This window comes from Trachypithecus francoisi, unplaced genomic scaffold (assembly GCF_009764315.1).
Source record: "Trachypithecus francoisi isolate TF-2019V2 unplaced genomic scaffold, Tfra_2.0 Contig01579, whole genome shotgun sequence".
NCBI classification, from domain to species: Eukaryota; Metazoa; Chordata; class Mammalia; order Primates; family Cercopithecidae; genus Trachypithecus; species Trachypithecus francoisi.
Genome location: NW_022681442.1, coordinates 30,870,280 through 31,012,229, shown reverse-complemented (window position 1 = coordinate 31,012,229; position 141,950 = coordinate 30,870,280). Strand labels below are relative to the sequence as shown.

General features: G+C 50.5%; 1 protein-coding gene and 1 long non-coding RNA gene across 7 annotated transcripts; one reads left to right on the top strand and one right to left on the bottom strand.

Moving 5' to 3' along the window:
* Nucleotides 1–37,140: 37,140 nt before the first annotated feature.
* Nucleotides 37,141–131,188, top strand: PAX2 (paired box 2). Of its 5 annotated transcripts, none has more exons than XM_033185408.1 (12): nt 37,239–37,470; nt 47,885–47,995; nt 51,474–51,642; nt 52,439–52,636; nt 80,910–80,995; nt 82,638–82,757; nt 88,308–88,376; nt 108,031–108,206; nt 110,700–110,826; nt 125,902–126,003; nt 128,258–128,344; nt 128,811–131,188. In XM_033185408.1, the coding sequence occupies exons 1-12, from the start codon at nt 37,446–37,448 to the stop codon at nt 128,930–128,932; spliced, it is 1,392 nt and encodes a 463-aa protein (XP_033041299.1). In that variant the 5' UTR covers nt 37,239–37,445; the 3' UTR covers nt 128,933–131,188. The 5 variants fall into 5 exon arrangements, with proteins under 5 accessions (XP_033041326.1, XP_033041299.1, XP_033041307.1 ...); XM_033185416.1 differs by having other exon boundaries at nt 128,792–131,188; XM_033185424.1 differs by lacking the exon at nt 88,308–88,376.
* LOC117068369 lies at nt 113,765–128,105 on the bottom strand. 2 transcript variants are annotated; one of them, XR_004431093.1, is made up of 3 exons: nt 127,964–128,105; nt 114,244–114,318; nt 113,765–113,956 (listed from the first exon to the last, which is right to left on the bottom strand). It is a non-coding gene; the product is annotated as an uncharacterized LOC117068369 (long non-coding RNA). The 2 variants fall into 2 exon arrangements; XR_004431091.1 differs by lacking the exon at nt 127,964–128,105 and adding an exon at nt 127,772–127,956.
* Nucleotides 131,189–141,950: the final 10,762 nt, after the last annotated feature.

The following is a 141,950-nucleotide window of genomic DNA, read 5'->3' as shown; positions in this document are numbered from 1 at the left end:
AAGGAAGGAAGAAGGAAGGAAGGAAGGAAGGAAAGAAAGACAGACAGACAGAAAGAAAGGCAAGACGTGATGAGAGGGACTTTCCAGATGTGACTGTGTTAATGATGTTGAGCTTGTCCTGGATTATCGGAGTGTGCACAATGTAACCACAAGGGAGGCAACAAAGTCGAAGTCAAAGAAAAAAGGTGATGTGATTCAGGGCCACAAGCCAAGAAATGAGGACGACCTTTAGAAACTAGAAAAGACAAGTACACAGATTCTCCCCTCCAGCCTGCAGAAGGAACAGGCCCTGTTAACATCCTGACTTTAGCCCAGTGAGACTAACTTTGTACTCTGACCTCCAGAACTGTAAGATAATAAATTTTGTTGTTTTAAGCCACTACGTTTGTGGTAAATTGTCACTGCAGCAACAGAAAACTAATACATTGGGTCCCTGCTATTTAAAGGGAGCTGGATCCTTCCCTTAGGCTCCGGCCAGGCCAGTCTCCTTATTGCCTCTTGTCACATTTGGTGCCCCAGCCCTTCTCTGGTTCTTAAAAATCTCTATTGTCTCCATCTGTTAATTCATTCCTACCTACCTCTTCCAGGAAGTCTTCTCTGAACATCCTAGATCACACTGCTCTGTCCTGTCTCTAAAAGTACTAGATGTTTTGCACCTTCTTACTCAGCACTTAGTAATATCAATGCTAATGTGCTGGCAGGCAGCCCAGTGACATTCTTATGAGTGTGAGTCATTGACTCCAAGGACATCAAGCCAGAGAAACCCTTTGAGAGTCTATCCCTTCGCTTTATGGATGATGAAACTGAGTCCCAGGGAAGAAAAGAAAGTTATATATCCAAGGTCACATAGCCAGGGCTCAAAGACAGACCTTCTGACTTCAAATTCATAAACACATTCCTTCAGCAATTACTTGTCGAGCCCTCGCTAAGCTAGCTGCTGGGGAATCAGAGGAGGTTCCTGCTCTCTTGAAAGTCTCTGATACATGAGAGAGGGAAACACTGATACAGTAATCACACAGATATTTAATGACCCACCATGGTAAGTGTCAGTAAAGCAGGCCGTGGGAGTACAAAACATAGGAAACTATTTCAAGCAGGAAAATCAGGGAAGCCTTCTCTGAGTAGATGATCATTGACCTGAGATGTGAATAATGGTGGGCATAGTTAACTAGGTCTCTCAGGGGGGTAGCAGGGAGAAGAAGAGTGTTTTAGGCAAAAGAAATGATGCATGCAAAGGCCCTGGGGCAGGAGGGAGCAGAACAAGGAGGAAAGAGGCAGCCAGGATGCCTGGAAGTCACAGTAACAGGGAGAAAGGTAAGGGTCATAGGCTACAGAAGTTGACAAAGGTCAGACCACAAGGGCCGGGGAGGCCATGGTGAAGTTTTGATCTTAGTCCCAGTGGCAGTGGGAAGCCATAGGAGAGTTTTAAGCAGGGCGATGACATGATCATATTTGAATTTTATAGTGTTTCCACACACACCCCCCTCCACCCTCTGCCAGGGTCTTCTCTTATCTCTATAGGCATGTTAGAGATCGTTATTACAGGGAGTTTTATGCCACTCTCTATTCCACTCCATCCCTAACCTTGTACAAAGCAGGTGCTCCATAAATATGTGTTGATTAACCTCTCAGCAGCATGCGACACTGTTGATGGCCCCTCCCTCTTGAAGTGCTCTCTCTTCGGTCTCTGCACTGCTGCACACTCCAGCTTCCCTCCATCCTCCGATCGCCCTGCCCCCCTCCCACCCCATACTTAAGCATTTCTCCCAGTTTCACCTTTAAGATCTTTCTTCTTTGTTCACACTCTCCCCCTGGGTCATCCTGTTGCCTCCAACAGTAGTGATCTCTTCCTTCTGGGCAGAACTTCCATGAGGGCTGGGACCTTGTCTATTGTGTTGCATCTGCAGAGCCTGGCACAATACCTGGCACCCAATAAATTATTAATATTTGATGAGAATATGCTGTATGGTTCCGTGTATATGAAACTCAAACACAGGCCAAACACATTTATGGCAATCGATAGTGGTCAGAATAGTGGTCACCCATGGGGAACCATGGCTGGGGAGGAGCACAGGGAACATGGCTGGGGGAAGCTGAAAATCTTGATCTGAGGGCACAGGTGTCCACATATGGGAGAGCTCACTGAGCTGTACACTCAGATTGGTGTTCTTTCCTGTCTGTGTGGCGTATCTCAATAACAAAGTAGAAAAGAATGCAATATCAACACTCGGCTGAGAGGCAATTTCCATTTCTTTTTCTTTTTCTTTTTTTTTTTTTTTTTTGAGACAGAGTCTTGCTCTGTCGTCAAGCTGGAGTGCAGTGGCGCGATCTCAGCTCACTGCAACCTCCGCCTCCCAGGTTCAAGCAATTCTCCTGCCTCAGCCTCCTGAGTAGCTGGGCCTACAGGCGCGTGCCACCATGTCCGGCTAATTTTTTTTTTTTTTTTTTTTTTTTTTTGAGACGGAGTCTCGCTCTGTCGCCCAGGCTGGAGTGCAGTGGCCGGATCTTGGCTCACTGCAAGCTCCGCCTCCCGGGTTTATGCCATTCTCCTGCCTCAGCCTCCTGAGTAGCTGGGACTACAGGCGCCTGCCACCTCGCCCGGCTAGTTTTTTTGTATTTTTTTAGTAGAGACAGGGTTTCACCGTGTTGGCCAGGATGGTCTCAATCTCTTGACCTTGTTATCTGCCTGCCTCAGCCTCCCAAAGTGCTAGGATTACAGGCCTGAGCCACCGCGCCCGAGTGCAATTCCCATTTCTAACTGCTCTATGTGTCCACCTCGAAACCCACCTCATTATCTTTCCCAGCCTCCCAAACCAACACTTCTGGGTCCCCAATTATTCCGTTTCCAAACCTCGGGGCCATCTTGTCTCCACACCACCCCTTCTGACATCCCTCCCCACCCAGCTTTCCAAGACGTGTAATACAAGTGGTCTTATGGTTACATAGAATTTTAAGATGACCCCACGACTTTTGCCTCCTCGTATTGTTCCCCTGATTATGTTACATGGCAAAAGGGAGATAATCCGGGTGGGTCTAGTCTAATCACAGGAGCCCTTTCAGAGCAGAATGTTTTCTCTGGCTGTTGACAGAGGCAACTGGAGGTGTTCAAAGCACGAAAATAATGCACTGTTGCTGGCTTGGAAGACAGAGGGGCCACATGCAGGCACCAGAGAGTGATTTTTAGGAAAATGACCCCCACCTGACAGCCAGCAAGGAAACAGGGACCTGAGTCCTATTACAGCAAAGAACTGAATTCTGCCAACAAGAATGAGAGTGGAAGCAGATTCTTTCCCCAGAGCCTCAGAGAAGAGCTCAGACAGGCTGACACCTTGATTTTAGCCTTGTGAGACTAAGAGAAATCAGTTATGCCTGCCAAGACTTTCAACCTATAGAACTAAGATTTAAAAAAAAATAGCTGTTGTTTTAAGCCACAAAGTTTGTGGTAAATTTTTACAGCAGCAATAGATAATACACATCTTCAATCCTATGTATAGATAACTAATACACATCTTCAATCCTATCAATTTACAATGGCCTCCACATCCATCCCTTCCTCCCCATTCCTTTGGTCTCACCATGACCCAGACTCCCTGATCTCACTTCTGCCTAAACCCATTCATCTTGCTCACTACCACCAGATTAATTTTCCAAAGTCACAGCCCTGCTCACATCCTTTTTCTGCTGAAAAGCTCCCGTGACAGTGTAGCTTGGTGGTTATACTCTGCAACCAGAATGCAGGGTGTAAATCCCAGGTCTACCTCTTAGTGGTGGGTGACCCGGGTCAAGTTGCTTAATCCACCCACCATATGAGAGTAATAGTACCATCCTCATAGGGTAGCCACAAGTATTAAATGAAATAAGCATGCAAAAAATAGTTGTGCATGGTCCAGCATAGATAGACACTCTACTCTATGAATGGAGGTTGTTAGAATATCACTATCGATGGCTCCAGGTATCTAACTGGTGATTAAACTCTTCAGCTGGGACTTACAGCAACGCCCCGCTATATCTCTCCAGCCTTTTCTCCCACTCCTTTTCTGCTAATCCCTTCCTTTTCCTTCCATCTTCATCATCACTCCCCTCATTTGCATTATCATCCTCCATTCCCAGGGGTCTCCTCACTGATTTATGTTATCTCCACTCTCTGCTGCCAGCAGGGACTGCTCAAAACACAAGCCTGATCATGTCCCTCTGGACTTAAACTCTTCCATGACTCCCACTGCTCTCACGTCCAAAATTCTTACAAGCCATGAGGACCTCGACTGCCCGGTCTGCCAATGCCTCCGGACCCTTTCCCTTTGCCCTCTGACCTCATCCCTTTTACTCACCAGGCTTCTTCTGCAACTGAGCCATCCACTTTGCTGCTCCCTCTTCTTGAAACAGGCTTATCTTTCTTCTTTGCTTGGTTAACACCTATTTGTCCTTCCAATCTTGGTTTAATTCACTGAGGACTTCCTCTAGGAATGCTTTCTTCACCTTCCTAACTAGGCCACACTGTACTTGAGGCTCTCAGAAGGCCCAAGCCACTACTGTCGACACTTCACAGGAGCGATTTATACCTCTCTGTGAATGTCTCCAATTGTCATAAGCTCCACAAAACTTCTGTTATGATCACCATAACACAAAACAACCCCAGGGCAGAGCACAGTGCCTGGCCAGAATCTGTGCTTGGTAGATGCTTGTGAAAAGAACAAGTGAGTGAAATGAACAAGAGGACTCTGCTGCTGCTCAAGTGGACGACTTTGCCCACTGATGCTTTGTCATCTCCACGCTTTTGCTTGCTCATGTCCTCCACTGATGTGGTCTTTCTAGCCAACTCTATTCTTCTGTAAATCCAACCCATCCCTGCAGTCTCTGCTAAGTAATCTTGACCAAATATTTCAGCCTACGGTGGCTCCTACCTCTACCTCTCCCTCTGCCCCACCAAAATCATCTGGAGTCCATATTATTTCTTTCTGATTGTGAAAATAATGCATGTATACTGTAGAAATTTTAGACAACACAGCTAATGCAGATGATATAAAAGAAAAAATAGAACATTTCAGATACCACTATCCAGAGATCATTGCTGCTTTTATTATAGAGTAAGTCCACCTATTTTTCTATATATAATCATGGAAATTATTTTCAAACCTCACAATGAATCAGAGAGGTTTGTATTGTTCTCCCCCCACCCCTTTTTTTTTTTTGAGATAGAGTCTCGCTCTGTCACCCAGGCTGGAGTGAGGTCTCGGCTCACTGCAAGCTCCACCTCCCAGTTTCACACCATTCTCCTGCCTCAGCCTCCTGTGTAGCTGGGACTACAGGTGCCCGCCATGACGCCCAGCTTATTTTCTGTATTTTTAGTAGAGACGGGGTTTCACCATGTTAGTCAGGATGGTCTTGATCACCTGACCTCGTGATCCGCCTCTCCCGGCCTCCCAAAGTGCTGGGATTACAGGCATGAGCCACCGCACCCGGCCTGTTCTCCCCATTTTACAAAAAAAAAAAAAAAGAGGTTCAGATAAATTCAGTAATTTTCTCAAGATCACAGAACAAGTAAAGAACATGGGAGTAGTAAAGAACAGAACCAAGACTGAGACACAAGCCTCCAGCCTCCCTGGCTCAGAGCCCCTTGCTGTCTCCACTATGCCCACCATCATCCTGGCCCCTCTGCCCTCTCGGTCTCCTCTTACTCCTCTTATCTCTCTCCTTTCAAACCCAAGCCAAAACTCCCTCTTACACGTTCTCTTCAACCTAGCCATTCGACTTCAAGGATAATCACTATGGCAACAGTAGAAGACTGGTAACAATTTAAACGCATGTCAGGACTGGTTAAATAAGTGACAGGACATCCTTGCAGTGGAATACTACACTGCTGGTAAAAAAGAAAAAGGGAGATTTTAAAAATCTCTAATAATCTCCACAATAATTTTTTAAATTAAACAAAAATATGCAGAACAAAGTCTGCAGTTTGCTATCATTTGTGAATGTAGAGAATATTTCTTTTGTCTTTCTTTCTGCCTCTTTTTTTAATTTTCATTTTTTAGTTTTTATTTTTTTGATACAGTGTCTGGCTCTGTCACCCAGGCTGGAGTGCAGTGGCACAATCACTGCAACCTTCACCTCCTGGCCTTAAGCCATTCTCCCACCTCAGTCTTCCAAGTAGCTGGGAGTATAGACACAGGCCACCACGCCCAGCTAATTTTGTATTTTTTGTAGAAATGAGGTTTCACATGTTGGCCAGGCTGGTCTCAAACTCCTGAGCTCAAGCAATCCCAGCTGCCTTGACCTCCCAAAATGCTAGGATTACAGGCGTGAGCCACTGCGTCTGGCCCAATGTAGAGAATATTCCTACAACGATACACACACACAGCTGGGCACAGTGCCTCACACCTCTAATCCCAGCACTTCAGGAGGCTGAGGCAAGTGGATCACCTCAGGTCAGGAGTTCGAGACCATCCTCGCCAACGTGGTGAAACTCCATCTCTACTAAAAATGCAAAAGAAGAATTATCCTGGCATGGTGGAGGGTGCCTATAATCCCAGCAACTCTGGAGGTTGAGGCAGGAGAATCACTTGAACCCGGGAGGCGGAGGTTGCAGTGAGCCAAGGTGGCACCAATGAACTCTAGCCTGGACAACAAGAGCGAAACTCCATCTCAAAAAAAAAAAAAAAGAAAAGATACATACACACATACGTAAAGGATACCAGCAGTTGCTTCTGAGAGGGAAAATTAAGGGACTGAAAGTGAAGAGTGAGAGGGGACTTAATTTTCACTCGAGTATAATCTTTAAATTCTTTCTTACCATATATATTTAATAAGTAAAAACAAAAACAGGCCAGGCATGGTGGCTCACGCTTGTAATCTCAGCACTTTGGGAGGCCGAGGCGGGCAGATCACCCAAGGTAGAGAGTTCAAGACCAGCCTTATCAACATGGGGAAACTCCGTCTGTACTAAAAATACAAAATTAGCTGGGTGTGGTGATGGGCAGCTGTAATCCCAGCTACTCAGGAGGCTGAGGCAGGAGAATCGCTTGAACCTGGGAGGCGGAGGTTGTGATGAGCTGAGATTGTGCCATTACACTCCAGCCTGGGCAACAAGAGTGAAACTCCATCTTAAAAAAAAAAAAAAAAAAAAGGCCGGGCGCGGTGGCTCAAACCTGTAATTCCAGCACTTTGGGAGGCCGGGACGGGTGGATCACGAGATCAGGAGATCAAGACCATCCTGGCTAATACGGTGACGAGACGGGCGCCTGTAGTCCCAGCTACTCGGGAGGCTGAGGCAGGAGAATGGCGTAAACCCAGGAGGCGGGCTTGCAGTGAGCTGAGATCCGGCCACTGCACTCCAGCCTGGGCGGCAGAACCAGACTCCGTCTCAAAAAAAAAAAAAAAAAATAGTCCATACTTTCTCTGATTATCTCACTGAGGCCATCTTCACTCCATGTATTGAATGTGTGTGTGTGTTTGTGTGTGCCCACACACGTGCATAGCTCCTGGTACATAGGTGTGCACTGCTTCTCTGTCCTGCTTCCCCAAATGAGGCTCACATATCTACCATGGTCAGAGACTGAAGACCTTGTCTCCTCCATCAGGTTAGTAGGATTCTGCAGTAACTTTTAGGCTAAGGACTTTCTTTCTAGTCCTCGCTGTGCCATTCATTAGCTGTATAACCTTGGATGAGTCATTTGACCTCCCTCAGGGTAGATTCTGTCCTCTCCATCAGGCCGATGAAGAGTTCTCCATCAGCTCCTATCACAGCCCTATCACCCAGGCAGGGATGACTTGTTCAATGTTTGTCCTCCCAGTTAGACTACAAGCTTTGTGAGGACAGACATCATTTGTGTTCATTGTAGTGCCTGGCATGTGGCGCACGCTCAGTAAATGTTGGCTCTGACAATAGATGGGTCACATCTTCCTTGGATCCAGACTGTCTCCCCAAGGTCCTGCATCCTTGTAGGCATTTGGAGCCTATCCATGGCCACTCAGAAAGAGGGGTGTCACTGGGGAACAGGGTTCTCCATTCATGTTCTTTCCCCAAAGTCCCTCAGCCCAGCTGGGGCATCAGAGCCTGAGACTGTCCTTGTCATTCCATCTACAGCCTCCAAAGGGAATTCCTGCAGGTTCTAGGCCAGTCTAGGCTTCTCTGGCAGGGCAAGGCACCACCCAGGCCAAGGCCAGGCCCCAGACCCATTTCCCCACCCCCAGTCCCGCCTGAGAACACAGTGGCCCAGCCCAGACTGGCAGGCCTGGCCCATCAATCGTGCTCCCAGGGGTACAAACCAATTTCTCTTGCTTTCCCGAGCCGTCTCCCTGGCGGAGCCTGGAGGAGCCTTCAATCGCATTAATCCCAGCCTGGCGGTGGTGACGAAGACGGATTTCTCTACCAAACGATCCATTTGTATCTCTTGTGCACTCACTTGGTTTTTTCTGTGTGGATGTTCAAAATATCATGAAAAAGGCGTTAGCTGGGTAGCTGTGGTGCAGCGAAATAATAGAGTGATCCGGCATTGCGCTCCTGACCTTGCAGGACAGCTAATCCATCCGCACATCTATCTTAATTATTCCCAGTTACAAAAGAGAAACTCCACCATCCATTCATTCTGGGCTGGCAATTCCATTTTCCACCCCCACTCACGCCCCATCCTTTCTCCACCATTCCCCTAGCCAGATAGGCCCATTCACCACTGCCACAACAGGCTCTCCCCACACCAGCCCAATCCAGCTGGGCTTGAGCCCACCTCAGTGCAGCCCAGCACCCCCGCCCACTCACCGCTCCTTAAGATCTAAAGAGATGCACCCAGCTCCCTTTCCCAGAGCTCTAACTGATGTCCATTGGAGAAAGACCAGCTACATACAGGCTTAAGCCTCAGCAGGGACACACACAATATATACACACTGATATTCTCACACAGGCAATCAGAGACTCAAAATCTCAGCCAGATCTTGACATTCAAGCCTCCTCTCATACAGACACCCAGACATCCTCTCACACAGACACCACTTCCATCCTCATCCCAAACCACACCATTTTAACTCTTCTGCTGCCCTGGCACTGACACTGGGACAGATGCCAAGATGAGCATTTTGACTGAGGGCAGACTCCATGGGGGATGTCTTGCTCTGTCTGTCTTCTAGCCCCAAAGCCAAAGACCCCACTGGCTGTCTCCTCTCAGGCCTACTCCTTAGCACACCCTGGGCAAGCCAGTGCTGGAGGGGAAAGGTGGAAATCTGAGAAAGAGACCAAAAGAGGAGGCAGACTAAGGAGAAAGTTTGAGCAGAGATCCTGCAAAGGGGGGGAAGAAAGGAGAAGGAAGGGGAGAACGGGGTAGAGTTTGGCGGTTGTGAGAGTGCCAAGAAGGCCATCGAGCCAGTACGTGAAAGAGCTTGCTTGTGTAACACGGTTCCAGCTAATTGTGTCAGATTCACTTTGGGGATGCCTGTGCCAGTCTCTAAAGCCCCTTTTATTTTTATTTTTATTTTTTTTTTTTTTTTTTATTTTTATTTTTTTGAGACGGAGTCTTGCTCTGTCGCCCGGGCTGGAGTGCAGTGGCCGGATTTCAGCTCACTGCAAGCTCCGCCTCCCGGGTTTACGCCATTCTCCTGCCTCAGCCTCCGGAGTAGCTGGGACTACAGGCGCCCACCACCTCGCCCGGCTAGTTTTTTGTATTTTTAGTAGAGACGGGGTTTCACCATGTTAGCCAGGATGGTCTCGATCTCCTGACCTCGTGATCCGCCCGTCTCAGCCTCCCAAAGTGCTGGGATTACAGGCTTGAGCCACCGCGCCCGGCAAAGCCCCTTTTAATTCTATGCCTTAATGTATGACTTCCAGACCCCTCATTCTCATTATTTTAATGCAATCAGAAAACTAGGCATGTAATTGTCTTGGCTCTGTGCTTGGCCATAGTGGCTCCTGGGAACCCTGGCCCCCTGTTCCCAGGCCCTCCTCCACCAATCCTTCCCTCCCTCCTCTTTTACCCTTTACTTCAGCCTCCGTCAACAAGTACACAAGCCCCCAACTCATGCTGGTTTGACTTATTAATATAATTTTTTTTTGAGGTGGAGTCTCACTCCTGTTGCCCAGGCTGGAGTGCAATAGCACAATCCCGGCTCACCACAAACTCTGCCTCCCGGGTTCAAGCAATTCTCCTGCCTCAGCCTCCCGAGTAGCTGGGATTACAGGCATGCTCCACCATGCCCTGCTCATTTTGTATTTTTTTAGTAGCAGCAGGGTTTCTCCATGTTGGTCAGGCTGGTCTCAAACTCCTGACCTCAGGTGATCTGCCCGCCTTGGCCTCCCAAAGGGCTGAGATTACAGGCGTGAGCCACTGCGCCCAATCAATACAATATTTTTTACCTTTATCGTGATGTGAAAATGATACACATTCCGTAGAAATCATATTTCGAGTACCCATAAAATCATTTTGTTTTTCACTTTGAGTACAATATTCAGTAAATTGCATGAGATATTAAACACTTTATTATAAAACAGGCTTTGTGTTAGATGACTTTGCCCTTGTACTGTAAGCTAATGTAAGTGTTCTGAGCCCGTTTAAGGCAAGCTAGGTTAAAGTAAGTTTCATACACTTGGCTAGGTATATTAAATGCATTTTCAACTTATGATATTTTCAATTTGTGATTGGTTTATCCGATGTAACCCCATTATAAGTCAAGGAGCATCTTTATGTAGCTAGACTTCTTCAGCCCTTGTTCTGTGAGGGAAAAAGAAAGAGATTCAGTCTTGGGGCTCCTAAACCGGAACTGAGGAAAGGATATGGAGTATCTGGGCAGTGCGACAGTGTGCTGGTCCAGACTGGCTAGATTACTGGGGTTCGGGGAGGAGAAGGCTTCCGGGAGGAACCTGGTGGGCTCCCTCCCATCCCAGAAGCAGCAGGCAGCCTAGGCTGGGCCTGTGGGGCGCTGTGCAGGGGAAGGGCCATTTGTCCCGAGACAATGGCAGAGAAGGGGTCTCCAAGCGGCTGTTGAGAGCCAATTTGTAGTGGTGATGGCCGAGGTTGCTCTAAAGGCTGGGAACAGCTGGAGCTCCGGGTGACTGATGGGTAGGCCCAGGAGAGGGGCCATTGGTCTGGCAGACACAAAGGCCCCGATGGTGCGCGGGTGGGGCCCGTCAAAATCATTAAGTGCGGAAGATGGGAGCCGGCAGACTTCAGATGGGACCAGTGGGTTGGGGGAAGAGGTCAGCAGCCTGCCCCTCCCTCCCTGCAGCCCCTCCTCCACCCCATCCCAGCTCTGGAAACTTGGCCACTTACACCCCGATTATCATCTGATTTGCATAGACACGCCCACCCCAGCCTTCCAGGTCCCTCAGATCTCTCCATGGAAGTCCAGGCTCCAGTCCTATTTGAGCAGCTCTGGTTTTGGGGTTGACCGAGGGGATATGCCTACTCGTGCCTCTTGAGGGGACTTGCCCACCCGCAGGCACTGCATTCTCCAGTCGGTGACCCCAGCCACTTCTCAGGGAGCAAGGCATTCTCATTTCAGGACCACGGACCTCCCCCTCCCCAATTTCGAAGGGAAGAAACTGAGGCCCAGGGTACTGATTTCTCCTGTCTCTCCGCGCCTCCTCTGTATGGGAAATGCTTCTCCTGCTTGCCCTTCCCTGAAGGTTGGGGGACAGTGACACCGGGAGAAACCCTCACCCCACTCCCCCATCCCCCAGGATCCCCTCCCTCCGCGGCGCTCCCGGCAGGAGAGGGAAGCAGTGACCCAGCCAGGTGGTGATGATGCGGCCGGCCGCGCTGGTCACTCTTGGCCGCTCCCCGCTCGCAGTCCGACCCCCCTCGTATGGGTCACGGCGCCGGCAAAACTCCCTGACACAGAAACGCCGCGGGGCCTGCGCGTGTCGGGAACAATCCTGCGCCTGATGGGAAGCGACAGCTCCGCCCCGCCTCCCTCCGCTCTTGCCCTCCCGCGGCTCCTCCCGGGCGCCGCGTCTCGCGTGCCCGCTGCCAGCCCAGCAGTCCTGGGACGCCCCAGCCGCTGGTCCTTGCCCAACAAGTAGCCACCGAGCCCTCTCATGTGGCCTAGGGCGGGAGGAGCTTCTGCCCGGCCGTTGTGGGTGACAAGGATGGCGGAAAGAGGGACGCCGGGCAGGCGCAGGGCGGGGGGGAAGGGGCAGCCCACAGTTGGAGCTACACGACTCCACTTCTGTTTTCTCCGTGTTGACACATAAATTAGACTGGAAAGAAAGCAACATGTAGAGGGGCTTCCCCAAGTGTGAGGTGACAGGTGGGTTTTCCTGTCTTTTTGCGGATCTGTGTCTCCTGGGCTTGTTTTGTCTTTTTGTGTCCGTTTATAGTAAACATCCCCTCTCCTACCCCCTTAAAGACAAGCTAGAGCAGAAGAGCTGTTTGAAGGAGCGTTGCCGCCTCCCACCAGGACTCCAGGCCCTGGAGCTGATCCAGCCCGCAGAGAGGAAGGCTAGAGAGCGCAGGAAGAGCCCTGGAGATCAGACCAGGCCAGAAGGTGACCCCTCTCCCTCCCGGGACCCTGGGTCTCCTCCCACTTCACCTTGCAGAGGCTGCAGGGGTGTGGGGAGGGGTGCTGGCTGTAGGAGAAAGGCCCACATGTGCACAAGTAGCCCCTCTGCATTTCCTCACACATGGACACTCAGACACCAGGAGCACACATCCACACACACTCACACACACGTTCATGCCTGCCAGCACGTCCTTGTAGTGATGGCCACCGGCCCAAGAACACATGAACACTTGTGTCCTCCTGTACACGCACACACACACCCTGTCCTTCAAAGCCCCAGACAAATACATAGCCCTCTAGTTCTCATCTTCCTCCAACCCAGCCCCTTCAGAGAGTAACTGCCCCATTCCTCTCAGATGCCCTCATTCATTCTTCTACAGCTGGCTTTCTGCTCACCCCAGCTCTTCCTTCTCCCAAGATTTGCTCTCCTGTTCCTCTCCCCAGCCTGCTACTCCATTTCTTGGTCTTGAGATATGAGGGGAAATTTGTCTGCTCTACCACCAGCCCCAGAGTTGGTAGGAAAAAAAGCAGAGCCTATAGGAGAAAATGAGGAGTCCTACTCAGCCACACCAAATAAGAGGCCTATGTGGGCTCGCCCTGGGCTCCAGGGCTTAAGGGGGGCAGGCAGGCCTCCCTTGCCTTCTACTTAGGAAACCCTGGCCATGCCCAGCTCTGCAACAGAACTTCCTCCTCCTCTACTCCTACCCTATTCCCACCCATCCTTTGTGGCCTAGCCTGGGGCCCAGCTTCTCCAGGCTCCCCTCGGCCCTCACTCCTATCTGTACCCCTCACTTGACTGACATTCTTTTTGTGCCTTCACCATTGATTCTCTCTTCATAGCTGTGAATCCTGTGGGCTCCTACAAAACAGGCAAGTCTCCTCTTCATCTTGCATTCCCACTCCTGCACAGAAAGATAGATGGGCACTGCATTCTCCAGTCGGTGACCCCAGCCACTTCTTTGTGAATTAGTGAATCAGCTGAGGGATATTTATGACTTTGGCTTGTGCCTCTGCTATTGAAGGTGACTGTGTGTGAGTGAAGAAGTGGGAGCAGGGGCAGCCACATGGGGTAAGTGCCACTATCGTGTTTCCTCTGTGAAAGTCTTAACAACCCTTGCATGCTTCCTAACTGCCCTACAAGGGAAGTGTCCATTTGATAAAGAAACGAAGGCTCAGAGAGGTCACATTATTTTCCCATGGTCACAAAGCTTGCCAGACTATCAGAACCTCAGGCTGAGGATGCTAACAGCTTCTGCCTCTCTCCTCATGGCCTGGTGCAGAGATGGGGAGAAGCTACCTTCTGATAACCATGCTGCCCCACCCCGCCTCTCCAGAATAAGTGGACCTCTTATCTTCTCTCCAGAAAGGGCCCTAATGGATCTCCCACTTTCCAAGCCCTTTCTATAGCCCTAATTCCCCTCTCTGCTCTCTCTGTTATATCATCTCTGCCCAAGTTCACCATGGCCTCAATATTCCTTTGGCCTTGAACATTTTGACAGGAAGCTGACTGTGATCTTGGTTCTGCCATGGACTTGCTGGTGGTCTTGGGCAAATCACTAATCACAACTCCTTTCTGGCCTCGATTTCTCCAAGCGTGTGTGGTGGCGTGGGGCTTGAGTAGGTGATGTCTGAGGTTCTCTCTAGCATAATCATTCTGGACTCCAGTCCCTGGTGAGGGGAGGGTAAGAACAAGCTAGCACTTCACCCAGCCCAGTCCACCCCTCCACCAGGCCCCCCAGAGGGGTTCAGGCTCAAAGAGGGCTGGGAAATGCTGTGAATTAATTACCATCAGACCTCCGGCCGCTGTTCATCTCTGTAAACAAACATTTTAATATGCAGTAATTAATTACATCTGCCACAGCGACCCTCCTCTTGCTCATCCTTCTTCAGCTTTTCTTCTGCTCACACTAGACCAACCTCCTCCTCTCAGTTGGAGCCTGAAAGCCAGGCAGAGCCCCTCTCTGTCCATCGCCCCAGCCTTCTCCCGCCACCATCAGATGCAGGTGCTCACATCTACCACGCTGCTCTGCAGCTTTTTGTTCCTTTTTCTGTGTCTCTAATGCCCGTCTGTCTTTCTGACAGTCCTTTGTCTCCAGTTCTCTCTGCCTGGATTTCCCTCCCCAACAAAGTTCGATGCCAGGGACATATTATGGGAGGAAGGGGCAAATGAGGAAGCCAGTGGATCTACCCCAGGTGCCTGAGCATGTGTTTCAACTCCTCAGTAAGCCAGGACCACGCTAATTTACAGGGATTATTGGAAGACCAGAACAGGCCCTGTTCCAGGACCCTCCTGCCACAACCCCTGGGTTGTGAACTCCTGGGAGTCCTGACGCTGTTCCCTCTCCTATCCCATCCCCTGCCTCCACAGCAGCTCAGAGTGAAAAACGCAGAGGGGAAACAATTGCCCAGGTGAGCCCACCTGGCTATGCCACAATTACTTTTCACCATACCCTGGAATACCACTGTTGGATCCACCTTCTGCGCCCCAGCCCTCCCCAGCCTCCGCACCCGGGAGGCAGCCTGCTTAGCACGGTAGGCATGTGGGTGGCGCCCCCAGCTCCTGGAATGGAGCGTACTCCATTTCTGGGAAGGTTCCACGCGTCCTGCCTGGAGTCTAGAAGGGAGCGGAGAAGTGACCAACGCTACATTAGAGGCAGGAACTCCGGATGAGAACGAGACGAGGGTGCCAGGAGCCCAGGGCTGGCAGCGACAGGAAGGGTGGGAAAAGGTCCGCAGGCCCGACGGGTGCGGGCCAGCCTGGTCGCGCAGGGGGAGCCGGGAGCTGGGTGGGCGGGGTGGGGCGGGCGCTACCAGGCGTGGCGCAGGGAACAGAGCAGAATGAAATGCAGATGCAAAACGTGCTCATAAGAGTTTCCTCTCTCTCTCCATCTGCCAAAGCCGAGATTTTAATCTTTAATCCATGAGCAATCAGCGAGCAGCAGCGAATGGCACATTACAGATGTTTTACTGTCGCGGGCGCTCGCAGCTTCCGCGCTCCGCACAGGCGCGCCGATCGCCCCCGCCCCGCCCCCGCCTTCTCCCCCTCTGGTTCTTCTTCCTCTCCCTTCCCTGGGTCCCCGTTTAACACTATCCCCCTCACCTGCACTCTCCTGGCCCGCAGCGGAGGTGGGACTGGGAAATAGGGCCTGGGACTCCGTTGGTGGGGGTACACGCAGGGGCACTGGCGGCGGCGCGGGGCGAAGACACTCGGAATTGCGCTGAGACAAATTCCCCGCCAGGTCCAGACTGGGGGGCGCGAGGGCAAGAGCATCGAGTGCCCGGATAGCTGAGCCCTCCCACTCCCCATCCCCTTCCAGGACCCCAAGTCCAGGTCCGCGGGCGGCTCCTGCGATTAGCGCTCCAGATGTTCGGCTGCGCTAGGGCTCCGCTTTCCAGATGTTGGGCAACTCTGTTCTCACGTTTGGGATCGCCATCCCTTCAGCATGATAAAGAAGGAGAGTCCTGTAGCTGTCAGATCTAGGAGTTGCTAGGAAAATCTAGTGGCATGGAGTCTTTTAGAGAAGCTGATAAAATCTCACTTCAGTTGGGAAGTTCAGCCTTCTGGAGTCCCTCCCACTTCTTGGGAGCTTGAATATTGGCAGGAAGGTGAGAAGCCTAGGAATATGACCCTGGAGCTCATAGCAGGACCTGAGTCCAATTTACTAGCCTCTCTCCCTGTCCCTATAGGATCCCTGAAAGCCCCAGGAATATATTCTTTCCCAGTTCAGCAATCCTTAGCAGTGACTCCAGTTTGCAAATATACATTTGTGTGATTATTTAATGTCTGTCACCTCCACTAGTCCATAAGTTCCATGAGTTCAAGAACTATATTTTCACTCATCATTGTGTTCCCTGGGTCTATCACAGGACCTAGCACATAGTAGATGCTCAATAAATATTTGTTGACTGAATGAAGGCATTTGTGAGGTCTACTGTAATCTTGGAACATGTTTTTTTGTCCTACTATCAATGAAGATAGGCTCTTCACCCCAGCACAAAAACATGCGTACACCACTCCATTATATCAACATTCCTTCCCAACCGCAGCCCTCTTTCTAGGTAACAGCCTCCTTCGCCCCCCACCACTGCCCCGCCCACCTCCATGGTGGATCTTTCCTATTAGGTAGAAGGAATCCCAGGGCAAGAGTGTGTCTGACACAACCAGGGCTCCTTTGGCCAGCTGCTTTCTCTCCTCAGGCCCCAGAAGCTAGGCCCCTCTGACTTAGCCTTCACCCCCAACCCTTGGTCTCCACTCCCTCCCCAGCTGACCTCTTCCCTTTGCATGGCCACAGAACCATCACCCTCTCTCATGCTCACCTAACCTAGCCGTTCCAAACGTACCCCAATCCCAGGCCAGCCACAACCTGGTCCAAAAGCCCATTTCACTCACCAGGGACCATCCCATCACATGGGACTCCCTATTCCCCACCCCAAGTGGCTTAGGGTCGTCTGGGAAGAAAAAAGGAGGGGAGGATGTAGAGACCGGAAATGTGGAGGATAAAGAGGAGATCCACAATAGAGAAAGGCGTGGAGAAGGGCAGAGACAGAGACCAATGAAGTGGGGTCGAGGAGAAAGAAGCGGATATAAAGGCAGGCCAGGGAGAGTGAATGGCCGCATCAGCCGCAAAGAGGCCCAGACAGATGGACACAGGCAGGAAGACGGACGAGAGAGAGAGAGAGAGAGAGAGAGAGAGAGAGAGAGAGCGAGGCTGAAGAACTGGGTCAAGAAGAGACTCGGCTTCAGGGAGCAGGGTTGCCGGGGAGGGACTGCCCAGGACGCCCCGCGGTCCGAAGCCCAGCCCCGCCCCAGCCACCGTCCGCGCCGTCTGTCGGAAGCCGCCTGGGGCCTAGGCCACAGGGTCCACAGGCGGCCCTGACAGGCGGCGGCGGCGGCAGTGAGGGAAGCCGGAGCGAGAGGCAGCGGAGCCGCGTGTGTGTTTTTATTATTATTATTTCTGATTAAAGAGGAATTCATCTCGTATCTGCCTCCTGCCAGGGGCCGAGGCGCCGCCATTGGGGTTAACGGTGCGGAAGAATACAAAAAAATTTCATTGAGGAGGATTATAAAAGTTACTAGCTGGAACATTAACAGAAGAGTAACTTGTAAAAAATGCAATATTACAATATTCACAAGGACGGCAGAGCGTGGTAAAGCTATAAAATTCAACATTAAAATCTTCCACAGCCTAGATAACCTAGTTAACAAACATGGCATTGGAACTACTTTTCTGTGGAGGCTGAGGGATACGCGCCGGGGGCTGGTCACACCTCTTCCGCAGGAGGGGCGGGGTCGGCGGCCCCGGCCTAGCCCCGTCCCCCGCTCGCCTCGGCCTCCTCCCCGGGAAAATGGGCACAACCCGGTCCGGCGCTGGGAAATGCCTGAGGAAGCCCTCAGAACCTCAGACAGGGCTGCCTACTTACGAGGTTATCTTTCATGCGAAGCGTTGATTAAAGCAGAGAGTTCAACGTGGATTTAGACCTGTCGAATAGGATATACGTTTCTATAATTGCGGGATTCGTATGTGACATCTATTAAAGCTTGTATGTGTATGTGTGCGTGTGCTGGATATGTGTATCCGGGGTATCTGTATGTATGTGCATAGTACTTGAGAACAATGCATGGTTTGTAAAGGTGAATGTAAATAGGGTATGCGGACATGGTGTTTTGAGATGAAGGGTGTGTGTTCATAATATGTACGTATACCAAGCAAGTCTCTATGTGGGATATACGTGCATATGCACAGAATGTCTGTGTGGTTAAGATACGTGTCTAGATAGCGTAGACATTTGCTGAATATATGTGTGTGCATGGTGTATTCATGTACAGGATATATATGCCACTGCAGGCATATTATGTATCTTTTTGCAAGGTGTGTTTATAAAGAGGATATATGTTTGCCTCATTCTGTGTGTATGTGTGTGTGCAAGGTGTACATATTAGAGGGCATTATGTGGTTGTGAACACAGGATGTTTAAATAGTATCAAAATATAATATGGTAGCACATGTTCTCAAAACCTCCTGAGAGGGCTGTGTCACAGGCCATAATAAAAAAGAAAAAGAAAGAAAAATATATAATATGTTGGTTATGTCCACAGAGTATGTATTTATGCATAGACTTGCATGAGATAATATATATATATGTGTATATGTGTGTGCAGGGCATGTGTACATGTGTACAGTGTGAGTGTATGTGAGCAGAAGGGATGTTTGTGGATATGTGTGTCCAGGTATTTTGTTTATATTCATGTGTCTGTAGCACATATATTTGAGAAGAATATATCTATATGTGAAAGGCATGTGTATATATGTATAAAAAATACACAGACATTGTGTGAGTTGTCTGAGTATGTAGGGTGTCTGCAGGTGCAGAAACAGAGCATTTGTTTCTATCAGCTTCTGAATACTTGTAGTATGGTGGTTAAGCTCATAGACTCTGAAGGCAGATTAAATTGTGGCTTTGTCATGTACTAAGCCCGTGACCTTGGGAAAACGACTTAACCTCTGGCTTCTTAGCTTCCCTATTTGCAAGATGGGGATGGCAATAGTGCCTACTTCATAGAGTTATTATTAGGATTAGATGAGTTAATAGTTACTGTGGTAAGCAGAATAATGGCTTCCCCCTGTAAAATGTCCACATCCTAATCCCCAAAACCTATGAATGTGCTATCTTCATGGCAAAGGGGATTTTGCAGCTGTGATTAATTTTTAAAATCTTGAGATGAGGAGATTATCCTGCATTATCCAGATGGGCCCAATGTCATCACAAAAATTCTTTATAAGGGAAACAAGAATATCTGAGTCAAAGGAGATGTGAGAACGAAAGCAGAGACTGGAATGATGTGGTCATGAACCAAGGAGTGTGGGTAGCTTCTAGACTATGGAAAAGGCAAAGAAACTATTTCATGGTAGGCAGGTCTATTCAAACCTACCCCCAAAGTCCAAGGAAGTTGAGAGGACAAGGAAAGAGTTTAACAAATCCAGTTTCTTAGAACAAAACATTTAATAGGGACTTATGAACAGAAGCCATGTGTGTATCTCAGGCAGCAGTGAGAAGAGATGGTGGATCCCTGTGCCTTTATCCCCCAGACCCAGGGCTTATATGCCCATGAGGAAAGCATGATTCAGAAGGGATATATAGGACAACTGAAGTATGATAATATCAAGGTTGTTTGACATAAGGGCAGAATTTACAGTAAGTACCTGCTTTTATACAAAGAACAATAAATAAACTGGAAATCTTAGTGGCCTTTCTGGAACTGGGGTTAATCAGAAGTCAGCATGGCAGATTAGCATCCAAGAAGGAGTTGCTTTAGCCTCCACAAAAACAAATTCTCCCCCCGAAGGAACAAAGCCCTGCCAACCCATTCTAGACGTCTGAACTCAAGAAAGGTGTGGTAACAACTGTGTTGTTTTAAGACACTTAAGTTTTTGGTAACTTATTACAGCAGCAATAGGAAACTAACACACTTGTCTAAAGTGCTTAGAATAGTGTCAAGTACATAGCAAGTACCTCATAAGTGTGTGTTAAATAGGCCGGGCGTGGTGGCTCAAGCCTGTAATCCCAGCACTTTGGGAGGCCAAGACGGGTGGATCACGAGGTCAGGAGATCCAGACCATCCTGGCTAACATGGTGAAACCCCGTCTCTACTAAAAATACAAAAAATCAGCAGGGTGCGGTGGCGGGCGCCTGTAGTCCCAGCTACATGGGAGGCTGAGGCAGGAGAATGGAGGCTGAGGCAGGAGAATGGAGGCTGAGGCAGGAGAATGGAGGCTGAGGCAGGAGAATGGCGTGAACCCCGGGGGTGGAGCTTGCGGTGAGCCGAGATTGCGCCACTGCACTCCAGCCTGGGAGACAGAGCGAGACTCCCGTCTCAAAAAAAAAAAAAAAAAAAGAGTGTGTTAAATAAATTTCTTAGAGGTAATGCTTGAGGCCTTAGGGGAGGTCTGGTTGGCCAGTCTGTTGCCAGATTTGCCATCCACATCTCAGACTGCCTCTGGCTGCCCCCAACCCTCCGAGATTCCAGATCCTGCCAGAGCCTGTGTTTTGCCAAAGTAAGCATGAACACATGTAGTGGGTGGGGGAGGGGAATGTCCCCTCAATATCTGCCTGCTTCTCCTTCCTTACTCATACTTTAGGGTTGGGGCTAGTACCAGGGATCTAGGCCTGTGGCTGAGGGGATTGGGGGGCAGATTGAGAATCTTTGGGCCTTCGTGTTCACTTGCTCTTTAACCAGATTTGGCAGGAGGACAAGGTTGTTGTGATGGAAGGGAAACTTGTGTAGGAACTTGGTGCCTTGATAGCCAGTGGTGTATACACATGTCCTCATGCACAGAAAGCTACACCAGACCTTGAGCCACACTGAGTCACAGTCTTAGCCATAGAACCCAAGCCACCAATGGGATGAGTTCTTGCTCAAAGACCATGGTTCTTCCATTACCTCTTTGCTTCTGTTTCTGTCTCCCTCCATTTCCAGCTTAGAGCTCCTGTGTAAATGATTCTCCCATGGTTCCTTCATTGGGACAGGGACTTGGAGGCATTGATGTGAGAAAATGGAATGATTCAGTTAACTTTCACCACAACACATACTTTTTTTATTCTAGTTTTGCTCTTTTTATTTTTTTATTTGACACATAATAATTGTACATATTTATGGTATAAATAGTGATATATACATGCAATGTATGGCGACCAGATCAAGGTAATTAGTATATCTGTCATCTCAAATATCTATCATTTCTTTACATCGGAAGCATTCAATATCCTCTCTTCTGGCTGCTTGAAAATATATATTATTGTGAATATGGTCATCCTGCAGTGCTATAGAGCACTAGAACTTACTCCTCTTATCTAGCTGGAATTTTGAATCCTTTAACAAATCCCTCCCTATCCAGCTTCTAGTAATCTCTGTTTTACTTTTTACTTCTATAAGATCAACTTTTTTTAGCTTCCACATGTGAGGGAGAACATGCAATGTTTAACTTTTTGTTCCTGGCTTATTTCACTTAACATAATGTCCTCCAGTTCCATCCATGTTGCCAAGACACAATAGATTTTTATTTCTTACAGGTATGTGTGTGCATGTATGTTTGTGTTTGTGTGTGATGTGATGTGATGTGTGAGCCACAGTTGCCTCATCCACAAAAGGGGAATACTAATCCTGTCCTTCTTTCCTTACAGGGTGTTAAGATAATCAAAAGAGATTTTTCTCAGAAGGGGCACGGTGGCTCACACCTGTAATCCCAGCACTTTGGGAGGCCGAGGCAGGTGGATCATCTGAGGTCAGGAGTTCAAGACCAGCCTGGCCAACATGGTGAAACCCCATCTCTACTAAAAATACAAAAAGTAGCCAGGCGTGGTGGTGGGTGCCTGTAATCCCAGCTACTCGGGAGGATGTGGCAGGATAATCACTTGAACCCAGGAGGTAGAGGTTGCAGTGAGCCAAGATTGCGCCACTGCACTCCAGCCTGGGTGACGAGAATGAAAAAAAAAAAAAAAACAGAGAAAGAGAGAGAGATTTTCTCTACAAATATTTGGTATTGTTAATGCCTAGGGCCCTGGAGCCAAGAACTCTCATTTAACAACTCTGGTTGCTCTTGGGCATGCGACAGCACAAGGGTATAAGTAGGAAGGGAGGGTCACAGGGAATCCAAAGGAGCATTGCTGGAGGTTAGATATCCATTTCTCCTCACTACAGAAGAGGACACAGGAAGTCTGTCCCCCAAGGGCATCTGCTGTGGTGCTGCACATATGCGTTTGGGCAAATACATGTGTACATAGGTCCACACTAGAGAAATCAGTGTACACTCATGGCAGGCCCCAGAGAGGTGTGACAGGGCATTTTGGGGATGAGCCCACAGTGGGATACAAAAAAAGGACATAGAGTTCTCTATGTGCATTGCAATGGTTAAAGGATAAAGGTAAGTTTGGAGTTGTAATACCCAGGTAAGGCTCTCAGCTCTACCACTTCCTGCCCAATGTATCTCTGCCTCAGCTTCCTCATCTGTAAAATGGGATAATAATGGTGTCTAACTCATAAGGTTCATAATGTGACCTGAAATATTTATCTCAGTGCCTGGAAGGTAACAAGTTCTCTATGAATACTGCCATTGAAGGCAGTGATGCTACTATCATCATGATTCCTCCCCTTTTCCAGGAAGAGGCAGTGTGGTGTTCTGGCCTGTGAGTTAGAGGGACCTGGGTTAAAATCGAAGCTTCACCACTAACCAGTTAGTTAACCAGTTGTATAAACTTGAGCAGCCATACTTTAATCCAAATGAGCTTTAGCTTCCTCATCTGTATAACGGAGTCAGTAACACCTACTTCAAAGGGACAGCCCATAAGGATCAGAGTTTGTGCACATGTAGCTCAAAAGCCATAGCTGGCCTTTAGCCAGGTTTGCTCAGCCTGCACTGTAAATAGGTAAGTCATGCAGTTAGTGCAAAAGTCAAAACATACCAAAGGGGATACAGGGAAAAACAGTCTTCCTTCCACCTCTGCCCCATTCCTTAAGGCAATCACTTTTCAGAACCAGTCTATGCAGGTACATGTGTGTTCTCTTTTTCTCTCTAATGAATGGTACCTTACACATTGTTCCATGCATATATGGAACACACAAACACACACACATATACATACATATATAGAAAGAACTCTAAGATAAAGAAAGTTGATCTCATCTCGTAGAGATAAACTTAATTTATCTTGAGCTCTTTCCATATCTATATATGAAGTCACTTCACTCTTGGTTAAGGCTGCCCAGTATTCCCCTAAATAGACATATTATAAGTCATTTAACCAGGCTTCTAGCTGTGAACATTTTGATTACTTCTAATTTGCAAATAAAGCTGCAATGACTATCCTTTCACATTTATCATTTGATCATCTGCCCAGTTCGGCTGTTTCTTTTTAAAAAAATTTAAGTACTTTCCAACAGATTTCAAATACAAATCAATATCTTTGGTTGCTTTATAACAGTCAGACAACTTGGCATCACTGACTGCCACTCTTACATGGCAACAGTCTCTAGAGCTGAGGAACTACATCCTTTAAAGAACCCTTTCCTTTCCAGTTGTTCTAGAACCCCCCTCCCTGTTGTCTTCACAACTCCTCCTGCCCCTACAGGCGTCTGCATGCATGAGCCCCGGTAAGACTTAGAACATATGTAAATAGTGTCTGGAATGAAATAAATACTCAATAAATGCTATTATTACTCTTGCATGAGAAATCACTCATCTACAGTTTTGAAAATGAGCCTGTTTTAGGGACACAGATTTTTGTGTCATGCATGTGTGGATGGGTTGCATTCTTAGAGTATGTAGGAAACTAGTGGTCCAAACAAGAAGTGCCAGTACTCAGAGGCCCCATACCTGCACTTTCCACAGCTCTGGAAGGAAGAGGGAATTCCTTTACATATATCCTGTCCCATTTAACAAAATGAAGACTAACCTGTCGGCGAGATCTGTGCTGGCCAATACAGTAGCCATTAGCCACAATTATATTACATAAATTAATTTAATTTAAAACAATTAAAAATCAGTTCCCCAGTCACACTTGCTTCATTTTAAGTGCTCAATAGCCACATGTGTCTAGTGGCTACCATATTGAACAGTGAAGATACAGAGCACTTGCACCATCACAGAAAGTTCTATTGGACGCCCTGCTGCAGACTATAATCTTCATAGAGGTGGGGACTGGGTATCTCTTGTCCATCAGTGTAATTCTCATATCAGGCAAAGAGCTGGCACAGAGAAGGCACTCAGTAATGGTTTTTGAATTAATAACTGATGAATGAATGAATGAATGAATGAACCAGCCAATACCTGCAGGAGACACAACTACAGGCTCCTCCATACTAGCCCACTGAGGCAGCCTTTTTGGAGAAACTGGGGGGATGAAGTCAAAGGGGACTTCAGTATAATATTGGAGACTGGCCGGGTGCGGTGGCTCACACCTGTAATCCCAGCACTTTGGGAGGCTGAGGTGGGTGGATCACGAGGTCAGGAGTTTGAGACCAGCCTGGCCAATTTGGTGAAACCTCATCTCTCCTAAAAATTAGCCAGGTGTGATGGCGCACGCCTGTGGTCCCAGCTACTCGGGAGGTTGAGGCAGAAGAATTGCTTGAATCCGGGAGGCAGAGGTTGCGGTGAGCTGAGATTGCGCCATTGCATTCCAGCCTGGGCGACAGAGTAAGACCCGGCTCAAAAAAATATAACTAAAAAATATTGGAGACTGGATGCTCCCAGGGAAGCCAGCAGGGTCACCCCAGGACTGAGGCCTAGAAAGGAAGCCGTCATTTATGGATGGTTGTCTGAGTCAGAAACCTGTGTTCTGAACATCCCTGTTGTCCGTTTTTGTGAGGTATTCCCTCCTTAGAGTCTGAATAAAAGCCCCTTCTGAAATGTCCTCGTGCCTGCAGGCCTGTCCTAGGGAAGCCTCATTGACCTCTGAAGGTCAGCGCAGAGCAAGGAGGGCTCTTCCAGGAGCTGGATGGGACAGCTGAGATCTTGCTGGTTCCAGGGAAACTCAAGCCACAAGTTGTTCCAGGAGCTGCGGTGCCTGCCATGTTCTTATCTGAAGGGTATGTGTGTGCTGAGAGAAAGAGAAATGCAGGAGAAATAAATGGAGGTTGAGGGGAATGGGGTGGAGAATCTGGGTAAGAGGACAGGAGAGGTAGGTCTGCAGATCTGCACACCTGTGTGTTTGGAATGCGTGTATCTTCCTGCACCTATGTGTATCTGTACATATTGGGGGGCTATGTGTGGTAGGGAACTGTGTACATATTGTGGCTTGTGTGCAGTGTTGAGGGGGGCTGTGTGTCTATGAGGAGGGCTGCATGAGTATGATTAGGGAGCTGTCGGGTAACGTGTATCAAGGGCTGTATTGGGAGCTGCATGTGTATTAGGGGTTGTGTGTGTGGTGTGAGGTGACTGTATATAGGGAGCCTGTGTGGTGTGTTGAGGGCAGTGAGCTGTAGTGTGTGATGGGCATGTACACATCTCTCCTGTGGCCCCACTTTATTTCCTCAGACTCTTGGACTGGGCCCAAAGTGACCCCTCCAATGAGCCTGGGGAGCCCCACTTTGGAATACCTCCCTAGTCCATGAGGGTAGGCTCAAGATGCTCTGTTCCAAGTGGCCCCTCTGGTGTTTTGGTTCTGCCAGGGAAATAGGAGATGAGGCCATGGGAAGAGAGCAAAGACCCAGAGAGACAAGCAGAGCTGGAGACAAAGATAGGAAAGGAAGGGAGACCCAAACCTGGTGAGCGAGAGAGAGAGAGAGAGAGAGAGAGAGAGAGAGAGAGAGAGAGAGAGGAGAGAACAGAACTGAGGGGGAAGGAGGAAGAAGCAAGAGTAGATCAAAGGCGAGGGAGAGATGAGAGGGAGAGAGAGGAAAGAGTGCAGGAGAGAGATTGATGGGAAGTTGGGGGTGGGGGGAGAAAGAGCAGCGGGGGAAGCAGAGCCGGTGGATCAAAGGCCAGAGAGGAGGCCCGCGAGGTGGGGGGCGGGGTGGGGAGGAAGGGATGAGGGGAGGGGGCTCGATGGGGGAATTGCCGGGCGGGCACTCGGGCGCTCCGAGCTGCGCGGCTCCCCGGGGAGACGGCAGACACTTTGCGGAGATGTTACTCCGGATTTGGAGACGATGATAAATATGATAATTTGTATAAAATCTGAATGGGTCTTGTTTTCAGGGAGAATGCCTCGGATGATGAATGGGCCCGGCTCTCAGATAGATGACTGATAAAAAGTGTATTGGATTGTTGAGAGCGATTTTAATTCTCATTCTGTACCTGCAGATGCCGCGGCCGCCGCGCCCGGCCTCCTCCTCCCTCCTGCCCACCGCACGGGGCGGACGCCGGCCCGGCCAGCCTCGGCGGCTCAGGAGGCTTCTGAAATGACTCTAATTACAGAGTTATTAATTTTAAGAGGAGGGTGAGCGGGGGGTTTAGGATTATTAATCGAGCTCCCGCGCTCGGCGGGCGGGGCGCAGCGGGCCGCGGGCGAGCGGCGCTCGGAGTGCGGAGGACACGTGGGGGCCCGGGGCAACTCCAAGCCCGGCGGGCGGTGGCGGCGACCAGACTAGCTTCCCACTCAGGCTGCGGGCTGCAGGGTCCCTCTGCGCCCATCCGGCTCTCCTCACCCCTGCCAGCCTCCGACCCGGCCATCCAACCTCCCGCCCTGGCCCGCGCGCCAGCGCAGCTGAGCATCAGGCTCCGCGCCAGGTAGGCGAGCAGGTCCCCAGCCCCAGGCCCGCAGCTGTAGGACGGTGAGGAACAGCTCTGCTAGAGAAAGCGCACCCCACCCCCACCCCCAGCTCCCAACTCCCACAGGTGTGGAGGATTGCCGTGAACCCCGAGCCTGGGACTGGCACAAGTGCGGGCTGCTTGAAAGGCATATGATCATGACAATGACACTTATGGGGCCCTTACTGTGTGCCAGGCACTGTGCTGGGAGCTCTGAGGCTTTACTTTCTCCATGCAGAAGGGATGAGGCTTCCCACTTCTCAGATGAGGAAACTAAGAGAAGCAACTTGTCCTTGGAAAGGGACACACCTACTTCAGGGGTACCCTGTCCCCCACCACCGCCCACCCCCCATACACACAACACTTTTCCTTGACAGGAAGAGCCAGGGAGGGGCGGCAAGACTGAAAGCGCTTCTCTCTGATTTACACGCATCCAGTCACCTTCACCCCCAGGGTCTGCTCTGAATGCCTTGGCCTGTGGCCTGACACCCTGTCCGTCTTAGAGGGTGGGATCTCAAAAGCCTGGACTGCAAGCTAGGAAGGCAGACCTCCAAAAGGAGTGCCTCAATAGTTTGGCTCCATGATACTAGCACTTTGAGAATAGCATCTGCTGAGCTACGGGGACAATTTTAAAGAATTCAAAGGTCATCTGGAAGAGGCCATTCAGTCTTACTTGGTGAGGAAATGCTTACATTCCAGTAAAAAATGAGACCCTTCAAAAACAAGCCCTGGCCTCTCCTCCACCAACACACATATTTTCATTCCTACTCATTCTGGTCTCCACAGAACTGAATCATTTCAGAACTTCAGCTTCTATCTTCTGGCAAAGACAACTCCCGCCCAAGGAGAGAAAAGAAAGACCATTGCAGGCCTAGAGAAAGGAAGAACTGGCCAGGCACAGTGGCTCACACCTCCACTCCCAGTACTTTGGAAGGCTGAGGTGGGCAGATCACTTGAGGTCAGGAGTTCGAGACCAGCCTGGCCAATATGGTGAAACGCTATCTCTACTAAAAATACAAAAATTAGTCAGGCGTGGTGGTGCAGGCCTGTAATCCCAGCTACTCCAGAGGCTGAGGCAGGAGAATCGCTTGAACCAGGGATGTGGAGGTTGCAGTGAGCTGAGACTGCGTCACTGTACTCTAGTCTAGGCAACAAAGTGAGACTCTGTCTCAAAAAACAAACAAAAAATGACAGGAAGGAGGAACTATAGGGCAGTTCTAGGATTGGGATGGGGGCAGCTCTGGCCACAGTGAGGTCAGTTCTGAGATCAGCCACAGTGCCTGTTGTGTGGACACAGGAGCTTGTAGACAGGATGGGCTCATGGGCAGGGTCCTCTGTGCTCTGCAGTTCCCAGGGACCTTGGCCAGTCTCATGGAGGATCTGCATGGGGCAACCCAGGTCAGGCCTGCGTGTGGCCCATCAGGATCTGTCTAGGGAATTCTTGCTGTAGCTGGTGTTAAGGATCAGGGCCCACTTAGGCCTGATCAGAGGCTAAGCCCAGCTGGACAAGGCATGGAGAGGACATCCCCATGGTGAGGCTGCAGGTCTGGAAGCTGGGAGAGCCTGAGGGCATCTTGGAGAGGGGCAAGACCTGACTGGGAAAAATCAGTCTGTCAACACAAAAAACACTTCTTGGCATGAGGGCCCTAGAGCTTCCTGAAGGGCTGAGTGAGGGTGGGGAGCCCTACAGCCTCACAGTCTTGGCTAGTCTGCCTGCAGCAGTCAGATCTGAGTTATCTGATTTACAGGCCCTGGGCAGAGAAAACAGCAGAGTGTGGAGGGAGTGAAAAGGGACTGACATGAGGATCTGGAAGGCAGGGGGTGGGGGGCTCCTGTGTTTCACCAACTGATGTCCTTAAAGAGTCCTCTCAGCCACAGTCAGAATGGTTTCTTTCCCTCTGACTTCCCTCTGGGGACTAGGAGTATCTAATACAGCATATGCTTAAAGAGTGTAGGTTAGGGAGGCAGTAGGTGGCAAAGGTAAGATCTGAACCTAACCTTTGCCACCTACTCAATGTGCGATTGTGAGTAAGCTACTAAAGCTCTCTGTGCCTCAGTTTTCCCATCTGTAAAATGGGATTCATAACAGTAGGTGAGGGTTAAAGGAATTACTACTTATAAAGCACTCAGAACAATACCTGACATGCGGTCAGCCCTCAGACATGTTAGTTGTTTTGTTGTTATTATCATTAACCTTGCTCCAGTGGAGTACAAGGCCTTTCCTCTTGTTGACAACTTTTCCAGAGTATCACTACATTACTGTTCTTTGTACCCCTGACACCCTGTACCTGTGCAGGAGACAAAGCTCAATCAATGCATGAAGAAATCCAAGGCTTGGGTGGGGGTAGGGAATGAAATAACAGGATGAAATGTGTTCTTTCAATGTGCCAGGAATATATAAACTTACTTAACCTGACCAACAATTCTATAAAGCAGAAATTTTTGTCCCCATTTTATAGATGTGAACACTTAGGCAGAGTGAGTTCACGGGATTTGCCTAAGGTCACATAGCTGGTACATTTCAGATCTGAGAAAAGTGGAGTCCATCTCCAGACTGCTGACTCCATCTTCTACTCTTGCGTGCTGCTTTCTCAGATGTCTTGGGATTAGTGAGAAGTTATCATCTTCTATAGTGTGCATTGTTCTATGAGACTGCCTGGTAAAGGGTGCATGAGGTTGGGAGAAAAACCCATTTGTCAAGTGAGACAGGACATGTGGGTTTCCACTTCACAACCACTACTGGTGAGGATTTGCAAGGGAAGAGGGTTGGAAGGTAGAGGGGAGGAATCAGAAATGAGATGAAATTCACCTAGAAACCTAGGTTGACCTTAATTTAGCATCTCACCCTACAACACACACACACACACACACACACACACACACACACAATCTGTGACCATCTTGTTTCTGCCTCTCTCATCTAATGCTTCTATATCCCTTAGACTTTTTTGAGGCCTCACATCTTCTTTTGCAGACCACTCACTCAGTCTCTGATGCTCTCTCTACCTACAGACCATTGTCCATAGAGTCTTTCCCTTCCAAATCAGATCTTTTCATTCCTCTGTTGAAAACATCTCCTAGCAAGGCATGGTGGGTCACTCCTGTAATCTCAGTGCTTTGGGAGGCCAAGGTGAGAGAATCACTTGCCTCCAGGAGTTCAAAGCCAGCCTGTGCAACATAGCAAGACCTCGTCTCTACAAAAAATAAAAAATTAGCCAGGTGTGGTGGCATGTACCTGTGGTCCTAGCTACTCAGGAGGCTGAGGTGGGAGGGTTGCATGAGGATGCAATGAGCTGTGATAGCACCACTGCACTTGACCTGGGTGACAAAGTGAGACCCTGTCTCAAAAACAAAAACAAAACAAGCAAGCAAACAAAAAAATCTCTCAATTGTGTCCATGACCTAAAGGAGAAAAGCAAAACTCTTAGCAAAAGTGCTCCTTGCTCTAGGCCTTGCCCACTTCCCAGCCTTATTTCCCTTACTTCACCCATATATTGGCTTCACAGAATCCTTTTTCCTTCCCCAGCTAGGTAGGCTGTTGCCCGGTTCCCCACCCCACCCCATGCCTTTATCTTGAGGTTCCTTCTGCCTAGGAATATTTCACCTGCTTAGCTCCTGCATTTAGTGGACATCTACTGATCTTGCAAAACCCCATTCCCTTTACGAAGTGTTCCCTGACACCCCCAATTGCCTTTCTCTGTATCCCAGTCACCTTTATCTTGACACTTTCCTAGAATTTATTGGTTGATAGCTCTCCCTGTCTTTGCAACCAGGTAATGTCTTCCTTGAAAACAGGGCCAGTGTGTGATTTACCTCTCTAGCCCCAGTGCCCTGATCCCAGTTTACTGACTAACTGGTGCCTTGATTCTCTGAGTTAGCCCAGCTCGGTCGCTGCCTTCCTACTTCCAAAGAATTCTGGTCTAGGCATCAGTTGCACTCTGCCTCCGTGCAGAAGTAAGAACTGATTGAGCTACCAGTCTCCTTCCTGGAGGTTTTTGTTTTGTTTGATTTGGTTTGGTTTGGTTTGGTTTGGTTTTCCACTCCTCTAGTCCAGCTCTGCAGCTGACCCATCAGCCAGTGCCAGAGGAGGGGACAGGAGGAGAGAGGAGGAGCAGAGTGGGTTGGACCAGGTCGACCCAGAAGTCTCAAAAGGCTGGGCGTTTGTCATCCCAGGGGCTGCCTGGTGGGCAGGGAAGTCTTCCACTCTGTGACCCGGGTCTTCCTCACACAGGAGCCTCCAGCGGCCCTGCTGGGGTCTCAGTCTTCAGCCCGACGTCCTGGAGGCGCCAAAGCACAGGGGCTCAAAATGGTGAGGCTGGGAAACTGGGCGCTCCCACCTCTGTCTACCCAGAGACCTAGTCAAACCGAAGAGGGAAAGTTCCCTAGCATCCTTAAGCCCTCCTTTTCATCTGGTCTGCATTTCCACTTTTCACTGCAATCTGCTTCTCTTCTGCACCGCCCCCTCTCCCCCCCAACCCTTCTCCCATCCCTTTTCCTCCCCACCCCACTCCTGCCCCCGCTTCTTTCTCGTTTTCTTTCTTCCTCCCTACCCTCTGGCCTGGGGACACTGGTGCCAGAGCAGACGCTGGGAGCGGGCAGAATCTGATCCGCGTCTCTGGGTCGCAGTGGGAAGGCAGCTCAGGAAATGCGCCCTCCGCTGGCGCCAGGTGGCGGTTCTGGCTGCGTTACTTTTTCCTTGCATCTGTGGCCCGGCGCGCCAGCCTGGACACCAGATCCTCAAGAAGGGAGTTCTCCTAGGGCCAGGTGAAGAATGAGAAGTCCGAGCTGCGGGGACGTTGGGGTTCTATGCTTAGCGGCCACAGCCTGCCCACCCCGGGTTTCCGCCTTCCCACCTCCCTTCGCGCCAGGGCTGAAAGTCCCAGGAGCCCAATGCGCGCCCAGGAACCAGCAGTGAACCTTTTATCTACCCGTCCCCTTCCCCGACATGGACCCCAGATGAAACCCCACACCCAAACACCACTCCTTCCAGGGGCAGATGCTCAGCGCGTCCCGAGCCCGGAAGTCCAACTTGGAGTCCAGGTCCGCGCGGGACCCCGCCTAGCGCCCCAAGCGCACAGGCTGAGCGCCTCGCCCGGGCCCCCTGGGTCTACGGCCTCAGCGCAAGAGCCCTGACCCTCCCCGCCGCAGGGCGCGGTCGGGAAAGCGCGCCCGGCAAGGGAGTTTTGTAGATAAACAAAAGCTTTCGCTCTTCTGGTTTTATTTTCTTGATTCGCCTGTCCCTTCCTTCTTAATCTCCCTCTTCGCTCTTGTTTCTTTAACTTATTTCTCTCCCTCATTTTCCCTTTCTTTTCGTTCGCTTTTCTTTGTCACTCTCCTTTTGGCTCTCTTCTGTCTCTGTATCTCCCTCTTCCATTTTGGCCCCTTCTCTGCCTTTGGGTCCCTCTCTTTCTCTGGCTTTCCCTTTCCCGGGCCCCTCACTCTTCCTGGCCTAGGGTTGCGCCGTCTCCCTGCATCATTTTTTCTGGCTCCGCCGCCACTTTCTCACTTTTTCGTTCTCCCGGCGGCCACCGTCTGGCGGGCTTGGGTCCGGCTCCCCCGCCGCCGTAGTGATTTATTCGCCTCACCCGGCGGAATCAGGTGCTGAACCGAGCCCCGGAACGAGGGAACAGATTTCTCCCAGGAAGGGTTTTGTGAACTAAACGATGCTAATTACAGGGTGGGGGATGTGCCGCCCGGGAAGGGGAGGCGCACGGGGCCGAGCGCGGCCGGGGAGGGGAGAGACTGGGGATGGCCGAGGCCCTCCCGGGGCACCTCCCCTGCACCTCTCGCCCTGGCTTTCGCCTTTCCCTGGGAACTTTCCTGTCTGAGTTAACTATTAACCGCCGGCGAAAGGCAATTTTCTTCGGAATTTCAGCGATTTCCTTTTCTCGGTGGACTCAGATTAACATGCAAACGGTGAGATGCTCGGCTTGAGTCTACGCGCGGGCGAAGATGCCTCTGTCGCCCCAAACAGTGTCCTTCGCGACGGCGGAAAACTACAGCCCGCCCCCGCTCCCGTGCCTGCTCAGGAAGCCGTGACAAAGCCAGTGCCCGCCGGTGCCCAGAATGAAGATGGAAAAAGCCGAGCGCTCCTGCTCGGGGGCGGGGTTGAGAGGGGGAGATTAATCCGGGCAAGCCAAGGGGACCTTAGACTTGCAACCAGGGCCGCCACCCGAGGAGCCCGCATGCAGGGACGCTCCTGAAGGCTTAGACAAACCCAGGGAAATGCCCTCCCCCGCCTGCAGAATCCCCACGCCGTCTCTTACTTCCTCCCTCTTTGCCACTGCCGAGCTTACACGTGCACACACACACACAGCCCTCTCTGTGACCGCAACAAACTTTGTGAAACTTGAACCGCTGGGAGCAAACTTCACGCCCTTTTCTCCTTTCCTCTCTTGCCTGGGCCAGCTCCTCCTGGAGCAGGGAGGGAAGAGGTTCTTGGCCTCCAGACCTGGGAGAAGAGTTTCGGAAAGTCAGGACCTCGCCTCGCTGTGACATTAGACCCTTGCCACCCCACCAGACCGACGGACACTAAACACATTCCTTGCCGGAAGGAGCTAGTAGTTGCAGCGGCCAGGCTTGGCAGGTCCCTGGCCGACCACCCCGCCACTGCCCTGGCTGGACTTTCCCAGGGCGTTGGTCTCCTCGTTCCTATTAAGTCGGGGCTGTCCTGGGCTTGGAGCCCAGGTTCAGGGCTGTCAGCCCCTTGCCAGCTGTGTGAGCTGTCTGCCTTTCTAGTTTATTTTCCCCCAGTTCTCGCCCTGGGTTAGCTCTCTCCCAGCCCTCCACCTGTCTCCATCTCTGACTCCATCTCTGGCTCCATCTCTGGCAGGGCTGCCACTGTCTCTCTGTCTCTCCCTGTCTCTCTGTCTCTGTCTCTCTTGTTTGTTTCAACGCGCGGACACTGATTGCGCCTTATGAAGTTCTAACTGGTTTTGTGTCAGGAAGATCTTTCTCGCTGCTACCCAGCCTGGCGTGACGGATTAAACATCAACTAGTTAAATAAAAATTAATATCAACTGCCTCCTAACTTCTAATGTCATGTTGTTTATAACTAATGAACTGATTAGGGGATAAACACATCACAAAGACATTCAGCTCTCCTGCCTCGGCTCTGCTGCCGCCTGGTACCACTCCTAAGCATTGCCTGTGGGTTGCCAGGCCAGAAGGAGTTGGGGGAGGGGGGTTGCTGGAGGTGGGACAGGCTGGAGGGGCTGAGAGCTCCCTGGGGCTTGCTCCTCTTCTTGCCTTGGTCTCTTTCCTCCCTTTCTCTCTTGTTTTTCCTTCTCATTTCCTTCCTCTGTACATTTCCTCTTCTCAGTCTCTCTTGTTCCCTTCTTTCCTTATTTTTGTCTCCCTCTCTCCCTTTTTCCTCCTTTCCTCCCATCCATTTCTGTCCTCCTCCTCTGCCCTGTACTTCTCTGCCTCTGTCTCTGGTAGTGTTTCTCTCTCTCTGCCAGTCTGGGCCCTGAACCCTTCCCTCTCTGGTTCTCCTCTCTTCCTCCCTCTGTTGGAGTTTCTGCCTCTCTCTTCCCCCTTGTTCCCCATCATTTGGATTCATTCCTCCGTAGCCAGTGCAAAGCATAATGATGACCAGTCCTTGTGACTGGGCCTCTGCCCTGCTACAAAGCAGGAGGCTGCAACCTCTCCCTCAGCACCTTGGTGGAGACTGATGCTCCTCCCTGCTCCCCAGCTATTTAGGGGAGAAGGGAGGGAAGTAGAAGAAGTGAAGGTCCTGTTTGTTATTTCTCCTCTATTTGATCTGGAACAGGAGTGAGGAAATAAAAAATGATTTTTTGAAAACTTTTGCTTTTCATCTTGTCCCAGAAGCAATTAATACAGGCTCAAGTGCTAAATTTAATTTTCAGGAAAAGAAAAACTGCCCTGATACCTCTCCTTCAGGGGCTTCAGCTCTCTCACCAGATAGCCCCAGCCTGACCTGAGCAGCCTCCTGCAGGGCCCTTTCCTAAAGATACTTAAACCAAATCACAATTGTCATCATGACAACAATAAGGCAGAGAAGCCAGTAATCACAGACCCAGCCCCAGTGATTATTTTTTCTCCTAAGAAGCTACAACATTTAAACTTGGTTTGCCCTGGACCTCAGGGTCTGACAAGACAATAACAACAGAAAAAGGTTTTAAAACCAATTTAGCACACGTGAAAATGTAATTCTAATGAAGAATCAATAGGCTGGCGGATCATTTTTCCTGGGACTCCTTGGAGAGACTTTCAATCAATGGGGCGGGCAATGAGCAAGAGGGCCCAAGAGACAGTGCAGGACAAGGGTGAGGGCCAGGAGACAAAGAGAGGCCGAGCCTGAGGGAGGAGGCTGGAGGGAGTCTGAGGTACAGGGCTGGGCCCTTTGACTGACATCACTTTGCAGGCTTCCGGAGGAAGCGTATCAGAGCCAGAGGTAAGAAGTCACCTTCCTCTTCATGGCCCCTCTGGTACGCAACAGGCGACTTTGCACAATGGCCTCAGCTCCCTTCCCGTGAGCCTAGGCCCCAGCCTTGGCACTGCCCCAACTCTGGGCCCTGTGCCCAGGTAACTGTGACCAACTGGCTCAGGAGCAGGCAGGGGACACTGAGTACGCGTGTTGTGTGTTCCCAGTTCAAAACACCTGGCTCCCAGTGGGTGCTTCCCTATGTATGTGTCTGGTACACTGGGCCTCAGTTCAAGTCTCTGATAGAACAGAAGCAAAAGCACCGGGAGTATGTGTGGTCATACTCCACAATTTACAAATCACTTGCACACATACTGTCTCACGAGAAACCTGCTAGAAGGGCAAGGATTATCATCACTATTTCAGAGAAAAGGCCACAAAAGGGCACAAAGAGCTGTGCAGTGAAGCTGAGACTCAGCAGGCCACAGCCCCTGTGTGTGAGTGGGTGTGGTTCTGAGTAGGTGACAGCGAGAGGCTAGTTACATGTGTGATCATCTCACATGTATGCCATGGAGGGACCACACGATGGTGTGAGATTTTTGTGTATGTAACTAGGGTCTCATGTATACATATTGCTCTCCATCCCTGTCCTTGGAAATGTTGCTCTGTGGATAACAAAGTGAAAAAAAATTTTTTTTTCGCTTCTAAGTATTTGTGGGCTTGGGTTGGAAAATCACTGTTTGATGAAAAATAGAAAGAAAAAAAAACAACACCATGATCTCATATTTTAAATCACAGATATTAGTAAGATGATAATTTGGCCATAATTTGCCTGAAAGGGTAAAAAAAATTATATGTCTGTAGGAAGATATTCAAATTTTAAGTCACAGAACCATGATATAGGTTTTGCCTCTGGGCTCTTGTGCCTCTCCGGCTTCCCATCCCTAGTTATACAACCTTTCTAGAGGAAGTTCAGCTGAAGTGGTGGGAGCCCCTTTCCAATTCCTAAGGAAAGTTGGCCCAGTGGGCCTGGTGAACCTGCTGCCTGGCTTGCCTTGGTGCCTTCCTGCCTGGGGCCTGGTGGGGTATGCTCAAGATGGGGCCAGCCCCAGCCTCTGCCTGCCCACGGGGGCTTACCCAGCACTTTCCTTGATAGTCTCTCAGTGTTTCCCCGTAAGTGTGAGCCAGGCTGTGTGAAGTGGGAGGCCCACGGTACTTGGGTAGGGGTATTAAGTGGAGCAAATGAAGAAAGGGAACCCTGGGGCAAGCAGGAGTGGGAGCTGTGGTCCTCAGGAGGTGTGTGTGTGTCAGAAGTAGGAGTACAAGAGGGTACAGGTGAGCAAAGGGGGTGTGAGTGTTTTAGGGAGAGCTTGGGGCTAAGGTGTGAGAGGTGTAAATTCCAGGTTGAGAGGGAGTGATGTGGGGCAAAGCTAAGGTGGGCCTTTCATCAGGGTTGGAAGTGTCAGTGTGCTGGGAGAGGAGGGTGTGAGTCTGAGGATACAGGAGACTTGGGACCAGAACGCTATGGACAGGCATGGCCCAAGCGAGTGTCCCTGTGAGTGTGGCAGGAGCTTGGAAGGGGTGAGTTCCTCCTTCCTTTCCCTCGGCCCTCGCCATCTCTTTAAAGGCAAGGAAGCCAGAACTTTTTTCTTTTATTTAGAGTTTAAAAATAAAAAAGCTCCTGGAGCAGGAGAACCTATGAGGGATTTATCGAGCACTTCCACACTGAACATAGTGGGGACAGGGCCCCCTGGAACCACTGTGTGGCCTGAGAAAGTTAGGGCAGGTCTGTGGAGATCCTGGAAAGGCAGACTGGGACTCGGGGTTGTGTGGCAGGCTGTGGAGCCTCACGTTCCAGAAAGTGGGATGAGGCGAGAGCTGAGTGTGGTGGGGAAGGGGAACCGCACAAAGTTGGGGAGTACGCGAGAGCCAGGCTGTGGGACTGGAGGGGGGCGTATGACAGTGAAGAGGGGGTGGGGTGAGAGGGTGTGCCGGTGTCTAGTCTGGGCTGCGGTCCGTGGGCGCCTCAGGCAGCGAGGGTGGCTGCTTGCCTGCGGCTGGCTGGGGCCTCGGTGCGTGTGCGCGCGTGTGCGCTGGGCGGAGAACCCGGGGCTCCTCGGGGTGGCGGGGCCTCGGCGCGGCCGGGAGTGAGAAAGCCGGCGCGGGCGGAGCACACAGCCGAGGCGGCGGGCGGCTCGGGTTATCTGAGCCGTTTGGTCTTGGGTGGCTGCGCCCAGATCTCCGGGCGGCGGCGGCGAAGGCGAGACGTGTTGTCCGGCCACGGAGGAGCGGGACAGCCAGACTCAGGCCCAGGACGCGGCGGCGGCGGGGAGCCGAACATGGAAGAGCGCGCGGGTCCGGCAGGTAAGAGCGGGAGAGACCCGTTCGCGCCTCAGGCGAGGACGCGGGCAGATGGATGGGGGCAGTCAGGGCCGGGGCAGGCTCTTCTCTTTCATCCCTGTGCTCAGTATCCAGCGGGCTACTGTGAAGGCTGGGGACTGAGGCTCTGCGGACTCTGGGGCCTCCTGGGCCGTCCCTCCCGGTGTCCTCTAAATCTTCTAAAAACTTTCCACTCAGAAAACGTGAGTTCTACAACTTCACTTGGTCTCTTTGCAGAATTTTGCTTTTTCCTTTCTGTTGTGTGTTTAGTACTTTCTCATTCTACTTTGGGCGTACAGATATTTTGCACAACTTCCTCCAAGTTGGGAGCATTGGGAAGGCCTTAGCTTCCACTAAGAAGGGAGTGTGAGCTGGGCCAGCGCCTATGCCAGTGGGTGGGGAAACGCTGTGTATACCTGTGTGTAGGGTCTTGTGTATTTGATTGTGAACACTAATGTAGGTGAGCCTAACCTGTGTAGGGAGAAGGCTCTGCCCGCCGCCCTCCAACAAATCCAGGGCAGCATGGGGAGAGGTGGCAGGCCCCAGGGGACCCAGTGGGGAGAGGAATCTGAAAATGTTTACCCAAAGGGCTAAGGGAGTAGAGTGCTGCTCTCTTTTCCTTCCTTCCTTCTCCTGTCCCCCAGGGCTGCCAACTCAGCTCTGAACTGCCCTTTAGGTGCCCTGGTGGTGTACAGCGGTGGGAAGTCAGGCACCCAAGTTTAGTTTTGGACTTGGGGGAGGGAGAGGGTTGGATCAGGTTTCCAGACTTTTCCAAATAATTCCACAGAGGTCAAGGCCTAATTTGAGGCCTTTATTTGCCTCACTCCTAACCTTTCCCAAATCTCATTCCTTGCTCCCCGCTCCCCTAGTTCAGATTCCAGTTGTTTCAGCTGATAACCCAGGTCCCATCCCCAGCCCTACCCTTGATCTAGCTTCTTGACCCAATCCCTGGGCTGTACCCAATTTCCCTCCTAGGGCCTTGTCCCCACTGGGAAACCTGAACCCCTGGAGTGTCAACTGTGGCCACCTGAGCTTTTAGGGCTCTGGGCACACCCTGTGCACCAGAGGTTTAAGTAGGGAGATCAATAGCAAACAGTTGTAATGATCTAATTAATTATGGCAAAATTAAAAGCGAGTACAAAATCAATCTCTGATGGTGTTGAAGATGGAATTCAATTGAGAGCCCATCTGTGCACCCCCTCGACCGTATAAATATTCAGCCCAAGGACAGACCTAACGTCTGGGCCTTCCTGAGAAACTCTCTCCCCTTTCTTCCTCTCTGCACAGGGCTTCTCTCTCCCAAACTCTTTCTGAATCTATTTTGCCCCTTGATGCCTCCTGTCCCCAGCCCTGCTTCCTTCCCTGTCCCATTTGCTCAAGCTCCTGAGACTCCCACTTTTCCATTTTCCCTCCGGGCAGGCGCTCTGCCTGCATTGCAGGCCTGAGGTTTGTGAACCGGGTTCTCAGTCCCAGAAAGTCTCCCAGCAAGGCATCTAGGCCCCCTCCCCAGGACCTCGGGAAACAGAAGGCAGTGTTAAGAGGAGGGGGGCATCCTTGCGTGCCTGTCAGGGTCCTTATTCTAAATTTCCAGGAGCTCAGGATACTCCAGAAGAGACCAGGGCACTCTCCACTTACCCAGGGACGCCTGCGCCTACTTGTGCCTGACGGGTTAGGGCAGACGCTCCCCCGGCGCGCGTGGCAGAGCGGCCAGCGGTCCGGCTCCTCACAGCACTCCCTTTCCCTTCCCTCCTTTCCCACCTTTGCCGGTGCATGGCTCTTGTTCCAGGCAGCAGCAGCTCCGGGAAAGGTGGGGAGGAGCTGCGGAGCTGGGCAGGAGACAGGGCTGTATTTGGGAAAAGGAAACCGCACTTCGAGGCGGCCCCACCGAGCAGAGCTGAGGAGTCTTACGCCCTCCCAGCCGCTTTCTCTCTTTGCCTCTTTCTCTTTTCACCGCCTCCTTCCTCGTCTCTTCGTTAGCCACGTTTGGCCAGGGCACAACTCCCTGGAGGCCCTGCCTCCCCTAGACGGCCCTGAGCCCTTTTGGATCTCATCCGGCTAGTTTAAAATAACAATGACAGACGCGCGTGACCGAACGTGCCTGCCGGATGCCCTGGCGCAACTGCCGCAGCCGGGTTTGCGAAGAATGCGGGTTTTACTTGGTCTCGCTGAGCCTGTTCCGGAGCAGCGAAAACCATCAGGAAAGGGCGAGGAAAGGAGGAAGGGGACTGAATCAGCAACTAGGGCAATTGTGGCCTTCAGCTATCGCTGCCTATACCCCCAGAACTTACAAAAATAAGCGGTTTATCCTATGCCCTCCCTTTTTCTGCGCTGCCCTGTCCCAGCCGGCTCTCTGGCTCCCTGACGCTAGTCCCCTGCCTTTGCCTTCTGGGGCCCTGAGCTCCCTCCCTGGCCTGTACTGAGTTCCCAGGTTTCTTTCTACCTTGAGAGACTTCTCCTCCCTCTCCCCATTCGGGCGTCAGGTCTTCACAGCCTGGGGGAGACACAGCCTGATGCCTCCCCGCCCTCTTTTGCCAGGCCTCTTCACCCCGTTATTAATTGTTGTGTTGACCTGCAGGATTGATTGGCGGCCCCGCTGGAAGAGGCTGCAGAGGCCTTGGCCTCGGAGCAGCCTCTGCTGAGGGCAAAGGGGGAGGGGGAGGTGCTGGATATGGGTCCCCAGCTCCCATCTCAGCCCCGCCTGGAACATAGCTGTCTGCCTAAACATCCTTCGCCACCCCCTCACACTTTTTACACACCCTCAGAACACTCAAGCACACTCCCACGATCCCCTCATCCAGACGCTCAGTCCCCAAAGAGACACATCAGAAATTCTCCTTAGTTGATTCAGAAATTGAAAGGGGCTTCCTTCCTCCATTAGTTTCTTCAATGTATTCGTTATCCGCGGGTCTAGACCTCCCAGCCTGTCTAGACCTAGCGGAGCGAACTCCTGGGACCTGAGTTTTTTTTTCTTTCCAAGATTTACTTTGCAGCTTTTCTTTTTTAGGAAAAGTTACAGAAAGTTAAGAAATAATTCTGGATGCAGGTGACCCTTAAAGTCTCAAACCAAAGCATTTTTTTCCAGAAAGAGACCCTGTCCTGGCTCCTGAGGGATTCGGTTCAGCCCTTTTGTTTCAAGTTCGGGAAACGGATGGCTCTGGGCCTTGGAGGGCAGAGGCTGGAGTCGCCTGGGGCAGGGGTCTCACCCTACAGCGAGAGCCCTCCTTCCCCCTTTCCCCGCCGGCCTAATCCGTCGCGCGCGCGCGCTCACACACACACACACACACATACACACGACCCCCACAGCCACCGCAACTCCCAGCAACAGCCCTAGCCCCTACTTGAGGCCCCAAGACCGGCGGGCCAGGAACCCCCGGGACGTCCAGGCTCCAGGCTGGACGTGGGCGGAGGTGGCAGGAGTGGAAAAACCCAGGCGGGTCCTACGACGCCCCTTTCCTCGGGTCTCTCCCTGTCTCAGCCAGCCGCTCTCGCCCCTGGTCCCCTCTCCCCTGCTTTCGGGTCCTTTGTCTCCAGCCACCTCGCAGCCTGTCACTGCCTTGGCAGCCCTGCCCTTTGGGCCTCCCGGTCTCTCTGGCGGGTCCCCCTGCCTTACCAGCTCCCGGCTGTGGCCTGCTCTCCGCCTGCTCCTCACATCCACACAGCTGCTGGGAGAGGAGGCAGGGAAGGCGGGCGCGCCGCGGATGGATCCCAGACGGTAGATTTGGTGCCGGCTCGCAACTCCCGGGAAAGTCAGCCCGGGTCCTCCCGCCCCTCTGCAACTCTCCCCAGCGCGGCCGGGTCGCGCGCGCGCTCACCCGCGGGGGCCCTTCCTTTCCCTGTATCTCGGCTGTGGCTTTTTCGCTCCCTCTGGTCTCCCGACCTCTGGAGTGTGCTCCCCTGGCCCTGCGCTCCGTTCCCTTTCGGCTGCCCCTGGCTGTCGCGTGCCCCCACCCTCTGCAGGTCCCTCGGTCGCGGCGGCGATGACGGTGATGGTAACACCGGGGACGTCCTGGGTCAGCCTGCACCTTCTCCCTCGACCACAGCCCGATGAGGCCACGGGTTCCGGGCCCGGCTGCTAAGAGAGTTAATCATTACTTCGCCAGCGACACTCAGCCTCCCTCCGACTCTCTCGCCGTGCCTAGGGGAGGAGGGGAGGGGACAGCTGGCCAGGTGGGGACTTCGGCTTCGCACAAACCAGCCTCTTCAGGCCTCCCAGAGACAGGTGGTGGCTTCTCAGTTCCCTCGGCAACTCTCTTAGGTCCTCTTTCTTCCCCTCCTGTCTCTCCCTCCTTCAAGCCTCCTCCCAGCCAGGCCTCTCCCCACCGTCTCCTGTCCGCTCTGGCTTTGACTGATTAACTGCAGGTCCTGGGAGGACCAACTTTCTTTGTTTGGAACCGGACCGGACGGGATTTCCTTCCCTAGGTCTCCGCCAATGGGCCAGCTCCTCCCGACAGTTTTGGCGGACTGGCTGAAGAGGACCGCGCCTGAGGCCACAATTAACCCGGCTGTTGGTGGCGGTGGTTGGGGGGTGGTCAGTGAGGAATTTAACCGATCCTCTAGCAGCTGCGCTGGTGCAATTGGGAGGGGGGTGCAGGAAATGGGAATGGAGGAGTGGCAGGAGGGATAGACAGAGGGAAGAATGATAAACCTGGACAGGTGTGGCATAGCCAATGGAAAGGGAAACAAACAAAATAAAACACGAAGGCGGCGCGGCGAGGAATCCCCAGTAACCTTTATAGGATTGAAGTTGGGTGGAAAATGCCACCTCCTGCCCTGCCTAAGCACTCAGATCCCTCCTTAAACTCTTTGTGGAAGGGTAAGAGTTCAGAAAGCTGGGAATTTACTCCATAATCTACTATAGAAATGTCTGGGTTGCAGAATGCCTATTGATTAGTTCCATGGAGTAGACAAGACGTGTAATTATCCCCATTTTACACGTGAGAAAACTGAGGCTCAGAGAAGCAAAGGGACTGTGTATGTAGTGGCTGTTGCTTTTTCCTGTAGGCTGTGGGGTGAGTGGACCCTTTAGCTGTGCAGAGGTCCATGGGTATCTAGGGAGGAGGTACAGGCTGTGTCCAGGTCTGAGCCAGGAGTACCAGGGCCTCATTGGGCTTCCAGCCCTTTTAGCTTGTTCTCTGTTGGACAGGACTTTCATTCTTACTTTCTAGACCTGCTGGCTGGGTTTCTCCCAGATTCACTGTTTTTTCAGTTCCCTAGTAGAGTGGCCCATGGGCGGCAGCCACCTGGCTGGCCCGTGCCACTAAGAGGCAGCTTTGGTGGCCAAGTGGCTTGCATTGTTGTTGCTCCTCAAAGGGCCTGTGAAGGGCTGGGCGGGTCGCAAAGACCTCTTGTGAGGGGAAGCTAGATTAAAGGGGGAGGGGCCCTGGAGGATAAAGGCCCAGCACGTGCGCCAGTACTCCATAGGACCAACAGACCGAGCGGGCGGGGCCAGCTGGGAGTCAGGCCCCCCGGGCTTCACGCAGGGAGCCCAAATATTGGGAACAAAAGCAGGAAAAGAAGAGTGAGAGCAGGAGGGAGGGAGGGAGCGAGGAAGCAGAAATTAGGGGGTCTTAGATGAAAAAAAAAAAAAGAAAGTAGCTTAAGGGGGAATGTGCTGTGGAGTGTGAAATTGCAGCCCATGGTGCTCCATATTGTACCAGAAGCTCTTCCAAAAAAAAAAAAAAAAAAAAAAAAAAAAAACCATCCTCCAACGTGACCAGAGGGCCAGGCAGGGGGAAGGGCGGGGAGAGAATGGGGAGGAGGAGGGGGAAAAGCCGGGCAGGAGCCGGTCAGGCCCCTCTGCGGAAGGGGCTGGGGTGTAAGTTTCGGCAGCCTGGGATCTGACAGCCGAGGGTATGCGCCCTGGGGTGCGCTGGGACCCAGAGGGCGAGTGAGCCTCGGTGGCAGGCTCTGGAGTTCGGTTGTCAGAATAACTTTTACTTTTCTTTTTGGTGGTGACTTCCAAAAGTGGGAATAATCCAGAAATGAAGCTCGGCTGCGGAGCTGCAGCTCTGCTCTCCCTCTCTCCCCTCCCTTTCTGCTTCTCTTCCCTTCGGACTTGTTTTCCCCCCTTGGTTCTAAACAGCTTTTTCCCCTCTGAACTTTAATGCGTTTAATTTGGTCCGCGCTGTGGGGAGCATTTCCTGGGGAGGTGCATTTAATTTCGGGATTTCTAATCCCCTTCCTCAGAGCCTGGCCCTAGCTCCCCTAGCCTCTCCCCGGGAAGTGGAAGGAAGAAGGCAGTTCTCGGCCTCCGGGGAGGGGCGCGGCTGGGATGCTCCTGCAGCCCCCGCCTTACTCACCAAGGCCCAGCCGCCTTCCCAAGCGGCTGGAGGCCAGGCGCCTGGGCCCTGCCAGGGCCCTGCAGGAGGAGGGGAGGCAACAACACTTCTGCCTTTTCTCGCCTGGGCAGAAAACGCTGGGGCCAGGGAACTGGAAACCGGAAAATGGGAGAAAGGGTTTCTGGAAGGGAGCATGTGTGGGTGGCAGCGGGGCAGTGGACTGGGTCTACACTGGCACTTCACTTTTACACAACATACCCAGAAACGCATTTGAGAGCCCGGGAGTCACGCTTCGCTTGGCTTGGGGCGCCGGTGGGTGGGTACACTGGAGGTGCGGGGTGCCTATCCGCCACCCCGACACCTACACCCAGGCAGAGCAGGCACGACCCAGCCAGACAGCCAGGCCAGCAGTAGCTCGGCCTGGAGGGCGGAGGCAAGGGTGGGGGCCGCCAGGCGCCTGGGCAAGCCTGGCAGGGAAGGGAGCCGAGAAAGCAAAGGAGCCGAGATCCACAAGGAAGATTTATTGGGCAGATCAGATGCACAGAGGCGGCTAATGAAGCAAATCCCGAGATGGGTATCAGAGCAACTCCCCAAAAGTTTATTTGCCTTTAAATTTCCGCAGGGAGGCGGGTGCCTTGTTTGAAGTGTAAATGCCCCTAGGTTGGGGGGTGGAAGGGCCGCTTTGAAAACACCAGAGAGAAAAGGTTCATTTAGAGGCGGACGGGAAAAGCAACCAACCCTGACAGGTCGAAGCCCGGGTAGTGTTTGGGGTTGGGTTGTTTTCTTTCTTTTCCCCTTTCCTCTTCTTTCTTCCCTTTTTTCCTTTCTTCCTTCCCCCCCACCCCTCTACTAGACTCTAAAGAAGAAAGAGAACAGAAGAGAGGGAGTCAGAGGAGCAGCCAGTGACTGGATGAAGGCCAACCCTTCATCCTGGAGCCCTAGGAGAAGGCAGAGTTTTGGAGAAAAGGGGTTCCTAATCACCAGGGAGCATTACTCTCTAGACCCAGGAATGGGCTGGAGCTAAGGAGGAAGCGGGCAAGATCCAGCTTGGCGGGAGGGTGAGTGTCCAGCTAGTGCAGTGCTGGGGAGAGGATCCCAGGAGCAGGGGGTACTCTCAGGGACTACCTGGGAGTGGGACTTTCGGAAGTGTCTTCACTCCTCAGAGGGTGCATGTGAAGGACAGGTGTGTGAGGACAACTTCTAGCACACTCGGTGCTTTAAGTCCCCTTCTCTACAAAATGGAAAATCTTTCTCACCCAACATGTGAACATGCTTGTTGTGGGCACCCACATTTCATGGTACTTGTAACATAGGGACATGCCTAGCTGGTTCTAGAAAAATCTGCCTCTGTGTGGAAGGGGGCTTCTACTCACAGCTTTGTTCCTCCAATAGTTCAGATGCTCCGAGACAAATTCCTGAATGACCAACTTGGAGGGACCTGGGGCAAAGGTTACTTTAGTTCTGAGCTCCTCTAAGTAAGAACCCTTTCTCAATGTTCCTTTCACCCCAGTTCTGGGTTAATTACTTCCCAGAGGGGAAATCCAGGGCTGTGCTAGCTAATACCACCTGAGATCCCTTGCACTCTGGCCTGGTAGCTGTTCCCTTTCGGCTGCCCGAACTGTTTTCCTTCTTCGCTCCCTAAACGAAGTTAGTGCGTGTTAGTGGGGTTGTGAGGCCAAAGCAAACCCGGGAGCGCCATCTGCAGGCCTCTAGAGGAAGAGACTGACCTTAGGGGCTGGGCCCTGCGCCTTCAACCCCTAGCCCAAGGGAACCAACCTGCCTAGCCACCCGAGGGAAGTGGGGTGGGGGCTGGGAGGGGCAGACGGGGAGGAGTGTTTTCCTCCCAGACTTTACCCCGCAGGTGGAGATAAGCTTATTGGGCTCTGGAGGATACAGGAGGGAGGGCAAATGCCAGGATCCCAGCGGACCCAGGCCCCACAGGAGTGAGGTTCAGAACCCCGTCCCGCTGAGCCTGTTCTGAACTCCTCCTGAGGAATAAGGGCATCCCGAAAACCCGGTACAAGACGCCCAGTAGTAGTAGTAGCCAGGCTGAGTCGGGCTGAGTTAGGCAGGTGCATCTCTCCCCATCCTATCTGCCGCCCAGGCTCCGGCCAGAGGGAGGAAAGCGTGAGTCCGCCGCGCTTCCGCGGGGCGCCCGCAGCTGCAGACAGGAGCTGGAGGAACCTCGGATCCCGGCTGCAAGAGCGCTGCGCAGGCTTCGCCGAGCCGCCCTTTCGCAGACCCAGGGAAGCGGGGGGAGGGAGCGAAGGAGGGAGAGAGAGTTAAAACATCAGCTGAAGTGCCAAGATGATTTATGAGACGAGGGAAAATATTTCATAAAGATCTCCCGGATATTCTGTACTTAACCACTTAGGAGACAAAGGGCTTCTCCTGCCTGGTGCGGATCCCAGCGAGCAAGGGAGCGAGTGCCGGAGAGAGCTGCGGAGGCTCCGGCCGGAGTGGGGCCCGCCCCGTGCGTTGCGCCTCCTGCGCTCGCCCGGGATCCGCCGAACTAGCAGCGGGCGGCGCTCAGCCGCGTCCGCAGCCTCCTCTTCTCCCCAGCCGGGGAGAGACAGCCTCGTCTCCCGCATCCTCTGCCGCCAGCGACCTGCCGCTCCGCACTGTATCCCTCCCTTGCCCCCCTCCCCAGTCACCCGAGGGTTCAGAAATCAAGTCCCCCGGCTCTCCCGCCATCCGCTGGGTCCCACCGAGGCAGGTGGGTACTCGCTGGAGGTCTTCAGCTAGATTCTGAACCAAGCGTTCTGGACTGCCCAGACCCGGTGGGCAAGGGGACTGGGGAGGCCCTGCGCGCAGTCGCATGGAACGGGAGGGGACAAGACAAACTGCTGGACACTTTTCCGTGGAATGAGAAGTGGGGATGCGTGTGTGGGAAGGTACCTCCGGAGGGAAAGGCCAAAGGGAAGGACCAGAAAGAGAGGAAGAGCTGGGAAGGAACGGAAGGGATCTCAGAGCCGAGGGTGGTGGGATTGGGGCTAGGGATGCGCACTGGGCCCGGGGCCGCGCGGCCCAGGCGGGCACTGGCCGGTGGATGACAGGGCTGGGCGAATTAGAACTGAGAGCCCGGCTTCAGAGCGCAGCGCGCTCCAAGGCCCTCTGTCGTTACCTGAATATTCATTTGACTGGCCGCTCTTTATCCTTATCTAGCGTTTATCTTATCAGCGAGTTTCGTTTCTCAGTGTAGTTTTAATCCCGGGCTCCCATTCCCTCTCCCCCGGCCCGCTCCCCTCCCTCCCTCTTCCTTCGCCGGCTGCTCCCTCCCTGCCTCCCTCCCATTTCCCCCTCCCCTACCCTCCCCTTTGCCGGCACCGGAGTGACAGGCGCGGGGCCCTCCTCGCCGAAGCTCCGGGCTCCGGCGCTGGCGAATCACAGAGTGGTGGAATCTATTGCCTTTGTCTGACAAGTCATCCATCTCCCAGCGCGGGGAGGGGGAGGGGGTCTGGAGGGGGCTTTGCAGCTTTTAGAGAGACACACACCGGGAGCGGAGGCTCCAGTCTCCGGCCGAGTCTTCTCGCAGCCGCAACCCACCTGGGGCCAGCCCAGCGCTGCCAGCGCCACTCGGCTCCCTCCCTCCCTCCTGGCCCTTCGGCGGCGGCGGCGTGCGCCTGCCTTTTCCGGGGGCGGGGGCCCGGCCCGCGCGCTCCCCTCCCGCAGGCGCCCGCTCGGACATCCCCGGGATTGCTACTTCTCTGCCAACTTCGCCAACTCGCCGGCACTTGGAGAGGCCCGGCTCCCCTCCCGGCGCCCTCTGGCCGCCCCCGCCCCGCGCGCTCTCCGACCACCGCCTCTCAGATGACCAGGTTCCAGGGGAGCTGAGCGAGTCGCCTCCCCCTCCGGGCTTCAGCCCTGGCTGCAGCTGCCGCACGAACCATGCGCCCCCAGTGCCCCCCGGCCCGGCCCACTGCCCCGGGGCCACTCTGCTGACCGCCCGGCCCCGAGCCCCGACGGTGGCAAGTTGCGACTACTGCGGTTGCAACCTCGGGCCAGCCCGGAGGAGCCCCCGCGGGGAGCGCAGTGCTGCGCCCCCCGCCCCCGCGCGCCCCGCAGCAGCCGGGCGTTCACTCACCCTCCCTCCCCCACCGTCCCTCCCTTTTCTCCTCAAGTCCTGAAGTTGAGTTTGCGAGGCGACACGGCGGCGGCGGCCGCGCTGCTCCCGCTCCTCTGCCTCCCCATGGATATGCACTGCAAAGCAGACCCCTTCTCCGCGATGCACCGTGAGTACCGGCGCCCGGCTCCTGTCCCGGCTTGGGGCTCTCCGTCCCAACCCTGTCCAGTCTCAGCGTGGCCCCGGCCCCTCGCGCTCAGGTCCCATCTTGGAGGCCTCCTTGGCTTCTCCTAGTCCCTCCTTTCGTTCTTTCTCTTTCCCTCGCCCGGTGTTTCTAATGCCTCCAGCTTCTCTCCTGCCTTCTGTCACCCATACTTACCTCTCTGCCTGCCTTCCTACCTTCCCTGGTGCCTATCGCCTGCCTTTGCTCTTTCCATCCGCTCCTTCTTAGGTCATGGTTCCAGGGCTTCGTAGACCTGGTTCCAGCCACCCTTTCCCCAGTCAGCCTCTTGCCCTGAGCTGGAGGACAAATTAGCAGGCAGTTTTCAGGGTGTTGTTTTGTTGTTTTCTCTTTTATCTCTTCCTCTCTTCCTCTGTTTGCCTCCCTCTCCTGTCTCCCCACATCTTTACCTTTCTCAAACTTAAGAGTCGTGGGGTCCAGGAGACTCCAACAGTGTTCAGCCTCGGTGTCAGGACAATTGGGCAGACGAGTGTGGGGGTGGGGTGCCCCCTTCTGACCCTCATCTCTCAGCATCTCCAGGCCCTTCCAGCCCAGCGGAGGCTTCTTGTGGGCTGGTTGGAAATATTTTCTTCCTTTTCCTTTCTTTCCCACCCCTCTTTCCTTGCCTTCCCCTTCCCTTCACATTGGGAATCCCAGATTGTCATGATAGAATGGTCATCTTTCCCTGCCTCTGCTTGGGGGATGCTCTAAAAACAAAGAGGGGATCCAAAAAGAAATCGAAGTCAGGGAGAGAGCCAGCAGCGCAGCCTTCCAGGTGGGCCCCCGGCAAAGTGCAGCTCTGCTCTCAGCTCTGGAGGCTCCTTGCCTAGACTTCCGACTCCCCATTGAGGATCATGCAGCCAGCAACCTGGCCGGGGGTCAGCAAAGAGCAAAAAATGAGGGGGAAAGAACAAAAGGAAAGCAAATGCCAAAGCTGAGGAGAAAGAAAAAGAGAAATCCAAACACGGGAAAGGAAATTAAAGAAAGAAAGTTGAAATGATGTTACAGAAGAAAAGGGAGAAGGGGAGAAAAAAATAGAGAAAAGAGGGAATTATTTTAATAAAATTTGAATTTAATTTATACCATGTCTTTAGCTTGAAAAACTATTCTGATATTTTTTTTTTTGCAGGTTTTTTTTTGAAAGATAAAATTCTAAATAGAAACTCCTCCCTATCTGCAGATTAATAATTAAGGATAATTTGTAACTTTTCACAAGGAAACTTTAGACCTGGCTTGGACCCTGTTTAGGACAAGAGAGCCAAGGAGGGAGAGCTGTGTTTTTCGCTAAGCATATATTTAGCGTTGGGGGGGCAGGGGCCGTTTAAAAATACTCCTGGGATAAAATATATTTTCGTAAGTAATTTCCAAGCGCAGGAAAGCCGCGCCGAGGGCATCAGGCCGCTGCGGGTCTCGGAGAGCCGGCCGGAAAGCCTCTGTCCTTTTCGGGAGGAGTGGAACCGGGTCCACACGCAGTCTTCGCCCAGCCGGCCTGCCTCTCGGCCCGCTGCCACAGCTCTCGTTCTCCTTTTTTGCGGATTCCGCCGGAGATCTGCCGAGTCCTGGCTGCCCGCGGGAAGCCACTTTGAAACCCAAGGGTTTCTGCACCGGCCAAGCAGAAGGTGGTCGGAGGGAGAGAACCGCAGCGCGGGCCCGCGGGCCGGTGGACTGGCGGGTGAGACACCGCGGCCAGAGTCGGTGCCGGCGGCAGTGGCGCATTCCAGGCCCGACTCAGCGCCGGCTCCCTGCAGTCCCCCAGCCCTGGACTCCCGTGTCCCCTTCCCATCCCCACCCCTTAGATTGGGGCTGAGGGGCCGGGCCCTGAGCCCGGGGAGGCTGAATTATTCATCTTTAATCTGCCCGCAGCTGCCACCTTTTCATACCGGTAACGCGAGTTCTCCTGGGGCCTAAATTATTGATGGTCGGGGTTTGGAGGGAGGGGAGGGGTGAGGAGTGGGGCTAGAGATAGGGAGATTAACGGGGTGGGCACGGGGGTAAAAGAAGAGGTGCCAGTCTCTCCCAGCAGCCCGATCAGAGGCCTTTCCCCAGGGTTTTACCCGAGCTTGCTCTAGGTACCCCCCACCCGAGAAAGGGACGGGAGGGAAATGAGGGGGGCACAGATGTCCCCGCTTTCTCCGAAACTCGCGTGAGGCTAGCGGGGCAGGGGCTGCAGGTTGCAAGCCAGGGCCGACCCGACTCGGCCTCTAGAAGTCTCTGCGCTTGGATTGCTCAGTAACTGCAGCTGCGGGTTGATCGCTCTGGGTGCAGGATTTCTAGACTGCTGTAGGCCCGGGAGAATGGGGCACGAGGAAGCACCCTCAGGCCTAGTACCCAGTGGCCACCTCGGCTACGAGATCGGGAGCCCGCGCTGGAACCGGGTTGGAAACCCCGTGCCCTTCGCTTTGCCGGAAAGCAAACGCCCGAGCCGCACGGTTTCCTGGGAGGCTGCCGAGGTCTGAGGGGTCAAAGGGACGCGAGTCGGGTTTGGGCCGGCTACACAGGGCGCCCGGATAGTTATTAACCCGCCGGCGCGGCCTATGCCATGCTACCTGGGCGAGACGGTGGGCCCCGACCAAGCTCTGCGCGGTACGGCAGGCAAGCAAGCCCAAGCAGCCGGCATTCTCTGCCTGCTGCCTGGAGCCGCTGTCGGCCGCCTCCCTGTCCCTGAGCGCAGCAGACCCCGGGTCCCTGCCTCATCCGCCTTCCTTGCTCCACTTCAGATACTAAGGAGGTGAAAGAGAGATACGGTCCCCCTACAGATAAATAACATTAGAAAAACTTCCCATCAAAAACAAACAACACAGGAAAAGAGGTAGAAAAATTCCGATTACAATTTAATACTTTTTAGGGAAGAGGCAGAGAGCAAAGGTGTGTGTGTATGTCAGGCACTTATCCCCTCTCTGTGCTCGGAGCTCGGATGAACAGTCAGCCGAGCCCCGACGCCCCCAAATCGTCCGCTTCCAAGCCTCGCACGCGCAGACAGCTCCCTGGTTGCCTGCGGTGCAGGCGGGATGCTGCTTCGCACTAGTCCAGTCCTCTGCCGGGCCCTTCCTCTCCTCGCTTTCTTACGCTCTTTCCGCTGGCATGAATTCCCCTTTGGCATTTTCTCCCCTCTCCCCTCTTTTCTGTCATCTGGTTTCTCTCCAGTCCTCCCTTTGCTTTCTACCTTGCGTCGCATGGCCTGAGTCGCCCTCTCGCCGAGCCCCCAGTCTTCCGCCCAGCGTCTGCGCTTCCGCGTCTCTAGGGCCGGGCGGGTTACAGTCCCCACTCCTTCGCGTGGTCGTGGGGGTCTGCCACCTTTCTTCTCAAGTTCGGGAACATGCCCTTCCGCCCTGCCTGCTTCCTTCGCCCCTCCCGGGCCGCGGACCCTGACTAATGGCTGGTCCCTGCTGTGTGTGGGGTGTTGTGTTTTTTTCTTGTCTCTCCCCAGCAGGGCACGGGGGTGTGAACCAGCTCGGGGGGGTGTTTGTGAACGGCCGGCCCCTACCCGACGTGGTGAGGCAGCGCATCGTGGAGCTGGCCCACCAGGGTGTGCGGCCCTGTGACATCTCCCGGCAGCTGCGGGTCAGCCACGGCTGTGTCAGCAAAATCCTGGGCAGGTGAGGGCTTCGCAGCTGTCCCGTGAGACGCCTTGCCTACTTCCCCGGCCAGCCCTGGGCCTCCGGCCGGAGGACTTGGCTAAAAGTCCAGCCCGCCAAGCCGGAGAGGGAGATCCCCAAAGGGGTCTGGAGAGGTGCTCCTTTTGGAGAGAGTATTCAGATGGTGGCCGAAGACCCAGGAGCGAGGGTGGAGCAGTGTCACCCAGTGCCTGCCCTGCCCTTGGTCCCTGGTGAGAAGGTCCCTGGTTTCTGTCTTCAGAAAGGGAAGGATGACTTTCTTAATGGAGTTAAGGCAGACGTTGGGTGCGGGACATTAGAGGAATGGGGTGGGGATGAAAATGGGTCCCCGAGAGGAGAAAAAGCAGCATTTGGGAGGCAGAAGGAGGGTCCTGGTTCCCACAGATGCTCTGTGCCCAGTAGGGAAGGGCTTGAGGTGGTGCCTCAGCCCTGGCCTCCCAGAGACCTTGCAGCGCTGTTCCTTTTGCTCTTCCCAAAGGAAAGGCTGGGCTTTCACGCCCACGGGTGCCTATTCATGCTGATGCGCACCCAGGCCCTGGTGTGGCCGTCTTCCCAGAGGGATGGTACCCCTTGTCCTCCTACTCTGTGGCACTCCTCCTCCTAGCTAAGCACCCTCAGGAAGTCAGCTCAGTCACACTGGGCCTTTTCCCTCCACTCCGCTGCCTCTGCGGGCGGGAGAGTGGCTCAGCAGCTCTGGAACCCGCAGCCCGCTGACCCGCCACCGTCCACTTCTGGCTGACCCCGCCAGTGGCTGACCCCGCCGGCTTTCCCGGCGCAGGTACTACGAGACCGGCAGCATCAAGCCAGGTGTGATCGGTGGCTCCAAGCCCAAAGTGGCGACGCCCAAAGTGGTGGACAAGATTGCTGAATACAAACAACAGAACCCAACTATGTTCGCCTGGGAGATCCGAGACCGGCTCCTGGCCGAGGGCATCTGTGACAATGACACAGTGCCCAGCGTCTCTTCCATCAACAGGTGAGCAAGCCACCCGGGTTTTCAGGGCTGGACTCCAGTTCCTGGCTCCTGCCTGCAGGGGTGTCCCACACCCAGTCTGTGCTCTTTGTCCAGCCTCTGCCCTTTCTCCCTGCTGCCAGCCCAAAATCCTTCCGTCAGGGAAAGGGGACCTGTGAGGCAGAGAGATAGACAGACAGACAGGGCTGTCTGCAGTTCAGGGCTGGGTATTCCCTGCCAGGCTTCTCCCGCAGGCGTCCTGGAAATGAATCCAAGTGTTTGTGGTAATTAAGACTCCAAGATTACAAGCATCCAGCCTTGGGATCTAGAGACAATCACAGCCTGCAGCCAGAGCCTTTAAAATGACCAGTGTCTATTCATCCCGCCAAACAGACTGCCCTTTCTAAAGGCTGCTTCTTCCCCAGGGGCAGCCGCTTGTCCTCGTTCCTCCACCCTCCCTGCCAGTTCCCACAAAGCTCACCTCCCAGGAGCCTGGTCTTGCTAGCCAGCTCCACACAAATTTCCGGCCTATAACCACTGGGATCCGGGCTTGCAGAACAAATGCCAACCACCAGCCAGCAACTGGCAGGGAGTAGAGGAGCTGGACAAGAAGGAGGTGCCAAGCAGGGAGGGAGAACTCCAGACTCTGAGACTGAACCTTGGGTGGTACCCTCAACCACCTACGGTGCCTGTCTCCAGAATGTCTTTGCACTGATGACAGGCTCACACACATGAGGACACCACAGGGCTGAGTCAGCTTGATGTATAGGATATTTAGGTCTCCTGGTCTGCAAACCCCTCCAGCGTGCTCTCAGGGAGAACACATGTGCACACTCCATTCAAGTCCACACTAGCCAGTGTGCCAATATGCCTATCTGTGGTAGCTACAGAACATACAAGCAGCATTGGGTTGGTTTCAAGATCACAGAACTGTACAAACTGACAGTTGTTCACAGAGTCCCTGCACAAGTCACACACCAGTCAGAAGGAAGTCCCAGACAGCCTTGGTCCCCCATATTAAGACACCCCAAAATGAAAAGAGGGCTAAACATTTCATAACTTTGTTATTTTTTGCACTCTTCATAAGCTCATTATCAGGACAACTAATAACTCTGATGGTGCCTTATTCTGAAATTGGCATCACATATCAAGGATTTTTAAAATATTTTGCAAATGATATGGAATTATCCCAAATCATCCTGAAAACAGCAGGTAAAATTAGCTGGTAGAATGTACCTTGGCTAAAGAAGATTCCCTCTGCCACACTCATGCTGTAATGTACTGCGAGGCGACCCCAGAAATTATCCCAGTGTGTGCCATCTGTATTAAAATGGTTATTCAGATATGAACAGGGTAACATAATACTGATCAGCTAATTATACACCCTCCAAAAACCCTCCAGCTCCCTGGGCCTGGCTCAGCCAGGTATTGAAAGTGTAGCAATTTGTCATTCAGATACCTTCCAAAGGAGCTGGAGAAAGACGCTGGGTGTTTTGGGAAAGGAATAAGCCCTTTGCTTTAAAAGCCAGGAGAGGAGGCTGGGGTAGCTTTGGACTGAGGCAAGAGTGGCACTTCGGGAGGTGAAGGGGACAAAGCAGTGTTTTATGAGCCATGTAGAGACTCAGTCTCTTGGCTGACTGCTGGTCCTGGGAGTGAGTTGGAACTGAGATCTCAAGAGAAGAACAGGCAAGGGCCAAGAGTGGTCCTGCTGTGTGCAGTGTTCCTGGGACTGGGTAGTAGTCTTCTGCAGAACATTTAAGAGAAATGCTTGTTGTCAGTAATAGAATTTGCAAGCCCTTGGAGAAACTCGAGTCATGTAGGATTTAGGTAATTTGTTTCTCTTGAATGGGGTAGAGGAGTGGCACAACAAGTCAGGTGTGGTGGCCCTGTCCAACACCCCCTGCCACTCCTCCCGACAACATGCACTCCTCATTGGCTGAGATGATTTTGGAAGCTGGCTTAGGCATAAGTTTGGAAATGCTTCCATCCTGAAAAGCCATGGAGAGCAAGGGCCAGGTGACCCCAGGATCAAGCTCCAGAGGTCTTGAGGTGCACCCACCAGAACTAGGACAAAGTAGACAAGTGAGCCACCAGTGAGATGAGGGTAGGGAAAGAGCAGCCTCAGCTTGACAGCTGTGACAGCTGTAGAACCCACCCAGCACAGAGCCTTATCACCTGAGGGGCACACAGGCTTCCTTTGGGTGTGGAGAAATAGCCATCTATGGGCAGGTGTAGCTGGAGATGGAGAGGGAGTAGGAGGAGAGGAACAGGTAAGCCACCAACCACACGGGCAGCCCACCCTGGGTCCGCAGTTGGGCTTCACGGCTGGCTTTGTCTACAAGGAGCAGGCAAACTATTCTCAATTTTGCTCTAGGCCCGAATCCTCTCATGTTTCATATTTTGGAAAGAATTCTGGGAATTTTCCAGTGTGCTGCTGAGTTGGGGCTGGAGAAATCCACCTGGGGAACCATGCTGTCATCTTCATCCCTGTAGGTGCTTTGCTCTGAAGAGGGAAGGTTTATCTGAGATGTGTTGTTTCACCCAAAAGCCTGATAAAAACAGGATGTTTCTGCTAGTGCTGGTTGTATCAGAAACTTTGCCTTTTATCAGTTTTGAGAATTCTCACTCACTATAGGAAGAGCTTGGAGATTTTCCTGTGTGCAGAAAGGATGGTGCACTGGGGAATGAGTGGTTCTTGAGTTCAGAGCTTTGTTGTTAGTGACCTTCCCACTTGTGTTGGGTGCTTTATAACAGTTATGAGTAAGGTTGTGCATGAGCTGGTGGTTGGCAAGAAAAGAAGTCCACACATGCTCACCCACCTGAGCCAAAGGTTTTTCAACTTCTCCTCCCCAAAACAGATGCTGTCGCCGCACTTGAAATATGCTGTTATGGTTATAAACTAAATTGCTTTTTCACTCTTTAAAAATGGTTTTGGCATTCTCTGATCCTGTTGCGATAAAGGCGTGGCCATCCAGCCTGTATTTTCCCCTAGCAAATTCTCAGAAATGCCTCTCTGAACCAGAGGACTGGGTCAGGAATGCCTCCCCACTCCCACAGACCACCGTCAAAAATCCCAAGGCTTGACTGGGCTCCTTAGTACGTGGAAGTTATCTGAATCTTTCTAAATATTGGGTTATCGATGGCTGAGCATGGAGTTGCCAGCTCTTTGGTTTGTACACCGCTGCTGTAAAGGGCGGGTGTTTATAAACAGGGGACTTTAGATTGAAACCTGGTGTGGGAAATGGCCTGGAGAGGGGAGAGGTGGAGGGAGATCCATGCTATTGAAAAAGGAAAAAGTCACCTAGTTACATCGCTGAGCAGTTGTCTAAGCAGGAGGGATTTTCCTGATTATAGCCAAAGTCTTCTGGTTTGGCTGTTACTCTGGGCAGAGAATACAGCTCCTTTGAAAGAACAGGCACAGACCCCAAATAGAGTCTAGGGTTACTGACGATCCCCTGAGGGTGCTCTTTTGGGAAAAGCCGACAATAAGGGTGTCACCTTCTAACTTTTTTAGCTTGCCTAACACTCTTTGGAGTCAGGACACTCTGTGCCCCTAGATCTTTGGAGTGGACCCTGCCAGAATCAGCTTCTCACAGATCTCCCACTATCCAATACACTCTCTCTTAGCCTGTTAGGCTCTAGGTGAGCACATTCATTCTAGCAATGGCAACCTAGGGCTGTGTTAAGGAATTCCATCCTGTGTCATTTGGGTGTCCCTCTTCTGTTATTCTCAGGACTTTGAGTCATTCTCAGGTCATTGTTCCCCTTGGGTCAGGCAGTGGGGTGACAATGGTCTACCAATTGTTCGTTCAAAGACCTTTCCAAATAATCTGGGAGCCATTCATCCTAGCCCAGGGAATGTTGAAGATATGTTCAGGGCTAGAGTCTGTTTCTCCCTCTCTGAAACTCAGGTTCCAGAACATTGCCTATTCAACTCTTGGACCTGGCTTGGCATGAAGCTGGGCCAGAGGGGCGGCACTGCCCGCCGCATCTCCATACGTTTGCAGCTGTTTGGTGGTTAGGGGTGTTGGTCTCGTGGCAAACAGACAGGACAAGTTGGAGAGTTAAGAAAAAGACTTCTATCCACACAAGAATGGGAGAGACAAGGACAGGGAACTCGCCTTCTGTGGCCTGAACCTAGCAGATTGGGCCCACAAATAGCAGACCAATACACCAATTTCTGTCGGAGAAGCCTTGCTCACCTGTCCTTTCCCAGAGACAGACCCTACTGTGAGGTTGCCCATCATCAGAATAACATTTGAAACAGGCGTGATGGTTGAAATTCTCATTCCCTAAAATGAGCCAGAGTTGTCTTCCTGAAAAGGCTCTTTTTGTTTTTGTAGTTGTTTTAGCCTGGGCTTCCTGGCCCTCAGTCCTGTTGGTCTGACTGTCTCCCGGTTGGCTGGTTCTGTGGGTGTTCTGGCTACAAAAGGGGTTTCTAGTGATAGCAATGGCTGATCGCCCTGCCTTCCTACCTCAGCTGGCGGCTCTCGAGAAGAGGCAGACAGGAGGCATTGGGCCTGACAACAGCTCCAGGTGCATTTCACAAGGTGATGCAAAGAAGAAAAGAGAAGAGAGGGAAAACCCAAAATAAATAAATAAATAGTGTCCCAACTGTTCTGAGAACTCAATAAAACAATCACATCAAATATGAAGAGGCATAAATCTTGTGTCTGCACAGGTAACCTACTCAATTGCTTTTATTATCGCTCAGGCTGCCTCCATTTATTACCGTTCATGGCCTGGGCAAAGGAGGCTGCATGGAGGGTGGTCTCCAGTGCAATCCTACACCCTGAGAGGCAACAATCAGCCCATACAGCCAGGGATTTCGATGAGAGCCCGGGAAGGGCCCATCTGTCTGCATGAAAACCAATCAATAACTCTGTAACCAGAGCCCTTGTCACAGAGAAATGGACAACACAACAGTTCAATAGAGGGGCCACAGGGGGAATTAGCCAAGTGGAGATGGGGCCAAACAGGAGCAGCCCCTAGAGAAGGGAAACAGGGGTGCCTGGAGTAGGGAAGATTAGGGAGGGAGTGGGGATGTGGCGGGGGAGAGCAATAGCTTCATATGCATGTTGGTATTAGATGGTGAGTATTGTGCAAAATAGACCCAGGAAATGAGAGGCAATGTTGGAAGTTGAGGTGGTAGGGAACATGTGTTTTAGGCAGCATTTGGGAAATGGATTTGTTCTGGTGCACATGGGATAGTGTGACTGTGCATGATGGTATGTGCTTGCGGACTAGAATGTTATAGCTTCTACAGAAAGAGGAACAATAGTAGTAACTGGTGTGGAAGATTAATCACACTTCCCCCCACTAAAACCCTCTCTGAAAAGGGGATTCCTATGACCCCACATGGGATAGGGGTCCTGCTTCCCACTCTTCTTAGTAGGACTGATGAAGGAGCCCTATTGTCCGCTCCCAGCTTCTTAGGTGTCCAACAATAGCTACTCTGCAGGTTGCCTCTTAATACTCAGGTCTATCTTCAGCCCCCTCCTTGTGTCTACCTGGAATTGGAGTTTTTATATTGAGAGGAAAACGATGGTGTAAAAGTGATGTGCATTCAGTAGAAATCATACTTCAAGTACCCAAACAACCATTCTGTTTTTCACTTTCTGTACAGTATTCAATAAATTGCATGAGATATCCAACACTTTGGTATAAAATAGTCTTTGTGTTAGATGACTTTGGCCAACTGTAAATGTTTTGAGCATGTTTAAGGTAGGCTGGGCTGACCTATGATGTCCCATAGATCAGATGTATTCAATGCATTTTCAATGCACAATGTTTTCAACTTATCGAGCCATTGCCCTATTGTAAGTTAAAGAGCATCTGTACGCTGAAAAGAATTTATTTTTCACTTCCTGTTCTTTAAAAGAATGTGGTATAAAGGGTGCTCATCCAACCTACCAATTCTCTGCATCCCTGCTGTTTCTTCTTACACTTCCCCCACCCCTCCAAGCCAGGTGTCCAGAGCTTAGATTCTTGCAGGGGAAGCAGCTTCAGGTGCAGCTATCCCCACTGCAGCTCCCCAGGCATGCAAGTGAGTCTAGAGAAGGGGAAAGGGCTCCTGAAACTGAGGAGTGCGAAATAGAGTCTCACAACCAATGCCCAAATAGCAAGTGAAATATTAGACAGCTGAAAAATTAAATCACGTTGGCTTTTCTATCTACCACTGAACTGCTAGGTTGAGATGGTTTTCTCTTGTGGAACAGGCTATTTGTTTTGGGGCTAGCAAGGCATGGCTTGAATATATTCATGATGGTTTGCAGTGTAGAAGTTGATATCTTCTGTGTGTGTGGATTTGTGTGTGTTTGTGGGTGCCTACCTAAGTCTGCTTTTAAGTGAAAAGGCTCTGAGGCCAAGAGGAGAAAAGGGAGGAAGACTCACAGGACATGACCTGCAGTCACAGGCAAGGCTGGACACCTTGTACTTGTACTGGACACCTTGTAATTGGCAAGCAGTCATTAGGCCACTGGGCGAGGTGGCAGCAGCAATAAGGCTAGGCTGAAGATTCCTCATTTCATAATCTAGGCAAATTGGAGCCACATTTTCCTTCAGTTATTTGCATTGTAACATTCTGTAGTCCAGTTAACCCCCAATAAGAGGGGCTTTGCTACAGTGATGCCACCTTTGTGATGAAGAGCTATGCGACCAGCTGTCCATCCTCACTTTGACACTTGGGTCCCAGCCCTGTTGGCAGGATTAGTTAGGGACCAACTGCATAAGCAGCCAAGAAGATGCTCTTCCCAGCACAATCCTTCTCCAGAGCTGTGGTCCCGCCGTAGGAGGCACAATGGCGGGCACAATGGCGGGCAGAGCTCACACCAGGGCCAGCCTGCAAGTCTTTCCTCAGTAATCCAGGTGCAAGGGGCATAAGGAAGAGGCTTACTGTTTGTGAGAAATGCAGAGCTGGCCACTGCAGAAGGCTTGGGGTGTAGGTGAGACATGATGTCAGAGGCAGCCGCCTCAGACCTCCTGAGGAGGGCTGGGCACAGGGGAGCTGTTGAGGGTATGGGAAGCTAAGGAAGAATGGTCTGGCCCTACAGGAGAGGGAGCAGCCTCTTGTAGGCTGGGAACTCTCAGGTAAGAGAGGAAGTGTGCAGGAAAGAGTAGACAGACAAGGCTGTAGAGCCAGGGTCCCCTCATGGCACATCCGCGACAACCATGGGAGGAATGAAGCCCTTTCTTTTGCTTTCTGAGAGATAATATAATGAGAACAGATTCTGTGTCTTCCAAGAGAGAAGGAAAGAGAGAGAAAGAGAGCAGGGCAGGGGGAGTGAGTCAGGTGTAATTCGATTCTAGAAAAGTTCAGGTTTATTGTAGGGATGTTGGGGAAAGGAAAGCAATACACAGAAGTCCAGACTGGGGTTTGCCGAAAGCAATGATGGAGATGGGATGGTTGCAGGAATCATGAGGACAAATGACTCCTGGGCACCAGCGGAGAGAGGTTCCAGAATATAAGATGAAAAGTGGCAAGAACTGGACAAACAGCTGGAGCACATGGGCCCAGCCTAAGGCAGTGATGCAGGAAGACTGGATTTTTAAAAACTCTGTGCTGACCGAATAAAACACATCTTTGGGCCTGATTCTGTCCAGTGACCAGCATTCAGCAGCCTTTGGTGGACCTGACTAGATGGACTTATCTCTCTGCCTTAGACCAGAGCAGTAACATCCGTGCAAGTGGAAGGGGATGGGACATTTGCTGGGTCCCTTGGTCCAGAAGCTCCTGGGGAAGGGAATGGAGGAGAGATTATGACTCTCTATAGCCAGAGGAGGAGAGGTGGGCTGTGGGTAGGGAGGGGCAGAAAGTGAGGATGAGGACTGGGAGAATAAGGCAGGAAGCGATGAAGCTGAGAGGTGGAAGGGCGCTGCCTTGGGCTGGACAGGGTTGTTTGGGATTGGGGCGCATGGCTGAACAGAATGTGGCACTGCAGAGCCTGCAAGGGGAGCTTAGATCTGCTCATCCAAGCTAGGACCTTCGGTAGCCCTGCAAGATCTTGGGGGTGGTGGGAGGAAGCCCAAGCTCCAGGCAGCTGGTAGTTCAGGCTGATGGGCCCTGAGGAGAGGCCCAGAGGTGATGAAGGAGAAAGGGGAAGAGGAAGGTGAGCAGGTTTCTGAGAAGAGTGTGGAGCGAAGGAAATGGCACGGGAGGGAAAGCGGCCCGGCTGGAATTATCCAGCCCTTTCTGAGAGGGAACCTCATGAGTCTGCCACACGGCCTGGCTGTGGCCCCTCTCCGCAGGCTGTGAGGCAGGGCAGCAGTGGCTCCAGCCTGGTCCTTGGCAGGCTGGAGAGGGAGAGTGGTAGAGCAGCCAAAAGGGAGGGAGGGAGGCCCCTGCCTGCTGGGGGTTCCAGATTCGAGAGCCGTCTCCACCCAGAGCCTTTGGCCGGGTTGCTCTGGACTTCCTCCTCTGCCTCCCCTCAGTTCTTCCTGAACCACAGATTTCTCTCTGCTGCCACTTGGAAACAGAGCAAGCCAGGGGCAGGACCCGTGGCTCCTGGCAGGGCTGAGGCAGGGCAGCAGGCTGGGAGGACAACTGTGTTCACCCTGTAGGCACAGTGAGTCAAGGAATCAGAGAGGAAGAATTGGAGAGAACTGGGAGAGGGGAGCAGGCAGAAAGGGAAAACAAAAGCGGCCCCTGAGCATGAGCAAATGGGAGTGAGCCCTGGGGGCTGCTCTCCCTGGTCCTGGTGCTCCCTCTTGGCCTTGGGGTCTTTGCTCGGCCCAACTGCCCAGCCCATACCTGGCAGGCAGGTGATAGAAGCTAAAAGGCATGAGGATTCTGCAGGCAGCTTCTGGCCTGCTGGATGTGGAGGCGGTCAGGAAGGAGACACTCAATCTGCCCCTTAGTCCAGAAGCTTTCATCCTAATCTTGGAGGGCAAACAGTGGTGCCTGCCTTAGCGTGTTGTCCCAAGAGAAGTTAGTGATGTGCTGGGAGCCTCTGTGCACGGCTCTGCTTTGGAAAGACTATATGTGCTGGTGGTATCTAGCTAAGCCTGCCTTCTATGCCCTGGGAAGCTGTCTAAATGGCTCTGGCTCCCAGAGAGCTCTCGAAAGGAGTCAGTCTTGTCAAAGTGGGAGTTGGTGGTTTGCTATTCAGAAGGCTTCCGGCTAAAGGGATTGTTTGTTCCCAGAATGAAAGTCCCTGCTATCACTGCCTGTTTGGGATGTTAGTGAATGTTCTCTGGAGAGCACATGGTTGAAGGGACAGTAGACGTCCTGATGGGTCAATGAACAGGGGTCCTGAAAGATACTCACAGGGCCCCGACACATCTGGTCTGTGTGCATGCACATGTTTGGGGATGTGAACACTTGTGAGCAGTGTGCATTTGCTCTGCTAGATGAGTGAACCAAGCCGTGTATGATGGCCAGGGTGGAGGGTGTGTGTAGTATCGCACTAGGAGAACTGGAAGCAGTTGCTTCGTGTGTGTCTTGCTGACGTCCTCAAAGGGAGCATGTGTTTAGGCAAAGACAAAGATCAAGATAGTTACCTCCTTTTATCATTTGCAGAGTGGATACCACACTCCCTTCCCCCAGTACCTTACTTTTCTTCCTCTTTCTCCTCCTCCTCCTCATTCCTCAGGTTAGCTGGTTTGGGTTGGGGGCCAATCTCAGAAGACCGTAATTAAAGAGTGAGGAGAATCTGATAAGATCAGGAAGGCCATCTTTCCTCTAGGAACCAATGGAGGTTTCATGTTCCCCACTCTCCGCTGCTTCCCTGAGGAGCTGGCACTAGAGCAGGCAGCCTTCTGACTGTGACTGTCTGGGGTCTGGGGGAGCCAGAGAGAAGGAGGTATGACCGGGGTTGGGACTCGGGTTCCTTACCCCATTTGCAATGGTCCTGGAAGGGAAACCCCAGCAGACTCCAGATGAGACCGAGGGGAGGGTAGAAGAGACACGGCGGAAGACGGGAAGAGAGAAGTGGGAGCCAGATGTGATCAATACAGACATGCCCCACTAAGGCCTAGTTTTTGGCCACAGAAACGAACTCTACAGGGTGGGGTGTGGTATCTTTTTTTCCTTTTTTTTTTTTTTAATTAGGGAAGGGGCTGTGAAGCCATTTAGCCCGTCTCTGGGGCTGAGCGCTTAGCTCCTACACAGGGTACAGCCCTGGTTAGGGTTCAGCTCCTCCTAGAAACAGTGCTCACCGGCACTCTCGACCCTCTGCCCTCCCACCCAGCATATCTACTTTTCTTCTTCACCCATGCTCATTTCCCCTGAACTTGGCTCTGTGGATCAGGTCACTCCTGGCCCCATGGAGACAGCCAGGAAGGCCATGCAGACTCCCTTAGGAGATGACCTCCCAGGGTGGGTACAGAAAAAGTTGAGAGAAATTCATTTCATGGCCAGTGGCTGCTTAGAAAAGGCGATTCCAGCATCCGAATGTGATAAATGTTAACTGAGCATTAATCGCATTAAAGAGGGCCCTATAAACTTTTCATTTCTAATTAAATTCGTCCAGTGATGCTGCCCAAGCGAGTACTCTGGGCCTTTGTTTATGTGGAAAATTAAAATGCAAATACAATGGGATTTATTTCCAGGAGTGGAGTGATGGTCTGGCCCCTCTGGCTACTGGTCTCCAGGCCTGTCAGGTCAGGTGACTGCTTCTTTGGAGGTGCTGTCCCCCTTGTGACAGATTCTTGTGTGAAGGGAGAGGCCAGAGTTCAAGGTCAAATAGAGTTAGTAAATGGGGAGAAGATGTGGAAAGAATTGAAGAGAGGGAGAAAAAGGCAATAGATTACTAGAAATATAGGGAGATATTGTTCTGGTTTTCCACCCTGCTTCCCTACCAGCTAACACTTCTAGGAGTATAGACCCCCGAAACCTTAATTGTGAATATCACCACAAGCCTTCTCTGCAGCTATGAGATGAAGGGGTACATGGGAGAGAGAATTTGGAGGAAGCAGCCCTGCCAGTCTCGGCATGATGGCTCACACCTATAATCCTAGCACTTTGGGAGGCTGAGGCAGGAGGATCGCTTGAGCCCAGGAGTTTGAGACCAGATTGGGCAACATAGTGAGGCGCATCTCTATTAAAAAAAAAAAAAAAGAACTAAGTGGCCATCAGGAAGGGTCAAGGGCCTGGATTTATCTCCAGCAGTTTGAGGGTCAGCTGCCGTCCACATTGGGGTTTCACTGGGCTCTTCCTGCCAGTGCCAAGTGGCATTGACATGGGGCAGTGAAGCATAGAGGCACAAACCGAGGAGAACATTGTGCATGCACGCCTGCACGCACGCAGCCTTCTTGCACATAAGGAGAGCCAGTTTCTCATAAGAATAAACAAATGTCCCTTGCAAGGAGTCCTTTAGTGCCATGATCTCTTTGATAAAAGTAGTAATCCTAAATGCTACTGAATGGAACAATCTAAAGTTCCTATTTACTAAAAACATAAATTAAATCAAGGGGAGAGAAAACCTGCATAAGAAAAATTAGTTGGATATATCAGTTAAAGACTCTGAAAGATAGCTATGCTGCTTTCTGGATAAGGAAGTTGTAAATAGCATTAAAAAGTAAAGCAGGAAAGGAAATGGAGGTAGGAGAAATGATAAAAGACAGCACTAAATCACAAACAGGGGTACATGTACAAAGTCACAAACCAGCTTTACGCCAAGCTTTGCAGAATCCACAGCTTGGACTGACAATACATAGTGATGTTAAATGCACAGGCACACAGGCTTCCAGAGAGTGTCAGTATGCAGAGGGTGGATTGGTCGCACCATCGGCAAGCTGTTGTCTGTGCTGGACTCTGGGATTGATCCATCAGTTCCTCCATCCAGGGATCTGATTGGGTACAGGTCGGTAGGCAGTCGAGGATATAGCTGTATGAGGTTTTTAAAGGTCTTTAAACACATGAGTCTCTTGTGAGCTGGATCCACCTTCTAATGGATCTCCAAGGTAGCAACCCATTCCCAGAACACTGCCTGCTTGACTGGTTTTGTCAAATAGCTGCTACCCCTGTCCTCTTTTGTCTGTTTTATTCTGGGCTATTCTTTTCCTTTTTAGTGTTCACTTATGCCTCTTGGAAATGCATGAGCACTTGCTGACAAACAGGTTAATGACTGTGGCAACTCCCAAACATCTGGATGGAAACCAAAACTTTAGTCAATCATCTGTAAAGGTTGTCGATATGATGCCAAAGATCTGGCGATTTAGAAATGTCCACATAATTGATAGAATTTCTCAGTTTTTCATCCAGGCACAGAATCAACACATTGGGAAACACCTGTTTTCAGAGAAAAATATTCCAGGAAACAAAGTGTTTTGGTTAGAAAGCATCTTTGATGTGTTTGAGTCTGATTTCTGGCTTGAAAGGAGGCTGGGCTGGGCTCTAAGTCAAGTGGAGATCTGGTAGTTAGAGTCGTTAGTATTAGAACGAGCACAGCTGGTGAGAGGTTTCCTTCCCCCAAAAGTCGGGGCCAGGAGGGCAGATCACTTTGTCCACATAAGCTTAGGCTGTCTGTTAGGCCTGATTTCTCTAAGGGAGTTCACTTTGCCATTTTAAGGGAGATTGTCAGGTTCTTAATATATGTGACTTTTTCTTCATTTATCTTTTCATTCATCCATTCAGAAGCAAGTAGATGCTTAGCAAGCACCTACTGTGTGCCAGACAATTCACATAAAGCTATGTGGCATAGTGTTAGAAAGCAGGCTGTGGGGAGAAACTGCCAGAGTTTGAAGCTGGCTTCCCTACTCACTGGCCAGAGGGTACTGGGTCCATCTCATATCCTCTCTGAGCCCCAGTTTCTTCACTCATATAATGTGGCAGATAATCATGTAGGTCTCTTATAAGTTCTTGTGAGGGTTAAATGAGTGAGTCCACATAAACCTGCTTAGAATTGTACCTGGCAGGTATTAAGTGCTCAATAAATGCTAGTTATTATTATTGCAGTAGTAATCATCAAGTCTGTATTTCTTGTTATGTGTTTGTTTCAGTGTGTATGCATTCTGCTTTGTGTATGCACACACACTGAAAATTTTTTTTTTTTTTTTTTTTTTTGAGATGGAGTCTAGCTCTGTTGCCCAGGCTGGAGTGCAGTGGCGCGATCTCGGCTCACTGCAACCATTGCCTCCTGGGTTCAAGCAATTCTCTGCCTCAGCCTCCCAAGTAGCTGGGATCACAGGCACCCGCCACCACGCCCGGCCGATTTTTGTATTTTTAGTAGAGACAGGGTTTTACTGTCTTGGCCAGGCTGGTCTTGAACTTCTGACCTCAGGTAATCTGCCTGCCTTGGCCTCCCAAAGTGCTGGGATTACAGGCATGAGCTACCGCGCCTGGCTGAAATATTTTTAAGTAAAAAAGTTTGAAGAGCCAAAAGGATATTCTGTGAACAGAATTGTGTATCATGAATACCAGTGAGAATCGTGGTCCCTCGTGAGCCCAGATAGATTTAGGAAGAGGACCCATTCAGTGTATTTCCAGAAAAAAAGACCCTCTATGATTCAGTAATCTGACCACTGAGCAGAATTAGTCAGATAATTGTCCCTTTGTCGACTTTGAGAGCCCAGCCCTTGTGTGTGTGTGTGTGTTTGTGTGTGTGTACTTTGTATAACTGCACACTCCTCTTGGATGAGCCTGTTATTGCTTGAGGAATTGAAAGTTGGCATTTTCTGGGCTTCATGGCATTTTTGTAGGTTGTGGCGCTTTGCATTTTGTAGGTTTTTTAAAAGATAAAATGAAATGGTAGTGGGGAAAGATCCTTATTTGATGCATTTGAAGGGCTCCACTGATTCTTAAATGTCATAGAGGGGAGAGGAAAGGGAGGTAAACAGGAAGAGGACGGGAAGAGAGGAGAGAAATGGAGATAAGACAAAGGAAGAAGAAAGAGGAAAGGGAAAAGTGAGCAAATATTTAACAAATTCAAACCAAATCTGTCTATTCTTTTCTGGCATGTCTGGATATTCTAAGGAAGCATGGGAGTTTGACAATCATTGCAGTTATTTCCATTGCTAAGGAGTAAAATTTTTTAAGAAAAAAATTTCAGGAAAAAATTACTTTGGGCTTAATCTATTTGATGCAATGGCTCCAACTAACTGGACAACTGCAAATTCTATTTATTCTTTGCCTGACAAGAGTAAAGATGAAAACCAAAGTTTCCCAAACTCCCAACTCCCAAAGATGTGTCTCTCATCTTTATGGGAACTTTCATGGAACAAGACTGAGGTGCAATCCCATTCTTGGGTCAAGTTCTCCCTGCCCCTTTGGCTTAGTTAGGTGACCAAGTTCAGCTCAATGGCCATAAGACCCACACCCAAATACCTAAACAGTCACTTATCTGATACCTTTTATACCTTTTGCATCATTCTCAAATTCCTAGATTTCATTATTCCTCATTTATGCCTATTAGCTGGTAAAGGTTCTGATTTTCAAATTAGAAAGTAAATGTTTTTAATGAACAAAATTAGAATCCTGAGAGCTCAATCATCCTTACATTTTTCTTGCAGTATGAAACAAGTCAAGGGTTGCCTATTCATTACCGGATGCAGGGCCAGATGCTGCCCTCTGTACGGGCATAGGCAGTGGTGAGCTCTGTCAGCCCCCAGCCCCTGCCACTGCCCAGATGGCAGAGAGAGAACTACCCTCTGCCCCTGTGCTACTTGGCTGCAATTTTTGCACTTCTCTGCTTACAGCACACACACACACACACACACACACCTTAATTTGTCTTAGGATTTTATGTACACTAGCACATATGTGTACACGTTTATACACATACATAGGTCAACCTTATGGCTGCTTTACTCAGAAAGCCTTTATATTTATCATCATTATCATCATCGTAGTGGTTAGCAAGTGCTTACTACAGTAGGAACTGTTATAAGCATGTTACATGCATTAATTGATTTAAGCATCCTAAACAACCCCATAGGGCTTTATAGGATTGTTATAGATGAGGTAGCTGGAGTACAGAGAAGTTAAATAACTTGCTCAGGGTCACAGGCTAAGTAGCAGAAGTAGGATTTGAACCCATGCAGTCCTGGCTCTAAAACCCACGTGCTTATCCCCTATGCCATACTTCATATCTACTTTGGATCAAGGGAAGTGCAGGCATAGACAATCTCTTGGGGAACTCTGTATATTTTGCAGTCTCTTACAAGATCAAAACAGGGACCCTGCACCCTAGCAGATGGTCACACCTCTATGTATCTCTGTACTCTTCCATGGTGTGTGTTCCTCAGTGCAAGTCACTGCTGAGCCATGTCATCTGGAGATACTGGGAAGGAAGAAGATGCTAATGGCTAGAGCCACAGAGTAGAGTGGAATGGGGATTCTTAGAACTAAAGTTTATGCTGCTGTTCCCATTGGGATTGGGAAGTTTACTCCCGTCCATCCTCCTGTAACTGCAGCAAGGATCTAGACTCTCAATTGGCATAAGGTTTGGTCTAGGGGCTTAACTCTCCAAATCAGGCAGACCTGTTCTCGTTTGGTAAAGTCGTAACTGTTCAGCAGAGCAGGGACATTTGCTTCCAAGAAGAAAAGAATTGTGTTTTTGGTCATCAAGAAGATATTTGTCCTGCATCTCGAATCTTCCTTCTGAAAAGCAGCAGTGCAAATGACCAGGCCAGAGTAAGCTAAAAAAGCTAAAGGATGGATCCTCTCACCCACAACCACACCCAGAAGGCAATTAAAGCAATTACCGAATCGTACACCACCACCCAGATCCAGCATCGTTACTCAACTCACATCACCAAGGAGACATCCATTAACCTAATCTCTAAGACATACATTAGGGAAAAAAGATGCTGATATGATCAATGAACACAATAATTCAAAGCAGAAACACAGACACTGCCACCAAACAATACTCACATTCCTCCAACTCAGTGTTACACAAAGTGCAGCCACCTCAATACAATACCACAAAACACCAAGTAACAAACATTAAGCCAGCTGCTGGAATGCGTCAACACAATGCAACAATACACGATAATGCACAACACAATTCAAACTCTGCATCCCATAGGCACACCCATACCCACAGGCTGAAATCATGTGGCCACTTGAGCCACGTGGGCAGGCACACACAGAGACAGAGCCGGTAACGCAGCACCCAATTCTCCTGCACACCCAGCAGAAAACGATCGCAGCTGCAGTCCTCCCAAGCACAATGCAACCTGCCAGAAAGCAGCAGCACCATGCCATTTCTCCAGCAGGTGTACGTGTCCAGACCATCATCTCTAATAAGGCCTCTGGGCTCTCATTGCTAGTAAGAGAGTAAACTGTCCCCTGAGCCTGCTCCCTGAGACAGGACAATTCAGTTCTATCTTGGTTGGGGTTTAATAAGACTTCGCTGTTACTGAAAATGACAGAGGTCTAGGGATAAAGGAAAAGGTGGTGGTGGGAGGAGAGCTCACCAAGCTGGGTGCAGGAATTCCCCTTCCTCTACCCAGCCCTACCTTCTGTGGCCATTCCAGAGCCAAAGCCCTCTTGCTGGGTGTTCACGGAGTATCGATTCAGTCTGCAAGCAATTTTAATATTTCTTCAGGGACTTTCCAGCAACAGCACAAGTCATTAATTCACCCTCCCAAATTGCTTATTCAATAGCAGGAACATGGCTCCTGAATAAAGTCCCAGAATTTATGTGACTCGCACGAGTCAGGAGGTCAAACAACTGTTATGGAGCGAAGTTAAAAATCCAAATAAAATATTGACACTTTTTTGGGGAGGGGGAGGGGGGGAAGCAAAGGTATTTAAAATAGGTTTTTGTTGCAATGCCCCCAGGATAAAGAATGGAAGGAGACTGAAGACAAGTTGGAGTTTATAAAATCAATGGAATTTATTGCACAGCTACTTGGCATTTAATAATTCTCTCATTTCCACATCCCCCTCCCCCACCCCATCCTGGCCATAGACAGAGAGATACACAGGTATACAAATGCACATTTATGTACATCAATACTGGTGCATGGACCAATATAAAAACATGATTGTGATGTGAAAATCTCAAACACCCCGGGAAGGGAACAGTGATGGTGTAGTCTCGCTGTAGTTTACATATTTGACAGAAATGGGCATAACTTGGCAGGTATTCATGAAGTAGGTTTTGATAAATATATCCACTATTATAAACCTTAGATCAATGCATTGGAGCAGACCTGAATATAAAGATACACTAATCATAGAAATGGATCCTCAAAACAGAAATTGAGAAATATCTATATGTAGTATCATCATGCAATCATGTACATGATTTGGACACTAGATAGGTGAAAATAATTTGGAAATTTTGCCCCCCAAACCTACCAGTGCGTATAAAATTCACTGAAGCCTATAGCCACTTAATCTAAAATTGTGGTTTGTTTGTAATGCAGACATGATGCTTATTAAATACAGCTATGGCACATGCATGGGAGAGAATAAGCATGTTTAAAATCACAGCTACATGTGCTCTCTGTTAATTGTCTACATATATAATTGCTCAGTTTTCCAAAATCATGGATATGAAAAGGCTGAAGGAAAAATTTGTTCATGTCCAAATAGTTAATATATATATGTGCATATATATATATATATAAATTTCCCAAAAAGGTCAAATGGTTCATCCTACAGACATTGAAGTCACAAGCCTGGATCCAATGTCTGGCTCTTACCCAATGCACATGCATAATTATATGTCAATTGAAAAAAATAAAAACCAACCAAACAAAAAAATTCTGACTCCAGTGCTATTAAGCATGTGACTTTGGGCAAGTTGCTTGGCCTTTCTGTTGTTTCTTAGGCGAAATAGAGAGGATGGTTATTTGATAGAGTTATAGTTGAATTAGAATGAGAAAATACATTCATTATAATGCCTGTCGTACAGTGAATACAAAATAAATGATAGTTATTGTTTTTACTATTATTAAATTCAGCTCTTCTATTCAGGCCTAGCCTCTCATAGATTCTACCATCTGTTCTTGATATGACTGACTTATTCTATTCAATGGTTAGCAGCATAAGTTCTGGAGTGAGACACTCAGATTTAAATTCTGGCTGTGTTACTTAACAGCTGTGTGACCTTCTTCAAGTTACCTAACCTCTCTGAGTCTCAGCTTCCACACCTGTAGGTTATGGACAATAATCTTCATAGGTACTTGTGAGAATTAAGTTAAATAATCTGCATGAAGTGCTTTGCACAGTGCCTGGTACATAGTAAGCATATATTGGCCCACTGTGTCCCTTAAGATTGTGTCATTTTTATTATTGGCCAGGCGCAGTGGCTCATGCCTGTAATCCCAGCACTTTGGGAGGCCGAGATGGAAGGATCACTTGAGGTCAGGAGTTTGAGGCCAGCCTGGCCAACATGGTAAAACCCCGTCCCTACTAAAAATACAAAAATTAGCTGGGCATGGTGGTGCACACCTATAATCCTAGCTACTCGGGAGGCTGAGGCAGGAGAATTGCTTGAACCTGGGAGGCAGAGGTTGAAGTGAACTGAGATTGTGCCATAGTACTCCAGCCTGGGCAACAGTGTGAGACTCCATCTCAAAAACAAACAAACAAACAAAAACAAAAAACAAGAGCATATTATTGTTATTGTTAATAATATTCATTTGTTATTGAACAAATAGTTATCAAATACTTACGTTATACCAGACACCATTGCTAGGTGCTGGAGAAAGACAGTCATGAGAAAAATAGCAGTGACATCTGCCCTTGCAGAGCTCAGAGTTCAGGGAAGGACTCTACTGTGTGAATTGAGTAAGCAAGAAAACAAGGTTTCAGCTCTGTGCTAGACCCTGAGAGGAAGAGGGAAACAGAGAGAAATAGATTGGAAAGCTAGGATAGAGCCAGATTAGGGAAGATTTTGAAGGTTGGGCTGAAGAATTCTGAATTTATCCTATAGGTGATAGGAAGTGATTGTAGGGTTTAGCCGTATCACATTCTTTCAGGAAGAGACAGAGAAAGACTGTTGGACTGTTTTCGAATGCCTAAATAGGTGAGAGGTAGGAAAGGCTAGAGGTAGGGAGGCCAGGCAGTCACTATCAGGCCTGCTGCTCCTGCTCAGGTGACTGCAGAGGGAGGTGGGCATGCCTGTGGTGGGACGGGAGTAGGTGATGGACAGGTGCAGAGTGGGAGACTTGATTCCAGCAATGAATCTATAGCAGTACCTTGTTCACCTTATATCAAGCAGTCTTCAAGCCTCTGGAGCTTCCCAAGCAGGACCATGGGGGTGGACAGCTGGTAGACTCCAACTCTAGCCAGAAGCTCTGACAGATGAGGGCAGGGCCAGTGGTGAGAGAAGCTAGTCTGATCACGCTCTGGGCTTGGCATGCACCGCAGACTGGTTTCCAAATGGTTAGTTAAACACATTGCCCCTTAATTTTTAAACCTATGCATATCTTGAAGTTAAATCAATCCATATGCTTACCATTCATCATATAAACCATCACTATTGCCCCCTTGGGCCAGCCCCATGGCCCATCTAGCCTGGTAAATTGTCTCTGGCCTGGGCTCTCAGGGGCATGAGAGATAATCGCCCTCAATGCCAGTCTTTGAAGGCTAAGTTGATGCAGAATATATGCCTGGTATCTAAGTAACCTACTTGGAATTTGGAATTTATCATCCTGGAATGTACCAAAAACCATTTTGAAATTATTTCAATTTTTGGCTGGGCACGGTGGCTCAAGCCTGTAATCCCAGCACTTTGGGAGGCCGAGACGGGCTGATCACGAGGTCAGGAGATCGAGACCATCCTGGCTAACACGGTGAAACCCCGTCTCTACTAAAAAATACAAAAAATTAGCCGGGCGAGGTGGCGGGGGCCTGTGGTCCCAGCTACTCGGGAGGCTGAGGTGGGAGAATGGCATGAACCCAGGAGGCGGAGCTTGCAGTGAGCCGAGATAACGCCACTGCACTCCAGCCTGGGCGACAGAGCGAGACTCTGTCTCAAAAAAAAAGAAAAAAGAAATTATTTCAATTTTTAACCTATGGTTTTGTTTCCACAGAGCAACTGATAGCTTATTGAATTTTGGTGACTATGTCAGCTGGAGTCAGGGTAAACAGATGGAGAGAAACATGGATTGATAGAGTATGAGAAAGGAAATTTCTTAACTCACTAAGATTTCTTCCCAACTCTCCCAAGGATCCAACCAGAAGGATCCTTGGGAGGATTCTCAAGGATCCTTGAAAAACCAACCAGAAGGATGGTTTCTTCACTCCCTGACTTAAGCTAGTCTTCTCAAATAGAGTTCAGAAACTCTAATTCAGGTCTGAGGTGGGACCCGGTGATTTGCATTTTAGCAAGCACCCCAGGGGATTCTAATGCAGGTAGTTCAAGGGCAGTAGTTTGAGGAAACCCTTCTGCCAGCTTTTTGGTAGGACTTTCATTTCTTGGCGCTTAGCTATGAATTCTGAGAGTCAACAAGAGTTGACACATTTGGAAGGAACTGTGGTAACCTGGAACCTATGTATGCCAGCAACAGCCTGCCACAGCCAGAATGGAAGGTCCTGCCCACAATTCTGAAGAATGACCTGACCCTTATCAGTGGCCATGTCCAGAACTGGGCCTGACATATGGTCAGTTATCCAGACTGAAACCTGCAAGGCATGTTAGTGAGCTTGGGCAAAAAGACCTCTAAACTCAACCCAAACTGCAGCCAGAGGTTACAAAAGCCTCTGTGTTAAGTGATTCAGGCCTGCCTTAAAGGAAGCCACGTGCAGGGAAGATGCTGTTTCCTTTGTGTTTCTGTGGAGAGGAGGAAGTAAATTTCAATTTTTCAGTTCCTGGGGTATACAAAGCCGGAGATTCTAGCTCCTTAGAGTTCTCAGGAGTAGGGACCATTTCCAGGAGAGATAAACATTTCCTGGGTGATCTATGATATCTCACTCAAGGTTCTGCTGTGAAGTCTCCCGCTGTTAGTGTTGCTGACTTGCCTCGGGGCCAAGCCATGGATATGTGCGTGATATAGGCAGCTCTCAAAGACTTGAGTTGAAGCGATAACCACTTGCATTAACTGGGCAAAATATCCTTCGCTGAAGCAAATGTCTTCTTCTTTTTTTTTTTTTTTTTGAAACGGAATCTCAATCTGTCACCCAGGCCGGAGTGCAATGGCACGATCTCTGCTCACTGCAACCTTCACCTCCGGGTTCAAGCAGTTCTCTGCCTCAGCCTCCCCAGTAGCAGAGATTACAGGCACCCACCACCACGCCCGGCTAATTTTTGCATTTTTAGTAGAGATGGGGTTTCACCATCTTGGCCAGGCTGGTCTTGAACTTCTGACCTCATGATTCACTCACCTCAACCTCCCAGAGTGTTGGGATTACAGGTGTGAGCCACCACGCCTGGCCGCAAATATCCTTTTTAATATCTTTTTTTTTTTTTTGAGACAGAGTCTCACTGTGCAGCCCAGGCTAGAATGCAGTAGCACCATCTCGGCTCACTGCAACCTCTGCCTCCTCCAATCGTGGGTTCCACTTCACCATTGCAATCGTGGGTTCGAGTGATTCTCCCACCTCAGCCTCCCGAGTAGCTGGAATCACAAGTGTGTGAGACCCTGTCCGGCTAATTTTTGTATTTTCAGTAGAGATGGGGTTTCACCATGTTGGCCACGCTGGTCTCAAACTCCTGACCTCAAGTGATCCACCTGCCTCAGCCTCCCAAAGTGCTGGGAATATAGGCATGAGCCACCACGCCCAGCTGCAAATATCATTTTGTTCTCTAGGATGATCGAGTTTATAATGCCCAGGCTGCCTGAGGCCACTGGCAGAGGCCCCCATGACCACTTGTCTGACTTAGTGGGCAGTGGGGCCAGCTAATCTGGCACATTCTCTACCCTGGAGTGCCTTTGATTTACTGAATCAGGAAAGACTCTCCCCATACCAGGGATTAAATATTTTCTGCAAAGACTCTAAAGTGGGCAGTTTACTCCAGGACAATTTAAGCTGATTTATACATGTATATAACACATATATCCAGATACTTGACATCTTGTTCCTAAGAGCAGCCTGCCCCAAGCCTGGTCATGTCACTGGTTTGTTCAAGCTCTGCCAGGAAGTAATTCTAAAATTGGGAAGCAAGTCTGTTCTAGACCGCAGGAAAGGATTTCATGGCGACAAGCTTGGAGACCCAGTGTACAGGGGTTGTCAGCAGTTGGGTCCTGCAGGTGTTATTACTCCCATTTTCTAGTGAGGAAAACTGAGATTCAGGGAAACCCCTCACCCTTCATTTCTCAGAAGGGACTGAAAATAGAAGTTTAAATATGGGGCCTTTGGGTGTCTCTCCCCTGGAGGCAGTCTATTTTATCAGGTAAGGGATTAGTCCCTAGGATTAGTCTACCTGAATTCAAATCCCAGGTTTGCTATTTATTAAATGGGTGACTTTGGGCAAGTTGTAATAAGCCTTGTGTGCAAAATGCATTGTTGTAAGGATTAAGTGAACTATTTATTTGAAGTACATAGAACATTGCCTAACATGTAGTAGATACTCAGTAGACAGTATTTTGGTTTTGTTTTTAAACTAGAGCCTCTCCTGAGGAAGCATTGCTCCTAGAAATCCTGCCCAGCCTAGTCCTGTAAATGCTGCCACCTTACTCCTCCCAAGGTGAGCTGTCTGAGGTCACCTCAATGCTAATAGGACCTCTTCTTGTCTCCACCTCAGGGAGTTTTTGCACACCATTTATTATCATATAATATAATGCAATATAATATCAGACATAACATAACATAATATGATGGGTAGGTTAACTTGGAAACCCTGAGGCGGACTGTGGATGGATGGATAGATGAATAGATACATTTGTACTAAGTATACATACATTATATCATTCTATTGATTTGTAAAAAGTTCCCGGTCTGCCTGGCTGTAATGAGATTTTTGAACTTTGCGTGGCGATCAATGAGAGGAATATTATTGGCCTGGAGAATTGATATACCTGCTCTCAGTGGCTTGTTCTGCTCCCAGGCTGCCCCGGCCCCCCAGGTGTACGATTCCAGCAGACACTTAACCTTTTTTACAGTGTCATCAGGCTAAAAGGAATCTAATAGTGACACAGGACTTGTGCTCAGCACTCTGCCACTATTGCTTTCCTGTCACAAATAATTTATAGCCTTCTATTTCCATCCCGGAGCCTGCACCCCAGCCCTGCCTCCTGCTTTCCCCCAGCTCCCAGGAATCAATAAACTCACATAGCCACATTGGGACTTCAGGGTGCAAGGAGACAGACAGACATACAAAGAGAGGGGAAGTAGAGAGAGGAGCAGAGAAAGAGAAGAGAGAGACAGAGAGTGAAACACAGAGAAAAGAATGGGGAAGGAGGAGGAAGAGAGAGAGCAGAACTAGAAGAGGAGTAGGAATGTCTGGTGCTCTCTTAAAAGGTGGAGGGCTTCTCTCTTTCTTCTTGAGTCTAACACAATGTTAATAGGAGTCTCATACAGGGCTTTCATTCTTACTCACAGAGCCTGAGATTGTGTTGATATCCAAGTTGGTGAGAGGTGGGGGTCTTCTGGGAATTTAACCAATGAGGGAGGGGCCTCCCCACCTGCCCTGTCATCCTTTGCTCTGAAGTCCTGCCACGACCCCCTGCCATCCCTTGGGTCCCCTGTGGATCCTTGCCAGCGAGCCCAGTGGGGCTTGGTCCAGTCCCCAGTCTGTCTTCTTCAGAGTCTGACGCAACTTCCTTTTGGGCCAGATGTTGCCACCGTTGCTGCAGTTTCTCGTCTTCTCAGTGCTCTTCCCAGGGTCTCAGTGGCACCTGCATTGACCAGTCTGGGGCATACTGGGTAGGGAGGTCTCCTGCCTGCATCTGGCTCAGCCCCTAAATTGAAAGCAGCTGGACCTAGGGGTCACCCGTAGGAATAATAATACTGGTCATCATTGTTATTATAGGTAGCATTTATTGAACCAACCATCATACTAATCACTTTACATGGAGTGTCCTATTTAGTCCTCACTACAGTCCTATAAAGTGTATGGTAGTATTATCTTATTTTACAGAGAAGGGAATAAGAAACTTCCAGGGGTTTCACAGGCAACAAGTAACAAAGCCGGGATTCAGACTAAGGCAGGCTGAGCCCAGAACCCATACCCTTCTTCCTTTTGCTGCTCTCACTCCCTTGGAAGTGTGGGAGACTCTAAGTGCCTGGAAGTCCCCGTGCGGGGCCCTGGCCAAAGCCCTGGAGGTCCCCAGGAAAGGGCGAGCTCTCATCAGAAATGGTGGAGGAGAAAGAGTATCCTGTGAAGGAAAGAGAAGTGGGGCGCAGGCACCCTGGCAGGTCAGTCTCTCTGTGGATATGGAAAAAATGACACCTCCCAGCTTCTGAGCAGAGCTGTGTCCTCCAGGGTCCCGGCTGCACCCTCCAGGGATCTATATCCAGAACTTGACCTTCCAGGCTAAACCTGCCCGGGGCCATGGAAGTTTGGTGTGTGTCTGGCTGTCTTGTGAGGCCAAGTATGAAAAAGAACTGGAGAAGGAGAAGGAACATGGGGAAATGGTATCAGGCCATCATCATCAACAACTGCTTTACTTCATTCATCCTTTAGCCCCGAGTGAAATTGCCATGAGTTGTTGGGTTGTCGTATGGGAGACAAGAGGACAATGGATGACCGTCAGATTTCCACGATCCCAGTTCTTAAATTCTCCGAGATCAGCTCTAGGGACTGGCAAGTGCCCACTGCCTGGGGTCATGGATGGACACCAAGAGCATTAGTAACTCACAGCAGGCACCCTGCCCAGCTCCTCCTCCATGCACCACAAGCCGCTGTCAGGGAGTAGTGATTTTCCATCACTTGCTGCCTCAGCTAAATTTGCGCCAGTGCCCTAGGGGTCAGAGGCTCTGGGTAACAAAGACAGAAACTCCCCAAGCCCATCCAGTTATCTCTCTCAGCCAGCCCCACCCCTGGGATTCCCTTAGTCAAGAGCCCATCAGCCCTCAAGCCAGAGCCACCCACAGGCCCAGTGAGCTCACAGAAGCTTTTGCTGCAGTAAACTAGGAGCAGCTACTCTGAGTTGCTCAGCATCTTTCTGGACTTTTCTTGTAGGTGATTGTACACCACCTCTCAGCTACTATCCAATCTTTTCCATTGTGAGCATACTCCAAACCTTCCCTCCAACTCTTGGGAGATGACCTTGCCTTCTGCTTTGCTGAGAGATAAAAGCCATAAAAGCTCCTTTTCAAAGCTTTGGTCACCTGAAAATATGCCATCTCTGGCTAACACTTCCCTGGAGTCTGCACTCCATTTTTCCTTGTTCTCTCTTGCTCTGTTAATCATCCACAGTCCCTAAGGCAATTTCAGTCTCTTCCTCTTCACTGGTTCTTCCTCCTTAGTCTACAAGCTTATCCAGGTCTTTCCTACCCAGGAAGTCCTTCCCTCCACTTAGCTACCCATTCCATCCTCCACCTTCCACACTTTCTTGTCCTTTCCTTTTCCAAAAACTTCTGAGGCAATATTCTCCATTTACCACCCTGCCTCGCTTTCCTCCCTATGCATTCCCTAACCTTGTTCTGTCTGGCTCCTGCTCCAGTTGCTTTGCTGAGACTCCTCCTCAAAGCCACTAATGGCCACCGGAATCCCACATCTGTGCCTCTTCTTGTTCCCAATTCCCTTCAGTCTCCATGTTGCTGTTGGCATTGCAGGTTGTGTTTTTCTTGAAACATTCTTCTCCATTGACTTAGGTGAAACTGACCTACCTTGGTCTGCCATTTCCTGTGCAACCAATTCTCTGACTCCTATGCAAGGTCACTTTCTTTTCCCAGTCCCTAGAAGTAAATGTCCTCCAGTATCCACTCCTTAGGCCTCTTGTCTTTTAAACACTCCTTTCCCTGGTCCCTGACAGTCTCCTAAATCCATACCTCTTTGCCTGCTGATGCAGGGGCATTGCACCTGGATGCTCCTCTTTCATCTCAAATGCTGCACATCTAGGACCAACACCACCACTTCCCTCCAAAACCAGTCACCTCCCTACAGCCTTATTCCTGACCTGCTGATGTAAACTCCACCAAGCTTCCAGTTACACAAAACTGAGGTTGTAAAGCCATGGTTGACTCCAGTTGGTTGCCAAACTCCAGCCATTCTGCCTTCCTCTTGTCTTGCAAATTCTTCCCTTTCTTTCCTGAGACCAGCTCCATATCGCCTCATGCCTCATGTATATGTATGTTGCTTTATTGGGATCCGTTTGTACAGATACCCCCTCGTTTAGAAATCACTCATGGCTTAAGACCCTCTAAACCTGGTTCCTACATGTTGGGGGTAGGATGACAAAGTAACAAAAAGCATAGATTTTAGAGGCTGTGTTCTGAGTCTGCCCTAATTGGTACCATGATTTTTTTTTGAAACTGAGTCTTACACTGTCACCTAGGTTGGAGTGCAGTGGTGCAATCTCAGCTCACTGCAACTCCTGGGTTCAAGCGATTCTCCTGCCTCAGCCTCCTGAGTAGCTGTGATTACAGGTGCATACCACCACGCCTGTCTAATTTTTGTATTTTTAGTAGAGACGGGGTTTCACAATGTTGGTCAGGTCGGTCTCAAACTCCTGACCTCGAGATCTGCCTGCCTCTGCCTCCCAAAGTGCTGGGATTACAGGCATGAGCCACCGCACCCAGCCAGTAGTGTGATCTTGAGTGAGCTACTTAAACTTGTCTCAGCTTTGGTTTTCAATTTGCAAAATGAGGATAATAGTCTCTACTCTGGAGGTGGTTGTGCGAATTAACAGTAATGTATATAAGTCATATAAATTGTGTATAATATTGGCACATAGTAGATGTTCAGTAAGTGGAAAATGGTGATGGTTCTCATCACATCCAAGTTTTCACCCTTGTTTCCTCTTAGTCCTTTGCCTGCCTCCACTCTTTCTGGCTGACCGCTCTGGGCATTAACCCAGAAGGCAGCAGGTTCGCGTGGCTTCTGCTTCCACCAGCTTGTGATGCCCTCCCCTCTACCTCTTTGTTCATCTTAGGATCAAGTTATTTTTTACTGGGGAAAGAGACAGGTGGAGATCCTGTAGTCCAACCCCTTCATTTACAACTGAAGAAGCTGAGGCCCAGAGAAGTTGAGAGATGAGACCAAGGCTATGTGGCTTCTTAAATGCAAAATCAGAAGCAGGACTCAGCCACCATCCTCTGTGCCTCTGATTTCAGCCCTACTCAGCTTTGAAGAACTACATCAATTTCCCCGTCTTCAGTGACTTCTTCCCCAGTTCCTCTCCTGCAAGGGGAATGGTTCCCCCGCTCCAACTTTCCAGCACTAACTACCTAATTCCCTCTGGTAACTTAGCTTTTTCAGGGGTTAAGTCTCCCCTCCCCACCTTCATATCCAGCACTGTGAGCTGGCTTATCCCAACGCCTGCAAGTGTTCAGGAAAAGCTTTTAGAGCTGACTTGGTTCATGGTTTGTGACTCACCTGGCTGGTTGAGGTGAGCTTGGCTCACATGCCTCTCTGTGGGGAAGAGCAATGCTGTCAGAAAAGTGGCTTCCAAAGGCCCCTCATTTGACCAGTGGGTGGGGGGAGCATTCCTCAGTCTTAGCCCTGGGACTGGTCTTTGGCATCACTGAGCCCTGGGTTTTTCAGATCCCTGAAAAGCAGGCTCCTGGAATGTTTGATTTGGCCACTTCTCCCCAAGATGTACAGGGAGGGCACCAGACGTTTCAATCAGGCTGGCGAAGAAGCCACAATCCAAGTAAGAACCTCAGAAAAGGAGGCCAGCAAACCAGCCAGCCATATGGGAACAGGGCTCTGACTTGTTTGAGGGCAGTAAGTGGGCTCAAGAAGAGGTTGTTCAGGACCTGACATCTGGCAAGGGGACTGTGTGCTGTGTTGGAGTCTTGGGGACAAAAGGGTCACCTGTGACCCAGCCCCTCCCTGACTACTTCTCATTCTTTCAGGATATGGGGAAATCTCATCCTCTCAACTCTGAAGGACTGTGATACAGCCCCAAATAGGAAAGCCAGCTCCAAAATGATCTCAAAACCCAGGAGGTCCTGGTACCAGGAGGAGATGCGTGTGTGGTTGAGGAGAGAAAGATGGACAACAAGCCACCAGGGCAGTCCTCACCCTGCAGAAAGAGAAAGAATGCTGTGCTCACTGGGTCTACTGCCCTGACCCTTGCTACCAAAAATCAAACAATAATTTGGGTGATGCACATAGCAGGACATAAGGCAGGCTTCATTCACCCCGAGCTGCATTAGGTTGGATCTGCAGAGCCAACAGGAGGAAAACCCTGTGCCTTGCAGCAGTCAGTGAGGGCAGGGACGCAGGGAGCAGATGGATGAGGAAATCACTGAGGAACTTGGGAGACAGCCCCTTTGCAGGGCTGCGCTAGAATTGGCCGGGGTAGGAGTGGGCATATGATGTGTGATGCTGTTGTGACGCTGTTGCAGAATCATCCGGACCAAAGTTCAGCAGCCTTTCCACCCAACGCCGGATGGGGCTGGGACAGGAGTGACCGCCCCTGGCCACACCATTGGTAAGAGGGCTCAGGGAAGGGGAGGAAGCCAGATCCCACCCAGAGAAAGGCAGGAAACGCAGCTCCAACACTGGGAACTGCCTGCCCGGTTGAGGTCCAGGGCCCATCTTATTTGCCAACTCCTCTCGCCTGAACTCCTGTCCACATAGGGTCTCCCTGAGAGATACTGGTTTACTAGGATTGTTCTTTGCCTCCCACCTGTGTCACCTCCCTCTTCCCTGCTTTAGTCGTCCCTATCCTCTCCCCTCCTCTCCTCTCTCTAAGTGTTTTTCTTCTAGCATTTCTCCTTCTTTTTCTTCTCCTCCTCCTGCTTCCCTCTCCCTCCTTCTCCATCATCTTTTATTTTTATCCGATTCTGTCTCCCTACCTGTGCCCTCTTTCTTTCATATCAACTTTCTTATTCCATCTTTGTTTAACATTCCATCTTGTTCTTAACATTGTCCTTCTGTCTTCTCCCCTTGCCTCCTCCTATTTTCTCTCTCTGTCCTTCCCTCTCTTCTCTCCTAGGTGTAGCTCTGGCTCTGTTCTGTCTCCCTCCTTCCTCATGGCCTCTTTCCTCTTGGCCTTTCTCTCTTAATTGCTCAACCTCTGTCTCACCCACTCTGTATCTCTCTTCCTCTCTCCATCCTCCTCATTCTTTGAGCCATGCTTAGGGCCTCTCGAAGACGTGACCCAGGCCTACTAGAACACCTGCTAACACTCCTCCTCTGTCCCCAGTGCACATAGACTAGCTTCCCTCTGGCCCAAGGAGAAACTTGGTGCTACTGTAGCCATAGATGAGGCCTGGGGTTTGAGGGGCTGGGATGTGGTTACATTTTTCCTGCTGCTCCTCTTGGCAGTTGTCCCCTTCTTTCTTGACCAGCAGGTAGTAGAAATGGCTAGTTCCAGCCCTCCAGGAGTTGGCAGGAGCTGTTGTTTACTAGGCCAGTGTTACAATGTGTGCTGGGAGGGAGGGTTGGGCCAGGCTGTACCTGAGTTGATCACCATGGAGTGAATGGGTTCACTAATCTGTGCCCTAAGGGGGAAATTAGGAGTTTCTCAAGTGATTTCAAGACCAAAAGCAGCTGAGAAAGAGACTTGCACTCCTGGGGAACATCAAGACCAGTCTTGTGTCCCCTAGAGAATCAGAGACAGATCTTAGAAAGCCACAGACTTTAAATCAGGATTGGTAAAGACTCAGTCCAGGAGACTGAGAACAATGAGCTGGGTCTTCATTAGAAGGGTTTGCCCAACTCCAGGGACTGGATGAGCTGTGCAAGGGGGTATCCAAAGAGCTGTGCTCTCTAGAGGACCATGGAGGTGCTGCCTAGATGGAGACACCTTTGGTGTTTCCTGGGCCTGTACTTCATCCATCTTTAGGATAGTGAGTTTGAGAACCCCAGTGAAATCCACAGGTCTGCAGAGAAGGCCTGGGGTTGACTGGGCACCACTTACCTCAGGGCTGGACAGAAGTGAATAATAGCCTGTATGTGGCAATGCAATCCCCTCTTAAATAGACCCCAGAGGAAGTAGAGGAACAAGAGGAACGTGGGCTCCTTATCCCTCCTTATGTCCTCTGCTTCTCTCTGCCTCCCAGCCTTAGGGCTTTGGCCTATGATCACAACTGCTATCCTGATGCCATTTCCTCCTTCCTTTCATCCAGTTCCCAGCACGGCCTCCCCTCCTGTTTCCAGCGCCTCCAATGACCCAGTGGGATCCTACTCCATCAATGGGATCCTGGGGATTCCTCGCTCCAATGGTGAGAAGAGGAAACGTGATGAAGGTAGGGAGGAGGGAAGAGGTGTGGCTTCCCCTTCGCATGCTTTGTCCTTGAACTCCAAGCTCCGGTTTCGGCCTGGCCTCGCAGCTGCTCTGCTGTAAGATCAATTTTAGTAGCAAAGCCCAGGTCCCCCCACTGCCCTGCTGGCTCCTGGAGAGAGGGAGGGTGGCTGCTGGTGAGGCCATCAGCTTCACCATCTGCTCAGCAGCCCAGGCTGCCTCACCTGCCGATCCCTGTGGGATGCCAGGAGGAGAAGCAGGAACCGTTTACCTTGGGAAGGTTTTGGAGTTGGGGGAACACCTGGTCTCTGACCTGAGGATGAAAGACCAACCTACCTTGTCCTTACATGATCCAAATCTGTCCAGAGGTGAGGGAGTGACGTCATGTGCAGCCAACCCCGGTGTCCTTTCTCTTTAACACATGCACACCGCCCCCGATTCAAACCTCACAGGGAGCTGGACGTGGGACCCCGCTCTCCTCTTCTTCTCCATGAGTAGAGATGCCACTCCAAATCCCCTGGCCCTCTCCCTCACCTCCCTGGAATGCCTCAAGGTGCAGCCAAGCTGTTAGGAAGGGTGTCAAAGGGAATGGGGAAGGAAGGGGAAGAGGAGAGAAGAAAAGACGTAAGGGGAGAGTGGTGGGGATGAGCCTGGGACAAAGTGTTTTTCAAATGTCGTGACATTGGGGGTCTCTTGGTGATCATCTGGTTCTGTTCTGATGCGTGAAGCTGGGGCACGGAGCTGGCAGACCCAGATCAACAGAGACACCAGTGTCTCCGGACTGTTTTCTGCCCCCATTTTCTCATGGTTCCCTCTGGAGAAGTGGTAACCTCCTGGCCTTCAGAGGATTTTAAAGACATCTCCCAGGAAAGAGACAGAATCCTCAAACAATGAGCATAAAGGGGTGACCATCTATCCCATTAGCCCAGGACAGTCCCAATTTATGCCTGTTGTCTCTGCATCTTGGCCAGTCAGCATCTCAGCATCTCCCTTTTCTCTTAGAAATGTCCTGTTTGGACAATAAATTATCTGGTCATTCCACACACAGACAAACCCTCGGTAGGGGAAGCCTAATGGAGTGAGGAGCAGAGAAAAGGGACAACGCTGAGCTTGCCTGGGCCCACAGTCCAAGATCCCCCAGCCTAGGCTGAGGGAAGAGAGTGGGAGAGGCCTGGCCCCCAGCGGAAGGGACAGCGTGAGGGGGAGGCCTAGGCCTGGCAAGACAGTGATGACCTGGCGCTGGCCTCCTTCCAGAAGCCCTAATGGCCTCGTTTCACAGGGAAACAGCTTGTCTGGCTCTATTTCTCCTTCTTCCAAAATATCCAAACCGATTTGGCTGCCACGGCCTTTGCCATTCACTAAATTTCATTGTGGTTGTTTTGGCGGCAGCCCCTGATGGGCAGGGGGAGGTTGTGGGAAAGGCCCTAAGTCCCAATTCTCCCTGAGGCTCCCCATACTCAGGCCTTGGCTAAGCTCCTTGGCACCCCGAGTTCTTTGGTAGAATCTGCCTCAAACCCTAATGGTCTCTCCCTTAACCAGCAGCCCCTGTGTTTTTTAGGGGTGAGAGGCCCAGCGGCCCATGGGAGGCCACAGATGCCCCTCTGTAGTCTCCCTTTTCAGTCTGAGGCTATGGCCAAGTATGCCCTCTGCTGCATGGGCTCCTGTGGGGCAAGAAAGGCGGGGGGTAGGGAGGCACTGGCATGAGGCTGTGGCCACCCAGGGCTGTACCTGGCTGGCCCAGAACAGGGTGCTCTCCTGAGCGGTTGATCGCCTTCATTGTTTCTGATCAGTTCAGTTCAGTGAACCTTTCCTGGACATCAGTTTCAAGAAAGGCTTGGTACTATAGGATCCCAAAGCAGAACAAGATATGATTCTTGTCCTTAAGGAGCTTACATTCTAGTGGGGCATGTTAAACATGTGAGCCCAAAGAGCAGATAGGCCCATCAGATACCCTGTTGCGATGGAGGTTTAGATGGCGGGCCACAGGAACTGGGCTGGGGAGGGAGTACATAGCCAGGAAGGGCTGCTCTTTGAAGATGGGCCTGGGGGATGAAGAGGAGAATGTTCAGAGACAATGGTAACCTGAAATTCTATCTGATAGACTGAGCCTTGTGACCAGAAGGCCCTTTGACCAGCGGCTGCAGGGCAGCTTTGGCAGGGATAGAAGGCACAAAGAGATGTGGTGGACAGTAAGGCTGAGGAGACAGGTTAGGGCTACAGGATAGCAGGCCAGGTCTAGACCATAGAAGGAGTTTGGGCTTTTTTTTTTTTTTTTTTTTTTTTTTTCCTGAAGGCAGGAGTAGTCTCCTGAGGAAGGGACAGGAGCAGGGCTGGGTTTGGGAAGCTCATGCTCCAGCAGTGTGACAGTGATGCACCAGGGCTATGTTGCAGGAAGCAGTGGAAGTCTTCAAAGCAAGAGATTATGGGGCCCCCAAGTTTCCTCTGAAACATTTACCTGCTGGGCCTATCCAGGTGTCAAGAAATATCAGAGGCTGCACTCTTTTTTTGAGAGACGGTTCTCCTCCTCTTACCAACTCCTCTTAACCAACCCCAGGCCAAATGGAGCTGTATTTTCCCTGGAGGAGGCCAGGCCTATGAGGGAGACCAGTTCTCCCTGACCTCCCCCTCCAATCCTGATCTACCAGCCCCCGGTAGGAAGGGAGAGGAGAGAGCAAAGGTAGAGCTGTGGCAGCCCCTCCTCCCGTTTTCCCCACTCTGGTTGCTTCCAAGCAGCCAGGCCCAGTTTGCATTAGGGAGCAGCTCAGATGATTAAGAATAGGGGAGATAATTATGTGTCAAGATGATGTAGCCCAACTCTGCAGTCAGGCCAAGGTAGCAAAGCAGCTGGCAGGCCAGTCACAGAAGGCAGCCTCGGGCATGGGCTGCAGACACCCAGGTGTGTCCTTCAGTGACTGGGCCAGGACTGCAGCAAAAGAGAACACTGACGGGGAACTGAGGGGTGTTGGGATGGGACTGAGGACGCACATCAAAGGGCTAGACCCTAGAGGGAATGGAGGGGCTCATCTCCCTCCAGGAGGACCCTTAAAGACCCTGCTAGACTGGCCCTCCTTTGGCCTCAAGCACTGTGGCATCTTCCTAGGAGTGTCTTACCCTGGGGGCAAGCTGTGAACCTCTTTGTCCTCCAGGAAGCTGCTCCTCTTTTGCTCTGGGTACAGTTTGGCCTATTCTTCAGCTCTAACAATGTCACGGTGATGGGCATTAGTGAGGACAATCACTGCAGTGCGTGCTGGCGTTATTGAAGACAATCTCAGCAGTAGTTATTGGTGCTCACAGTGATAATGCCCAGAACATTATTGGCATTGGCACTCAGAATATGGACAGTGTTATTAGTATCTGCAGTCATCATTTCCCTGGGGATATTAGGAAAGGACTGATCAGCTGTGACTCTGGGGAAAAACTGGCATGACTGTGAGCCTGTTTGAGACCCCTTCCCATGCCTTGGCCTTTGAGAGTATGGAAAACACCCCCTGACTTTCCTTTGAGAAATGTGCTGGTCAAGAGGCTTTGACCCTCATCCCAAGAGCCCAGGAGCTCCCAGAATGAGACAGGTAGACAGGCCAGATGGATGAGGAAGTTATATTCTGAAGCACCCAGAAGACAGGCTGTCCATCAGTCTGAGAAGGTAGAATCCCTGTTCATATCATGCAAAAATCCTCACTTCTTCTTAGCTGTAATTATGGGTAAGCATGTTAGTGCTGGATTCCCTGGTCCCTTCGAAGGAAAGCCAATTCCCTGAACACTGTGTGAGCTGGTTTATGTGGCTGGAGGAGAGAGATTCTTGTATTTCCCTATCTGCAATCAGGCTGAAAACTGGAAGTCCTTCGCCTTCACCCAGTTACTTTCGGCTGGGGCCCAAAACGTTGCTGTTCATCGGTGGTGGTGTTGAAGCACAGGGCAGTTACATAACTTGTCCAAGAATCCAGATGAAGTCATATGGTGAGAGTCTGCTGGTCTGTGTGAGGGAGATGTGTTGGGATCATCCTTTGAGGTGTGAGATTGCAGGGGGTCATGATACTACATTCCATTAATTAGGTTTACAATGAATTGTGCCGTTGAGTGGTGCCAAGCTGATGCAGTTGTGTGTTTGTAGGCAGGGCAGGCTGCATGGCTGCAAATGGCCGAGTCCTGTCACTGCCTTTAATAGCTCCCTTCTGCTTTGGATGAAGCTATAACTGGAAGAAGCAGTTTATTTCCTTAGTTAGCTACCATTCTAGAGGTCCCCAAGAGTGTTGCTCAGGTTAGACTTGGAGCAAATGAAGGGATTAAGCCATGGAAATGAGAAGACCTGCCCTTGTCTGGGAGCCTGGCTTGAGGCAACAGAAGGCTGCAGAGACTCCCACCAGGAAGGAAGGCACAGGGTAGGAGTGAGCATGCCATCCCTAGAGCAGGACATGGATGGGCAGTGGGGCTCAGTGGGAACGAATGTGGCCTCTGGAGTGAGCATAGCGGGGTCTGAATCCTGTTGCCTCTCACTAGTTGGGTAAGTCACCTAACCTTCATCAGCTCAAGCTTCTCCTCTGTAAAATGGAGATGGTAATGGCACTTCCTTCTTGGGGACTGTGGAGAGGATTCCATGAGGTCATGAATTTAGTGTTGAGCTGACTTCATCTTAGAAGATGCATCCTTGTGTATCTGGGAAAGAAAGCCTAATTGGCAGGTTTATGTTTCATGAGGAAATGAAGTTGTGTTAGAAAGAAATTTATCTGGGCACAGGTGCCCTAACGTTGGTGCAGCTCCTTGTAACTAGGGCAGTCTTTAGTGGATGCTGGGATTAGCTAACCTGGATGGGACCAGTGCAGTGGAGGAAAGGCGTCGTCCTCACACCCGGGATTGGGAGAACCTTTGTCCATTTCTATCTGTTCATTTACTCTGTGGTTACCCACTTGGGCCACATGTCATCTTTCCGCCTCCACAGGCATTTTAGATGTGTATAAATAAATAAATATAAGATCCCCTTCTTTTTCTAACATGTGGGCATCTCTCCCTCTATTCATCTGTGTACATTTCTGCTCCCACATGCAAAGTTTATTTATTTACCTTGGAAAATGTATGTTTGTTTTATAAATCCAAATGTAATTTTTTACACAGTTTATGCCAGTGTGAGTATGCCTGTGTTCTACCGCTCTGAGATCTTTGGGCGTAAGGGGATGGGAATGTCATGCACTGGGAAGGTATGCAGTTACCTGGGTAGTGTGCATGCTTGAAGAGAGTGCCAGGTGTGACCGTGTGATCAGGGAGAGCTCTAAGCCAGGCCTGAGTGTGTGGGTTGTCCATGGTCCTGGGCACAGGCATCACCCTACCTTCTGCTGATAAATGGAGAGGCTGTCCTGAGCCTGCCTCCAGGGGCGGCCTAGGGCCCAAGGCTAGGGAGACTGAGGCCCTTACAGCCAGGCTGTGTGGGAATTGCAGCTCAGAACCCTTGTAACCCTTAGAAGGGGAATTTGGTCTCCCGATCTTGGGGTCCTGCCCCCAATCTTCTGCCTGCCTGTCTTTTGGGATCTCTCAGTGTTTGTCTGTCTCTTATTTGCTCTAGTCGAGGTATACACTGATCCTGCCCACATTAGAGGAGGTGGAGGTTTGCATCTGGTCTGGACTTTAAGAGGTATGAGGGCCAGAGGGAACATGGTGTGGGGGTCAAGGGAAATAGCTTGGGGGTGGCGGTTAGAGAATATTCAGAGAGTGGGTTCCTGAGGGCCAGAGTGTGGAAAAGGAGGAGTTGGCTTAAGCTTTCACTGGGAGACCAGGCGGCTAATAGAGTCTCAGGGCCTGGATTACTTCTGCCATGGGCCACTGATGGGGTTTGGGGGCTGAGGCCCCGGTGGCCTGGAGGGTCAGGCACTCAGTGGATGGGGGGCACTTTTTCCAGCCCTTGGAAAAACAAAGAGCAGATCGGGTAGTAAAACAAAAGCAAAGGAGACCTGGAAGCACCTGACAGCCCTAATTCATCACGGCCCAAGTTTTTTCCTGTGTTCCCATTATATTTGTTTGTAAAAGTGGAAATCAATTTTGAAGGTAATTTTCTGGAAAGAATGGAAGGGAGGTGGGAGGGCCGGATAAGGCAGAGATGGTAAAAGGAAAAATTTAGGCCAGGCACAGCCCAGGGGCAGCTCTTGGCAAGGTGAAAGAAAATTGCATATTCAATCTCCATCCATGAATCTCCCTCACTGCTGCCCGCCTCCTGCTTGAAAACAATGAAGGCTTTTTCCCAACGCTGGGCAGGGCCTCGGTATCAGCCTCACTTTAACTTCAGGGTCATTAATTCCCTGATTATTGAAGGAGAAGAGAGGGTTGCAGCGTTGTCAATTCCAAATGCAACCCCCATGTGATCGGGCACTGGCTGGGGTGGGGTGGGGGGCACCCAGGGCAAAGTGAGGTGTTGTTTGAGAAGGGTGTGGGGAGAGAGGAAATGGGGGAGCCACTGGACTATGGGGGAAGGAAGCCAGGAGGGTGGAAGAAAGCAGTCATTACTGCATACCTCTGTTGTGTTGTTATTGCAAATTAAAAGTAGCATGTTCCACTCCACAGCTATCTTTGGGGAGGGAGGGGCACCGAGGGAGGTGGGGGATCTTATCATTGCTTCTTCAGCAGACCAGCCGTGGTGTCACCGTGTGAGGTGACATTTGAATTTACAATTCCGCTGAGAAAAGCCATTAATTCACAAATTAACATTTCTCCCTCTCCCTCTCTCTTTAACACTCTCTCCCTCTCTCACATGGATGTGCAAGCAATTGAAAAGACAAAGGAAATAGCCTTAAGGAAGAGACTTTACTGCTAGTCTGTCTGTGCTGAGATTGCTCCCCCTGCTTCCAGATAGATAAACCAATTACCTGAGCAGCTCTGCCCCTGGCCGCCCGCGATCGCCTCCTTTTGTAGACTGCCTCCATGGCTGGATTACACTCAGTGTATCTCATTAACGTAAACCAGGCGTGCCCTGGTCACCAAGCTCTCTTCCCCGCTCTCCTTCTGGAGGGGCAACGGGAGGAGGGCTGGGGTCAGAAAAGGCAGGCAAGGAGGACCCCAAGGAAGACCAGAGGCTGCCACTGCCCGGCTTCCCAGGCCCTGGACACTCGGGTGCAGCCTGCTGTGTTGACCGAGGCTGATGGGGGAAGTCGGTGGGTGAGCGCTCCTTGGTAGGCTTGCTCTGAACTGTGAGGACTGGGTATGGCTGGGGGCAGAGGCAGGAGCCAGAGCCTGACTCTCTCAGTGGCATTTTGGTCCAGATGCAGGGGGCTGGCAGAACTAGAGAGGGATCTGAGTGCTCCCTGCGTAGGAAGAGTTTGGGGAAGCTTTGCTGAGTACACACTATTTTAGTGGGATGAGATTCAGCCTGAAAGAGCTTGGAGAGAGGCTGAGGAGGGCCCAGAAGATGTGACGAGGTTGCACCATATTGGGTAAACAAAAATCCAGCACTTGGGCACAATTATGTCTGTTTACCACCTAATTCTTGCACACACACACACCGACACACATACACACACACAGACACACACACATGCACACCCAGCCATCCGACTCTTTTCCTAGAGAAGACAAGGGAGAAGGAGTGTGCTCCCAGGTTTCTAAAGTGAGCTTACATCCTGGGTAGGGAATTGCAGGGCCTCTCTCTGCCTTTGCTCTCCTCCCAGACCCTAGTTCAGCACTGCCAGAAGTCATTTTTGTTGGCAGAGGGCAACTGAGCAGAGTTTTTGCTTCTCTCTCTCTCTCTTTTTTTTTTTGAGATGAAGTTTCACTCTTTTTGCCCAGGCTGGAGTGTAATGGCACGACCTCAGTTTACTGCAACCTCTGCCTCCCAGTTCAAGCGATTCTCCTGTCTCAGTCTCCTGAGTAGCTGAAGTTACAGGCGCCTGCCACCATACCCAGCTAATTTTTGTATTCTTAGTAGAGACAAGGTTTCACCATGTTGACAGGGTGGTCTTGAACTTCTGACCTCAGGTGATCCACCCACCTCGGTCCCAAAGTGCTGGGATTACAGGTATGAGCGACCGCGCCCAGCCTGAGTTTGTGCTTCTCTAAGGAGAGGTGCTCTGTGGATTATTGGTGGGGTTTCATGATTTCACACACTGTACTATCTAGCACATCACAGGCTCTCCCCTCCCTAGAAGATAGGCCCTATGACAGTCCAGAAACCAAATCTCTGTGATGGCAACTGTCTGTCTAGACAAGTGCCTGACTTTAACTGCATTGGCTCAACCTATGTTCATTTTCCAACTCAAACTCAAAACCTGCCTAATGTTCACTCAGTCCAAGAAACAGCTGAGGTTCAAAAGTCAGCACTCACCAAAACACAGGGAAAAAAACTCATTTATGAACACACATTCATTGCTATGATTATATCTTCCTAGTAACCAAGGAAATTAAACTGCTCATACCTGAGGGGGCAGGTTTTCTGTCTTAGTTGGATCACATATTTTAGCCAAACTCTGGGTAGAGTTGGCGGTGAGCCTGTTGAATATTGACCATGTCGTTATCCAGAGGTAGGTGTAGGCTTTGTCGATGTTTTTGAAGGACCTTTATCTTGGGCCCTGTGCATAGGTGATTTGTATGTTTTTGTGGGGAAGTACAGGGGTTTAGCCCTGGCTGTGTGGATCGACGTAGGTGCATGCATCTGCGTATAAGTCCTTGCCTTTATATCAGAGCCAGCAGCCAAATCACCAGCTACCTTTGCTTCCCAGCTAGTTAATGCTGTTATGTGGATGAAGAGTTCCATCTGGTTGTTTGGGGAAGTATTTTGAGATTTAGCACAAAAGAGTATATATTTGTTCACAGAATGCCAGAAATTCAGAATAGAGAGGTCAATTCCACCCTATCAGGAGAGAATGTACAGAATTGCCCTGGAGGGAGCTGTATGTGTCCATCCACCACTGGAAATTGGGGTGGGTGGGTGCAGGTATACCACTGTCTCAGCAAAGGCTGTCAGGTACTCCTGCCCAGCTCCACGTTTGCACCCTCACGAATGAGCACCCATCTTGTCAGAATACATCTTCAACTTCCTAGTCTTTCACTTGGCAACTACCTTCCAGCCCTGCAGACAGGCATTGTTCTCCTTTCCCACCCCGCAAGGGCACCAAGCAGGAAATCCGCTGCCTCAGCTCTGCCCTTCTTCCCCAAGCACAAGCTATGGAAGCAGGAAGGAGGAGATGGGCACCAAGGCTATCCCCAGGCCCTGCTGCTCCTGAGTTCGCCTCCCTGGGTTCCTCTTCCTCTGCAGACAAGCAGGCAGCTGAGAAGGGCAGGCAGCTGGAAAAAGGGTTGGAGAGGACGTAGGCCGGGGAGACCCCAGATCCCTGCCTGCCAGCAGAATGGTCCTGGCAGCCTCCTTGACCATTGCTGCCCCCGCCCTGGAGCCCAGAGAAGGACCCCTCCTGCTCTGCCTTCCTCAGAGCCATGGTGGCCTTAAGGCTCTCTGGGACCCTCTCCATTTTGCCCCATTGGGGTGGAAAGGCATAGAGGGCTGGGGGAGGGCTGGGCCTGGCTCAGGGGCTGTGAGACAGATCACGAGCCTCAGAGCCGAGTTGCAGTGGAGCCAGTAATTCAAACCATCCTGACCCTTCAGTGAACCCGAACCTGCTGACCTTGACAGCACTAGACAAGAGAGGCCTCACAAACCTCAACCTGCACGGAGGCCTGGCCTTCCCTCCCTCCCATTCTTGGAGCCCTGTGACCCATCCTCCAGGTGGCTCCTAATGTGGCTGCCCCCATGAAATGTCAGCATCCCCTCCCTCCCTGAGGCTCGGCCTGCCTGCTTCAAAGCAGCTTTTGTGCTCATCACTACTGGAGACAAGTGTGTGGGCATCTCCTGGGGGCCTTTCCAGGACAGGGGCTGGGGCTTTATCCTGCAGCCAGAGCTTTTACACCTCGCCCTTCTCCTTCTGCCCCAGGCTTCACCTTTTTCAGGAGGACTGGCTAGAGTGTGTGTGCATGTGTACGTGGGTACTTGTGTATGTGTGTGCATGTGTGTAAGGTTGGGGCACACACAGGGGCAGGGGTAGAATGTGATCCAGACAGCAGACAAGGGGAGGGAAGAGAAGCCAGAGGAGAGCAGCTCCAGGAACCTGCATTAAAGTAAATGCAGTTTATGAAGTTTATGCTTTCCTCCTAGGGAGAGCTGGATTCCATCCAGCAGCCTCCCAGAGCCTGCCAAACAGCTCCTGAAGCAGAAAGTGCGAGCAGGAGAGCAAGTAAGCCAGTGACAGAGGGAGAGATGCACAGACACACTCACATACACTCGCTGGCTCACACATATCTCCCTCGGCCCGGGCAGCCTGGGAAGCCTGGGATGGAGGGATGCAGACAGTAGATTTGGTAGGGGTGACTCCAGGAGCCTTTCTTTCCTCCTCTCTTCCCTCCTCACCTGCCACCTCCATCTCTTTAGGCAGGGTGCCCAGCATGGGCACTTGGGCAGTGTGGGCACCTGGGTGGACTGGTGGTGTGGGGAGCTGAGGGCACTGTGGGCCACCTGGGGCAGCCAGCTTGCAGGAGCCACCTGGGTGAGGGACAGTGTGGGTGGTCCTGGGCAGTGGGTATGTGGCCTAGGCAGCAAAAGGGACCAGAATGCTATACAAAGGAACCTCTAGGGACTTGCTTTTTCTTCTGATGCTGGGGATCCATTTTTCTCTGGCATTTTGGTCTGAACTATGTGGGTGCCTTACAGCTACTGAAAATAGCTATTGGAGTCTTTTAAGGAGAAACAGAGACCTTATTTGTTTCCTGGTAATTCAAAGGAAATAAGTGGTTGACAATGTTAAAGTATGAAAGCTCACAGAGGGGCTTAAAAGCAAGTTGGAGTGTTGGAGTGTCTGTTCTTCTGGACTCTTCCTCACATGCACAAGCACGTGGGTTCATGCATGTGTGCACTAATAATGTGTAAGTGGGCCAGGACCCTTTACTTTAGATGAAAAGGGAGTGTGGGGGAGAAAATGCCTGGAGAGGAAGTCCGCAACATAGGCCTTTGCTCTGGCCTGTGGGCTTGGCACCATCATGTTGCTTGCCCCTATGGCTTCTGCGACATACCTCAGCTGGGGTCAGACAGTGAGAAGTCTATCTCCCTTTTCTTTCTGGGAACTCCATGTCTCTATGCAAGTTCTGCCAGGAACTGAGACAGAGGAGGATGACAGAGGTAGAACCATCCAGAAGCAGAGGATGGGGAGAAGAAGAGGGCAGAAGGATAGCAAAGGATGCTCAGAAATTGCTGACTGTGGAGGACGCCTTGGGAAGCCAGGAGGTGCTAGGCACAGGAGGCAGACACTGGCCAAGGATGGCATTGGTCCTTTCTCCCCCGTGCTCTCTCCCTTCCCCTCCCTCCCCTCTTCCCTCCACACATCTTTATTGGTTCTGGTAATAGCGTTGATTTGCATGTCAGGCAAAGCCTTGCTACACACACAAAAAGAAAACCCTAGCCGTGGCGGTGTGGCAGTGTCAGCTCTCGCTGTTGTTCGACAGTGTAAAATTAAATTAATAAAGCCCCCAACACAGGAAAACATAACAGGAAATTAATGGCCTTTACTGTCGCTCTGATGCAGTCATTTGCAACCCTGCTTTCCGCACCAAAGACTTCATAAATGCAAGCAGTTTCTCTAAACAAGCATACTTAGGGCGGCCTGCTATGTAATTTTTCGCCTTGCTTGTGTCCTTTGAGCTAACAAAGCCCCCTTTCCTCTTGGCTCCAGAGATTTCTAACTGGTTCTGGCCCCTGCTGGAGCCAAATGGGGACAGCACTAGGCAGAGGGCCCAACCCCCTCCCTGAGAGCCCAGAGAAGGCTGAGGAAGGGCTAGGGTCCCAGGAGCTAGACACTCAGTGAGTCCTCCTTCCCCACCAGCCCCCCTGCAGCAGGCCAGCAGGACTGCACACCAGTGCTCCCAGGTGGGAAAGTTGATCTCCTTGGGGAATTCCCTAAATCCACTGGAGGTTCTCCCCTCTCCTTCCTCCCCTGGGTCTGTCCTCCCTCTCCCACAACCTGTGTGTTCCCTTCTTGGGGCCTCTGGCCTTCATCTCCCTCCTCCTTGTCGGTACCCACTCTCCCCCATTCTACTTCTTCATACATGGGTCGCATACATCTAGGCTGGCTGGGACTTGGCAGTGGGTGCCACACTTTTCTTCTCCACGGGTAACCTGGGGGCTCTTTTTTGGGGGAGCTAAGTTATTCAAAGTGAGGAAAGTAAACTTGCTGGTACAATTCCCTGGGGTTCTAGGTTTCCTCCATATCTCCCTCTTCTCTACAGGTTGGTTAGGAAATGCCAGGGCCCTAAGGGGCACCTCAGATTATCCCCCTGTCCTCGGGCAGTTTTCAGTGAGCTAAGAGTCTTGACTGCTTTGGTGTGTAAATCGGTGGGATAGTGAGGAAACTGACACCTTCCTCTCTGGCCTCTCTGGGGATCTTTGTATCAATGTGGGCCCAGGTGCCCACTGTGTTGGGAGGTATGAGAGGAGCAGAGAACCAGGATGTGGCTCTCAGGAGCTTACAGCCTGCTGGGGAAGGCAAGGCTTTTGCACTCAGACAACTGGCTGTTTGTTAAATGCCCGGACACGTGACTGCGTGTTCCATAGGAACCTGGGTAAATGGACTAGAAGGGCAAGCAGAAAATGGGGCTTGAGCCTGGGAGCCTGGGAGTGGCTGAGATTGAGAGACCTTGGCTGGGCTGGATGGTGACAAGGCAGAGTGTCAGATTCTTAAGGGTCGTCCTGTCTTATCTGCCACTCACCATAGAACTCTTTCCTCCAGTAGTTCTGCCTGAAAGGTCACAGCCCTGCCTGGACATATGTCAGAGATGGACAGTGGCCATTGTTTGTTTGCAGCACCACTTTATACTGAGTCATGCGGGTTGAGGGAAGAGCACAGGATGTGGGATCCAAATGTCCAGATGTGGGTCCATCTCCACTCCCTACTTGCTCTGGGACCTTTGACTGATTACATAGGATCTCTGAATCTGTTTCCTCATCTTTAAAATAGAGGTAATGGCATTTGCCACAGAGAATGGTGGTGGCGGTAAAGCTCTCCATTTGATACCCTCTCTTTCCTTCCCTCCTTCCCTTTCATCCACTCCACCATATTTACTGAGCTCTTGGCAAATGCCGGGCTAGGTCCTGGGTAGATTTCAGATTCTCACATGATACGGTTCCTGCCCTTGAGGGAGTTCCCTCACCATCCTGGTTACCCATCTCAGAATTCATTATTGAAGGCTAAAGTTCCTCAGAAATGAACACTGAACTCCAGAGACAGTCTAGCCAATGCCAGGCACAGTAGAGCCTTGCCACTCTCCCATCTGGAGACTCTACATCCATATATAGCCTAAGATTACATTCGATTTTTTAGCAGCCGTGTCAGACTCAAGCTCATATTGAGTTCGTGGTCAACTAAAACCTCGAGATCTTTTTCACATCAATTGCTATCAAGCCAGGTCTACCCCATTCTGCACTTGTGTAATTGATTTTTTTTTAACCTAAACATAGGGCATTCCATTTATCCCTGCTGAATTTCATCTTGTTGGTTTGGGTTCTTAATTCTACCCGATTAAGGTCATAAGGATGTCTTCTATATCATCATCCAACTAGTTTTTTTCAAAAGAGTTATTTTCCTTGAAAACACAGGAAAGCCACATGGCCCACCAATGGAGAACTCCTCCTAGCTGCTATAAGTGAATGAATGCTTTGGGAACTACTGAGCCCAACAGCCATCAATCATTTTACTTGTTTTCATGTTGTCCATTATGCTAGGATTGTCAAATGTTAACATTCACTACTTCCACAGAATTTCCTTAATAAATTATTTTTAAAAATCCAGTTTACATTGATGAGCAAATTGAGCGCCTGCTATGTACAACATATGGCAGGACTGATTTACAAAGGTAAATAGGGCACAGTCCTTGACCTCAAGAAACTTACAATCTAGCAGGGAGGTAGACATACACATCATTATATAAGCAGAATGTGATGAATGTCGTGATCAAGGCATGAAGTCATATGATGAACGAGAAAAACAAAGGAGCAGTTGCTTCCAGTCAGGGTAACTAGGGAAGTATTTATGAGGGAGGTATTTGATCTAAGCGTTGATATCGAGTAAATATGCCACAACTTATTTCTGTGAGTGCGTGCAAGCTCTGAGGTATCACCATTTTCTTTTCTGTTGGCCGTAATTAACTGTATAATAATTTCTTTTAAAGGATTTCCAGAACCTGATCCTGAATTTATGATTTTGAGTGTCATTTGCATACGTGTACTTCTCCCCCCTTTTCTAACAGACAGGATGGCATTGGGCTTGTCACTGCCTCACCCTTTCTTTGTGACATCTCAGGGATTATCAGCAGCAGTTTTAGGTCCTGTCTGGAGCTGGGAAAGTTCATTGAAATGGCCAGAGGTTACCTGCCTGGCCCCTCCCTGACCAGGGCACCAGTGCCCTCCTACTGGGCTCAGTTTGAAGATGCTTTCCTTTGGTGAAGACAAAAGCAAGCTGAGGATTGAGAAGTTCTGCCTTCTCTCTCAATATTACATCCTCTTCCCTAGGACTGAACCAAAACCTGCCTTTCTTTTCTTTCTTTCTCCAAACATAGCATCCAAGGCCCTTTTTTGTTGTCTCAGCTTGTTCTGAGCCTTTGTATTCCTGACAGGCTCATGCCACCCTCATATCCATCCTTGGTTATGGTCCCCCCTTTCCATCTGTCATGTATCCTGTATAAGAGGGAAAAAAGTGACTTCTATGATCATAAGTGGAATACATGCTCATTGGGAAATACTTGGAAGAGATAGTAAATTTTTAAAAATTCCCTTACAATGTCATCACCAGGAGACAACCACTGTTGAATTTGGTAGATTTTCCCAATCTCTTTCTTTTTTGTGTATATATAATTTTTTAATCAAAAATTGAACAATACCATATAAGAAGCTTCATGTCTTGCTATTTTCACCTAACATTACATAGGACCATTTTCACATATCATTAAATATCCTTTGAAAACACGATTTTTTAATGGCTGCATAATCTTCTGCTGTTCAATGTACATGTCCTTTTAAAATCTGGGATCATCATAATTTAAAGCTTATCTGTGTGTAACAACAGTGATTTTCCTTAAATGTCCTTCTTTTTTCACCCCCTCCCCCACTCCCACTCCCTTTATGCTGTCAGGTTGATTATATGAGCTTATAGAAGCAGAATTTCATTTTTAGAGCATCCCATCCTCGTGGAATTATGGTCTCTTTTAGAATCTCTTGCCATGGAATCCCCAGCCATGTCTTTCCCCCAGCATGGATCATTTTGCTTTCTTCAATTCAGGTTCTGCGCAGCACCCTCTTCCTGAGCTACTGTCAACTCTAGACGTGCTTGCTTTCTCCCTGCATCCCCCCCTCCACCATTTCCCTTTCATCAGTTTTTCTTTCTTGGTCAGAATTAAATGGCCTGCAATAGTGGAAAGGGCTCTGAGCTAGGAACTTCAGTTTCCATTCTTATGACAACTAGCTATGTGACATGGAAAACTACCTAACCTCTCTGAGCCAGGCTTTTGGTTTTTGTCTTAATTTTAAATACCTAAGAGGGAATCCAGTTAAATTCCCTTCATGATATTTTCCAGCTGTAGAACGTGAGTGACACTGAATTCAGAGTAGCATTCTCCTTTGTTGCTTCTTTTTCCTTCTAAAAGGTAAAATGTTGAGCGTAGCAAGTTAAGAACTGATCAGTCTTTCCTTTTGGAATTCTTGTCAACAAATCAGTCAACATTTGTGATCACCTTCTCTACTTGAAGTTTAAAGCTGAAAACTATAGGACCCCGCCTTCAAAATTCACAGTTCAGAGGAGAAAACAACATTAAAAAATAACTATGATATGAAGAGATTCTAAATTTGGCTCTGCCACTTACTGGCTATCATAAGTTGTTCTGGGTAAATTACCTAGTCTCTCTATCCCTCAGTTTCCCCAGGTTAGGAGTTTAGCTGCCAGAGGCATGTTGCCAGGGTTGAGTTCTCACTCCTCTGTCATCCGTGAGGCATGTAACCTTGGGAAAGTTCCTTAATCTCTGCACTTTCATTTCCCCATCTACAAAATGGAGACAATAATGTTTAAGTTCTCATGAAAATTAAGTGATGAATTAATATATGTAAGATTATCAGAGGAGTGCCTGATATATACTAAGCACTTATAAATGTTAGTTGCTGTTATTGTAAGGATTTAATCAGTGCATGCATGTTAAGCATAGTGTCTGGTATCCAAGTAGAAACTGGATCTGTTTTAGTTATTATTAGTGAATTTCTACAATAAAGGTTTGGATAGATGGCTGTTGGAATGCAGACAAAGGAGAAATTAATGGTGAGGGAGGAGCTTACAGCCCTCTTGTATATGTCTGAGGAAACTCAATCCCAAAAAGCTCAGGAGATTTATATCAAGTGAGCAACAAAACTAGGATTTCAACCCAGGAGATGTTACTTCTGGCCCAGTATTGTGTTAGGGTTACCAGTACAGTTAGTGTCCCTAGAGGCTGGTGGGTGTGAATGGGCACAGCAAGCCTGAGGTCAGGCAGGCCCACAGCCACCCCAGCCTCTCCCTGTTCATGAACTCATTGAGTGTTTAGAAGCTGGGCTTAGTCAAGTACAGCAGGTAGTTTCCCAGGGCTAGATGGCTGGGCAGGACCTGGTCTTGTCCCGAGACAAGGTTTGGGCCAGATTTCCAAAGCCTTCTTCATGTCCACCTCTTTTTTTTTTTTTTTTTTTAGACATGGTCTCACTCTGTCTCCCAGGCTGGAGTGCAGTGGCATGATCTCAGCTCACTGCAGCCTCCACCCCCGGGGCTCAAGTGATCCTCCCATCTCAGCCTCCCAAGTGGCTGAGACCACAGGCACATGCTACCACACCCAGCTAATTTTTGTATTTTTTTTTTTTTTTGAGACGGAGTCTTGCTCTGTCGCCCAGGCTGGAGTACAGTGGCCAGATCTCAGCTCACTGCAAGCTCCGCCTCCCAGGTTCACGCCATTCTCTCGCCTCAGCCTCCCGAGCAGCTGGGACCACAGGCGCCCGCCATCTCGCCCGGCCAATTCTTTTTGTATTTTTTTAGTAGAGACGGGGTTTCACAGCGTCAGCCAGGATGGTCTCGATCTCCTGACCTCGTGATCCGCCCGTCTCGGCCTCCCAAAGTGCTGGGATTACAGGCTTGAGCCACCGCGCCCGGCCGTAATTTTTGTATTTTTAGTAGAGATGGGATTTCACCATGTTGACCAGGCTAGTCTCGACCTCCTGAGCTCAAGCAATCTGCCCACCTCAGCCTCCCAAAGTGCTGGGATTACAGGAGTGAGCCACTGCACCCAGCCCACTTTATGCCCACCTCTTGAGCTTGGCTTGGGAACTGTGGCCAGGCCAAACTCACTGAATGTCCAGTTTAAAGATGGAAGGCAATGAGGGGTATCATCCATCTCCCTGGACAAGCAGTGTCACCATAGCTCCTTCCCAGCCTGGCCCTCTGGAGCCCCTTCCCTCCCCTCTCCTTTTACCTATCTATTCCTCCTCACTGCCCAAATCCCACTTCCCCCTCATCCTCTCTTCCTCCCTTCCGTCTCCTATCTCACTTACCTCTCTCTTCATTCTGGAACACTCCTTCTTTTTCTTTCCTCCTCCACTCTCCCTTGTGAACCCTCACCCCCCTAATCCATCAATCCTCCCTCCTCTACTAGTCTGGACAGCACCTGACCTCTGGAGAGCCACCCCATTCCTCAGCTCCCAAACCTCACTCCCTGTTCCCAGTTGGACTTCCACCTCCCTGGTTCTGCTGTGCTGCCGTGGGGGTGGGGCTGGGGCTGCACAGGCGGGCTGCCCTGAATGACAAGCGGGGATATTGATCGCGTTCTGAACTCAGCCCAGCCGATAGAAGGTAATTAATGACTCCATTTGCCTCACTACCGAGGAGAACAATTGAGTTTGAAACTGCAACAACTGGCAGCTGAGAAGACTGGGGGGCAGCCTGGGGGTGAACCCCTCAGAGGCGGAAGTAATGTGTGGAGTAGCTAGGCAGAGAGAGCACCCTCTGAGCAGAGGCCACCATCAGAACGTGCAGAGCCCCATCCCCAGCACAGCTGGCCCCTGAACCCCACTGCTCCCCCAGCCCTTGAGGCCTGAGGCCCATCAGCCACTGTTCCCCCTGCCTGCACGCTTTTCTCTTTTCTTCCCATATCACTTTTTGAGGTCATTTTCTGCCTGCGGATAAAGAGTCTGTTTCCCCAAGACTGCTTCTTGCCAGCTGTGCAATCTTGCACATATTTTGAACTCTCCCTGAGCCTGTTTCCTCGTTTGTAAAATTGAACTAACAGTGTCACTTTTGCAAGTGTTCTGTGAAGACTGTGGATAATGTGCATAAAGTACCTTGAGCCTGCCCAGAACACAGTAAGTGTTCGGTAAGTGATGATGGATCCTTGACAGAGAAGGCAAATGTGGCAGAATGGAGAGAGCTTCGGAGTCCGACATCCATGAGTTCACATCCAGGCTCTGTTGCTGCCTACCTTTGTGGTGTTGAACAAATAATTTTGCCTCTCTAAGATTCCTTTTCTAGAAAATGAGAATAATAATAAGTACCTCGTAAAGTTTGAAGAGATTGATGAGTGTAGGTGAAAGCCCTAATATCATTACTTTCTCCATAGACAGATAGATGTTTGTATTTGAGCTTAGAAAACTGAAGTTAGTGCAATTGCTTTTTTGTTTGTTTGTTTATTTTTTTGAGGCAGAGTCTCACTCTGTCGCCCAGGCTGGCACGATCTCAGCTCACTGCAACCTCCGCCTCCTGGGTTCAAGCGATTCTCCTGCCTCAGGCCTCCCAAGTAGCTGGGATTACAGGCCCCTGCCACTACACCCAGCTAACTTTTTGTATTTTTAGTGAAGATGGGGTTTTACCATGTTGGCCAGGCTGGTCTCGAATTTGTGACCTTGTGATTCACCTGCCTCAAGCCTCCCAAAGTGCTGGGATGACAGGCGTGAGCCACCGCACCCGGCCAAAGTTAGTGTAATTCTTTGCTATACTTAAATTCTTTTAAAATACCTCATCTTGCTTCCTGGAATTTGATGGGCAACCCCATTCATACCATCCTAATTTTGTAGACTTTGATGAGCCTTGGTGCTTTCTGACAGAGGAAATGACATCATTTCATTTTCATTTTCTTTATTTTTCTTTCTTTTCTTTTCTTTTCTTTTTCTTTTTCTTTTTCTTTTTTTTTTTTTTTTGAGACAGGGTCCCACTCTGTTGTCCGGGCTGAATGCAGTGGCACTATCTTAGCTCACTGCAACCTTGACCTCCCAGGCTTAAGCAATACTCCCACCTCAGCCTCCTGAGTAGCTGAGTCACAGGTGCATGCAACCATGCCCAGCTAATGTTTTATTTTTTGTAGAGGTAAGGTCTTGCTATGTTGCCCAGGCTGGTCCCATACTCCTGGACACAAGCAATCCTCCAGGCTCAGCTTCCCAAAGTGTTGGGATTACAGGCGTGAGCCACCATGCCTGGCCCATTATTTCATTTTATCTATTACCACCACCCCCAACTGTCTCTAGTCCCTTGCAGTGACCCTTCTGTCCCTAGCCCTGTTCCCAAGACAGTGTTCAGGGAGTGTCCCCCTCCCCAAGCTGCTGAGACCCCACTGGACAACTCCGTTCATGACTGGCCAGTGCCAGGGCCCTGACCTGGGGTGAGAGGTGTGAGATAGGGCCCAGCTCCAGGGCCACCCAGGAATAGATGGGGAGTGAGTGGAAGAGCTGAATGAATGAGGAGATGAGATCTTTTGGTTGAGGAGTAAAGACATTTTTAATAGTGATTCTAGAAGTAGCACATACTAATTGCACAAAGCCTGGACGATATGGAAAAGCTTAGATGAAAAGAAAATAAAAATTGCTTGTGATCAAGAAGTAACCACTGTCACCACACCAGCAGCTCTCCTTCCAGTCAAGTTGATCTTTGGTTTTGGAGTTCTCTTCGTTTGCCCGGAGACTAGGGTCCTGCTGCCAGCAGCCCCACACTCTGGGCTCTGGCTGGGCAGGCAGCCACTCTGTCTGTCCGTTTAGTCCACAGCTGTCAGGGCACCTGCCCTGTGCCAAGATCCCCAGTAAATGTCCCCTTGAGCCAGTCACTTGCCCTGCACCTTATATACTCTGAGCCTCAGTTTCCTCCCCAATAAAAAGGGATTAGAATCCCTACCTACCTTGGAGAGTGGTTGGGAAGACCAGATATTCTAGATCTACGAAGACCTTTTGTTAAATGCTAAACAAATATGAAACAGTCAGAGAAGAAGACAATATGAGCTTTGTTATCCTTGAAAGAATAATCTATGTCAAAGTTTTGACTCAGCAGTTTGTTTAATTGAATTAATTTATTTACATACTATCCGTGTTCCAAAAAGACCTGTGGTAGCTCACCCCCTTGAGAGTGGACAGAGCACCTGGAATGGCCCAGTCCTGGGAGTCCCGTTCCCCAGTTGGGTGACCTTGGAAAAGTCACTGCCCACCCCTGCTAGTTATGGTAACATGAAGAATTTGGACCAGACATCCCCTAATCATCCGGGCACAGTCTGCACTCAGTCAGCACATGTGCCACAGGCTGTAGCCTCTATTTGGTGAGGGTGCCAGGCAGAGAATGAGGGATGCCAAGAGGGAGGCTGTGCCCTGGATGGAGCCAAGTGGCCTTCAACTGGGCCCACTGTGTTCGGCACCCAGGCTGCAGAGTGAAATGATTTAGAGGGCAGGCTCCGTACTCAGACCCGGATTCAAATCTGGTTTTCATTTACTAGCTGCATGGCCTTTGACAAGCTACTTAACCTCTCTTTGCCTCAGCTTCCTTATCTTTAAAAGGGGTATCATAGTACTTCCCCCACAGGGTTGTCGGAAGGATTGAATGAGCTCTGTAAATAACAGCAATGGCATGTCATGAGTTCTTGATATTTGTGAGCTGCTACAGAATGGGAGTTGGGCAGGGGGCAGACGGAGAACGAGGCTGAACCCTCCCTCTATGGAGATTGACTAGCACAGGGTCTCTTCCTTGCTCTGTTTGGTCTTATTAAACCCACAGCCACCTCCAGCCCCAGTCTAAAAATGTGACCAGAGAATGGGGAAGAATACTGGAAATCAGAATAGCTCCTGAACGCGCAGGACACGTGACCAGCAGCCTCCAGCCCTCTTGGTGCAGGGAGCTCAAATGTAGATGCGTTCTCCAGGCCCCGGTCTCAAGCAGCCTCTGCCACTTGCTTTGGATGGCAGCTCAGAAGCCCCGGGGTTAAGTTCTGCTGCTCACCAGGAACACAGTGTTCTCTGTGCGTTGGTAGAGGCACCAGAGATGGGCAGGATGGTGTTTCTGAGAGTGGGAAAGGCTTTTGGGTCAGAGTTGATGCTGTTAGAGGCTAACAAGCAGTGGGGATAGCACATCTGCTAGCCAGGGATGTGTGGAGCTTGCCTGATGAGAGACTGGGTGTCCTGTGGTGCCAGGCCAGTCAGGTGGCCAGTCCCAAAACCTTCTGCCAGAGGTATGGCTTTGAATACCACCCAGGAGAGTCTGAGTACCTACTGGGGGCTATTCCTGATGCTGGAGCCGCAGAAATGCATTAGTCACGGTCCCTGCCAGAAGGTGCTCTTAGACTGGCTGCTGGGCATGGGGGCAAAGGGTCTGCTGGGTAGGGGATCTTCTTTGAAATGGATGGTGTGTAATCACTTACGCCCTTTCCTTCCCTGCTTACTAGATTAAGATCGGCTTTTACGTCCTAGAAACCTAGATTAAGATTGGCTTCTGCTTCCACCTCTGTTTGAGCCCAACTCTGCCAGACAGCCCTTCAACAGCTGGGCCTAACAGCGGTCTCTTTCTTCCTCCTTGCTGTCCCATCTGAGACTTTGCCCCTGGAAAGCCCATGCTGAGCTCGCTCCCCATCTTCCCTGGAGAACCCTCTAGGTGGTCAGCACTGACAGCTGTCTTCCTTCTTTCCTTTTTGGCTCCTCCTCCTTTACTCTCTTCTCCTTTTCCTCCTCCTCTCCTTCCCCTAGAAAGCCACCCTCATCCAGGCCCTGGGCACCAGGTAGCAGGACACCCAGGCTTCAGCGAAAGCAGAGCCAGCTGGTTTTATTCCTGCAGTAAGTGCCCTCATCCCAGCTGGGCTTCCAGCTTCTGGCGCGGAAGGCTTCTTCCCTTTCTTTCCCTCCCGCTTTCTGCCCTTCCGTGCCTCTGGGCTTCCTCCTTCCCTGAGTTTCTCCTCCTTGGACTTTCTGATCCAGGGCTTCTCCCAACCCCCTTTCCTCATTCCCTTCCTGCCTTCTCTCCTTGCCTTCATTCCTCCCTTCCTTCCCTAGCTGATGGAAGGACGCCACTCCCTCCTCTGGAAAGAGCCGGGAGAGCCTACTGGACGGACGTGTGGTGGATTTGGAGGGCTGGCTGGCTGTCCCCGATCAGTAACGCCGCTGCCCTCTCCCCGGCCCTGCGGCTCACCTCCCTGCTCCGCATAAGTTTCTGTGTGCTCCTTCGCCATTCATCATGACTGCTGCCTTCCCTCTCCTACAAGAGTTCCCGCAAGCCTCCTCCAGCCTCTCTGTGGGGCGGGAGTTCTCCGCATGCTTTCATCACACCACTTTGTTTTCCTTCTCCTCTAGCACCTCCTTTCTCCTCCCCACTTCCCTCTCCTCTGCTTCCCCGCCTCCCACTGCCACCTCTTCCCGTAGCAGGCTTCCTTAGCCTTTGCCTCCCTTCCCTCTCCCTTCCCCTCCATTGCTGCCTCTGTAACCTGTCTTACCACCAGGGCCTGAGTATACAAAAAATAAATAAATAAATAAATAAAAAGGTCAGTGAGTGGAGGGAGCAGCAATAACCCCTAAAACAGTACTATCAGTGGAACATGATTGATCAATTGAATTCCATAGCGGCTGAAAAATGTGGGATTAAGTAGTGTATTATACGCACAATGAGTTGAGGCATGATGTTCATTTCAAGTTCATTTCGCCGGCCTCTGCCACCAGATCAGGCAATCAATAGGGGCAGCAGATATCATATATCACCTCTCTGCGGGCCGGGGAGAGAGCACCATAATCTCTCGCAAATTTAGAGTGACAGATTTGTCAAGATCTGAAGGGCCCCTGAATAAATGAAGGCAAAGAGACTCCTCCAGCCAGTGACCTGAGGACAAAGCTTCAGTTCAGCTCCCCCCACCACCCCCCCACACACACAGAGGCACACACACACACGCACACACACACAGTGAGCCAAGCCACACACAGACAGGCATATACACAAATCTACACAGAGGCATGAGGTGAGTCCTGCCACACACGCACACACATAATGTGTGAACACATGCTCACAAATACACCCTCTCTGCCCCTGCAATAACCATATATGAAGATACTTGATGCCTCCCTCACCCCTGAGACTCTGGTTTCCCCAAAAGGTAGGAGGGCTCCAGGAAGGGAGAATCAGACACAATAGGACATGCAAATAGCTACAGGGAGTGAAATGAGGATGATGGCACATCCTGAAAAAAGAAGCAGGCACAGGAGAAATGGGGCATGTGGCCTCATTGTCCTCATGCAATCACACACAGATACACACTTCTTTTCAGAAAGCTTCTCATTCTCATTTCAACACACGCAGACCCTTGTTTATCTGGATGTTTATTTGTGTACAAATGCATAGACACACAATACTCACACAAAAGGGAAAAATAAATTTACCACACTTCAGTTTTCAACTCACATGTTGATGCATACATCCCATAAGACTGAAATGATTCCGGAGCCTTACACTGAAAAACCACAACCACCAAGTTTTGTGTCCATGGGAACAAATACCATTGAAGCTGCCTCTGTCTGTCTGCTTCAGATGTGGTCCTGGTCTTGATCTCTGTCTCTTTCTCCCTCTCTTTCTGTCTCTCCTTCTCTCTCTCTGTCTCTGTCTCTCACACACACACACACACACACACACGCGTGGGCATGCACTTTCTTTGCTTTCCCACTCCCTCCAGAATAGATATGGAGGGAAGATGAGAGGTCACATTAGGAAAGCAGACCCCATGCTCGGTCTGGGAGGCCAGCAAGGGAGGATGGCTGCAGGTTGAGTTAATCAATATATAATATTTTCTATGGTCTCCTGAATGATACTGTATGGTGTTACTGTACATAATGCAATATTGATTATATCATATTGCATAATCACCTATAAACTGATACATATAACAGTCCCAGAGGAACACCCTGGGGCCTCCGGCATGGGCTGGCCCCAGGCCCAAGGCTCTTCAACTGGTCTTGGGCTGAGGGGAGCCCAGGAGTGACCAAGTTGTTATAGGGTTTGTGGGGGAAACCCCACTGTGGGGAGTTGCAAGGTGTGGGTAAGGGAGAGGCTGCAGAGCAGGCTCATTGCCTACTGTACACCTTGAAAATGCCAGGGAACCGAGGCGGGAGGCAGGGATAGGGAAGGGCTGAGAACGCCTGGGGAAAGGGGACATGGAAACAGGACTGACCTGTAGCCTAGGGGGAGCGGGCACCAGTGTGACAAGTCTCTGCTCCCTCTGGAGACCTGCAGGAGGAACCAGGTGACCAAGAAACTGGCTCCTGTAGGAGGCCTAAGCCCAGGTCCAGGTTGGAGACAGAGGCCGAGAAGGTGGCCGGGGCACAGCGGCATCCACGGGGGCCCTTCTGTGGGCTCTGCCCAAGTGGGAGCTTTGCTGCTGTAGCGACACCTCTTTCCTCCCGCTTGGCTTCTCTCTGGCCTCAGTCCTGGCCCAACCCAAGCAGAGTGCCTCAGCTCTGCCTCAGAGCCCCTCCTCCCTCGGGGCGAAGTTAATTACTTCACCCAGTCTCCAGGTTACACTCGGCCTTGGAAATTTGATGGTTTTCAACCCTTGGAATCAGTGGAACTGAAATTCATCTCGGAGCCGAGTTCAATTCTCCACAGGCTCAGTAATGCCCGTCTGAGACACCCAGCTTCTTTCTTCCCCAGGCTGGCCCTGGTTTGGGGGCAGGGGGTGGTTCAGGGAGATATGCCCTGGGGAGCTGGCTCCTGGAAGCCCACTGGCTCCACCTCTGGCTAATCCTTCCTGACCCTACAGTGTGACCACTCCTTCTCTTACCAGGTCCTCAGGTCCTTCTGTTCCCTGGGCTTCCTCAGCCAGGTCTCTGAGGCAGGGCCACCCTCTGATGTCAGCCCCACTGGCCTAGGGCTGAGAGTAGGGGGTCCCATAGGGGTGCAGAGCTCCAGGGCCGGGTGCCCACCTCTCTGCCCTGCACTGTTCCTGTGCCTCTGCTGGCCTGGCGCTAATGCCCTGAGTGTCCATGTGTTCTCCAGATGTGTCTGAGGGCTCAGTCCCCAATGGAGATTCCCAGAGTGGCGTGGACAGTTTGCGGAAGCACTTGCGAGCTGACACCTTCACCCAGCAGCAGCTGGAAGCTTTGGATCGGGTCTTTGAGCGTCCTTCCTACCCTGACGTCTTCCAGGCATCAGAGCACATCAAATCAGAACAGGTGAGGAGGGAGCTTTCTGCTTGCAGAAGTAGAAAGGAACCAGCAGAGCAAGGCCTCTCAAGAACTTGTTCACCAAACACCACGTGCATAGCTGGCATTGTATGTGTTACACACATGTGTTCTGTGTGTGTGCAGTGCGAACAGGCTTACATGAGACAGTATAGTATCGTTAAGACAAATCTTTATGGTCTGTATATAGTAATTAGAAATGATGAGTTCTGGATGCAAGAGTATGGCCTTGGGTAAATCATCTCTGTTCAGAGCCTCAATTTCCCCATCTATAGAATGAAGGGCTTGGATGTAGCATTTGACAAGTCCCTTCTAGCTCTGCTTCTCCGTGGTTCTGGCATGGAGTACTCAGGAACATCCTCTTGCTGTGTCCCTTACCCACAGCCCCTCAGGTCCTACAGAAAATCTATGCTAGCCTGGGGAGTTTTCCTTGCCCAGTGTCAGGAGAGCCCACCTGTGCCTGGCTCCTGCTCCCCAAGCCAGCCATTCGATGGAACCCTAGGTAGGCTGACAGCTTACCACTTACACCCAACACTCTCTGCAGACTCTGAGCAGCCCAGGACACACAGCATGGGGCACAGCATACAACACACCAGCAAAACGCACAACGCAGAAACCACCTCCGAACTTTTCCATGTGCTGGTGTGCATGTGTTCACACTCCACCCACAGCCCATGGTACTGTGCTCACACTCCACCGTCCACCTGCTCCCCCACCCACAGCCCACGGTACTGTGCTCACACACCACCGTCCACCTGCTCCCCTCACCCATAGCCCACGGTACTGTGCTCACACACCACTGTCCACCTGCTCCCCCACCCACAGCCCACAGTACTGTGCTCACACACCACCGTCCACCTGCTCCCCTCATCCACAGCCCAAGGTACTGTGCTCACACACCACTATCCACCTGCTCCCTCACCCACAGCCCACAGTACTCACAGCTAGCCCCGGTAGCTGCATGGAGCCAGTGGGTGTGTGCTGCCCCCAGATCACCAGCTCAGCATACCCCTAGCGTATGCCTCCACCCACATACGCTGGGTGGAGCCCCCAGCACACCCGCTTACACACAGGGGCACACTCCCATCCCTGCTACACATGCAGCCCAGGCCAGGCCCACAGTCGCAGCACAACACAGCACTGCTGTGCTTGCACACACGCACACACGCTCCCACACATGCACGTCAGTGCAGCCCCACAGCCTTGCACGCTACAGTTCCACTCTAAGACTCCAATAGCTCCCAGCCACTCGCCTTTCTCCCCGCCCGTCCTTTTATCCCATAAGCTGTTTGTCTTCATAAAACAAAAATCAAAAGTCTTTTTAAGGTGCCCTGAGCCATAAACCAACAAAGGAGGAGCCGGCCGAGGCAGGCGGCTCGGTGCACCCTCCCTGAGTCCCCGGCTGTATTACAATGAATAACCTTTATTTACTTTCATTAGACTATTAAACACCAGCACAGTCATTTTTCCCCCTGAAACTCGGAGCAGGGCCCATAAAGCAAATCCGAAGCCTAATTGAGTTCATTTTAATTTCTCTCCGATCACAGCGAATTACTCTGGTGATAAATCAGGGGGCAGCTTCACCCCCAGTAGAAGGCCTAATTTGCAGCTAATTACAAAACTGATTTCTACAGGAAGATCAATACGAGAAGGAATTGGAAATGACGAGGCAATCCCGTCCAGCCATGGAGGGGAGAGGGTACTCTGGGGGGGCCAGGAAGCGGAAGGGAAAAAACGGACCCGAAAGAGCAGAAAATCAGTTTTAATTTAACGTAATATTAATCAGAGCAACTTTTCCTGCTTTGTGCAGGCTCCTGGTCTGCCCAGCTCTGGGGTCTGGCTTGGCCGTGGCTACAATAAAAAGGCAATTACCCGAGTGTTTCGGGCAGGACACCCTTTCAGAGTCAATGACTGGCCCCCTCCTACCCTTCTGTTAGCCATGTGGACTCTCCCCCTCCCCAATTTCATACCCCAGTGCACAGGCAGAGAGCGAGGGGCCCATGGGGCTGTCATTGTTTGTTTTTAAAGAAGGGGCACCCATACCGGCGCAGCCGGCAGTGCCAGGCTGAAGACCCCACTAGGCCCTTCCCCCAGCTACTGGTTCTGCCAGTCAGGCCATGGTTCCCCCTCCTCCCCAAGGTTCCTCGACATCCCATGTCTCTCAACAAGGGGATCCCCACTACTACACCCTACCTTCGGGGGTGCTTTGGCAGGAGAGGCTACAGAAACATAAAGGGTGCTGGCATAACTGCCCAAAATGTGTAAAGGGTGCTGCGCCTCCGGTTTCACCAAGTCAGGTCTGCTCCTACCCACACAAAACTTGCCATCATCCGCCAAGCCCCGCCCCCCGCATCTCCCCTCTGTCCCACCATCTCTTTCTACCCCATCTGGGAGAGCTCCCCGTTCCTCCTCCCCATCTGCACACCAAGCCCTTTCTCCGTGTGTGCATCAATAGAGAGCTGTCACTTTTCTCTCTCCTCCCAGGGGAATGAGTACTCCCTCCCAGCCCTGACCCCTGGGCTTGATGAAGTCAAGTCGAGTCTATCTGCATCCACCAACCCTGAGCTGGGCAGCAACGTGTCAGGCACGCAGACATACCCTGTTGTGACTGGTAAGGGGGCTTCCAGGAGGGTGGGGGCACCGTGTTCAGTGGAGGGTGCCTCAGCCCATGCCATCTGGGGCCCAGTGTGATAAGCAGATCCCCCGCCATGATATTTACAGAAAGAACGAGGCTTCTAAAACTAGGGTGCTTCCTGAACAGGTGTGTGCAAATGTGGGGAGAAAAAAATTGGGGTCAGGGTGTCTGTGGGCTTCAACCTGGAAAGGCTGATGCTAGGAGGGGCTGTTGCCAGTTCTTCCTCCTGTCCTTCACCTCTCCCTTTGCCTATTTCTCTTCCCTCTCCCAAGTTGCCCAGAATCATGAGCCTCTTGTGAGGACATCTGCAGAAGGCAAATAAGCCAGGCTGGTGAGAGTGGAGCATGGGTACCCAGTGTCCAGCCTCCACATGTGTGTCAGCAAGGCTCCTAGGGGACCTGCTTCCCACTCCGTCCAGACAGCATGGGTGACCATGGCTTTGGGCTTGAAGACATGGCACCCAGCTCTGTGGAGTTTGAGATGAGTACAATTATTCCAACCTTCCTCCTGCTTCCCAGAGAAGTCACTGACACCAAGGCTTGATTTCAAGGCCAGGTAGGATCAGGGTTGGCCCACAATCAAATGCAGAGCTAGGGGTGCCATGGCCAGGAACCCCTACAGATGAAGAGCAGCAGGGCCAGTTAGTTTGGAAGGGGAGGTGGGGTCCAGGGAAGGCCGCAAAGCTCCAGCCTGTGGAAGGCGTGTACCACTGCAGAAGGGTTTCCAGGCCAGGAGACTGCCCAAGTGGGAGAGACATACATTGAGGTGTTATTAAAATTCACCTAATTATTCTGGAGACACTAAAGCCAATGTGCCGTTTGTTCCTTGGGAGACAGGATGATTGAGAAGGGTCTCGGCGGGGACTGGGAGACACTGAGGCGTTACCTGCAGAGTGAGGCAAGCGGAGGCGGCCTGGGGACCCGGCAGCGGGGCTGCACAGCCAGCAGCAAAGGCAGGGAACAGGCACAGCGCACTCTAGGACTCGGCCCTGGTTCTGCCTGGGAGCTGGTCTGAGTGCAGCTGCACTTGAGCCTGAGCTGGGCTCAGTGGCCACCCAGCTTCCACCTGGGGGTTTAGGAGAGCCCTGTCAGCTTTCCCAGCCTCTCCCTAAGGGGCTGTACTGGTACAACTGTTTCCAGCCTAGATCTTTGGCTAGGGAGTCAGAGGTTGAGTTCTGGAAGTGTTGGAGACCTGAACTGGGCTTTCGGGAGTGACGACCTTAGCTGGGTTAGCTGGGCCAGGACATAGCCCATGATCGAATGGCCCTCAGCATGAGCCATTCTTTGCCCAGCTGGGAAGCTCTCTGACCTGCTAGGTATTCTGACCCAAGGCAGAGGCCACCTTTCTTCTGACCTGCTCAGAGGTACAGTGGTCACTTCCCAAAGATAGCCACTCCAAGCACTGGGCAAAGAGAACCCGCGAGACTTCTCTAACCCCATGTGCTGCCCAGTGCTCAGGCCATAGTCCAGAAGGCGAGCACTTCCTGGGGTGGAGATATGGATCTTCAGGGTAGGGCTTCTGCCAAAGGAGACCCAGAGGCTGGTGCAGAGAAGTGCCTCCACCTTGAGCAGCCCCCACCCGCCTCCCCCCTCCATGGCCCTGGAATAGTCCCAGCTCAGCCTGGGAACGTCTCCGGCTGATCCATCTGGATCCAAGTGTGAGAAAAGTTCATTTCAGACCCAGCTTGACATTCCCAGGTGGCAAGTTAGCACTAACATCTCAATCTGTATGCGACATTTCAATCAAGCGAGGAGTAACAAAAGCAGAACCATTAACATTCGGAGCTGTTCACCAGTGGTAATGACGGGGAAACTCTCTCAGAAACTGGAAATTACCAAAAAGAGAGAAGTGTGTGGAGAGGTGGGGGAGGGAAGATGGGGATGGGGTAGGGAATGATTTTTCCACACTTAGGCCAAGATCCAGTGTTTGGATTAATAGCGCCATTACCCAAGAAAGAGCTGCAGATTATGCTCATTCTTAAACTGTTTTTGCTGGCAATTAAACTGCTGCAGTTATTGATCTTTGTTGATTTTATGTCCTCCTAATTTGCATAATCTATTAAAGATGAATGATTTATGATGTGTTTATTATGGGGACAAACAGAATTTGCTAGAGGTACTGTCAAGGTGAGCAATGGGGCATTGCTCAGACTCCATGGGCCATCTCAGCAGTGGGTCCAGCGTGTTGGCCTTCAGGCCAGGATATTGTGGGTAGTAGTGAGCAGTGATGCAAGAAGAACAGAAACAGGAGAGTGGACTTTGGTTGAGTTCTTCTAGAAAGATGTTGGCATATGTGAGAACCGGGCTCCAGGTAGAACTGGTATTTGAGAGAGGCCCTTAGTATATTTGTGGACATTGCCCTCAAAGAGTCTTTAAAAACTTATTTTTTGGCAAATATTAAGGGCTTTGGTGGGAGAAGAGAAAAGAAGGCTCTTTCAGGTGGGTAGGTGATGCTGGGGAGGTGTGTGCTAAAGGTAAGGGAGCTGTTAGGTCAACCCTGTGCCCATAGCCTGACTTAGGAGTGCCAAGGTGTTCAAGGAGCCCTCTTCATCCTCCACGTCTCAGGTACCCTGCTCATCTTCTTTCCCAGGACTGGCAGCTGCGGCTGCAAACCTTAGGGGATGAGGGAATGCCCTAGCCCAACCTGAAAAGCCAGACCTTATTGAGATTCCTGCCACCTCCTGGCACTGGAGGCTGATTTCAAACTTCACCAGCCACTTGATGCAGCTATTCCACAAGGTCAGGGCTGAGAGAGGAACCTGGACTATTGTGTGCAGGGGAGAGTGGGGCCCAGTGGGCCAGGACACAGCTAATCACATTGCAAGCAAGGGTGGCTGCCAGAGGCTAGGGCTCAGCCCCGTAGCCTCCCCTCCCCACCTTCCATCAGGGAACCAAGGAAAGAGACTGATTTTGCTGGGTAGTGTTTGCAAGTTCTGCCGAGATTTTAATTTCACTGCATCACAACTCAGCAAGCTGCCAAGTCAAGCTGGTTATTTAAATTTATCACCCACTTTCTCTTCCGCCGCTGGGCTGCTCTAGCTCAGTGGCATCTCTTCTCTCCAGCCCACGGCTCTAGGCTGCTGGTCTGGAACGGAGCCGAGTCTCTCCTAAGTGATAAAGAAAAAGGGACCAGCTACATGAGAGAATGGGTCAGGGGCATTCTGGCCCCAGGCTTTTTCAGGTTGGATGGCTGTGGCTGGTACCTTTCACCACCTTCTTGACCCTCCAAAGGACCCCAGGGGGCTGCCATCCACCTCTCAGTAATCCCAGGGCCCTCTGGGTCAGAGCATCTGCAGTGAGAACTCTGGCTCCAGCTGCATGCTGGAGCCTTCATTCCTTAAAGTCTCCCTTCCCTGGTAGAAAAGATAGCCCCTGTTCCCCATGGCTTTCTCACCTTGCCTCCTTCCCCATGCCTGGCTGGGGCTGCAGTGACAGAGGAGCATGCCGAGATGCTGGCAGTGATGTTGATCTGGGAGGAGAAGACGAGAACTTACTCCAGGATTCCCAAAGTCACTGGGGATGTTTCTGAGCATGAGAGAGTCCCTTGACACAGTGCGAGTCCACCCTGAAGGAGAGAGCCCATATGCAAGGGACAGTGCTGGGGGAAGTCAGAGATTGTGCAGTTCCATGCCTTCTAGAAAAGGGTTGGCCAATCTTTTGGCTTCGCTGGGCCACTTTGGAAGGAGAAGAAATGACTTGAGTCACACATAAAATACACTAACACCAAGAGAGCTGGTGAGCTAAAAACAAAAACAAAAGTAAAAAACCTCATAATGTTTGATGAAGGTTTACGAATTTGCGTTGGACCACATTCAAAGCTGTTCTGAGCAGCATGTGGCCTGCGGGCTGTGGATTGGGCAAGCTTGCTCTAGAAACTAGGCAAAACACCAGTCCCTGGAGCCACTGCACCGAGCAGGCTTCACTGGCCTCTAGTGGGCATTGCTGCCACACACTGCAGAGCCTTGGGCAAGTGCAGCTGTCATCGCCCTTGTTTTAGTCACAGAGAGGTAAAGGAGGAAGGAGATTGATGTCTGGGACCCAGGCAGGCTAAACTCACCAAAACATAACTGAATAAAATATAACAACAAAAATGTTAATATGCAGCAAACCTCATTCTTTGGTGCTAGAAATCAAGGGGAACTCAAAGCCAGATCAGTATTGGAGAGGCTGTTGACATTACACTGGAGGGAGATGCCGACTGGGAGAGGATGGGGTTGTAACACACCAGTCAGGGAACGTGACTTTGGGAATCAGGAAGCTAGAATTGAGTATCATCCTGCTTAAAGCAAGGGACAGAACAGGGATCATATTGTCCTTGAAAGGCAAACACATACACTCATCCCAGTAGCCCAGGGAAACAAGGAAGCAGGGGGCAACAGGGAACGTCACCATGAGACATGGAGACCCCAAGCCTGATGCCAGATCAGAGTCCAAATTTATACCATGAGTATGTCGCAGGAAACCCAAGCCAGGAACTTACATAAAAATTTGTCCAGGATAGTTACCCATTCTGAAACCTCATCAGGAGCAATGAGAAACCTTCTTTGTAGAGACATTCTATAATCCAGGGCATGTGGGACTCCCATAGGGTGGGTGGGAGGAAAACCCACCACTAATGATGAGCTTACTAAGAAAAAGTACACATCTCATGTGAACACAAACTTCCAAAAGGGAAAGTCAGTAGAAGCAATAAACAGAACAGTTAACATTCCCCAAGAACTGAAGACAACAGAATAGTCCAAAAGCACTGTAAACTCAGCATGTTTAATATTCTAAAAAAGATCAAAGGAAGTATCAGTTGTATCTTTATCACAGATCCAGATCCCCTAGTCCCTTCCCACCACTGCTCACCAAATTGTCAGATAATGGAGATCAAAAAGGGCAAAGAATGAGGACCACACCTATAGATTATTGCTTTGGGGTCCAGGAGGCATGGAAAGAGCTGAACCTCAGGCAACTCTGAAAGTAGAGCCTGTTCCAGGCTTATCCAGGCTCCCAGACTGCTAAGCCTCAGCAGAAAATCTTATGTTTTCTTTGGGAAAATGTCTGAACATTAGAGAGTTAGAGATGGGGACAGTATCTTTCTCCCCAGTGGGGTGGGGACAGGTGGGAAGCCTCAGTAGCTTCCCCATCCTGGTTGGGGGAAGGTGGTTTTATTCAAGAGCTTGGGAGAAATGTCTCTTAATTCCTGAAGACTGCAGTTTTGAAGGAAGCTGTAACTAAGATCCAGGAAGAGATGTAGATGCTGCCCAAGAGGGAAGTGCCCAAGGCAGGAAGAGGGAGCAGAAGAAGCTGGTCTCCCAGAAGCTGGCTTATTTGAGCAGAGGTGGGGGAGGCCAGAGAGGCAAAGTTCACAGCTGGACAGCAGCGGGGACCAGTGTGAGCAGTGTGGGTGTAGCTTCTGAGAAAGGGTTGCCAACTCTCAGAAGCTCGGCCTCCTGGCCCACATCTCAGATGGTTAGCAAAGTGGCCTTTTAGCAGATAGAGGTGTGGACCCTGGGAAACCTCCTCCTCCTACTCAGGGCATCCTGAGGACCTCCAGGAACTGCCTCTTTCCTGTAGTTAACAACCCCCTTCCAATGCAACTGCATTTCCCTCCATAAAACAAATAGCTTAGCCCTTGGCCAGCCCCTAGGGGAGGAGAGTGCAATAAAGACTGAGAAATGTTTCTGAAGGAGGCTGGGAGTCTCCTAGTCTTGTCTGTCAGCTCAAAGCCCCTGATTAGCTAGAGGAATTTAGGGCACAGACATCACAGTTCCTCTCCTTGAAAGGAGAGGGCTAGGACAACTTCAGACATGTGGCAAGTCAGAGAGCCCTTTACTGTGGAGGCCAAAACAAGCCAGAGGGCTGCTCCTCAGTGCTCACATGCCCTAGACCCTTCCTTTAGGCTGTGAGGGTCCCAAGAAAAGAGGCTAGCCTCCTCCAAACATCCCTGAGTCTGCAAGCCACATCCCCAAGGACCTCCAGCCCCCAACCTCAGCTCTGATTTAATTACAGGGGCATTTCCATAGCAATGAGACATTGACAGATATGTGGCTGCTCTGGGCCTGTAGCCTAGGGAGTCATTGGATCAGTCCTCTTTTTCCCTTCCTCCTAGTCCACTGCTAGAGGTAATGAATATGGAAAAGAAGAGGCACTCTCTTTCCACTCTCTAATCCACTCTCGGGATCAGAGTCAGGCCAAATTTGACCAGAATAAAAGCTGTGCCACCTCAATCCCAGGTCCCAATCCCATGTCCTTGTCTTTGCCTACCAGCCACCCTGTGCTGCTGGGCTGCCCTCCCCAGAAGGGTGCCATGGCAGAAATACCCAGGCTGAGAACGGGGCTGCAGAGGGAGGAGCATCGTAGGGAGGGTGACAAAGGTAGGAAGGGTCTGGGGCCTCTTAGCAAAGATATAGTTCTGGTGTTTTCTACACTGAGCTCAAATTTGGCCCATAACCTTGGACCTTTCTTCTTACCTCCTCCCTTCATCTCTTCCCTCTGTCTGTGAGGCCCAAAAGGCTGAACATGCCAAATGGAATGCTTTTTCCTCCAAGGATGGCCTCACTTGTTCATTAGAGATCAGAGAGAGAGAAAGGAGCCAGTCTGAATTTGAATCAAAATATTTTCTAAGAAATCAATGATCTTGCTATCAAGTGCATAACAATAGCCAACTCAGGCCAATAAAGGATTGCCCAGTTGAGAATACTGGCCACCGCTTTACGATTCATTAGGTTACGGGGACCCTTTCAGCTTCTGTAGATGTCATTTAGATGCTTGATGTGTCCCACAGGGGAATTCTCCAAAAAAGGGATCTCCCAGCACTAAGCTTTTTAGTCCATTATTTGGTACTTTTTAAGAAGAAAATGTTGGCTAAGTAAAAGTAAGGTCAGTCAACCCAACATTTTTGAATGACCAGAAATCCTAAAGACTGCTGTCCCAATGAAACAGGTATGTATTGGTACCAAGGGCTCAGAAATGTCCCAGTGGCCTCAAAGTCACCTAGGCAAGACCTGAAAACCTGTTTCCCCCAGAGGGCCGGCCACCTCCAAGGTGACAGGAAGACCTCCCACTCCTTTCCCAGGTAGCCAGAATCCATTCCACCTCCACAATTAGCTGTAGCCTCAGGACAAACAAGCCAGTGCTTTTGCAACCCTGAGCTTTGGGAGACAGGCTCCGTCACTATTGTCACTTCTGAGAGGGCTTTGCGTGCCTTCAGCCTGACTCCTCCCCTCTTCTCCCCGGTGGTGGTGGTGGCTGGGCTCGCAGGCAGGGAAGGAGGAAATCCTGCAGGGCTTGGAGAACAGCCTAATGCTGCAGAGGCTTAAGTGGCCGTTTTCCTTGGGATTAGGGTTTCACTTACACAGAGCGCCTGAAAAACACTGCGCTTTCGGAAGGATTAGAGCTGACAATTCAGTGCTCTCAGAGAACAAAATAAAGCCAGAGAGGAACTGGGAGGCCTGGAGTATCAGAAGACTGTGCAAACAGGCTTAACCTCTGCCCACCCAGCATGAGGGTCTCTCATGCTCTGAGCCCATCTGTGAGCCTGGGCCCAACCTCTTGAGTGCCAGCCCCTGCCCAACTCCAATCTTCATTTGTGATTTGCTCATGGAGCCAGAGAAGTCAACGTAGGGACGTGAACTGGGAAGAGGACTGAGCCTCAGTTTCCTCCTCTGTAAAATGAGGGAGTTGGACTAGAAGATAGCCAAGTTCCTTTTCAGCCCTTTGAAAGTGTGATTCTCCCCAACACTTCCTAGTGTTATCCTAGGATGCTGAAGCTGCATTTCCATCCATGGTCCAGCTGAATTAAAAGGAAACCGCCTCCTGTGAGGCCCTGAGCCAATAGGCTACACAGCTCAGAGGAGGGCAGGGTGCTGGGAGAAGGAATGGAAACAGCATGACTGGTTGTGTCCGGCCAGTTGGCTGTCAAGGTGTAGACCTCACTAAGCCCCTGCAGATCTGGGTAACATCCCTGCCTAGGACACACCAGGGACCAGGGACTCACGGTGTCAGTGGGAGCTGAGATCAGCTGGAAGAGCAGCCACCCTGAGTTGTAGGCACAGCCCCCTCTGCTGGAACCTGGAGAAGGCAAGCCTCGGGTAGGGTATGGGGCTGAGGCAGAGCCTGGGGCTGTGGGCCGTCCCATAGTCCCTTCTGCCCCAGAGGATAAATCAAATCCTGGGAGGATTTGGAAGCTTGAGAAATAAGAAATGAAAGGAAATATGTAGATAATTCTTTTCCTCTCCTTTTAAAACATCTTGTGTGGATTTAAAGTTTGTTCCCTTAGTGTAATAGATGTAAGTTGAATTGGTCCTAAGGTGCTCATAATTGTTATAGTAAATACCAATTATGCATTTATATATTTAGGCAGCAATTACAAATTTAATAACTGTGTATTCCTGTAAGTATTATAAATGCCTATGTCAAATGCAGGCACAGACTGCCAGCCTTGAAGAAATCTAATGTCTTCATTTTTGCTACCTTATGAGAAGCATACAGAACTTGAGGATAGGGTAGTAAAACAAGAGTTATGTTTTCTGGCCTTAGGGTCCTCCACAGTGTCAAGTGGGTAGCAGAAGTGCTTATTTTCAGAGAAAGATGCTGAGGAAAAGCATCTCTGAACTACTCAATAGAACTTTTGCTGTATAAATCTATGTCTAATAAGTCTCATCTGAGCCATCATGAGCAGCAGTTTCTGCTTCTTTCGTGGCGTCCTTTTTATTTCCTTGATCTTCTGAATGCTAACATTTTCCTTGACTTGAGATAAACCTCCCTGCTACTTCACATGTTATTTTGCTGTGCTTTGTATCATCTTGTTTATTGATACAATTCAAGTAGTTGCAAACAAATCAGTGTCTTACGCTAAAGAACGGGGCTCTTTTGTTTTTTTTTATATAAAGAGTGCTTATTAATCTTTAAGCCATATTTTTTGAGAATATGATAAAAGTCATATACCATCTACACAGAAAGATACAGATATATAATGTCTATAACATCTTATATATAGATTTATATAGACCCCTTGAAGTGATCTATGGGTTCCTAAGGGATCAGTTAACCCCAATTTAAAACCACCACTGTAAAAAAGTGGAAGAAATTGAAACATAAGAAAAAAGAAGTGACAAGATGTTCTGTTATAGGAAAGATTCACTTAGCATGATCCCATATTACTTTCCTGGACCAAACATCTATCTGTTTTCTGGGTCTGCACTATTTGAGAATAATATCATTCCGGGATCAGTTCCCAAGTATACAGCCTGTTCTGTAATCCAGTTTCTGCCATCTACTAGCAGTGAAATCTTGGACATTATACTTGGCCCTTCTGAGTTTATTTCTCATCTATAGACTGGGGATTAAAGGCCAGGCATGGTGGCTCACACCTGTAATCCCAGCACTTTGGGAGGCTGAGGTGGGTGGATCACCTGAGGTTCGAGACTAGCCTGGTCAACATGGCAAAACCTCGTGTCTCTACTAAAAAATACAAAAGTTAGCTGGGCGCAGTGGCAGGCATTTGTACTCCCAGCTACTTGGGAGGCTAAGGCAGGAGAATCGCTTAAACCTGGGAGGCAGAGGTTGCAGTGAGTGGAGATTACACCACTGCACGCCAGCCTGGGAGGCAGAGCAAGACTCTGTCTCAAAAAAAAAAAAAAAAAAAAAAGGTGTGGGAGGTTAAAAACATATCAACAGCCAGGCCCGGTGGCTCACGACTGTAATCCCAGCACTTTGGGAGGCTGAGACAGGCGGAGCACCTGAGGTCAGGAGTTGGAGACCAGCCTGGCCAACATAGTGAAACCCCGTCTCTACTAAAAAATACAAAAGTTAGCCAGGCATGGTGGCAGGTGCCTGTAATCTCAGCTACTTGGGAGGCTGAGGCAGGATAATCACTTGAACCTGGGAAGCGGAAGTTGCAGTGAGCCAAGATCGTGCCACTGCACTCCAGCCTGGCTGACGAGAGCAAGACCCTGTCTCAATAAAAATAAAAATAAAATATCAACATCATAGGGTTGATATGAAGATTAAATGAGATAATACATCATATAAAATACGAAGGACACTGCCTAGCATATAGTAGGTGCTCAATGAATGCTAGCTAGTCCTGGCACAAGTAGAAACACAGCTCTGACCTTGAATCTTAGACCTGATAGTGAAAGTAGCGCAAATTACCTGATGACTACAATTTTTCAACTTTCTTAATAAAGGCTTTCACTTTGCTTTTCTCTGTACTTGTAAGAGGAGCTGCACTTAGATTCTCCAAAACAGTTGATTTGATCTGGCCCATTTGGTAAGGAATGTCTGACGAAAGTGCACTGTGATGCAGATGTAGTGATTGCTGTAGAAATTGGCGGTAGCATCTTCAGGGACTTCTGCAGTTGAACTGAGAAGATATCCTCATCAAGTACAGTGCTTTGAACACTTCTGGGGACTTTAAGATTCTCCACTACCACTGTTTCTTGAAGACCCTCTTTGTTTTTCAGAAAACTCTCGCAGGAAATTAATACTCCACCCCATGGAGTTTTATTACAGACTTTTGGCGTCGGGATTTTGTTCTCTGCGTCCTTTTTATCAACAACCATGACGATATGAGATTTTTGTTTGTCAGATGACTTCTTTTCCTTTTCTTTGGCTCTTTTGGGGAGTATCTGGCTTCGTGTTATTAAAAGGCAGTGTGGTATAAACATGGCTTCAAATTTTGGCTCTATCATTTATTAGCTGTGTAGTCATGGTAAAACCATGATGCATCTTTGTGCCTTCATTGTCTCACCCTTGAAACAAGGAAGTTACCTCATCATCTGGAAGGCTCTTCATCTTTAAAAACTTTGTAACCTTGGTCAGGCGCGGTGGCTCACGCCTATAATCCCAGCACTTTGGGAGGCCGAGGCAGGCGGATCACTTGAGGTCAGGAGTTCGAGACCAGCCTCGCTAACATGGTGAAACCCTGTCTCTACTAAAAATACAAAAATTAGACAGGCATGGTGGCACACACCTGTAGTCCCAGCTACAGGCTGAGGCATGAGAATCACTTGAACCCAGGAGGCGGAGGTTGCAGTGAGCCAAGATCGCGCCACTGCACTCCAGCCTGGGCGATAGAGCAAGACTTCATCTCAAAAAACGAAAAACAAAAAACAACTTTGTAACCTTGGAAAGCAAGCGTCCAACATGAAATGCCCATCCTCTTGTAATAGTATGTGGGTTTTTGTCATTTATAATTTCTGATGCTGTTTTTATGTTACTGGCCATTGTCAGTGAGCAACGAAAATCCTCTACTGCTTTCTGTTGGGTGGCACGTATTTTATAACTGATGTATTCTGTCACATAGCTGTTTTCTCCTTTTTCTGTGCTTTTGCTTGTTGGTATAACGGAGGTGGCTGTGCTGTTGTACAGTTTTAGAGTATGTCTGCACTCCTATTTTTCCACCCATGTATAGTACAGCAAGGCCCAGTGCTCTGTCGATTCTTGCTTGCACAGATTCCATTACCCATTCATATTCTTTCACTAAAAGAGGCTTGCTCAAAGAATGCTGCTGGGCAAATGGTATGACGGTCTTAGTAATTTGAAAACTTCCTGCAGTATGTGTTTTCCATTATTGACAATGGTGTTCCAGAAAAATATATGGCTCTGGCAAGAGTTTGGTCATTTTTTTCTGTTCTTTAGGTGTCACCTGTGTGCTAATGAAGCAATTGAGAGTGCTTTGTATGCAGTGGCCAGCACTGTTGGTGGCTCAGGGGTCCTTAACAGGGTACCTCTTTATGGTGATACTGGTGTTATAGACTCCGCAGCAGCAGGTGCACAGCTGTATGCAAAACACAAGGAAGCTTGCCTGCTTTTTCCTAGTCTTGGGACTCTTCTTTCACATTTTTAAAATTTCTACATGGCACTGCCCAGCTTCAGTTTTCTAAATAGAATTTGGCAATGTGCCTTTCAATCAACTGTCCAGTGGGTGACTTTCAGCATGCAAAAGTTCCTACCTGAGGGAAGCTGCCATTTTGCAAGAGAGAAAGCCAGTGGAAATAAAACTTTCTGATAAGACTGCATCCAGGTTAGCCGGAAACATGTTTCTAGTCATCCAGCCTTTCTTCCTTCCTCCTGAAATGAGGTAGGAGATTTTGTGACAAAACCTTAGATTATAAGGAATTCATGGTGACAGGTTGTGGGAATCATGCAACTGAAAACCAGAATTCAGATGCATTTAAATTCCTATTTATTAAGAAAGAGGCACACCCCTTTTCCTGGCTGCTTTGCAGACTTTATGATGACAGGGAAGGAGGAATTAGGTTTCTTTATCTGTTTAGCTTCAAAATCCCTGCATCTTCCCTTACTCGATCCTGTCCTGGGCCTTTTTTGACCAATAAGTGCCATATTATTAATCTCTCTAGGAATTGATTTTGATATTGCTGTCATTGTCTACTTCAGGTCCATTCCACTAAGAGACAGTCAGGAGGAGTGTAGCTTTCATTGACAACAGAAGTCAATAAAAGAAAACCCACATCAAGGCAAACACAAATCCTTTCTTCTGTCTCTCTAGGAGTCAAAACTGATCTCGTGTTTGGCAGTTCTACTCTGCTTGTTCTCGAGTTTTAGGAAATGTAAGATATTGGCTATATTAGACAGGTATAGAGAAAAATCATTCTATTGCATGATAAAGTCACAATATATGAGTCCCTCACTGTAAACCTCTCATCTATGATTTATAATGAGATTATAAATCTCATTATAAAATGAGATTTATAAAAGTCATAATCTATTGTTTAAATTGTTTTTTAAAGAAAAAGCATATTCTAATATTTACATTTTATCCCAGCCTTTACTTCTTTAAGGAGACCAATATATATGAAACAATAAAAAAATTATAACCCATCAGGAATTGGCTGTTAAGTGCAATAGACTGATGGAGGATTAATCAACAAGTGTTTATTGAGCATCTACCATGTTCTCAACTATGCAGGATAAAGCAGAAGACAGGGTCCTGCCCTCAGGTTGCTTATGATCTGTTTGAAGAAGCAAGCTATGATATGAAACATCAGGGCTGATGCATTATGATATATAATGGCATGGTAAACCATGCAGCACAGATGCTGTGGAAGTTTGGAAGAGAGAAATTTCCCTGGTGGGTAGAAGGGTAGAGATTTTAAGACTTCAGGGGGAAGGAGAGGAAAATGACAAGGAAGAAGAAAAGGTCATGGCAAAAGCATAGGGGGTTCACATCACACAAGCCAATAAGAACAGTCAAACTAAACCAGGAGGGGTGAGAATCTTAAGTGGGGTGGAGAGAGTACCTTAGCAGCTTTAAAAGCCACAGAGTTTCATTTCAAACTATAGACTACGGGGAATCAGTGATGGATTTTACAAGGGAAGTGGTGTGATGAAAGCAATGTTTCATGAGGACTAGCCAAGCAGCCACATTTAGGATAGACAGAAGGGGAAGAATGTGGAGGCAGGGAATGCAAGCAAAAATACTGTGTGGCAAAAAGAAGGTGCTTAAAAGCTGAGCTATGAAGGTAGTGGAAGAAATGGAAATGGAGCAGATGTAACAGACATTGCCAAGGAGAATTGACAATACTTGGTGACTGACTTTATCTAGAATGGGAGGAAGAAGGCTATGTCAAGAAGGACTCCAAAGTTTTTGGTCTTATGATCTTCAAGATCATAAGAACCGACGGAGGGAAGATGAATCTGTTTGTATTACAGTTAGGTTTGAGGTGACAGAGGGACAGCTAAGGAAAATGTTCAGCAGGGTGCTAGAAATGCAAAAACCTGAGCTATAGTTCTGTATAGCTAGGGAAGGATGGATCACTCAGATGTGTCAAGGTAGGGGTGAGGAAACTCATACATCTCTGGAATGCAGGGAGGTGAGGCCATCTTCAAAGGGAGTGTAGCAAAGAGAGAGAGAGATGTTTTGGAATAGCCTTTGGGAGACTAATGACTACGGTCCAGCTGATGAAAAGAAAGTGAACGGGCCCGGATATGCATAGTTTTGTGACTTTCTCCAGCCATGCCTTGCCTTCCCAAGGATGGACAGAGGCATTAGAGTGGTAGAGTGGCATTGGCTATTGAGGAGGATAAGGGGAATCTGGAGGGGTTAAGGGGGTTCCAGGAGGTCCAGGAGAGGATAAAGGGATTATAGCAGAGGGGAGAAAGCAAATTATTATTAGAGATCAGAAAATGCTAAATTGCAAAGGGAGGTGGTGACCCCTTCATAGCAATGGAGGGTGCAGGCAAGGAAGGGAGCCCCGTCATGTGCAGCTGTGTCCCAGAGGACATGTTTGTGGACCATGGGTAGCACTCCCATCTTGACTCGCTTTGTCTCCCACCCTGCAGGCTCTAGCTGCAGAGCCCTCCAGGGACAGAAGTCCAGCAGCTGGTGGGGGAGCAGATTTTGCTCATTGGAACTTTATCTGGTCCACTTGCACTGTTGGCTCAAAGCTCCTGATTCACTTCAGGGTGGTTTTCTATCATGTAAATGCCATAAACACTAACAGCAAAATAGTACACTGGCTGGCCCCCTGCTCTCCATACCTGCCAGGCCCAGCACTTGCAGCTCCACTTGGAGAGGACAAGGAATAGCCATCAGTCCCTGTAGGGGTGATGGTGGGGTGTCCTCCAAGCCTGAAGGAAAGATGGGGTATTAGGGAGAGGAAAGATAAGCAAGATGATAGAGGTCCCTTTGGCTACTGGAGAGACCACAGCTGAATATCTTGCTGAGAAGGAGGAGTAAAACCAGGTCATCTCCCTCCCATCTCCATCTGGGTTTGGAATGCAGAGACACAGGCAAAGGCAAATACACACACACACACACACACACACATACACACACACACAAATGCACAGAGACAGACACAAAGAGCTACACAAAACAGAGATGCATACACACAGCTGATCATAGATATTTAGCTTAGACACATGCAAAGGCACACTCAGACTTGCGCATTCAGGTGCAGAGCGGCACACGTACCCCCGCACGTCTGCACAGAGCTCTTTCCTCTCCAAGAGTTTCCTCTCCATGCAGTACCCTGGTGTGAGTAGAGGTAGGCCCCTTTCTTCCAGGCCTCACTCCTTCCCCTTTGTGTTTTTCCAGGTCGTGACATGGCGAGCACCACTCTGCCTGGTTACCCCCCTCACGTGCCCCCCACTGGCCAGGGAAGCTACCCCACCTCCACCCTGGCAGGAATGGTGCCTGGTAGGTGACAATGCTGCAGCTGCCTAATCTAGGTGGGGGGAACTAAATTGTGGGTGAGCTGCTGAATGGTCTGTAGTCTGAGGCTGGGGTGGGGGGAGACCCAACGTCCCCTCCCTGCAAACCACTGCTATTCTGTCCCTCTCTCTCCCTAGAGGCTGCAGTTGGTCCCTCATCCTCCCTCATGAGCAAGCCGGGGAGGAAGCTTTCAGAAGTGCCCCCTTGTGTGCAACCCACTGTATGTCATGGCCCCTCCACAGCGCCCACCCACCCAAGTCTGTGCCCGAGGAGCACTCAGCCTCAGCTCCACCCTCAATGCCCAGCCCACCCCAGCCAGCTGACACTGCTTGGAAGAGCCTGCCCTGGTTTCCATGGAAACTTGGAGCCAAGAACCATTTCCAGGGGCATGTCAGTCACTCAGACAAAGCCACCCTGGTCCACACCAAGACACAAGGGAAGACCAATGTTGAGAACCAACCCCAACCCAGAGGCAAGAGGGAGCTAGTCCCTAAGAGGAATGGAGGTCAGGCTGCGGCAGGAACCAGGGAGACTCACTGCAGCGAGACAAGCTAGAACACCCCTATACTTCTTCAGAGGCACCGAGCCTTCCATTGCTCCCCTGGGGCTCTGACCCATCCCTGATCAGAGGAGTTGGGTTTGGGTTGTTTGGATCAGAGAAGCAGAGGCTCTATTTAACGTCTGGTGACTGCAGCTGGAGGTTGTACTATACCCGTCCCCAATCCCCAGATTGCGAGCAGGGGCTTGAAGCCAAAGAGAGCTGAAGTTCCTATGTGCACAAACACCAAAACACTCTTGTCTTAAGAAGGTTTAGACTCACTCAGCCAGCAACTCACTCCCTCTGGTCGCCCTCTATATGGCCTTTCCCTGAAGTTCAACTCTCATTGGCATGGGGAAGGGGGAGGATAGAAGAGAGTGGTTGGCCCCATCCATCCAGGTACATTTAGGGATAACCATGGGTAAGCAGAGCTTGGGGTGGGACAGTGGCAAAGAGGGAGATTGCTGCTGGGTCTTATAGACTAGGGGCTGAAGGGAGTTAGAGGTGTGGGTAAAGGGATTCCTGCCCAGATTTAGGGGAAGGGAAGTAGAAGCCTTATTGGGGGGCAAGGAGATTTTAGGGAGAAGCTCCCAGCAGTGAGCAGGTGGGGGGTGGAGGAGGTTTTAAAGAGGTGGGGGTGAGGGAAGAGTGGGGAGGTGGGGGCAGGGAGTCTGCAGGGAGGTGGGGAAGAGGGGAGCTGCAGAGAGCTCGTGGTGGCGAGGGGGGAGTCGTTAAACAGAATCTAGTGCTGATGAGGAAATTACACTTGTTTCATTAGCGATGGGGAAGGAGATAGCTCAGTTCCTCTTGGTCACAGTTGAGCTCAGAAGCTCATTATCCTGCTGCACGCATGCTTTCCCTCCTCGTCAATAAACAGGCTTTCCAGTGGCTGCATCCCCCACCCCCACCCCAGCTCCCTCTCAGAGAGGGGCCCCTTCTCCTCTACTTAACCCGCGGTTAGGGATCACTGTAAACAGTCTGGGGTCATCACACAGGAGAAAGGGCGAGGGGGAAACCTGGAGGCCTGGCCTTTCTCCCGCAGAGGGAGGGAGGCAGCTTCCGACGGCTCCCAACCCACGGGCCCTCTGCTCACCGCTCGCAGACCAGCGGGCAGTTCACCTGCTTCCTGCCGCCTCCATCCCCTGCCGCGTAGCCCACGCATCCAACCTCTTGAGGGAAAAGCGGGAGGGCGGTGTCTCCCAACAGAGCCCCCACCTCTTGTGTTGGCACCGCGCATTGATGCCATTCATAGGACTTTCTGGGAGAAAAGTGTCCCGAAGGCCTTTCTTCGCCACTGTCCCCCACCCCCATTTCTGCCCATTGGGGGCCATGCCTCCTAGAACCGGAGTGGCCTCTATAAAGGCCCTGGCCCCCAGTGCGACAGGGTGGACGCGCCCCAGTACAAACCCTTCGTGGGTGGCCGCGAGCGCCTCCGCTGGGAAGCCCCGGGAGGGCACTGGCCCACAGGGTCCACCCGTGGGTGTGCGAGCGCGTCGGTGCCTCCCGCCTGCCCGGGCTCTCCCCACGCGGACGCGGTGATCGCCCCACCTCCGCCTGGCCCAACCGCCAGGCTATTACCCTGCCCGCGACACCTGCGCCTGAGACCCGGAGGGAGGAGCGGGCGGAGAAGCCACCGGCCGGACTCGTCGGGTCCGCCCCGGCGTGCACGCGTCTGATCCCCACTCCCCGACCCTCCCGCAGGGAGCGAGTTCTCCGGCAACCCGTACAGCCACCCCCAATACACGGCCTACAACGAGGCTTGGAGATTCAGCAACCCCGCCTTACTAAGTGAGTACGCCACCTGGCTGGCCGGCGGCTCAGCGCTGCCGCGCGGCTTCTGGGCACGGTCCCACTACCAGCGACCCGACCTCTGGGGGCCCGGCTGGGCCAGGGGGACAGGTTTGCTAGTGCAGTACTGAGGCCCGGGGACCCCTTGAGGACGCCCGCACCTCCTGCCCTCTCGTCCCCTCCCTGGTCGCTCGAAGGCTCTGCGCCGCCCTCGCCCTCGGATCCCCTGGAGGGTGCGCAGCCGGGCTTCACCGGATCGGGTCCCTCTCATGCCCCGTGAACGCAACTATTCTCCAGGGCAACTGGTTCCACCGCCCAGCCAAGGTCTCCCAGTCCGGATCCCGCTGGACCCCAGCCAGGGGAGGTCTTTTCTTTGCTTTTCTTTCCTTTTTTGTTCTCCTGTTTGTCCTCTCACCCAGCCCATTCTTCTCCTGTGTTAACTTCCAGGTTCCCCTTATTATTATAGTGCCGCCCCCCGGGGCTCCGCCCCTGCCGCTGCTGCCGCTGCCTATGACCGCCACTAGTTACCGCGGGGACCACATCAAGCTTCAGGCCGACAGCTTCGGCCTCCACATCGTCCCCGTCTGACCCCACCCCGGAGGGAGGGAGGACCGACGCGACGCGATGCCTCCCAGCCACCGCCCCAGCCTCACCCCGTCCCAGGACACCCGCAACCCTTCACATCACCCCCTCGAAAGCCGGACAGGACGGGTGGAGCCGCGGGCGGGACCCTCAGGCCCGGGCTCACCGCCTCCAACCCCGCCCGCCGCCCCTCCCCGCCTGCCTGGACTGCGCGGCGCCGCTAGGCCGACTCGGCCCAGCTCGCCCCGGCCTCTACCGAGCCAGCCCCGAAGCCCGCCAGCCACCCGGCCGGACTCGGGCGCGACCAGCCGGCGCGCGCCGCAAGTTTCTGTGACACACAATCAGCGCGGACCGCAGCGCGGCCCAGCCCCAGGCACCCGCTTCGGACGCTCGGGCGCCGGGAGGCTTCGCTGGAGGGGCTGGGCCAAGGAGATTAAGAACAAAACGACTTTCTGCTGAAGCAGGAAGAGCTCGCTGCCGAATCCTTGGGGAAAATTCTTTACCCCCAGTGCCAGCCGGACTGCCCTCGCCTTCCGGGTGTGCCCTGCCGCAGAAGGTGGAATGAGGGAGTGGGGTTCCAGCTCTAGGAACGGGCTTTGGGGTCGTCAGGTCTTTCCAACGTTGGGACCCAAGGAGCGGGGGGTCCCGCACAGACCGAGCTGGACTCTCGGCTCTTCACTGCTCCGCCTGGACTGCCTAGTTCCCCAGGGCCCGGAACCTCCTGCTGCGAGACCCAGCTCTCAGCCCTGCCTTGCCCCTACCTCACCGTCTCTTCCACCTGCTGGCCTCCCAGTTTCCCCTCCTGCCCGTCCTTCGCCCGTCCCTCGACGCCCTGCATCCTCCTCCCTGACTCGCAGTCCCATCGGATGCTCTTCCGGGACAGCCGCAGGACCAGTGTCCATAGGCTGCGGACTGGGATCTTCCTCCAGCAGTTACTTGATTCCCCCTCCCCCGACACAGACTTCTCAATCTGCCGGTGGTAAGAACCGGTTCTGAGCTGGCGTCTGAGCTGCTGCGGGGTGGAAGTGGGGGGCTGCCCACTCCACTCCTCCCACCCCCTCCCAGCCTCCTCCTCCGGCAGGAACTGAACAGAACCACAAAAAGTCTACATTTATTTAATATGATGGTCTTTGCAAAAAGGAACAAAACAACACAAAAGGCCACCAGGCTGCTGCTTTGTGGAAAGATGGTGTGTGTTGTGTGAAGGCGAACCCCAGTGTACATAACCCCTCCCCCTCCGCCCTGTCCCGCCCGGCCCCATAGAGTCCCTATCGCCCGCCGGCCCTGCCTGTAGATACGCCCCGCTGTCTGTGCTGTGAGAGTCGCCGCTCGCTGGGGGGGAGGGGGGAACACAGCTACACGCCCATTAAAGCACAGCACGTCCTGGGGGAGGGGGGCATTTTTTATGTTACAAAAAAATTACGAAAGAAAAGAAATCTCTATGCAAAATGACGAACATGGTCCTGTGGACTCCTCTGGCCTGTTTTGTTGGCTCTTTCTCTGTAATTCCGTGTTTTCGCTTTTTCCTCCCTGCCCCTCTCTCCCTCTGCCCCTCTCTCCTCTCCGCTTCTCTCCCGCTCTGTCTCTCTCCGTCTCTGTCGCCCTCGTCTGTCTGTCTCTGTTCCTTCCTCGGCCTCTCTTCCCAGCCCTGGCCCGGCCGCCCTGTCTCCGCAGGCTAGATCCGAAGTGGCAGTTCCAGCCCCCGGCTCGCCCCTACGCGGCCGTGCCCCGGTCGCCCCGTGCGGCCAAAGGCCGGGCCGCCCCGCCCCGCCCCACCCCGTAGTTGCTCTTTCGGTAGTGGCGATGCGCCCTGCATGTCTCCTCACCCGTGGATCGTGACGACTCGAAATAACAGAAACAAAGTCAATAAAAGTGAAAATAAATAAATAAAAATCCTTGAACAAATCCGAAAAGGCTTGGAGTCCTCGCCCAGATCTCTCTCCCCTTCGAGCCTTTTTTATTTGAAAAGGAAAAAGAGAAAAGAGAATCGTTTAAGGGAACCCGGCACCCAGCCAGGCCCCCAGTGGCCCTAACGGGGCGGCGAGGGCGCCGAGGTCCGACCCATCCCAGTCCTGTGGGGCTGGCCGGGCAGAGGCCCCGGACCCAGGCCCAGGCCTAACCTGCTAAAAGGTCCCCGGACGGTTCTGGTCTCCCCGGCCACTTTCAGCGCGTGGGTTCGTTTTCATTCTTTTTCTTTTGTGCACATAAGAAATAAATAATAATAATAATAATAATAAAGAAAGAATAAAATTTTGTATGTCACTCCCCATGGCTCCAAGTTTGTCTCTCCCTGTCTCTGAGATGGGCCTCCCCTCCATTGGTCGATCCCCAAAAGTCCCTTCAATGATCTTCCCAACTACACTCCCACTGCGACCTCCAACTCCTTTGCCGAGACCTCCTTGGCGGCAGCTGAACCACGGTGAAGGCCGAGACAAGCCTGCCCTTTAGTAGCCACCCTTCCCCGTGCACCCTGGCCCTGGGACTGGAAGTTCTTACTCTCCGAAACTTTAGAATAACTCCCAGTTAGGCGCCTATACTAGGCCAACTCTGTGGTCCTACCAGTACACCCGCATCCAGATTTAGGGTGCTGGCTCTCAGAACCCGACGTCTGAGGCCCTCTCCACGTGGGTGGAGGGGTGGTCGTCTGTCCTATCTCCTCCCTCCGTTCCCCATCCAGTGCAGTTGCTCGTGGGCGCAGCAGCAATTTTATCCCCGGAGTCTGCAATGAGACGCGAAGACCGCACAGGCTTGCCGCAAATTTCCTCTCTCTGCGTTTACTTCTGGGCCGGAAGAATGCCCCGCAGAGGCCCCGGGACCTGGTTCATGGGTCTTCACGCGCCTCCAGTGTCTTGCGGAGCCCCGAGCCCCAGCAAGAAGCGGCTGAAATTGGTGCGCCTTGTGCTGTGGTCTGCGTGTGTCCCGAAGAGAGCGCTCAGACGCCTATGTCTGTCGTGGGGCGGTCGGCGGCTTCCTGCATACGTACGGCTTTCTGTTCATCTATGTGTTCGTCTATATGTCCCTGGATGGGTCTGGGGGTGTGGTAGTAGGAGAATTTTTTTTATTTTAGCCATCCTTGCTGTTCTTGTGTCCAGGTGCCCAGTGAAAGATCTGTATGTCTCCACCTCTCTGTTCTCTGTTTGGGAGGTGTTGCAGGGGTTGGGGGATGTGGTGACTGTCCAGGATTGTTCTGCTGCATCAGAGATACTTGGGAGGGCCTCCTTTCCATCCCTTCAACAGCTTTCCAGCTCTGGCTCTCCCACCCTCTTGCCAACACAAAGGGCCCAGCTTCCACCTGGAAACTTTCCTTCTGTGCGCCCCTGGGACACCTTCCCAGCTCAGCTTCTATCACAGCTTCCTCCCACTTGAAAGGCTCTTGAATCTCTGAGCTGCCAGGGATGCAAGCAGGACGTTGGGGCAGACTAAGAAGTGACCTTCCCCTTTGGTTTGGGACAGTGTCTCCTAGACACCTCCTTCCCGTCAGAATCCCAGAGACCTTTCTTTCAAGTCAATCTGCCCAGGTTCACCCATATCATGGCACATCTGGGGGATGTACAGGACCCTCTACAAATCAGCAAACCCTCAATCAAGTCCATTCCCTTCCCCCTCCCTCTGCACCTGTGTCTCCTCCCTATTCTTCGTCTCAGCAAATGGTAGTTGCTCCCTTCGCCCTGCCTGGTGTTGGCTCTCTTGACCACCAGCCTCCTAGAAGAGTGGCCTTCAAACTTCTTTGGTCATACACCCTCTCAGCCAAAAGAATTCTGAATGTGTACTCCCAATATAAGTATATTTACTGATTTACAAATTTCATAAATATATTATTGGACTAACATATCATAAATCTTGTAAAAGGTGAAATATTAAAAGAACGAGATTGGAATATGTAAAAATAGAAGTTCTGATGTTCTCATACCCAAATGGATTATCTTGCACTCCCTGGAAGATGTGCACCCTTGGAGATCCTGGTCATAACCCATGAAAACCCAGCATGGCAGAACTCCTGACTATTGCCTGGTGCCCAGCGAGTACGTTTCTGGAAGTTGCCAGGGCACTGGCTTGGGCCAGGGCAGCCCAGTGAACATATCCCTTATCATATATAGCAGGTACCAGACCCCCAGTGCCTGGCTTTTCTTCCAGGTCCACCCCAGACAGGGAGCCTTGCCCTGCCCAACCCATCGATTTGGGAGCCATGGCCTCATGTGGGTCTCACCGGAACCTCTTCTGTTCTATTTCTGATCTCTCTCAGACTGAATTGAACAGCAAACATTCCACTGTTCACAGTAAGCACCTCTGCCCAGAGGCTTCATGAGGTGTCCCTCCTAGAGTGCTGATTTCAGCTTGGAATCAGCCTGAGGGCCCCAAAACATGATCTGTCATCCTTGGCCAGTTGCAGTCCCACTCACCCACCCCAGACACAAAAAGGGCCTGTTCTCCTGCTTCAGTTTGTTTTCTCCAGAAGTCATGTTGACTCTGCTGGCTCTGTCCCCATCCTACCCCTACAGAGTTCCCAGCCGAGGCACACCAAGTATGACAGTTAGAAACAGATGAACAGAAGTGTCCTGGGTTGAGGGAAGAGTAGGAGTAAAGACAGGAAGTCATGAAAATACACCAGATACAATGTGGCTGGAGTATCAGGTGCTGGGGGAGGGGTGGGGGTGGAGGGAGTTGGCAGGAGATGAAGCTACAAAGGTTATCAGAACACTATCGTGGGCATGCCAAAATGGTGCCTGTCACACACACAGCTTCTTTAAGGAACCTGCCCTACCCACAGTCACTTCCTGCCCATGTAGACAATGTATTTGTACCAGCGACTCTGTTACTGGTACAGAATTGGACTGGAACACAAATCTACGCTGAACCAATCAATCCTCCTCTCTGGGGTGGGGGGCAGGGAGGGGAAACTAGGAAGTATGGAAAGAAAGAGGCCATTAACCATGAAAAGAAAAGCCCAAAGGAGGCCCTGAGGGTATTCCCTAGTCCTCCTCATCTCAGTAAGGTATAGCTCCATTCTACCGTCACTCAAGTCCCAAACCCACATCTTCCCTGACTCCTCCTGTCTTTTGCATCCCACATTTGATTCATCAGCAAAACCAGACAATTCTACCTTTAAAATCGATCCAGAGCATGACCTCTTCCAACTACCTATACTGGACTATCCAGGATCAAGTCACCGTGGTCCTTCACCTGAGCTTGCAAATAGAACATTCTAATTGGCCTTCCTGCTTCCATCTTAGATTCCCTCCAGCAGCCAGAATGGTCTCCCAAAATGTATGGCAATTCATGTCCCTCCTCTGCCCAGAAACCTTCAGTGGCTCCCCATCTCTCTCAGCATCAAAGTCAAAATCCCTCCCCATCCCCACCACCACCTTAGCTCACCTCCCATCACCTCCCTCGGCTCACTGTGCTCTCTGAGCCTGATGGTAGGAGCCCTCAATCATGTGAAGAGGAGGATGACCCACAGAGAGAGTAGCTGAGTCTCTAATGAGGAGGACTGAGAGGGCAGATGTTCCTACCTCTCCTGCAGTGCAGAAGATTGAGACTCAAACTGCACTAAACTCCTCAAATAACTCCCACCATTCCTTGGGGTGACTCTCTGTTCCTTACAACCCAAAGCACCTCCCACAGTCCCCGTGGGGGGCATCAAGAGTACATCCCTCCTTCCCTTGGGAAGCTGCCCCTCTACCATCCTGTGTAGTTCTCGTGGGACTGTCAATCACAATGCCCCATCAGCTCCTACCACACATTTGGGCTTGTGATGCTCCTCTGGCCAATGAGGAACCCATGTCCCTGGCCACAGCACAGAGATAAAAAGTTAGAAACAATGGGAGTTCTCTCAGGAGCGGTGTTACGGAGTTCTGGAAGACAGGAGGGGTTTTTGGACTGTGAGCTGCAATGATAAGGGCTTGGGACTCCACTATGTGGAGAATGTCTGCCTGAGGGCGAAGTCATGCTCAGAGTCAAGCAGAGACCAGCAGAGCTGAGAGGTAGAGGAAAAAAAAAAAAAAAATCTGGTGCTATCATTCGAACCTCTGGAGCTAGCTAGGCCCGAAGCAAGCCCTGTTTTCGGATTTCCAGGGTCAAAATTCAATACCTTCTCCTTGTTTTGGCTAAGCAAATGTGCTGGGTCAGTCATTTGCAACCAAAAAAGTTCTGATTTAAACAGTTCTGGAAGACACATGCCCTGTTAAGAGCTTTGGATTTTTTTTTTCCCTTAGAGGCGACGTGAGCTATGGAAACTTTTTGAGCAAGAGAGAATAGCTTACTAAGTTGCATTTTTGGAAGAGTGCTCTATCCATAATGAAGAAGTGGAACACAAGGAGAGACAGTGGGTACAGGAAGAACTGGACCACTACCATGGTCCAGGCAAGGGATAATGGGAATGTATGCTAAAGACTAGATTAGCTCCTGAAGGAAACTGACAAGGAAGCATGACACGGTTTTATTTTTAAGTAGAAAAGAAAGATAAATGCAGATCAGAAGACCTGCTGTATGAGAAAGAGAAAATAAGAATCTTTCTTGCATTTGCTTTATACACATAAACAGAAAGATAAAATGGTTGTCTCTGAGCTGGGAACAATGTGGATGGGACAGGGCAAGTATAGTCATTTCTGCGACTATAATTTTTTAAAACCTAATTTTGACTTTAATGAAAAATAAAATTTCAATTAAGAAAGGTAAAGAGACAACCAGGTCCTTGACACATACAACCATAATGAATAAGCCAAATTTGGCTTTTCTTGATGTTCTATGACTGAGGGAAAGGCCATTTGATTTGGAGAATAGCGGATACCTGGTGACCTCCAAGCTAGTGTTTTCTGCAGATGGAAGTGAGGGGTGGCTAAAATGTAAGGATGAAGAAAGGGGCAGAATGTAATCGATTCTTTTCAAATATTTGGAAGGGAGCAGAACAGGATGGGGTCTGGGGATGGTATGGTCTGTGAGCTCAAGAGAAGGTTCTTTTTGGCCAAGGGCTATGTGGACAAGCCCGTGGCTGAGGCAGAGGGTGAAAGGCAGGGATATGAAGAGAAGCTGCTCATGATGGACATGAGGGGCCTGAAAGAATGGGGCAGAGGCATGTGGGGAGGGGTCGGGAGGAACCAGAGAATTCTGCCTGGGAGAGGAAGGTCTTGAAGGGACAGGGTCCGCTAGATTTGCTTGGAAAGATTGTAGGAGCCACAGCTGCTGTCTGCTGAGAGTGAGGGGAGCAGGACTGGATCCTGCCTTGAGCAGGTAGAGAATTTTGGAAGAATCTCTCCTGGTGATTCAGAAGGAAGTTGTGAGGGCAGCAGGAGCACATGGCCAACAGCAGCAGGGAGAGTTCACACTGTGGGGAGGTCCTAGGCTCCATCCTTCAAGACACAGAAGCCAGGCCCCCAAAATTACACTGCCCCCCTCCCAAACTCCATCCACATCTCCCTTCTCTGAGGGGCCTCCCTAGCTGACTGAACCCCGGCAGCACCTTGAGCCCATGCTCATAGTCTGATCTCTGTGACTGTTCATTTTCAAGTGCCCACGTGTGGCCTCAGCTGCCTTATGTGGGAAAGCCACCACCTGCCTCCCAAGGAATTCCCAGCATGCAACCTACAGGCAGAAGAAAACCATGTGTGTATGGAGGCATCTCCACGCTGAGGGCAAAAGGGACCCACAAGAGAGTCCCAAGGCTGGCTCACAAGTTCAACAAAGCTCACTCTCTCTCTGTGCATCAGTTTCCTTGTGTGTAAAGCCAGATGATCACTAGGGCTCCTTCCCACTTGGACATTCTAGGCTTCCGTAATTCTAGACTGTGGGTGCTCAGGCAATCTCTGTGACCAGAAGGAGTTCGCCTAAACTCTGTAGAGGTGAGGTGGGTGTACTCAGATGGGGAAGGGGATGTGGGAAAGTTTTTTAATCTACAGAAGGAGAAGCCATGGATTTATTTATATGTCGCCACCTTCCCCATCTGAGAGTTAGGACTGCCTTTTCCTATTTCTCTTCCCACTCTCTGCCCAGAGGTCTCTTGGGTGGGTCTCTGTAAGCACTGAGGCAGATGAATGGTGATCTGAGGGGACCGGTGAGGGTGCAAGGTAGGGCACTAGGGGAGGGAGACAAAGGAAGCTGCTCTTTGGGGCCAAGAACACTTCCAGCCTCCCCCCACACCTCTGCATGACCAAACCATTCCAATACCCTAATTAGCCAGTCCCTTAGGCCCCTGTTAGGCAGGCCGGCTGAGCGCCCAACTCCCTGGGGACCAGCCCCTTTACCCCGCAGACTAATCAGTTCTTCACTCCTTGAGTGCATGAGTGTCCTCATCACACACGCATGCGCACACACACACATACCCTCCCTTATTCTCACCCAAAACCCCAGGCCCCATTCTAGCCTTACGAGTGTTACTATAGGGTGGTGCTGAATTTCCCCAGTGACCATATTCCCATTTGGGTTGATTGAAGAGTTGGAAAGAGACTAGACAAAGTCTGGGGACTCCTCTCCAATTTGAGGTTTTCTCTCAAACTTGTGGGGTCAGGATGTGTAGCCAAGGATGAAGCCACAATTGAGGTGCTCTATGGTACCCCAAGCCCTTGCACTGGTACCATCTAGGGTCAACATTCACCCCAAATCAAACCCCCTCCTCCCCCTCATCCTTTCTCCCCAGTCCATATCCCCACCCCCTACCCCCGACACCCGCACTGTCAGCCCAAACACATGATAAATTGCCTTGTCAACAGAATTCATTCAGGGACCAATTAATTCCACAGAAATGAACCAGGAGCCATCAGTTGCTGAAAAACTCAGAGTGCAGGGAGCGCAGGGAGGGGGTACAGGCAGAGGGTGGGTAGCAGGGGAGGGGATAGGGAGACTGGGGAAGTTAGTCTGACAGAAATTGGTCATTTAATGCTTAAGTGCACGCTAGACAGCCCTGTCATCGCCCGCGGCCCCCGTGCGGGATTAATTATCGGAGGAGGAGAGGGCAGCCCAGCCCAACCTAGCCGTCTGTCACCAACCAATGCTGGAGTCACCCAAGCCTTGGGCCACCCTGGGTCCCCTTCCAAGTCTCCAGGCCTCCTGCTCCTCTGACTTCCAGGTCCCCCCAGATCCCAGTCCTAGGCCCAACCTCCTATCTTGGCCCCTCAACCACATTTAGTCATGGCCTTGCCATCAGCTAGTCCAGCCGGGAAGACTTCTTCAACTCCTTGACTGAGTGAGGCCCAAACTCCCCACACTCCCTTGTCATTATTCTCAAACATCCTAGGTGAACATGTGTGCAGAACCCAAGGCATAGTTTTGTCCCATCCATTGATCCTAATCTGAGAGAACAGCACCATCATCCACTCCATGGCTCAAGCCAGAATCCCATCATTATCCTTGACTCCTCCCTCTCCCTCATCTTCTCTCATCCAATCAGAATCCAAGTCCTGGGAGTTCAGCCTCCTATACATACATCACATCTGGTCCACTTGCTTCTAGCTGTCTGCCACCACTCAAGGTTAAGCCTGCTCTCCTGCTCTGCCTGCTCTCCTGATTCAGGCTCTTGCTTGTGGATAATGTTATTATTTTTTAGACGCAAATAACATCCTGTTGCACTGCCTCCCTCCCTGATACTAACACCCAGCTTAACACTCTTCTGGGGATCATCATGGTCTGCAAGAGATCAATATCAAACTCTTAACTTGTCTTACAAGCCACGAAGCTTCAGCCTCTGCCCCGGCCTTGCCTCCAGCATGCTCCTTGGCTCTCTCTGCTCCAACCCCACTGGCCCTCCCTTCTGACCTTTGCACAGGCTATTCTCTCAGCATGAAGTACTCCTACCCTGCAATCCCCACGTTCACTTGACTAACTCCTGATGATCCTTAAGATGGCAGATTAAATGTCACCTCCACCAGGAAGCCCTCCCTGACTGCTTGATATACTTTTACAGCTCCTCAAACCTTTTCATTCATCAACGTGTCATCTGGCAAGTACTTGTACATTATCTATCTTTCCACCAAAATGTTAAGTTTCACAAGAGTGGAGTCAATGTCTTTTTTCTCAGAGCCTGGCATTTAATGGATACCAGAATAAATGTGTTGAATGAAGAATTGCCTAGCCCTGTCTTGGCTCTCCTGCTTGTCTGAGGCCAAGTTCCCCGATGTCAGAACTCTCCTGATAGCCCAAGACAAGCTGAGTTGGCTGGAGAGCTGAGAAACCCTCAGAGAATACTTGTGAGCCCATCAAACTGACCCAAATCAGCTGTGCCATGTGGGCTCAGACCAGGCTGCTGAGAGCTGGAGAGTAGAACGGCAGAGAGAATGGTTAGGAGGACTTCCCAGAAGAGTAGGGAATTGAGATCTGAAAGAGGCAGGCTCTGTGCAAACATGGGCTGGCTGAAGCATGGGATTGTTCAAGGGAGAAGTAATAGTTGGAAATACTGGGTAATAGTTGGAAAGGGAACTTTTCAAAACTGATATTCACATATTTACTAGAGACTCAACTGACAAGACTTGGGTACTGACTGGATGAGAGAGATGAGGGCCAGGGAGACCAGTTGGTGAAGGGCAATGAATGCCAGACTGAGTTTGACCATTTTCCTATCCTTAACTGGGGGAGGGCACTGACTGCTTCTAAGGTGACCTGATGCAAAGTTTTATTTACAAGTTAATTCTAGCTGCCAGACAAGGTGGTTGAAGGGAAAGTTTGAGGCAGGGAGACAATTAGAAGGCTAATACAATGATGAAATAGTGGGATGGAGATGGAGTGAGAGCAAGAGAGAGAGATAGATGCAGGTTGACCTGTGGAAGGAAAGTCTGTGATAGGGAAGTCTCCCTGAGGGACAGAGTGGGACAGGTAAGCTGGGTGGGCTCCATCTCCAAGTGTCTGGCCAAGAAGGCCTGGTGGTAGCCTCACTGAAGTAACATATCTGGACTTGGCTGCTAATTGGTTATGAAGGCGAGGAGGAGAGATAGGGCAGAGATGATTGCCTCCAAGGGTGTTCCAAGAGCCTGGTGGCTGATGGGCCACCAGCAGAGGTAAGAAGAGAGGCTGACTTGGGGCTAGAGATCGTGAGATGCCTTTGTATACTGAGGATTTTTGCCTGAGTTTGGCATGCCAGGGCATGATGGCCAATAGACAGAATTACAGGGAAGTAGCTCAGGGGAGTAAATTGGCCTCTGGATGTAGAATCGGGAGATATACCCTCCTGCCCCACTCTCCTAGTCTCCAGTTTTGCATTGCAGTTTGGATGGACCAATTTAATTCTATAACAAAGCAACAGTATAGTGTTAACCCAAAATAATCCTATAATACCATACACATGTGACATATTCCTAGACATACTTTTTTTAAAAGGTCAATATTAAGATGGATAAAAATATGTGTAATGGGCAATCGTTTAAGAAAGGATGGATATGAATATATGTTCTTATTTGCTTACATTTATCAAAATGAAAAGATAAACAAAATGTTTTAAAAATTATTATTGGAGAAAGGAGAAAACAAAGTGAAGAGGATGGGATAGAAGGTAGACATCACTGAGTATAAATTTTCAATAGATTTTTAAAAGCAGATTAAAACCATATAGATACCTTATATAATAACACAATAAAATCAAGTACATAAATAATCCATAAAAATTCAAAAGCAAAATGAAACAAATGAACTTATCTACTGAGTTGGTATAATAATCACATACAGAAACTATTTCAAGTAATTTAAAATCCAGTAATTGACCCTACATACATCCCTAGTGGAATATATACCAATAAAGCAAATAAGTAATGAGATTGATATTCTTAGGGTTTTTTGGTAAGGGAGAAATAAACAAACAAAAACAGGTGGAAGATCAATGGTGATTAGTAACATCCCCATAGTCTTACATTTGAGTTGGATGTATCAGTAATAACTGTTGACGTATTTTATCTTTAAAAAATGTATTTCCTGGCTTTATGCATTGAAAAGGACAAGAAACCAACCAACTCAGGAGCAATAAGCATCTCTAGTCTCCAGACTGTGGTCTTTAAATACCATTTTTCATTAAAAGGAACCAGGGCTCTTTGGGGGAAATGAAAAATTTCAGATCTGAAACAGGACATGTACAAGATCATTCTGGAAGTCTTAAACCAGCAAGCAAGGAAGCTATGAAAGACTACTAGGGTCATATCGAAAGGACTTGTGCACTAATTAGAGGCTCCCATTTGCCAAAGATGATACAATTGAGCATCCATGAGAATAATAGCTGCAATTGGTTGAAACTCATCTGATAAATTTAAATTCATGAATAATCATTATACTTAAAAGAGAAACCTTACTAATCTTCTTTGAAGGATGGTAGAGAGCCAACTCATTATTTGGTAAACTGATCAGAGAAAAAAAAAACAAGCACGTCTACTGCCTTTCTTACATGAGCTGTATAGACCTTGGTAACCAAATTGTGGGTAAAAGGAAGTTTCTCTTATAGGCAATACATGGAAAAGGAATGGATAGAATCAGAATCAGAATATCACCATTTTGCAACCTCTAATGAAATAATGGACCTAGGTAATGATGATCAACGGCTGTTAATTTTGCCTAAAGAGAGACAACTGAACATTAGATGCTTCATGGAGAAAATACAAGACAAAACAAAACTCCATAAAACAGTGTTTCCAGGCTGGCTGCAGTGGCTCACGTCTGTAATCCCAGCACTTCGGGAGGCCGAAGTGGGCAGATCACTTGAGGTCAGGAGTTCGAGACCAGCCTGGCCAACATGGTGAAACCTCGTTTGTACTAAAAATACAAAAATTAACTGGTCATGGTGCTGTAACCCCAACTACTTGGGAGGCTGAGGTGGGAGGATTGCTTGAATCCAGGAGGCCGAGGTTGCAGTGAGCCAAGATTGCGCCTTTGTACTCCAGCCTGGGCAACAGGGTGAGACTCTATCTCAAATAAATAAATAAATAAATAAATAAATAAAGTAGTCTTTCAAAAAAAAAATCTAATCTAAATCTAATCAAGCCTCTAGATGTAACTACTATCTTGCAGAAAATACTGTCAACAGAGGAACCACAAGGATGCAATCCAAAAACTCCAGATTATG

What these genes read in the sequence shown, in the direction of transcription:
- PAX2 (XM_033185408.1), top strand. Translation starts at nt 37,446, where the DNA reads ATGGAAGAGCGCGCGGGTCCGGCAG. An exon ending in AGCGTCTCTTCCATCAACAG is followed by an intron (nt 52,637 to 80,909) that starts GTGAGCAAGCCA and finishes ACGCTGTTGCAG; the next exon opens with AATCATCCGGACCAAAGTTC. An exon ending in GAAGAGGAAACGTGATGAAG is followed by an intron (nt 82,758 to 88,307) that starts GTAGGGAGGAGG and finishes TATTTGCTCTAG; the next exon opens with TCGAGGTATACACTGATCCT.